Raw genomic sequence first — 144179 nt, 5'->3', positions numbered from 1 at the left:
ATTCATAAAGTTGTAGGCTTTGGTACTGCTAAAGATCACTATACAGATATAGTCCAGTCAAATAATGAAACTATAAACTTTCCACACTTAGGATTACTGTTAATTACACCACTGATACTATTTATCAATTTACCACAGGTTCTTTCCCAAATTTGGCTACACAGAAGTTTCTTCTACAAATATCTTTGGGCCTCCAAATCATTTAGCTAATATCTAACCTTTACCATGACTACTTCCATAAGACCTACAAGGCCTTGCACTAATAAACCAGGCCTTTAATCATAGCAAAGCCTAATTAACTTAATAACTTGCCCTATTACGTGTTTCAGCCTAATAAGCAACACAGTTTTCAGTGTCACAGAACAATAGTGCCACTCTACTTATAACAAGCTAAAATAATACACAAGACAAGATCTTAGGTCAACATAGGCTTGGTACATAATAATATACAATTCTAAAAGTGCTGGCAGTTTTAACTTACATTGCAATGTCTGAGAGGAAAATTCACTCTGCACTGCATATCATTATTGCATATTCTGCACTGCAATGGCAATGGGAATTATAGAAGCAGAATATACAACATAGGTCCACACTACAGATAAGAGCTCCACAAAGTAGATGAGCTAGAGATAGCCTTAAAGAGCACAAATTCTCCTAAGTTTTTAAACATATCCATGAATGTGTAGGCTGGTTTCCATTGTGCCAGGGGAAGCATGGATTTGTTTAGCCACATAAGGAATGTGTACTCCTTGAGTGGCATGGACTCAGCATCCTCCGTGACCTTTACACCCTCCAAATATCTGTCTAATACAAGCTGTGAATCTCTAAAAGCTCACACTGAATATGAATAAGACTGAAAAACTTGCATCTTGTGATCTCAGTCAGCACTCTCACATGTGAGTGCTAGTTAGTGTAATCTGGCATGGAAATGAGTCATTGTCTCACCTGGTTTCCTTGTGCTTTGCCTGAAGACCAGGGCATCACACACCAAAGTCTTTTCTTGGAGATAAATGGTGATTAAGAACATTAATAGCTTATACAAAGAGATCTTTATTTCTGTGTGGTATTTTGTTGGGCAGTGAATTATAAATATAATTTTCTTCCTCCTTCATATAGTGTAGCAGAAGTGCAATTCATTTTTGTACTTTCAATTTTGAGTGCATCCAACAGATTTTTTAAATCTGTTTGTCCCTTTCTGCCATTGTAAAACAAATGAAGCACCCTCCTGGAGATTAAATGCAGGGAATTCAAGCAATGCAAATGTTAGGCTGTTGTTTTATCTGTTTGTTTTGTTGTTGTTGCTTTGTTTTGGGGCTTTTTGTTATGTCTTTATATTGTTTTCTTTCCAGCTTCTATCTCAAATATTGCTGCCTTCTTCCTGTTCAATTTCTTATAACTTTATTACTGCAGATACTGTGTGCTGTACCACTTGAACTGCTTCCTATATCTTCTACTGCAAGAATTTGTATACAGTTGCACATGACAAAGATGTCTGACAAAAATTTCCTGTTAGCTTCTTTTGTCCACAGAATGTGTTTCCAGCTCTACAGCTGCAGGCCTCAAGCAAACAATTTTACTTCAGTTTTACAAGTGTAAGAAAAACAGCTCTCACATTTCCTCCATGTAGGCTGAGGTATTGTTCGCTCTGTTATGACACTGTCTGACTACAGATTTGTTGTGCCTCCTGGTGCCGGATTTTTTTTCCTCTTTATTTTCTCGTTTCTGATTTTTATTTTTTGTCCCCTCAGTGAAGGTGAAAGGTTCAGACATATCATTGCCAGTTGTACTAGTTGGCATTAAATCCGAGAACACACACAGGTTCAGATTTAGTACTTTCTATTAGCACAGTTGCAGTAGCTAACAGATTGTGCACTCAAAGCTCATGCACTGAACTCTACTATCTGCAATGATGGGGACCTCAGTTTACAGTGCCCAGCCTGAGCAGGAATGTCTACATTGCTATTTTTACCACCTAGCACAAATACCACAAGTCAGTTGACCAGGGCTCTAGGACTCACTGCTGCAGGGGGCATTACAGATCCCTCTCCAATGTCTCTGATCTATACAAAGGGATTTAATACTTGGAGACCTTGTGCACCAACACTTCACTTTTATCTGAGAAACTAATTATAAGGAGCCCATAATTCCCCCTAGATTCTCCAAGACTAGTGCAGCGGTATGAACAATAGACGAAGTCCAAGTAGCTTTAGTGCACAAGGGGAAGGAGGATGGAACTGCAGAATGATAACCAGCAGCAGCAGTAGCCTAGGCATTATGATGGGACACAAAAGGAGGGGCATTCTCTTTCTGGCTTGCATCCTAGGAGGGCATTCTGGGTTACCTGTTGCATTCAGCATGTGCTGTATGATTAAACTGCACAATTAAGATGAGTGAAAATAATACTTATAATATTTATATAAGTACATAATATAAATAATATGATAATTCTTATAATAATTATTTGTGTAATTATATTAACCTATGTGTTCCCAACTTTTTTTTTATACCCCTCCTAGAATGTACTGGTAGTTTGGGCTACTGTTACTGCTCTCCTTTCTAAACCTTCTCTCTCTCTCTCTCTCTCTCTCTCTCTCTTTCCAGTACTGTTTTGTCTCTGTTCTGAATTTTCCTTTCATGTGTTTTTTTTCCTCTTCAGTGTATTTTTGCTTCCCCCCCCCATTCCCGCCCCATCCACACACCCACTGCTATTTGATTTTTTATTCCCCTCACCTTATTTCTTCCTCTTTTCTTTCCTTCGTTCCCTCTCACCAGAAGACTTATTATAAGACTCAGAATGAAGGACATCCACTGATGTCATCTTCTCTTCACACAAATACATCCTTAAGCCCATTTCTTTTGCAAAGTCTATCAGGGTTGATACAAAAATCCCTGGGGTCAGTGTATGATTGTTATGTGATAGGGATTAACGCTTATATCCTTGACCCCACGTCAGGTAACGGGGGTCAGGCAATACAGTTGAATGGAATCAATATATTTAATATTTAAAAGTTCTTGATACTCTCTACTTCAGGACTGAGCCTTCCTGGTGTTAATAATTTACAGTAAGAAGCAGTGGTCTGTACATGTGACAGGTACAAATGAGGGCCTAAAATAAGGAACTGAGCATAGTTGAGAGCTAACCCTCAAGGTGATTTTGTGTGTCTGTGGTTTTACCGAGTATTTTAACGGGGTTATTTTAAAAATTAATTTGCAGCTTCCTAGCCTATCATGTGGCTGAGATAGGGTGTGGCTATCAAAGTAAAGGGGAAGCTACTGCATAGCAGGAGGGGTGGGACCTTTCCCCTTCCATCTTGCTGGTGTGTGTTACCAATCTTTTTAGTTGGGGTTTTTTTTTTTGGTTTTTTTTTCCTGTTTTGAATCTTCTGAGCATTTATGAAGAAGCCAGCCCTAAGAAAAGGAGACTGAACTGTACTTTGGGGCTTTATTTTATCTTCCATGCCCTGTGCAGTTGAGCTCTTTGTGCTCCCTCCTTCTAGGGTGACCAGACATCATAATATTATCAGGCCCATCCTGATATTAGGGGCTTTGCCTTATAGAGCCAACTATTAACCCCCACTCACCCACCCCCGTCTCAATTTGTCACACTTTCTATCAACCTACTTCCTCCCCACATGCAAGAATGGTGTCAGCAGCTCCCTCTTCCTTCTCCCCTAGCTGAAAACTCCTTTCTAGCTCCTGGAAGGTGACAAGAGAGCTCATGTGCACAAAACTATTGCCAGCCAATATAAGAGTTCACAGGGACATTATACTTAAACTCATAGCTCTGCAAGACACCAAAAATCATGGACTTAATAAATACTCTGGACTCATGGCTCATTACAACAATCTGTAACCCAATAACCCTTCCTTTATACTCTGACTGTAGAGGTGCTAACTGGCCACTTCACCTGGAATACTCTCTTGCAACATGTGTTAATTCCTGATCTAGTCGGTCTTGTATTTAGCTGTGACACTCAGATTACATTTTCCAGACCTGAAGAAGAGCTCTGTGTAAACTCGAAAGGTTGTCTCTTTCACCAGCAGAAGTTAGTCCAATAAAAGACATTACCTTGCCCACCTTGTCTTTCTAATGTCCTGGGGCCAGCACAGCTAACAACACTGCAAAAAAGAATTGCCTGTTACTTATTTGAAATATGTGTTAATGGAGACCCACAGAAAGCTAGAGCCTAGGACTTAAAGCACCTGCAGCACTTACCTCTGAGCTCATGGTACACAGAGCAGTTATCAGTCACCTAGCACTCAGAGCGACCCGCTGCAGCACATGGAGTTGGCTACACTCTCTCCATTGCCATTATTATGACTTATTTGTATTACGGTAATGCTTAGCAGTCTGAACCAAGATTGAGACTCCACTGTGCTGGGTGCTGTACAAACACAGAGACAGTGCCTTCCCTGAAGAACTTATAATGAAGGTATTAGTAACTTTAAAATAATACATGATTTTTTAAAAAAATGATCCTCATTTACCACAAGAGTTTGTTGACATTTTTGTCAAAACTGCCCTTTTTTTTCTAATATATTTTTGCAGAAAATTTTCAGTTTTTCAGAATTTTCTGATTTTTTGTTTTTCACTAATTCCCATTGACTATCAGTGGGAATTTGGCTCCTAAATGCTTAAACCCTTTTCAAAGATGAAACAGTCTCCTAAATCAGTTAGACGTTGCAATGCTGAGCACAGTTACACCTAAATATATTTAAAAATCTGGGTCCTAATTTACAGTTTAAAATACAAAAGAAAAAATTAATAGTAAATACAACGTTACAACACAACAGACTAGAGATATCCTGTCTCCCAGGCTATTAATCCAGCACTTCTCAGAAACACTGAATCCATTTTGTTTTAAATTGAAAAAAAAAATTTGAAACCCCATACTATAGAAAATATTGCACTGCATACTTTAAACAACTCAGAACAGCATTCACTAAATACTTCGACCATCTCTAACTTCTACAGCAAAAAAAAAAAAGAAAGAAAAAAGAAAGGATGTGGTTAACAGTTCACTCAGAATCAGGGAATTCCATTACTAGTGTTTCATTATAAAATCATTCAAGTTGCTGGTCTTGTTGCAATGCCTCACCTGTTTCATGATAGGTGCTATGAAATTCCTGTTTTGTCCAAATTTTACATTGAATTATTTGATTCCCGTTAACTCAAAACTCAGAATGGAACAGAGATGAACCAAACCCTCTGGAAAGATTTGCAGAAATTCTTGTAAACCTAAACCAATTCATTTTGCATAATTTTCCTTATAAGGTTATAAATGGACTCTGGAAACTAGATACATTTCAATAATATAGGGGAATTTATACTTCTGAACTTTTATTTTTATGACTTCAGCATTTTTATATTACTAATAGCAGCATAAGATGTATTCTTATAAACACAAGACTAGTATGTTTCAGTTATGGTTATCTACTGATTCAGTAACACTTGAATTGATCTCAGATTGTTTCAAACAACTGTACTGCACCCAAAACACCACATGAACCAGAAAACCTAGATCAATAGTTTTTCAAGTGAAATAATTGTTTTCCTTTGTAAAACCCCATTACTTCTAGAATGAAGAACTGTTTGATTGACCTTCAGGAAAGCAGCAGATGTGAATAAGTCAATCACCTCAGGCCTTATCATTTAAAATGAGGCCTTGAAAATTACAGAAAAGTACACTGAGCATGTGTTGGTTAGCTGTGGGAAATAAACAGCTGGAGAAGCTGCAAATGGCTTTGATAAGACAGAAGAAGCTGCCCATATGTGGTCAAAATAGATTCTCCTGTTTAGCCACTCACCCACTGACATATTTTACTTTTTTTTAAATATTCAATTAATAAAGAAAGTAACTAAATTATATTGCAATGACAGAATTATTTTCAGAGTACCAGTCTGATTTAGTTTGTTGCCTGATTTTGTGAAATTCCACATAGTAATGTCACTGAAGACCATGAAATTACAGTTTTGCATCCTCCTTAAATATCTTGGTTCACATTGCTTTTATTATTATGTAATTTTAATGTTGTTATGTGCAATGCATTATTTGTATATTACTATACACTTACATATAGGATAGGAGGTATAGATCCTCAGCCAATGTAAATTGGTTTAGCTCCATAAATGACAATGGAAATATGAAGATTTCCAGCAGCTGAGGATTGGGCCCTATTTATCTAGAATGAGAGCCGAGAGGGAAGTGGAGCTGAAGTAGCTTTAAGCCCTCCCAATCCTGGCTGTTCTGAGAGATGGAGTAGCTCCCAGTGTAACTTAGACAGACCTGGGGGCCTGTGTAAATTACAGCAAGCTCTCCAGGTTGCCCAAGCATTGCTTGGAATCTCCACAGTGCTGCAGTTCCACCCATCCTAGCCCCAACCCTTCCCATGGCATGCCTCCCACACTGGGGTTTATGAAGGGGTACTCATGTGGCAGCCTTATGACTGTCTTCTGCAGTTCCTGCACCAGGGGAATCCTTCCCCACTTGGCACCAGCCCATCTAAATGGAATAAAAGGGCCCAAATACTAAGGTCTTCAGACACCCAAGAACCAGGATGACCAAAAGTTTTAAAGAGAAAACTGGAATGCTCTTCCCAATATTTTCACTTGTGGAGCTCCAGACCAGAGGTGCTTGTCATGGAAACAGGTTGGAGGAGTTGGCAGCTGAGCTTCTGACATTTTATGTTATGTTTTTTTGGTTCGTTGGTTTTTTGGTTTGATTTTTTTCCCCAAGGAGTCATAAAATAAGCAATATAAATTTATTCATTCAGGCACAAATCCTGACACCATTGATGCCAATTGTAGAACTCCAATTGCATTCCTAGTGACCAGAATTTGACCATCAAAACATAATTGCCAAAAAGATAGTAACAAGTTAAAATCACCCATGAGAACTCCTAATGTGTGATTTTTCCCTTTGTAGATTTTAAATATTGTAATTAAATTGTTGTCCTGCCAGTCAAAATATATCAAAACAAATCAGTGGGGCCTGAATTTTCACTGCCTGTGCAGTCACTTACCTCTGTGCAAAGCAAGTGCAAAGGGGCTGTAGAACAACACCATTCTGATTTGGAAACACCAGCCACTTTCACGCAGTTGTAAATGACTACACAAGGTGAAAGGCAGTGGAGAATCACACACATATTTAAAGATGGAAAAGACTCATTTAGTTTTCTAGTCCATCTCCTTGCCAGTTAAGGATTGTTCCCCATACTTTTCCTTTCTTAACTTCATCACATATAATTATTCTGTATTTTAATACTAAATAATTAATCTCCCTTCTCAGTGTTAACTGTTGCTTTATTTTGATAGCCGGTCCTTTAATTGTTTGAGAGCGTCATACCACGTTCTCCTCTAACATGCTTACAAGCATTGCAGTTAGTTGCGCACATTAAAGACATCCCCTTTTTACTGGGCTCGGATCTATGCAAGATCTTCTTACAAAATATAACCAAAGAAAGAGGTCAGTTTAGTGTCCTAAGTGTCAGGTATGGAACACAAAGATTCCCTGGAATTACAAACTCAAAATCCCAACAAAGTCAACTGAGTAAATAACTGTGTTTCATGCATTTTACTGTGTGGTAGTATTTTAGTGAGACCTCAGAAACCCTGTCTGCTCTGAGGCCCTAATCCAGGAAAGCAGTCGACCACTTGCTGAACTTTAAGCAGGTGAGGAGTCCCAGGGGAGTCAATGCATTATTATTATTATTATTTATTATTTATTATTTGTATTGTGGTAGTACATAGGTGCCTGTGTCATTGACCAGGACCCGATTGTGCAAGGTGCAGTAAAAAAACAGAACAGGCCTTCTTATAGTTAAGCACATGCATACATGCTTTGCTGAATGTACCTCAGGAATCTCAAAATACTTTTAGAAAGAGTTACAAACCAGATAGATTTGTCCCAGTATTAGTCAAATTTTCTCTTCTTCCAACTGTTACAGACTGCTGTCTTGACATCTGACTTCTGTACAAATACTGCTCAGACAATGCAAGTACTGTATTTGGATACTTCAGGTGTAGACTTGGGTACCAAGTAATAAAATACTCACATAATTTGCAGTTTTAATTACAGATTCACTTTTTAAGGTGCTTTTGCACCACCAGATACACAACCTGTATATCAATGCTTCTTTAAAAATCTTGGGAAATAGGGTATAACCAGCATATTTCCTGTGGGGGAACAGGTCTAAATTTCTGTAGTTTTGTGGCAAGATTTGCTCTCCCTAGTACCACATGCCTGCTTAATGAAAGGTATTAATTTTTCTTACTGTAAATAACTAAAATGTTCACATTGCCTCTCAATACGTTTTTGTAAAGAAGCCTTCATTCGTTCTTCAAGAGTATTAGACCTGACCTCAGGGTTTTCATCTTTATGTGTGCAATTAACTGCAAACACCTTGTCATAAACATTTTAAAAGGTCAAAGAGATTGCAACAATTTTACTAAAGAGATAAATGGTCAAATAAAACATTGAATTGTTAATTCCCAGGTGACAAAAAGCTGCATATATCTGATCAATAAGAAGACATACAGAAAGAATTCTGGGATAAAGGGCAGGTCAACCTTGAAGTGTTAATAACTTGCTGATATTATTTTGCTCTGGCACATCACATGTAGCAGGTAACAGAGCTGTTAGGAGCAAATTAACATTCATAGTCTTACGGTAGCGAGACTGGCACCTAAAATAACAGAAATAAAAGTTTTAAAGGATTTAGAGATGCTAATAACAGCAAAAACAATGAGTTTGAAAAGGACAGGTAAGAACAAAATCTTACTATTATTCCTGCTTGCATTAGACATTTGATGGAGATCTCTCTCTCTCTTTCTCTGGGTCTTTTTGTGCTTCTTTTCTCCCTTTCAATTTATTGTAGATCCTATGTTTTTTCTTAAAATGCAACTATTGAAAAATTGCTTTTTCAGTCAGTTACAAGTATTTACAACTTTTAATTGCAATATAGGTTTACTTTATGTACACATATTATTCAGTTATTCACATACCTGGGAACAAATCCTCAGCTGGTGTGAATTGTCATAGTTGTTATTATGGAGCTGTGACAATTTACACCAAATGAGAAGATGCCCCAGGAAGTACATTTATGTTTGTGGAAGGTGAACTTTTGCTAAACTTTAAAAAACCACTACAGACATTGAGTTTCATTGCCATTTATGCTTAGAATAAGAGGATCTCTGAACATTTTTTTCAATCAAGTCTTGATTTTTTTAAAGTAAATAATACGGAGAACAGTGTTTTTAGCCTTTTAGACTAATGAAAAAAGTCTTTTACAACTAGACCTGCTCTGTAAATTATTTCTCCTTTTTTATTAATAAAATTGTATCTTCACCTTATTTTCTGTCCATGAAGTACAAGTGAAAATTAAAATTAGCAATTTACACTTAACGTTTTAGATTGGCTAATAGCTAAAAACTAGAGAAAAGTAATTCAGTCAGCTTCAGCATACCAGAGTTGAAACAGGGACTCATATATTTACTTAACAGCTCTTGTTTAATTTTTTTAATTCTAACTATCAAATGTAATACTGGATGGACTACATCCAAGCACTATAGACTTTGAAACTGGTCAGTAGAGACTTCTGTATGTAGAAATCCATGACTTTTTAAAAAATGAGACAGTTGAAATTTCTTTTCAAATTGTTGGAAATTCCACTTCCAACCAATTCATGAAGTTCCAGAGAGATAGCTGGTAAATGCCCAAGTTAAATGATTGAATGCCTATGGTTCAGAAATCAGCCATTAGTTACTGATAAACCCTAATGGGCTCCTTTTTTCAACTTCTTGAAAAAATATTAAATTGGCCAGGTGTATAGAGACTACCCCCAGAACTCTGTTCAGACACTAGCTTCTTTTGAAGATACCTCCAGAAAAGATTGCAAGGCAGTAAGATAAAGAGAATGAAAATTATCTTATTATTTAATTGAGGAGGTATCTGAGAAATAAATGGACTTTTCCCAAAGTGGAACACAGAATTTAAGAAAAAAATGTAAAAGCCTGTCAGAAATCAATAAATTCTGACATCCAGTGAATAATATCTCCCAATATCTATAAGGAGTACAGAAGTCTAAGGAACTCAAGCTGTTCCAAGTCATTGTGTAGTCATACATTAATTAAATCAGTGGCATAAAATATAGACAATGATGTGTATATTGATTGCTACAGACACTTGAAATCAAATGAACATTTGAAAGGTCAGTAATTTTACTTGCACCAAATTGAATGCTAGTCATTTGCATGAGGCTGAAAGTCATATCTCAGTGTAAAGTACTCCAGCAATATGTAAATTTAATCATGCCATATCTCTATCAGTAACCGTATGTCATCTGGCATGAAAAATGTAGAGAAATTGCATAATCCCATAAAACAAATGATGTTTTAAAAGTAAGATGGAAAGATACTGCATGGCAAAAATCTATTTTGCAGGCTACATAAATGTCATGAAACTGCATTTTACTCTAACAGCAAATTTTTAAAGGTTCTATAGCCACTCATGAAATGTGTTTACAAATTAAGATATGTTCTTTATTTCCAGGATACCACTGAAGCATTTATGGGGATTTATGCAGACTGCAATCTAAAGGATTGTTCCATTTTTTCATTCTTTCAAAAAAGTAAAAAAAGATTGAAAAAATCATCTATGTAATAAGGCTTTTTAAACATTACAAATATAAAGATACCTTAATTGATCTTCACTAGGGAAAAGGATCTTTTCACTATGTGTCTTTAAAAAATATTACTTATAGCCTACAGTTTAAGACCCATATTACCTCATTGAATCAACAGGAATTTTGCCATTGACTTTAATGGTTGCAGGATCATACTGTATGGTAGTTTTCATATTTCTTGAGTATTTAAGATTTAAAGATAATTCTAAGAGTCTTGAAATCATAAATAATAAATCATCATCACCATAACACCATAGGTCTATACCCCACACCAGAAAGGAATTCTGGTTACTCTATAGTAATTCCAAATGAAATAATGCTTAAAATATAAAACAATAAAAATATGTAATAAAACCAGCCTTATAAAACTTCAGAAATGACAGCTAGTAGGGTCAGAGTAAATACATAATGGTGTATTTCTTTCTCCTATTTGTTCAGTTAGTATGTTCTATTGTTTTAAATTGTTTGACCTTATTTCTTTTGGAGACTGAAGCAATAGTTAAGGCTCCTGGTGTACAATTGTAGCTACATGTTGTGTAACTCCAAATATCTTAATGTTGCAAAAGAACTTATTTTTATTATGTTATTGTATAAAATCACAGTTACGTATGGAACAGACCGAAATATACCAAAAATATTTTCAAATAAATATACTTTTAGCATTTAGGAATTAGAGGTTTTTAATCCTTTTCCCACTTTTAAATTGTTATACAAAAATTGGTAATTCTAATTTAATAATAACTTGTAGATCTAAAGAGGAAAAAAGCCCATGGATTCTTTAGATCCAGTTTGCAAGTGTACATTAGATTGCTAATGTTATCTTTTGTGCCACTAAATGTAGGTAGTAAGGCGTGTATTTTACTCTGCTGTAGTTAAACCTGCAGAATGAGCACAAGTAGTCAGAAAACTTTGCAGCTTTTCAGTCCATGGATAATTGACAAATTCTCTCCTGAAAAGAGGTTCAGGGAGTGAACATATGGTATTGACATTCTACACTTTTGGGGAATCATGATGCAAAGGGAAATCTAGTCTCAACCCTCCAAGTTCTTTGTGCATCTGTGCAGAGTCCCTGATCCTCTACAGCACCAATCTTCCCCTACAACACAATTACAGCACATCTGTAGCCGTTAGCTCCCCTGTTACACAGCTCTCCCCATTGCCATTAACTCCAGGCCTGTGCACTATCTCCAGCCCCTTTCCTGAAGGTAACAGAATGTGAGGAGTAAAAGTTAATGCTACAAGATTCCACATTAACACCTACTGGGATCTGTGCTGGAGAGGAACGTGATTCCCAGAGTGTCCACATCCTGGTCCATCATGTGTCCCAGCTGTTCATGAACTCCAACAGAACCTAACCCATGTGGTGTGTCTGCGTACTCATTGGGAATGGAGAGAATGCCAAGTGGCCTCCACTTGCACCTTCCTGCAAATTCCTACTCCTTTCCACCAGTGTTTCTTCTCCTTTGCTGCCCTCTGCACCACATAGTGGAGGAGTGCATCTTGTCCCAAGTTCTCTCTGCTATCTTATTTCTGATATTGCAGAGGTCTCCAGATTGTGGTCCATGGACCTCTGGTAGCCTGCAGAGTTCTTGCTGGTAGGCCCACAGCAAGCTGGCTGCTCTCAAGGTGCTAGCTCTTGTTTTTATTTCTAGCTGCTAAATTGCATTAAAAGGCATCCAAAATTATATTTTGTAAACTCTTGGGCCTGGGACCATCTTTTTGTTCTGTTTATACAATGCCTAGCACAATGGAGCCTGGTGCGTGACTGGGGCTCATGGGTACTATTGCAATACAAATAATGAATGACAATAACACTGTTGCATGCCTTTCCTAAGATCACTTTTCATGTGAGCATTAGCTGTTGTCACTGAGAAGTTAAGTGACTGTGGAGGGGAGATCGTCTACATGACAATCTCTCAATTAAGCTGTGTTCAACACTCTGAAAGAGTCCCTCACCCTGCAATATATTGCAAACTACACAGAAGACTTACAGTTTGAAGACGCATTGCATTTCACATATTATATAAAAAATCTTTATGGGTAACAGCATAAATAATGAACATAAAGAAAATGTAATCTAGAGCCAAATCCTGGCCTCTCATTCTACCCACTTTGCACAAACCAGTTGGAAAACAAGTTTAATCAGCTTGTTGAGAAATTCCCAGCATCGGGTATCCCCAGGTTTTATAAAGAAGGCCGGGGTAGGGTGCATATAGCCTGCTGAGAGGGCCTGTTGGAGGACTACTAGGAGAAAGGTTTGTAGCCAGACCATTACTGTGCTCTGGCTGGTGGAACAGCACTTTAAGGACTGTTATCAGACAGTACAATTTATGGCAGCCCAAAGGCTGCTCTAAGTTGCACTTGGCAAAAGATTGGGAAGGAGATGTAAAGGTGGTGTGACCCATTTTTCCCCTCTTCCCTTCCCTCCCAGCTGCAGCTGAATTCCATTTACCTACAGCTGAGGATTCAGACTCACATGTTTGAGCTCTAATTTTGGTGATTTAGTGATATTTTGTTGCATCACAAACACATAGATGAATGAGTTCTTCTCCATTGCCTTCACAGAGTACATTTAAACTTGTAGCACTTTGATATTATTCCCCTTAAGTTTGCCATACGTTTATGCTGTTCTCTAACACTATAGTTTTTCATTATGAATGTTGTGCTCAAAACAACCAAAACAATTAATTTACATTTTTAGGATTAATTAATTTTCAAGTAAACAAAAACTGCATTTGCACCAATTAAGATCCCAATTCTGCAATTCACTGAGGATGCCTGCTGAGTTTACTGGCACTAGAGGAGCCTCAGCACATCAGAGGTGTTCTGACCATACAGGATTGAGTCCTTTGGAAAAAGCAAACAAGCACCTGAAAACATGGTCCATGTTTAAATCATGCGTCCCTGCAGTTGGCTGGGTGTTTAACATAAGGCTGGGTGTTTAACATAAAACAGCAATATCAACTGAGGTTCAGCACAGAACTTAGATTTTCCATGTTTTTAATGCCATTCTCATACAAATATGTGCAAAAGTTTTAAATTACTATTTTAATTTTAATTTAAAAATCTGTTTACTCTAAATCTCTTAATATCACCAGATGTCTTTGTAGGGTGCTTTCTCATGTGAGTATCTTATTGAATTTCGTACAACTTCTCCTTGCCTTCATGGAAAGGAACTGTTGTTTTATTAAACTAAAAATAAACAAACCAGGAGCACATTTACTTTCATCAAATGTTTACACAGCCAGGTGTGGCTATCCTACCATCTTAAGTTTTTCAGTGTATTTATACTGAACTTTGTAAAAACTAAATATCAGATACAAATACATTATAATTGCTTAACTAGCAAATTTCTCCTCATTCAGATGTGGTCTTTCTTTTCTGATATAAATGCTATTCATGCTGCAGAAGTGTGTTATTAATCCCTATCTACCCAATTTTATTAATCATAGAAAAATAATCTGATTTTGACCTCAGAACTGTGGTCATATTAAGGGCTGGAGAGACAACTGCTGTGAAAGTGAACATATATATATTAGTTAAGCAAGGGCCACTCTCCCAGCCTTTCTTGTTCCCTTACAAGGCTCCTGTAAGTTTCGTGGGGCCCTATTGGCAGAAGTTACAAACAACTCAAATCAGCAGGAATGTGCAAGGAACAGGTGCTCTGGTTTACTATGGCTCTATTGCATGCAGAGAAAAGAGAATAAGCTGCTACTGCTGTTGCACATCATCTCTAAAATAGCCCCTACCTGAAGATGTTTAATTTCTCTCTTACAGATATGTTTTTAAATGTGGATGCTGTTAGACGTCATATCATGCAAACAGTTAAACAACTGGTTAAGTCTCTTTCATTATCTTTCCAGGAGAGTTTTGGTATAAAGCATCTAAGCCATACTTTTATAACTGAATATGAAAAATGGTGTAGAATACAATACATTCAATCAGAGATGTTCACGGCACAAGGAAATATATAAATGCAAAGGGAGTTCAGCAAGCCATTGAATAGTGTAATAAGCCTCTTAATCAATGTAGCAACACATTACAGTGTTATGGGGAGAGGGTAAGCATTCAGTCCAGTGCTAAAACTAAACTAGTACAGTACTTCAATACTGAGAAATTGGGGTTTCAAATTGGGGTTTTCTTTTACAAACTTCAGCAGAAAAACCCGTGACTGGAAATATAGCAATAACATACATACAATATTATAAAAATCCCTTACCCTCCTCTTCTCACCAACTCTGTCTTCCTCTCCCCCATCCTTTCAATGTTCCCTCTCCCTTCACTTTTCTTTCCCTTTAGCTTATCCCCTTCTAACTAAACCACACACCCCGTCAAGAAAAAAAGATATCATGGAACTAACATGACATTTGCCAGCATCACATGGCTCACTCTGCTTGTGTGCAACATGCCTTCCTCCCCTTCCCCCATGTTTGTCTTGTCTTTTTAAATTGCAAGCTATTTGGGGCTGGGATGTGTCTATTGCTCTGTATTTGTAAAGCCCTTAGCACAGAGGGGCCCCATTCTTAGTTGGTCCTTAGGCACTACCATAATAGACATTATTAGTATTAATACTAATACTAAGAAAGTTTAAAAAATTCTGTTTGAAACACTATGATGGCATCCTTTTAATATCACCTAGGATGAGTCAGGTAGTGACTTATTGCTACTCACTGTAGTTCAAGCCTTGTATAGTATGAGGTATCATTAGATAAATATTAGATCCATGCACACTCTGTGAAAATAATTGTTTTGTTAATAATGAACTGGGCTTATACAAATTTGGGACTTTTCAAATGGCAATGACTAGGTTACACTAGTATTTCTGAAAGGTGATTTTTAGTGAATCTCCCATCAAGAATAGACAAGGAGAAGAAGTATTACATTTGGATCCCTAGATCCTTATTCTGATCTCACAAACACCGGTATAAATCAGAACTAACTCCTCTCTAATAAATGATGTTGCACAAGTTTAAAACTAGTGTGAGATCAGAATCAGACAACCTGTGTTTTTCAAAGCAGAACATATGTTATATTTTAAGATGGATCTTGATAAATTTATGAACTGGTTTATAAAGCAAAGTTGCCTGCAATAGCAAAGGACTGAATCTGATGATCCAGGATGTCCCTTTCAGTCCTGTATCTTTATGTATTGTACATAGCCAATCATATCACTTTACCGGAATTTCAGACTGACAATATAAAACTTGTGTAACTGAAGAGAATGTAAGCTACAATGTAAAATTATATCACTGGTTCTCCTCCCAGTTACACAGGCACAAATCAGAAGCAACTCAATAGAAATCAGTGGAATTAAACAAATGCTAAACTGGGATAAGCGAGAGAAGAATTAGTCAATTCAAATCAGAAAAGATATTTCATCACCTATTTTAAAAAACACAGGACTGTGTACAAAAATATGTGCAATGATGCACCTATTTTTCATTCCCAATTATTGTGACTGCCTATGTAAATTGAGAATGGCACATGTAAATGACCCATTACACAGGACCAGATTCTGAGCTGTGATACATCCCATTTGTGGGGACAGTAAGAGGCCAGAAAGTAGCTAGATCTCCATAGTTGGAATTCATCTAGTATGGGAGAGTCTTCAGCTGGCATAGAGCCAGGATATCTAGATTTTATACCAAGAAGCCCCCTGCAGATTTCCTTTTAGAGAGTTTGAGCCCCTGAGTCTGCTCTAAAATACACCAGGGCTGGTACAGACCCAACTCCAAAATCAAGGTACTCCCCTCCCCCACTCACACATCTCCAGCTGCACCTTGTATTGAAATAGCAATTTGTGCATGCAACATGTGTAAAATCTAATTTATACATGCAATCATGATGATTGCATATGTAAAGTAAATGGACAATAGTAATCACATTATTACATGTGGCCTAAAGCACTAGGAGATCAGAAACTTAATATTTTGCTTCATTTACATCACTGTTTTAATGTGAAAATTTAATAATGTTTAGGGCTGTGAAAAATTTCTGTAACTAAATCCCTAGCTCCCCTGGTTTGAGGTATTGTTACAACCCGGTTTGACCAAAATGGGCTGCAAAACTTTCAGTGAGTTTGGGCCAAATCTGTGCCAATTTAACATGGTGGGTGGAAATAGAGTAATGAGACGTAAAAATGTCTATTTGGCAATGATTTTACAAGAGACTAGGGTGCCATTTCATCTCAGTTGATTACTCTTATTAAATCTTAATCTGCAGGAAAGTCAGAATAAATTGCAAGTAAATTTCTTTGAAAAAGGGCTGAAATGCATAAACTATGTACCATTTTCAAAACTGTGGATTATCTCACAGTTTATATTATTATAATTTAGCATTTCCAAATGAACTCTTTAGTTTTAGAATCTGATTTTGCATGATCAAGAAGTTGAGAAATGTGGATTTTTTTTAATTCTCTAATTAGGAATCCAGAAATACTGTATTTTCCTGCCCTGTGCCTTCACAGTATTTTGAGAGTCATAGAATTGGTCTGGCATTGTTAAATAATGAATCTCTAACTTCAGATTTAAGTGTAGTAAAGAAACTTTCATTCAGTACCCGTCTTGGCAGATTGAAGTTAAGGCGTACATAGAAAAAACACACTAAAGCTTTGACAGATGGTACTCAGCGTTTGACTCCTGCTGGGCTCAGCAGGACCTATGGTTTAGAAGGTTAGGACTGTCAAAAAGACTCTGCTTATCAAGTGAATAACAAAGTGTAGACTGCCAGTCTGTTTCCTATAGAAAACTTAGATTTTGCATGTCATTCTTAGCTATCTTTCTGATGCTTCAAAAACTTCTAAGAATCAGGTTTTCATGTCCAGCAGACATGTGCTAACCATTTAAGAAACAAGATGGGAACAGCAATCACAGGAACAGAAGGAAATACGGTAGGCCTGATTCTAGGAAGTTCTGCTCTCCTATTAGTGTTGGTGGCAAGATTTGGGGACTTCAAAAAGGATTCAAATCCAAAGGGAAGAACTCTATCTTTTGCAATAAGTGGAATTTAAGTCCTTTGTCTAAAATAATTTACTGTTGGTTACACTATCTGGGTTTGGGGATTTCTTTGGCAAAATAAGCAGTAACAAGGTGTGAGGAAGATTTGATCATAAAGCAGCATTTTCCATTTTTGTTTGCTTTTTAAGTAACTTTTGTATTAATATTACTTAGCATTTCTCCAAGTATAAGTACCTGCAGACATTAAAATTGTCACACTGAATAACTTGATGACAAGCAGTACTCAGATCAGGAGCAATGCATATGTTTTTACAACTCATGCCCATGTTTACTGGTAAGTCTGAACCTTTAACTTTGTCTGTTTCTTGCTGGTAAATATAATGTTACTGTACTAATACACTAACCTAGAGTTGGTCATTGTTAGCGCTGTAAATGTACATGGTACTTTATTGCAGAAAAATAGGTCAAACAGATTATTAACCTGATAAATGGTTTTGGTCAGAGAGTAAACTGATACTGAATTGCTATCAGCAGCTCTTCAACAGTTAGGGTTAATGATATAGTGTTGTACAGTTACTAAAAATTTGTATTAGTATTTTTAATGCTCAAGCCTGTGTCATTGGCTTGTTCTCTTTTTACTTAGGGTTGTGAAATATGAAACAAGTAAATGGAGTTTTGAAGTTTACAGATTATAATTAATTCAGCATGGATTCTTTACTAGGCCTTCATCTCAGTATTATTTTATGAAAGACTTGGTATAATTTATACCAAATTTTTTTTAAAAATTCGAATCCCAATTTACTATGGAGCAGTGTCACAGACATGTATGCTAGTGTGACTATATAATTGTGGCTAATTTCAATTACTTTACTGCCTAACAATTAGACAGCAGGAAAAACAAAACACATAGTCAAAATTCTCTAACTGGTGTTAATACTTCCCATGGGCATCCTGATCATTTATTAGGTGACCATGATTCAGGAGAATGACAATTACTGTGAATACGAGGATGGCTTTGCACTAAAATGATATTTCTGATTAATGTAGCATATCGTATCTTTGTCATTATGTTCTGGTGTTTTACAGCATTTGATTCTGTTTAGCTTATTAAACATAAACATAAATAAAAAGCACAAACTCTTCCCAAATGCAAAAAATGTTTTCTATTTTTAATTTTAAAGTGAAAATTGTGGTTCAAAATTTTGCTAATTTTATTTAAAAGAAAGAAAGTCTCAGAATTTGAGATGGCTCTAGCATTTCTTCCTGTTGCTTTCTATCCAGCTCTACCCAATTACAGTTTGGTTTCTTTTCTTTATTTCAAATATGTACCTACTACATTATTTGGAGTTGATGAGGGAAAATGTGGCTTGTCCATATATTAAGATTCCATGTAGTTTGTTCGTGATTTTGAAGGGAGGAGTCCTGTGGAAATGTATGGCTTATGAGTCTGTAAAATATAGTTGCTTTTTCCCCTGAATGAGAAACAGCCCAGAGGGCTGTATGGTTTGTCTCCGCTGAAGCTGGGAACCCCATCCCATTATTCAGCAGATCCCCAGGAAAAACCACAATAGGCAGCTGTACAGAATCTTTTTGCTCTGATCTGTCACTCACCCTCAGCTGGCACAGCTCCCAATAGGAAACATGTTTTCAGGGTTTTCCCCTATTACAGTTGACCCAGAGCCCCTCAGGCTGTGTCAGATTGCTATGTGCTCCACATAGATTGGGCAAGGGGGCAAGAGGAGAGAGAGAAATCTAGAGGCACCTGTAGCCAGTCCTCTCACCCATCCAAAGCTAGAGGAGCTTCTGTACTCATGGGGGAAGTGGGCATGTCAGAGAAGTTTCCCTCTTCCATATACAGAAAGGAACATGGGGTCCTAATTCTTTTCTGGCAACAGGCCAAGAATATGAAAGAAGTTTTCACGGTGTGCAAGATCTTTGAGCATACGCAAGTGTGTACTGTACTTATCAGTAGTACCTCAGCAATCCCTTTAACTCTAACCTGTTGGATAAATATAGGGATTAGTGATGGCTGATTCTGAGTATTAACTCAGTCCTGAGCTTTCCACTAAGACGACTAAGCATTCACAAGTGACCTAAATACAGCATATTATCTGTGACAATATTGTGATGTGAAATACTATTGAACAGGGACTAAGAACTAAGACAAGCAAGGTCACTTTACCCAAATAAATACATTAAACTTGTCAGGACATACTAAGCATCTTATCACCACTCTTAAAATAAAAGCTAGCAATTAAATTATATTTGCTAATGTAAGTACATGTGAATGCCCAGGTCTTTCTGAACACATTCCACACACACTGAAAATCAGTGTTTTAACGTAGGGTCAAAAACCAGCTGTCCACCTTAGAAAACGCAAAGTCTTATTCAGCGTTGTATTCAATGAAACTATTTACAATTTTCAGAAAAGCATTAATGTGTTCCATTCGTTTTCTTCTGGTTACATGATTCAGTCAACTGTGGCCTTAAACAATCCTTCATTATCATATATTTGCTTTAAAATCTTTGAGACTGGACCCATATTTGCAGAAATTCTGCTTGTCCTTTATAACTACTTATCTAACTTAGATACTGCTAAGACACATATCACCATGGGAGCTAAGCTGCACGTTAGGTATGTGCTTTCTGACAAAGAGAAAACTGGCTGGCTAGTGTGGGGGCATCCATCAGTTCAGTTCAAAACACTGTAATTGTCAAAAGAAATCACAAATGAGTTATTAAACATGTCACACCACTATCCTGGGGCTAACTGCTGTTCGCTGCATGAGAGTTAGTTCCATTAATCTCAGTGGAGTTATTTGTATTAATTTGGAAAGCAGGATTTGGCCCTTAGTCTGTTACACACTATATAGCATATGCTTTATGTTATTACTAATTAACATTTTCAGAACAGATCATAAATCCCCCTTTCAGGAATGTTGTGTTGAAATTATTACTTTAATATTAAGAGATGCAATCATATGCATGTCCTTGAGCCAAATAATTTCAGAATAGGTCATCATAAGAAAAGATGGTGGTCAGATTCACAAGCCTTTTTCAGAAATATGAATAGAGACACCAGATTCAGTGCAAGATTTACAATACATCTGTAGTTTAATCAGCATTCTTAGGTCTAGTATAATCAGAGAAAACATTCTAAAAGCTTCTATAAATTCTATAAAGCAGACAGGAGAGGGAGCTGTCTCTTCATCCCATTATATTTTGAAATGATCTTACTGAACACAGTAAAATGCAGCAAAATTCTTGTTCTATATCAAATGTCATTTTTTTATTCTTTTGTATTTAGGATGGTTTTATCCCTTAAAACTGGAGTTTGCAACATTAAAATATACATGTATACCACAGAATACCTTTTGGTGAAAGCAACTAATATACATTTTACAAAAAAAATTCACTAGTGCTATAGGAAACAGTACAAGGGTGCAACTCATACTTTCAAAATTCTGATATAAATACAGTAGCATACATATATATTTCTCCTGCCCAGTTACAAAGTATACACACACGCACACACACACACACATTTATTTGCTGAGTGAGTAATTTTTTTTTCATTATCATCATCGTAATAAAGGGTGGATGAAGCAGATTTTTATGACTATCTTAAAATGATACCAGAATAAACTTGCAAGACTGGGTTAGCTAAATGCATTTTTAAGATCAAGAAATCATCAAATAGCTATTTAAAAAGAATACACTGGGAGCAAGAACCTCAGCAATAATAATTTAAAGACAGGACAAAAGAAAGTAGTTGTAATTAGAGAGAAAATTAATCTTAGTATCTACACATTTTCGTCTATGTTCCGTTGAAATCTTCCTATTAGAATATGATCTTAATGCACATTCTGAAAACTGACTACAGAAATGATTGAATCAACATCTGGATAGAATGCTAAAAATCAAACTGTGGGTTACATCTGTCTCCTACATGATATATAATAAGATTTACTTAATCCAGTTGAAAGAAAAAAGATGTTTTTGTCCCCCAATTTGTTGCGACATCTGAAAGTTCATGAGGTTATGACCCCCCTTTAAGAAAGCATCTTCCACCACCTGCAAATACCCTAGGAAAGCAGTTTGAAACAATAAAACACGTGCTAGTTAACCGTTACCAGGGAAACAGTTATGGTTCACCAATAGGAGGTCTACAACCCCACAGTGGCTTTGTCCTAAAGGAGGACATGTGCCAGCTGTTACTGAATAATCACTGTTGTAGATCATCATGAAATAATAGTCAGCTGACAAGCTAGCCCCTATGTAAGTTTATACTTCCTTCATCACAACAGATAACTACAAGTAAAACAACATAAAATAAGGTATTTTAAAACGTAAACTGAAAGATAAGTAATAATAGTAAAAATACTAAAACAATGACCCAATACCAATGTCTTGTTTTTAGATGCAAACACAGATCTGTAACTCTAATCTGTTTTCCCTTTAAGACCCGTTAATTTGCCCATGGAACTAGGTAGTTAACCTCAAGTTGTCAGTTGGTGCTTAGTTCTAAATACGAATTTCAGTTGACTTCTGTTTCTTATACAGAAAGATCAAATAAATTAGATTTGAGGTGTTTTCATCTGTTTTTGCTTTTTTTTTAAACACTGAGGGTTAGTTTATTTATTGAATAATTTCAGCCACTAGTTTTTGGTCTGTAGACTTTTCATGAGCAGTTCATTGTGAGTTTCTTAATAACTGAAATTCAAAGTTTGACCTGTGTTACATAGTTTTACATGGGCATATAGGTCACATGGCACTCTTTCCAGTTCATAATTGTCTAAGTCTAATGCTTAGACACAGGTTTCCAGTGTGAATACTTAAAGAGTCAAAATTCACTTTATGTAAATATTCTCAAATACTCCCTTACAATTCACTGTTTCCATGGACATTGCTGTCAGTAATCTCTTCCCAATTATTATTTGTGGAAACAGCACAGAAGGGGCATAGACCCAGGCAAAACAAACTCAATTTTGTTCAGTTGAGCTATGCATTAAAAAAATGTTGAGGCATTCACTCAGCCCTACTCTATCTCAAATTCCTGGTTCCTTTTTTATCTGATATAAACGTTTTCTTGTGGTTACTGTTTAGAATCAGCATACATTTCAGAAACTACAATATCTATGTGTAATCCACTCTATGTTGTTATTGTTGGCTATTATTTTTCAAACATCCACACTGGACAAGATGAGCCACAGTCTCTGCCTCAAAGAATACACAATCTAAATTCAACAAAACACAAAAAAATTATGTGAGGGTCATAAAGCACACAAGAACGGGAGAGGAAGGACAAGTGTAACGATAATAAGATTGACACAGTTACTCAATAAGGGCCTGATCCAAATCTCCTTGAAGTAAATGAAAAGATTCCCACTGAATTCAGTAGGCTTTGGATTAAAACTTAAGACATGAGCACATCTTGATGCTTGCTTTTTCTTCTTTCTTTCACCTCTCCCCTTTACTTCTGAAAGGGTTTACAGCAGAAACTAATTTTAGGAATGATGTGATGGTGGCACATTGGTGGCTTGGTAAGCACATTTGGAAAGGGATGTGGTGGGGTAGAAGGAAAGGGGAAAGTCAAAGATGATTGGCCTACATGACAGGGAGGAAGATGATGTTGTCAACCATAGTGGAGAACAAAAGAAGTGTAGAAGGCTGGGAAGAAAGATAATGATCTCAGTTTTAGCCATGCTGAAGTTGAAATGAGGTGAGACATCTAAAATGAAATGTCTGAGAGACAGTGAGATTAAGCCGCATAGATCAAAAATGCAGAAGTATATTTGAAATAAACAAATACTTTCTTTTTTGATTCGATATGGAAGTCTGGTCTTTCCTGCAGGATTCTAGGGTTACATTTGCTTTTGTGGCAACAGAACCTACTTCAAGATCCTGTTAAAAATCCAGTTTTGAAAACCAGAGAAATTATGAGGTGATCTATTAGAATGGAAGTATTTCTACCGCATCTTCAGCCTGGATACAAGTCGCAGACTGGGAAATCTCTGCAGGCAAATGTGATGTATTTATAGAAATCTCACAATTACCTGTAGAGTTTCTGCAATCTGGCATCTTCATGCACAGTAATTATAAGCATTCAATTCTTCATCTACTGCATCTTTGGTGAGTTGACCTGAACGCAAGCCAAATTGCCAGAATGGTAGCTGCAGCAAACTTGTTGTTAATACATTTTTTTGATGAGTCACTGATAGAAAAGAAAAAGAAATAGAATTCAAAGATATGTGGATATAATCACTGAAGATTGAAAATGTATTTTTTATAGCTGTATATCAACAGACAAAATTATTACAAGTTATATTTGAACTATGAGAACCTCATGTTCCATTAGGAGGCCACACCTATTGCTGGGTGAGTCTGAACCAAATCTAGAACTCTGTAATATAATTACTTCATGCATCCCCTGGATGAGTTCAACTTTTTAAATATGATGATGGTTCCAAGAGAAGATGTTTGGATAGTGAGTCTTTTAAAATTCATCTATAGGAAAGTGAGACGGATAGTAATTTGCTTTGAGAAAGAATGTTCTTTCCTAGGGCAGATTAGAAGATGAACTCATGAAGTGTTTATGAATGGAAAAATATTTTTGTTTACTCCAGACCTACATGACTATATATAGCTGTAGCTCATCTCCTTTGCATGGTAGTCAGTACATTCATGGTTGGTATCAAGTGTTTGTTATTTTGGAACAGTGGTTCTCCATCAGGGGTATGTGTACCCCTGGGGATATGCAGAGGTCTTCCAGGGGGTACATCAACTCATCTAGATATTTGCCTAGTTTTACAACAGGCTATATAAAAAGCACTAGCAAAGTCAGTATAAACTAAAATTTCATATAGACAATGACTTGTTTATACTGCTCTATATACTATACACTGAAATGTAAGTACAATATTTATATTCCAATTGATTTGTTTTATAATTATATGGTAAAAATGAGAAAGCAAGTGATTTTTCAGTAATAGTGTGCTGCAACACTTTTGTATTTTTATGTCTGATTTTGTAAGCAAGTAGTTTTTAAGTGAGGTGAAACTTGGGGATACACAAGACAAATCAGACTCCTGAAAGGGATACAGTAGTCTGGAAAGGTTGAGAGCCAGTGGTTTAGAAGACTGAGGGAGGTGAGGACTTTTAAGAAGTGATGAGCAGTATTTCTTGCTGCAATTTACTGGTACCTACCTTGCACACAGCTTTGAAAATGTCTTCAGGAAAGCCCAAAGCATGCATTACTAGCATACAAGGAATCCTGCAGGAGTGACAGCAAACTGTTTCCTGAAATTACATTATTGTGCTGTTAGCAGCTTGTGCGGAATTTATATTTCAACATGCAGGTGAAATACCTCAGTGGTTATTTTTAATTGAGTTTATTTTCAAATTTATAGAGTTTTTAAAGTAAATTTAGAGTGAATTTATAGAGTAGAGTAAAACAGATATTTGTTTTTATTTACTAACTTGGGGCCAGGCTATTGGGCTAGATTCACATGTTGTGGCACAATCCAGGCTTTGGGGGTAGAATGCCACTAACAGCTGGGGATGCAGCTGCACATGCCACCTGCAATCCTCACTCAACTGAGTGGGGGCAGTTAGAACTGGCTAGCACAGCTCCTGAATGGATGGGGCAAGCTCAAGATGTGGCCTAGCAGGTCAGGATATGCAAAGATTCAGTGCCTGTCTTGGGCCGCCTCTGATGGAGGGGCTCCCAGGAAGTCCTGGTTAGAAGATAGAGGTGTTTTCTCTTGACTGAAGTTTTGGGAGAGGGCAGCAGCAGTAGTGATGCAGCAAGAGATGGAATGGGGGATATGTGGCACACCTTGGTCTTCACAGGGTTGAATCTGACCCATCATGTCTGTGGCAAGTATAAATGGTTCTCCCTTGGACAAAATTCCCATTTATTTTGCCTGAGAGACAGCTGGACGATAGGGCTCAACAATTACATTTTTAAATGCACTTTTCTTTTTTTCCTGTTAAAAAACAAATAAATGCAGCCAATGCAAACACAGACTGAGGGCCCAATCCTACAAAACCTTCACTCACACAAGCAGTTCCAGTAACATTTAAAGGTCCAATTTTCAGAACTGTGTTTATAAAGGTGCCTGTGCGGTCAGCTGCATACACAGTGATAGTGACAGCATGTGCAATCACAGGAAACAAACACCTGAAAGATATATTTCATATAAAACACTGACCGTAAATCATAATTTTTAGGCTTCAGAGTTAACATTTTGTTGGGCTGAATGGGGCCAATTCACATCTCTCTGAGCCTTTATTACAACATGTCTGCTTGCAGAATCAGGACACCACCACTCTGGCAATTCAGTGTCCTTGAACACAAACATGTATAAGTTGGATGGGAGGGTAATTTGGCACTAAAGGACATGAATGATGATGCTCATTTGAGAAGGGAGGGATTGGCAGCATCAGCGTCCAATACAGTACACAACTCAAACTAGTGCTTTGATCTGAGCTGCCAAATTAGAAGCACCTCACCTGACATTCACGCATTTGGCAACCCTATCACACTTCCCCACAGCCCTGCTGGAATGTCACATAGCCAGCTAGGCTGCAAGGATTTCTCTGCAGATTCTCCTCTGGTCCACTCTGGGCCACGGTGGAGGAAGAACTGTAAGAAGCCGAACTGCCTCTCCTTTCTATACTCTTGCTGCTTCCCTACTGGATCCAGGATGGAAGACAGCAGCTGCAAAGAAGAGGGGTGGTGGTGGCAGTTGCATGTGGTAGAAGCTATGCTACCAAGAAAAGTGAGGAGGCAGAGGTGGGGGAGGAGGGAGCTGAAGAAGGGAGCCCAGACTGGATGTGGAGCAGGGAGAAGCAGGATAAAGGAAATGATGAGGAACAGTGGCAGAGGCTGAAGGTTGGGGAAGAGTAAGGAAAGCAGTGTGGTGGGAAAGAGGCTGAAAAAAAGTCATAGGCAGAAAGGGAGAGGGCATTTGGGAAGAGGCATGGGGAAGTAATGACTTGTGTTCCCATGTCATACGGGGAGCTGCACAGAACCTGGCAGCTGTGACTTTCCTACCAACACAAAGGACCAACTGTTTTTTAAATTATTCCTCTAGTGTATGATGCACAAATTAACTTTTGTTCCCGCTGCACCACTTATTTCCTCTATTCCACCTATTTCTTATTGCTGCATTTGTGCTGCGTACAGAGGCAATCCCTCCACAGCCCAGTGGGTCAGACTGAACAATACATCTCTGGTGGCCCCTTGATTTTCTGTAGAATTTAAACTCTCTTTTTTTACAGATGAACAAGGTTATAATCCTTATGTGACTGCAGAAAGCAAGCATCGGCTCTGAATGCTTAGCTAATACAATATTGTCTTATGGAATCTGCAGACAGATAGACAGAAACAATAGCATGAGTTGCCCGATCCACCTCTGTACAGTGTTCATTGACAGAGAAAGGCCAGGTTTGTCATAATTACAAATGATGCAGGAGTGTGCATGAAGTTATCATGATTGCGTGTTATAACTGTGCATGCAGATAGCCATTTTTGTGTGCACAGCTAGATAGGGCACTGGACTGGGACTCAGGAGACAAAATCCTATTCCTGCCTCAGCCGCTGGCCTGCTGGGTGACTTTGAGCAAGTCACATCAGCACCCTGTGCCTCAGTTTCCCCATCTGTACAACAGGGATAATAATACTGATCTCCTTTGTAAAGCGCTTTGAGATCTACTCATGACAAGCACTATATAAGAACTAGGTATTAGTATATTTTTTAACTTCTGGCCCTATGGAGGTCAATGTCAAAACTCCCATTGACTTCAATAGGACTAGGATTTCACCCATCGCTGTTACATGTTCATGCCGGCAACTCTTTAACTAGTGATCATTTTAGTATGAACTTCCAGCTACTCTGGGATACTGGGCTATGCTTCAATAGATACCAACACATTTTGCCCTCCCTCCATCAGACCCTTACAATGACCCTTCCTTTTGACAAAATTATCCTGTTCCTGCCCACTACGTTCTTATATAGGCTGTTCTAATAAGCGATAAAATGTGCAAAGCAATTAACCCTGTGTTATCACTTTATATGGTTTCTAAAAAAGTGATCTCCCACCTCCTATATTTTAAATCCATCTTTTGTTATTCAGTCATCCGAACCTGGAAAGATACTAATATGGTGCCATATATTTCTGAAAATGTTTTTGATGAATATCTTTCAGCCTGTCTTCCCATCTAGCTTCATAACAAAATGCAGCAAACAGAAGCTATGTTGGCAAATCAAACCTAAGGAAGAAATAAAAGTTTCATTCCCACTAAGAATTGACTGCAAAGCAGTGCTAGAATCATTCTGGGTCAGTCTAGGATTTGACTGACTTGCTTATTTTAAAAAATAATTCCTTGCTTGTTACTCATTAAGACAACCTTTTGGTTCAGCTAATATATGTTAACTTTCTAAAGTAGGATTCTGAATATTTCTTCCATATATTATTGTATTACCAGGATTCTCTAGACTGTCACATTTTTATTATTTTTAAAGGGTGTTGTCATATTGGCTAAAATATTGTTATAAGCAAGAATAGGTTTTTCTAAAGGTGTCATGGTTTCATCATAAAAAGACTGGAATGGGTAGGCCAGTGATAAGCTCCTTTTAAATTGCATGGGTGAAAACCTGGCCCCACTGAAGTGAATGGGAATTTTTCATTATCTTCAGAGGGTCAGAATTTCACCCTACACCTTTTATATCCTCAGACTAAACACTTATTTTCATCTCATTCCTCTTTTACTCACCTATATTTGCAAATAAAGCATAAGAATTGGTCACCAAACATTACCTGAAAGTATAAAAACCAAGTGTATGGTGCTGGCTTGTCCCCAGCTCACAAAGGACCCACGCCACAACAAGAGTCTTGTTCCAGGCAGTTTGATTTTCCTAACACTGGCAAAAAAACCCACAAAAACAGTTCTGCAGCCCACTGGGGCTGCAGCCCCCAGGGAATTTACTTCTTTCCCTCTCTCAGTATCTCCTGTTTCGGGGATGGTTGCAGCATTCTTCCTTGAGCTGTTAGCTCAGCACCACCTCCCAAGCCTTTCTCCTCAGAGACCTTTTTTCCCTAACAGGTTCCCACTGCTGCTTCCGCCTTCCCCACAGGGGACTGTGACAGCATCTTCCTAGGAACTCTCTGCTGCTGCTTCCTTACTGATGGGGAACACCTGTCCCCTCCTCAGCTGCAATTGTTTAATGAAGAGGACTAAGTGGCCTGAGGCCTCTGGCCCTTACAGGACTAGACCAACCAGTTATGCCAACCATATGGAACAGGAAAATATTCATATCAAGGAGCTGTGAAAAGTAGAAAATTAAAGAATCCAAACTAGCATGGCCCTCTTTCTCCAAATAATAATAATAACAAATAATCTGCTTTAACACATGGCTTCCATTTCTAGTGGCACCACTGGTGAGAACAAATTAAATTTTAACACAATGCTTTTGTTGCACTTACATTGATAGAGCACTGTAGCAACTGCCACCTGTCAATACAGATCATTTTTCCTTTGCAGCTGCCCATGTTTCAAATAGTGATCTAAGGGCATCTATTATTTAATGCATTTTTTAAATGTCAGGTTCTTCGCTTTATTTTTAGCACCATGTGGATTGGGAGTGAGAGATTAAGACAGATTTTTAAAAATCTCATTGTACTGGTAGCAGTAGGTCATCTCTAAAGAGTTTTAGATTAGGGCTAACTGCTGTCTTTTGAAGGCAGAAGTATTCTACGGAAGATGCAAATGGACTGAAATTATTATTGGGAATCACTGGAGAGCAGGTGCCAGAGTAGTTTCTCGGCCGCCCTTGGAGAGAGTGCAGCATGCGTTCCCCTCTATGGACAGCCAGCTTTCCCACAAGATTAAGTGTGGCATGAGAGGTGGTGGAGGCAGTTAAGAGGGCCCCAAACTTTAGCTGATCCTGGTCCCACATAGTATTAATCCAACTCTGAGTGTAAGTAAAGGGACATACTGAGAGGGAACTTTTCATAAATCCTTTTCACTTCAGTTACAATACATATAAATATCAAATCTTGATCTTTCAACCAGAAATTCTAAACCCATCTTCACTCACCCTTCTGCTCACTGTGTGATCTTATTATACTCAGAAAAGCAGCTTTAAAAGAACATTAAGGTTGCAAAGTCAAGCACTGAAATATTGGGCAATATCAGAATTAAGGTTGCCCATGAAACCTTAATTCAGCCTCCTTGTGCATATGCATTATGATACAGTTTTTAACTGCATGATCAAGTTCTTTACAGAAGATTAACGTTCTTTTAACGCAGGATTTTTTAAATATAATATCAAAGAAGAAGAGGTGGCCCAATTCAGTTTAGATACCTCTGAAACTGAGAACAGCATCTTGCTCGCACATCACCTAGAAGGGTTTAGATTAAGGAACAGAGAAGATAACTATGCTTAACCTTAGGAAGTCTTCTAGCCTATTTATACACCTCCTGCAATGTTCACCACTTTTATTTATGGAGAGTATGACTCAACATCCTTCTTGCACCATCTCATAGCCTCTGTCTACTAATCCTCTTATTTATAAATGGCCTTTTCTGAGCTTCCTGTTTCTCCTTTTGACCCCATTTTTGTAACAGAAGTTCTGTAAACATACACTTGATGGACAAACAGTTTGAATCAAATATCAGTAGTAATTAAAAGTCCATTTTCAGTGTGTCACCACCTCTGACTGTACTTTAAAGAGTACATCAAAACCATGTTTGTATGATACATATACACACGAATGCTAGCAGGCCAGATACGTTCCATTGGTGGTCAAGTGATTAGAGCAGGGTGACTGCGACAGGACACCTGGTCTTAACCCTTGGGAAAACATGTTTGTCTGGTATGAAAGCTACACTTGGGGCTCTCAAATCCTAGTCTACTATGTCTACTACGTTAATCACCAGCCTGGGGAAAATAAACTAATGACTTCATTTGTCCAAGATCTGCCACTGAGGCCAAGTCTAAACTACAAATGTACATTGGTATAACAACATCACTCAGAGGTGTGAAAAAATCCACACCCTTGCGCGATGTAGTTATACCGACCTAACCCCCAGTGTAGACAGTGCTATGTCAATGGGAGAGTTTCTCCTGCCGACATAGCTACTGCCTGTCACGGAGGTAGATTCGCATCTTTACTAAAGCACTACATCTGCACAGCTGGCCACTTCAGCTTTTTAAGTGTAGACCTGCCCTAAGTGGCTGATGAACTAGAACAGGCATCCCACCAAGCCTGCCTCTGCTTTGTTCCAGTAGCAGGTAGATGACTTGATTTTCTGAGCTGTTGTCCTGCCGCTATGCTTCAAGTACTCTGCATATTATTACCACAGACAAAAATCAATAGCTCAGTATTAGTTACAGCACACAAAACTGTGTGCAGTATACCTGCCAATTTTATTAAACAAGGTGAGGAAACCATCTTAACCCTGCCAGCACATCTAATCCAAGCTGGTGTTCTGTTATTGCCACTCACTGAAAGTGAGCTCACAAGCTGCCATTTGGGGCCGGCAACAATCTGCCACAATCTACTGCCATTTGGGGCCAGCAACCTGACTGTGTACGTGCTCTGTTCTGGGTTTCCTCTCTTCGCCCAGTGTCACTAAGAGCTAGGCCCTGGAGACAGTGATGCAGCGTGGGTGTGGTACGCAAATTTAATATCACCTATTACAATCTACACCATGTGTGCACCGAGCCTAATGTACAGTGCAGTCCAGATACTGATGAATATCTTCTACAAATTAATCCTCCCTGGGGCTTAGTGATGTACTATAGTCACTATGTACTACATACACAGTTTAGAAATTAAAAGTAAATATGACCCATTGAGTCTCTTTGCCACAATATTTTGCTTCTGCCAATGGGATGCAACAAAATGGCAGAATGCTGATGAAACATGAAGTGATTCATCTTACTTTAACATGATCTCGTACAATTCAGCCACGAGTAAAGCATCACTTCCAGAAAATATGCCCATATTTTACTTCTCCCTTCAGATAACTTTTCTGTAGCCTTTATTCAGATGCCCATCTCTCAAACATCTCCTATACATATCCACCGTATACCCATGTCTGCATGCCTACATAACTGCCTCACTTTCGTTCATCATTTTTTTAAATATCTAACTATATTCTCCAGACTGGTTACTAGCTTTATAATGACCACCAAATACAAATACAAATTGGGCCTACTTCTGCAGTCTGTCACGCTGCTCTTACCCTGATGCAAATCCACTGACTTCAGCAGGGTTACACCAGCCTAAGGCCAGTGTTATGGAATGGAGATCTAGGGCAATGCTTTCTAGTCTGCTTAAATAAATGTTTTTCACATCCATCAGTGTAATAGTTTCCTTGAATTTATATTTTATTGTATTCCTTATTACACAAGAGAAACTAAATAAAGCACTAACTGAACCAGAAAGACCAAGTCAGAGTTACACCTCAACAGTAGATCAGTGTGTGCCAAATATCACTGACCTGGGTTTCAGTTCAGCAAAGGGAGTTGCTTGGTAATATTTTACTGCGAAAGGACACAGAGAAACCCTAAATTTTCTCATGACTGATCTTCACAGTACCAGGTGTTGTATATGGATTGGTGCCATTTTTCCTATCTAAGGCATTTAGGGAAGGAATTTAGCTGACATGATTCCACTTGCAAGCCTAACTTGGATGGCTGTGAATTGGCTTAATCTCAGCTGGCAACTGTGAGCAATTAATAAATTATCTCACAGTGGTATCTGGGATTATGCTAAACACAGCAATTTCTTTGCTCTAGTGGATCAATAGACCTGCGCTGCCACCTATATTACAGCACCAAGAGTTTCTGTTGCACTCAAAAAATACCCAAAACCCACACACAATATTAGAGTTTAACTCTGTTGTGTCTTTCCAATCATGAAATACATACTCTGGACTTCATACTCCCACTACTGATAACTCACATCATTCCCTGCCTTATAGTTATAGCCTCATGGAAAGACAAGACAAGCTATCAGTTTGCTATCATTCTTCCTAAAGTACAATCAATTTTCCACCCCATGAGAAAATGACGGATGGTAAAAATGTTTTCTGGAAATAGCTGGTCTAACACCATCCTTTGTGTAGGAGAGAGCTGCTCTTGGTCTCATTTGACCTGACAACAGTCCCAAATGGTATAAATCTCTGCCCAGATTTTCATCACACTTCAGATCCCTGGATTGTCACAAGTGACTAGCATGCCATCATAAGCCATCATCTACTTTGAATGGTGCAAGTAGTAACTTCTGTGTTAACCAAAGCAATTGCAATGAGCTTTTGCAATGCAAACCAACTGTGATTCTTGGATCCTGTTTTAAGTAAGGGATGTCAAATCTTCATGATCTTGGATAAAATGCCAATAATCTATCATGCCTAGAAACAAGGCTACTATAGCTATGTCCTCAGTTACGGCACCAGCAGTTGTTGTATTGCTTGGAAATCAGAAGTGCAAGGCCTCGCCACTTGCCTTTGTATGCCACAAATTAAACATCTCAAATAAATATCATGGACAGCTCTTCTCTGGCTTTAAAATAACTGTGATGCTGGAAAAGCCATTAGAAAAATACAAAGTAAAATGACATCTTCAGTCTCAAAACTGACTCCATTAATCAAAAAACCAGCCAGGTATAAACCCAAGCATCTCTGGCAGCGTAGATGTCATAGTTCACTAGAAGTAGCTGGATAACAGATGATGCAGGGAGCAGTCTGTTATACTGGAGCACACCTTCACTGGACATGAAGACAAAGGTTCTTGACTCCTACCTGCGACCAGACCCCGCCAACATCTCTGTGCAGATAGTTTTTTAACAAGAAGGAGCTATTAAACCAAAATGCCAATTCCTTAGCCATCACTGTCATTTTGTGATTTACAGCTTGCAGCATTAGAGTCTTAAAGCCTGGTCCAAAGATCACTGAAGTCAATGGTAAGACTCCCATTGAAGTTAATGGGTTTTAGATCAAAACTATAGATACAAAGGTGACAGGAATATTATAAATACCTAATACATACATGAGAATTAGATTCAAATCACGATATTCATCCCACTTTTAAGAATGCGGACTCCAAGTACGGTATCAGTAGAGATGTCTTCCATTTATGTGTGAGTGTCCAGAAGGAATTTACATTCCGCAAGAACCTAGTCATGTAACATTCATGCACCATCCATAACAGCAACTGGAACAAAGGAACTATGACGAGGGGAGGCTGAGCTTGATGCATAAAAGTTGGTGCTAAGTTGAGAATAAAGAACAGAAAGCCTTTTTAGCTCTACAAAATATAGGCGGAAATCATTCTAAGATGAAAGTTCACTGCCTGAAATAGCTGTGGTTCTGTGATATTCATTCCCAGCTAAGCAACTGCTGCAGAAGGATGCTAAGAGAAGCACTTGTGTTGTCATGGAAAGTACAAAAACAGTATGTCCCTGGTACGTTTAGGGACTTGAATGTATCCCTCACCAATCATCAGGTTCACATGGAATAGCTTGTTTTTGCTGGTAAAATCCCCTAATTCATTGTAAACACCTTCCTCCCTTCCCTAGTAGTCACAATAACAAAAATTACTAAACCATCTTGGGACATGCAAAGGCTGCAAAATACTTTAACACAGAGACCTAATGAACTAATTGGCGCTTGTGCCAGATAAGCTGTAGCAAAGTTTGACTGAAGGTGAATACTGGATGTAGTTTAATATCTTGTACGTTGCCAGAACACTGATGCCACGCTTGCGAAAAGTGCCATGGGATTTCTAATGACCCCCAGTGTGCTCATAACTTCAGTTTTGTGTCCATAGCTGGGCCTATAGCTGGATATTCCATGAATAGCTGACATGAAAAGCCAGTAGTCTGAACATTATTTCTCCAAGATATTTAGCTAATGCTTACAAGTAACACAGCGACTTGGGGAAAGCAGGAATAATTCACAAATGATTTGTAGACCAAGCACAGGCTTGCACTGCATACAGTTTAGCCAGCTCTACTTTCAATACAGTGTTCACCTCCAGCAGTGAAACCTGGAAGACATCAATTGTCATTAAAAACGTCAGTGTTAAATACATTTCAGATCTGAGTCGTGGTGAGGATTGTTTCTTGCTATCTGAGCTTTCTGAAGTCTGGGTTGGCCATGATAGGGTTGGTGCCAGAGGCAGCAGTTATGCCACTAATCAGCATTTCTGGGAGCTGGTAGCCCCAGCATAGGCTAGAACAGCCATAACTCACAGCCCTGCTAAAGTCCCTATGGGCCTTGGCATCAGTGCACAACAGCTAGGACAGTGGTCTGCCCTGGCCACACTCCAATCTATTCCCTTCTTCTTCCAATCTACCTTCCCCCCAACCTAGAATGATCACTGCACCGGAGCTGCTACACAGGCGACAGGCCCCCTGCACAAGAGGCTATTCCTCAGGGCAGAGGGCCCCAAACTGTGGGGCCATGCCCCCCTAGGGGGGCACAGAGGAACATTCAGGAGGGCACAGCAGGCCAGTCTCCTTGGGGGACAGGGAGGGAGCGCCACCCAGCCCCGCTCTGCCCCCAGCTCTGCTCCGGCCCTAGCCACAGCTATAGCTCCTAGCCCAGCTGCAACCCTGCTCCCAACCGCAGCACCTGGACTGCGGTCCTGCTCCAAGTCACTGCCCCAGCCACTGCTCGGGCCCAGCCCCAACCCCAGTTGGGGGGACACAGACTGGGCAAGAGGGGCGCGAAGTAAAATGTTTGGGGACCACTGCCTTAAGGGAATGCACAGCCTAGCTAGGACAAAGGGGCCATACGGAAGCAGTAACTAGAGTCCAATGGGTGCATACTACTTTCAAAATGCAACAGTCAGAACAGTTAGAGACTTTATATGGACACATTCAGAATAGAGGGCAGTACAAACATTAGCAGTAACGCTGCCTGCCAGTCCACAGCCCCTTGTCTTTCCTTGCTTGATTGATATTTTCTGTGGGGTGGGAAATCCCTGAACCACTAGTGCTTGTTGCCCTAAATTGCAGGACGTAGCCCCAAAACAATTAGGGCTAATCTACACTTAAAACTTACAGCTGGACCGATACAGCTGTGCGCTGTAAGAGTGCTTGTGTAGCCGTCGACAGCAGAGCGCTCTCCCGCTGACATAATAAAACCACCTAAACAAGCAGTAGTAGCTATGTTGGCTATGGAGACATAGTGCTGTCCACACAAGCGCTTGTGCTGGCAAAACTTATGTCGCTCAGCGGGTGTTCTTTTCACACCCCCGAGCGACAAAAGTTTTCCCAGCATAAGTGCTAGTGTAGATAATGCCTCAGTTGGTTCATGACCAGAGCACAGCAGCAGAGACACTGGCTAAAATAGATTGCAACTGAATTAAAGAATTAGCCGCTCTTATCATTTTGAGTGAACATGTCTAAAATGAAATAAATCCAGAAAGGGTCAGAATAAGATAACAAAGTGAGGTATTCCCTTGCTGCACTCTTTTGATCAGTGATAGATATGGAAGCAGCACTCCCTGAGCAACTGAAGGTGCAGATCCCAGTTGCCGCTGTCTGTTTATGTTATACATACTATTGGGCCCCACTGTAGTGAACCAAGACAATAGATGATTGTGACATATTTTTATGCACTGGAAACATCTAGGTAGGCTACTGCGCCTGCAGCTGCAATCAGATCATTCATTTTACCGGTGGTGCTCCTGATAGACCCAAAAATGTCTGAGGAGCAGGATAGTAACACTAGGTCTACAGTTCTCACTGCCAAGATGTTGCATACAAAAGCTCCATATACACTGGCATGAGGTTACTATTTTACCCATGGCTTTCACAATTTGAACACTCATTGATTTTGCAGACTCACCCTGCTGAAAACGTACATCATTTCCTGCCTTATGGTTACAGCATTTTAAAGAAGCAGAACGCTTGCCGACAACACACCTTAAGCTATTCTACCCATGCACAACAGTCTGGAATAAAGTACTGTAAACCTTACACTTGAAGAGGACTTGCAGGGAATGCTCATTAGAGAGACTAGTGGTGATTCTGAGATAATCCATCTATTCTGTCCAAAGAAAATCAGCCTCTTTCCTTAAAAATTGGAAGGTGCAGTAAGCAGTTTTCCAGAATTATTAATGCATTGACTTTTGTGAGAGTGAGTGTTTAAAGTTTGAAAGTGAGAACAAAATGGTAACTGAGGACATTGTGTTTGAAAAATATAGGACACAACCAAAACCATTACAGAGTTTTTGATGTCGCAGATACTGCATCAGGAACTGATTGGATAATAATCAGCCACCATCAGTTCCTAATGCATTGCCTTCAGCATCTAAACAAGCATCTGTGAATTTCCAACATTAGGAAAAATAGCTATAATACTGTAACAACTATATATTTGCCAGCTTTTTACTGCTCTCATAACCTGACAGCTCTCTCCTAAAAATACAATATTACCTTTAGAGTGAATTCCATAGGACAGTGTTGTTCAGTGGAACGCCTGTCTGTCACTGCATTAGCATGATACTGGGAACAGTGGAAAATTGTTTGGAGGATGCTCTTTTGTCATCTTCTTGCCCAAGGTGGAATCCTCAACAATAAATTCCTTTTCACAAAAGATCTGTGAGCACAAAGAACCTTTGGACAGCAAAAGTGCATTATCCACAACTATGAATGTGAATGGAAACCAGATTGCTCTGAACTTAATTACAATGTAATATAGTCATTTGACATTTCTTTGGGTATTTGCTATTATTCAATCCTGAAAATCAAAAACTGTAAATACTACTTCCTAGCTGTATTCCTATTAGGTGCTCATTTAATGTCCAGAGATCAGCCTGGCTGCAAAACCTGGATTGGGATGTGGATCATGAAGTCACCTCATCCCACAAAGTTCAGGATTCTTTGGATCAGGAGTTTTGTTTCCACTCATTACCTAGGTAGGGAACAGCCTCAGAACTGGATCCAGGTTCAGATTCTGAAACCCACCAAAATTTAAGGGTGATGAGATCGAGGATTTTGGTTCAGGCCAATCCCTTCTAGTGCTCAAAATGTATAAAACTGGCCAAGCAAAAAATGTTAAAAATATGCAGCAATAATATGCACAGACACTTGACAATTTCTGAGACGAAATCCATGGAAAGGCTGCTGTTGTAAAGAAGCTGGTCTGCAAAGGATTTTCCCCTCCTGTGTTGGTGAGTATCACACCTAAATTAAACAGCAACAACACTCTGCCTGTAGCCTGATAACAGCACAGCTCCTATAGATGTCATGCAGCCAGGAGGTAAGGCTGATCTGAGAAGCAATGTAAATGGCTGGGCCCTCCCATAGGATTGAGGGTCCCCTTTTCTGCAGTCCTCCAGATTCCTGTGGCAGAGAAGGAGGCATCAACTGCCTCCCACATGGTGCTACTACTCTTGGGGGGACAATTTGAAGGAACCTCCTGTCATGGAGCTTCCTGACCCGACTATTCCCCTCACAGTGTATTTCCGCTGGAGAGCAAAATTTAGCCCCAAGACATTAAAAAATTATTTTCACTTTGGTAAAACCTTTCCACATTTAAAACACTGATCTGTTACTTGTCTTGCTAATTTTTCCAACCCTATTTGCTATGTTTTGAAAACATTTGTGTTAGAGTGGAAATCCAGACATCGTTATTATTATTTTATCATCTATTCAGTGCCACAAATGTGCATAGCACTCTGCAGGTAGGTCAAAGGCATAGCCCTCATCTCAAGGTGTTTATTACCTGAGCATAAACAAAATGTGATGAATGATGACAACAGAAAGGAACAAGAGGTAGAGGAACAGCGGACCCCATTCGTCATGCTAGCTCTGTGCCATCTCCATAGAAGCCCCAGGCTCAGACGACAAGCTGCTGGCAGGGCGTCGGTAAGTCAGAAGATGGAGAAGGCAGAAAGAAGCATGGCTGGGACGATCCAACATTTGTGCAAATCTCCATGCCGGACATTGCACAGAGAAGATACAAATTATCTTCATTCTGTCCATGCACTAGTACCAACAGAGGTAAATCTGCCCAGTGATTATTATAGCAATAGCAAGATATGGCTGCTTTGGTTAGTTATGTACTCTTTTGGGTAGTTCCATTTTGGTTCTGTTTTTTAATTTGAAATGTTTTAATACTGTTTCTACATCACTGTGATATATGATTATTGTGGAGGGGGGAGGTTAAAAATTTGTTTTGGGTTTTTTTCCATCAGTGGAAGAAATTAGCTTTTCCCTTTTATTTAATGAAGTAATTTTTTAAAAAAATATGTGACACTTTAACGAACACTGAACTTAAAAGTCACAATTCTCCCTGAGGCCCTAAATCCTACAATTGACCGTGAGGTTCACCCCTGCACCTACACCTAGCAGAATCAGAACTTGAGATTTTGATAGCAAAGCAGTGAGATAAAAATATAACCTTTTATTGTTTGTTGATGTGCATATGACAGCATTTTGTATGTAGTCAGTTTCACTCTTTCCACTGTATATTTAGTTAGTTTCCCCTGTTTCTGTGGGTCTTTCATGCAGCAAGAAAGAACTGACAAGATTTAAAGTTGACAAAGCCCCTTGATTCCAGATCTGAGCTTCCTTAAAATTCAGGGATGTTTGAATTAGCTTTGGCCTGTTATAGAAATGAAGTCATCTGTGCAGTTCAAATCTGGATATACTGTAAACGTGACCAAGTTGGGAACCTAACCAGGAATAAGACAAGGAGATCTGGAATCTTGGTTTGGGCCCAATCAGCTGCCAAGGAAATGGTATGGTATCATAGATAAAAGTATCATTTTCCATATGTCTTGCAGTTCAGATAGAAATGCTGCCAGTGAGTAAGTGGGTGTAAATGCTGAAGGGAACTGACATTGTTGACTTCACATTTTAATATAATTCTAGATTATTTCAAGACTCCCCATCTAATCTTCTTCCTTTATTGCTGTTTCTAGGAAAAAAGAGCCTCCAACCCACTTATGATACATCAAAGGAGGCAGCATCCAGAGGCAACACTTGCTGCAGAAGAGAATAGCCATGGCTGCTGCTGCTGTTGGGGTAAACAGCACCAGCCAAAGAATATCTGCAGCCCAAAGACATCAGCCAGTCTGAGTGGGGGTGGAGGAAGCATCCTAACTTCTCCATAAAGATCCAAGCTGGCTGGGAAAGTGAGGAAAGAGAGCATACTTGAGGTCCTCAGCGGACTCAGTTAAAGTAAAACCAGCCCATTGTGTTCCACAATACCTCAGTAAAGTCCATACAATCTGGTGGATTGGGTGGGTGTAAATCTGGGCCTTCTTTTGAATCAAAGCACAACAGTATTTAGAGTGAAAGACCCAGTCTTTGAACATGGAGCTTCCTCTGAAAATGCAGGGCAGAAAGGTCACAAAGCTCTTGTCTCTGGTTTCTGCCCTCTTTAGGCAGCTACAGGTTTGTCTGGCTTTGTTTTTTAACCTCTCCTCCCTGCTGAAAGCTTAGGCCAAATTCAGTGGTCCACATTGAAAGCAACAGGAACCGTGCTCAATTAACGAGGGCAGAATGAGGCCCTTTATTTTTCCACTTGTTTTTTCTCTCTGATTTGGTGTTGCTCTCTTGGTTCCACACCACAAAATTGGTAAGGGCAATGCCTGGTCCATAGAGAACATTTATTTTTTGTTAAGTGCCAACAGGAAGCCCTGCACTGTGCAAAACACAACAAAGACAGTCCTACACTGGGGGTCAACACGTCAGCAATTAATCCACCACCTATGCCTTCCCCGCCATTCTCTGGGCCAACCCTCACACCCAACATTTGCCTGAGAAGACAGCACAAATATAGGATGTAACTCTCAATGTTTGCCAGTAAGGGAGCACCTGGTCAGTTTACAGCAAAAGATTTGTGTGGAGAAGGGAGAAATCACTGATTCCTCTCTGATTAAATATTAGGGACTCAAGTCCCCTACTTTGCTCCTACAGCCCTTGGTAGGCAAAAAACTCCCACCTGTAATTTCCCAGGGATTTATACACATGAAAAATATTAATAAGTCATGCACTCCTGTACCACAGGTTAGTGAAGCATCCTTTATGGCCCAGATCCACCTTGTGTGAAAGAATCTTCAAGAGGAAGGCTGTTGACGCCACTATGCATGGTCACACTTAGCAAGTAAACTCATCAGTTGTGGCCCCTTATGGGATACGGATCCCTCTCCACAGTTGTTGCTGAGAGGAACAGTTAACACATCCATACCATACAGTTTTTTCTTGCAATGAACCTTATTTTGACTCCCAAATACAATGCCAGACCATCCCCCACCTTGTGTAGATCTATGTGAGAAAGGGTCCCCCACACATAGGTCTCTTCTCTGTGCCAAAGGGGGCTCACAAACCTCTGTGGTACTGTCCTCCATCTCACCCCCCTCCCCACGCCTTCCTGGAACCTGTGTGAGGAAGAGTCAGGTCAGGCCAGGATTGAGAAGGGGAAGATGTGCATTGTTCCCCCTTCAGCTCCCTGGAACTGACACAGAAAAGCTAATTCATATGAAGGTTGTAATAACTTTCCTACCAAGTTTCCACCCTTCCCCAACCAAGGGTTCTCACAGTCACCATAGTGTGTCACATAGACATGCTGCTGACAGTGAAGGTGAACCAGTGGTAACGAATGAAGGAAATTTTAGTGCATAGTTGACACCTCCATAAAGCAGGCATGAATGGATTCCCCACCACATATCTCAAGCAGCATATGGTTTTCTGAGAGCAGGGAACAGGGTGCAGATGCTCCAAAGCAAGAATAAAGAGTAAATATTTAAAAGCAAGCAACAACAAAACACACACACAAGAAAAGAAAGAGTAGAAGGGAAAGAGTCAGACAAGAAGAAAATGGGACTGAAAGAACAGGAGGGGAAAATGTGATTGTCAGAGATGGTGCCAGGGACCAGTGGGGAAACTTGCCATTCCATCCTAAGGGGGATCCATCAAGAAAATATGACAATTCCTAGTTTATGAACCCAAAGATGTCCTCTAGAGAATGTCACAATTCTGATGTATTTCTGCCTCTGAGTATCTTAGCTAGTTAAAAGATGTATTAAATCACAGGCAGCCTCCCTACTGACTGCATATCTGAGGATGTTTGCATGCAACATTTATTCCATCAAGTGTATGAAATAAGTTACACCCAAGAAATTTGCTTCTGAGATGCCCATTTCAGACAGTTAGAATGAGTAACTAGCATGTAGGTCTACAACCTCCCCAGTTTTGGTCAATCCATCACCCACTTGGGCCATCTCCAAGACCACAGAGAGAGAAGACCCACGTAGCTGTCCTAATACTCTTTTGGATGACAGTACAATCCTGAGGGAGCAACAATTTGGTGCATAGCCACAGTTAACCCACACACACATAGAGATTAATGCACTTTTTGATGATTCACATGCACAGATCTAAAAACAGAATCAAGCCCTTTGTTCATTATTTTGGAATGAAACATCAGCTAGCATTTTTACATAAGCCTGTCAAGGCAAAATCCTGGATGGAAGTCGCTTGGTTATCTATAATACATTTTAGCTATACCCTTTAAAGAGAATCAATGTATATTAAACGAAATAAACGGAATATTATAATCCCAAGCCTAGAACCTTCAGTCAGATTCCATGTCCTGAGCCTTCTGTTATGTCTAGATATTGCAGGGGTCTTCTTAAAGACAAATGGTTTTAATGTGATGCATAATCCCCAGGCACTGTGGGCAAATTAAGGATGGATTTTTATAGCCTTAACTGCACAGCTGTTTGCTTTTGTGTGTTCTCATTGAACCTTTAAATACACATAGCTTTGAAGTTTAATTATCCTCCTCATCATTGCAACCATTTTAGCTGAGAAATATACAAGATGACTAATAAGCTTGTAAAGTAGGAGTTTAATCAAAAAAGTGAAAATGGGGGAAAGTTTTATTCATCAATAGCTTTGACAAAATTAACTTTAGTGTCATGCACATCAAGTCCAATTTTCAATTCACAAGAGATCAGCTCTCTCACTCCTTCCAGCGAATTCCATGCAATCTCTAATTGTGAAAGAGAGAGAGTTGCCAACCAGAAAAGAAGATTCACAACTGCCAACTGACTTTACTATTAATGTAATGAGAAAAACATGTGCAAAGTAGCCACCCAGGAGAAGACTGCCCACAGCATTTGGAGGAGAGAGTTACCTCAGAAGAGAAGATGGCCACAGAAGACATAACTGAACTAATGTAATGCACACAGAAAGAGAGGGACTATTGACACAAAAAGCTGCTCTGACAAAAAAGATATATTACCACATTCTCTCTACCAGAGAAAGAGAAAGATTAATAGCCAGTGTTAGCCAGTAAAGGACAGATCTTTTGTTGAGAAGCACTGCCAGGATTTTTCATATCCATGATCATTTTCTTTACCACCACCACCACCACCCCCCGCTATCCTCCAACCCCTCCACAGCAACAATACCCTATTGTTTAAAAAAGAACCCAAGGAATGGGAATGAACATACAGAACCAACTAGTTAGCAGGCAGTGGCTAAGGCCATGTCTACACCACAAACTTTGACCAATGCAATTTATGTCAACATAAAGCCACCACAGTTAGTATGTCCTTTGTGCACATGCATACTTGCCTCCTTGCACCAGCACTGCATTTACTCAGCAGTAGTGTTTGTATCGATGCACAGTGAAGTACACCATGGGTAGATATCCCAGGGTGCAACCTACCTCCATACAGCACACTGTCTTTTACAAAGTTTTGGCAATGCATGGTGGGGCAGAAACAAGTCACACAGAGGTGAGTAGAGCAAGAGATCAGCTTCCCAGTGTGCAACTGTCTCTATCCCATAATGTCACCTGTAGCCCATAATTTTCACATCTTTTTAAAAAAATTCTCACAAAGCTGCACGGCCCTTCTCCCTGTTCACCTGTCCAGAAGCACAGACCCTGCACAGATCTGCACTATTGTCATGAGCATTTCAAGTTCAGCACGTACAATCCTCTGGTATTTGCAGAGCCACAAGAAGAACCAGATCAGTGGGGAACATGACAATTTCTTGAAGGACAGATTGCTGTGGGACATAGCGAGAACCAATTCAAGCTTATTGGTGGCATTCATGGAGCAGTAGATGGCCCGTATATCCTTATTTTGGCACCTAACCACCTGGTCACAGATTACATCAACAGAAAGAGCTACTCTTCTGTGGTTATGCAAGCTTTGGTGGATCGCTTTAGTGGGACACTTCAACATCAGTGTTGGCTAGTCAGGTAAGGTGCATGACTCTCAGGTCTTTAAGGAAACAGGACTGTTCAGAAGTTTACAAGCAGGGACTTCCTTTCCTGACCAGTGGATTACCACTGGTGACATTGAAATGACAATAGTGATCCTGGAGAACCCAGACCATCCGTTGCTCCTGAGCTCTGAAAGCCGTATACCTCAACAGCACCAAGGAAAGATTCAACTATGGCTCAGCAGGTGCAGAATGACAGTTGAATGTGCTTTTGGTAGATCAAAGGGGCACTGGCATTGTTTACTCTTAAGATTGGACCTTAGTGAGGAAAATATCCCATTGGTTATCATATATCAATATCCCAAAAATATCACATTGCTGCCTGCTGTGTCCTGCATAATATCTGTGAAATAAATGGGGGAAAGTTGCCACAGGCTGCTGGGCAAAAGTGGAGCAGCTGTATGCTGAGTTTCAACAGCCAGACACAAGCGCTATTAGAAGAGCTCAGTGTGGAGGTATACATTTCAGGAAGACTTTGAAAGAGCACTTTAACAGTGAGCCACAGTAATGCATTGTGTCCTCTGCCTGTCTTGCTGTTTTGGGGCCTGTTAGGAATTGTGTGGGTGCTTAGCGTACAACTATGAATGTAACGCTCTCAATTCACCTATTAATTTTGCAGTGCTGCTTGCTGTATCTTTATGATTATTACATTGTTTGTCACTGATCCTATGAGTTGTGTCAGAGTGTAGAGTAACAAGTGAATGGGTGTTTTCAGAGCTGCTAGGCACTCTGCAACATATGTTGTGAACTAATAAAGATGTTTTTCCAAATAATAGAATTGTATTCAGTAACAAAACAAGTGCAAAGAAAAACCTGTGCAATTTGTAAGGAAATACATTAAAAACTTAATAAATGAATGGAACAGAACCTATCAAGGGGAAAGAACATACATTCCATTTTACCTACAGGTGGCTTTCACAGGTCAGTGCACGTGAAGCTGTGGCTGTCCTTAATGTCCCCCAGTGTGGAGTGGTATGGGTAGAGATGCAGCCCCGACACCATGTAGAATGTTGGGGGTGGAGTATAGGGAGATGCTGTAATGGATTTCTGCATGGACTGCAAATGGAGGTGAGCCTTGGATAGTAAATCTATAGGTCCACAAGAATCTGCAGCATCTGTCTTTGCTGCCAGAGAAGGCCCATTATGTGATGGTACATCTCCCTCTCCTTTTTCTGCTGGGACTCCTGGGCCTTTCTCCTGCCCACTATTTTCTTCTCCAGGCTGTCTGCAGTGTTCACCCTCCAGCATGAGGGCCAGGTTTATAAGGCCAAGGAAGGCTTGGCCTTTCCTGACAGCCAGGCGTGGCCCCGCCCACGCTCCACCCCTTCCTGCTGTGTCGCATGGGCTTGGCAGCAACAGCAGTCTTAGCCGGCCTTTCTGCTGAAGCAGGCAGTGGCTGGGGTGCAGGCAGCCACCTAGCTGGGGCGGACTGACCTGCCCGGGGCCAGAGTCGGTTAGTGACACGCCACTACGGCAGACCAGAGCGGCAGTCACTCCAGCAGCGGGGGCAGGCCAGCCACCCCAAGGGCGGGGCAGGGCAGGGCGGGGCAGGGCGGGGCAGGCCAGCTTTTGGCGCTGGGGCACACTGCAGACCAGCAGTGCTTCAGGGGCTGGGAGTGCTTGGGCCGGCGATACTCCAGGGTCTGGGGTGGGTCGGCCACCGGCCAGTCTGGGGCTGCTTGGGCCAGTGGTGCTGTAGAGTCTGGGGTGGACCGGCCACCCCGGGGCCAGAGTGTGGCAGGCAGCCACTCCAGCAGCCACTCTAGCATTGGGGGTGGGGTGGACCAGTGCTGTGGCATAGCACGGGCCAGCACTGCTCCAGGGGCTGAGGCAGACTGACCAGCCTGGGGTGGGTCGGCGCTGAGACGCTGGGGCAAGCCAGGCCGACATTCCGGCAGTGGGGGCAGGCCAGTGCTGGGGCAGGCCGGTGATGGGGCATGGCACAGCGCAAGCTGGCAGTGCTTCAGGGGCTGAGGCGGACCAGCCAGCCTGGGGCCAGGTTGGGTCTGCGCTGGTGCTGGGGCAGGCCAGGCTAGCACTCCAGCAGTGCGGGGGAGGCACACTGAGGCAGAGTATGTGTAGGGGCGGGGCAGCTCAGGGGCCTGAGCTCTGGGGTTGCTTGTCCCCCCTCCCCCCCCAACACACACACTGAAACCACTCGGTCGACTTGGCTGGTGCTCGGGCTGCCCGGGGTGGGGTTCTGACAGGAGAGGGACAGAAGGGGCATGGCTTTGGATGGAAGGGGCAGGGCCGGTGTCTAGACTCCCCAAATGGGGAGTTCATGAGCCGCCCATGCCTTCCAGGCCCTTTGCTCACAGTCTAATGCAGCATTGGTTTGCAAGATCTTATTGAACAAGTCATCCCAAGTCCTCTTCTTTCTCCTCCTTATTTGGCTCAGACATTCCATGGGTGTGGACCAGGAAGCCCTCAAGGCTGCAACAGCAGCAGCTGCAGATGAAACACAGAGATACCATTGTCAATATATACAGAGAACACAGCAGCTGCTGGCACCTGGAAGTTGCCTGCTGTGTTCTGTTAAATTGGGGACACCATCATTGTAATAGGAAATGCCATTTATACACTTACCTGAGGTTCCTTCACCTTCCTCGGGCTCACCCATGCTTGACTGCTGGGACTGACTGGACTTGCAGTGGAATCTCAAATAGGTCCTGGCTCGTGGCATACCTGGATACCCCCATAGCATGTCTCCCATCCTCATCCTCTTCCTCCTTCACCTCATCCTCATCCTCATCGTTCATTCGAAGGGCCTATGGCTTGGCTTCTTGGAGGTATCCACGGTGGTTTGTGGGGTATTCGAGGGGTCTCCCCCAAGTATGGCATGCAGCTTTTTGTAAAAGCAGCACACCTATGGCTCAGCGCTAGATTGACTCTTCGCTTCTTTGGCTTTCTGATATGCTTAATGCAGTTCCTTCCCTTTCATGCCATATGGCTGATCCCTTCTCCTGCATCCCCCATGCAATCTGTTCATAGATGTCCATGTTTCTATGGCTGGTCTGTAGTTGTGCTTGCACAACTTCTTCTCCCCACAGGCCCAGGGGATCCAATATTTCCTGTCTGCTCCAGGCCAGAGCGAGTCTGGAACGTGTAGCCAGCATGGTCAGCGGGGCAGTGGCACACAACAATGGAGAGCTGCTAGATGTGCTTGCCAAGCTGGACAATCAGGAAAAGTCGTTTCAAAAGTTCTCAGGGCTTTAAAGAGAAGAGAGGCCTTCTGGTCTCCATGAGCCCTGGACAGTGGAGTTCACAATTGTGACCAGAGCAGTCAGTGTTGGGCATTGTGGGACAGCTGCTGGAGGACTGTTAAGGTTGACATAAGTAACACAGTGTCTACACTCACACTGAGTTGACCTCAGTACATGGACCATGGCTCAATGCCTGTCGTGGAGGTAGTGTGACTGCATCACTGTAATGGAGAATTTACCATCAGTGGGAAATAAATTTAAGTATACACAAATACACAACTAGTCCGATGCCAGTTGGCTTATTTCAACATAACTTTGTTGTGTAGGTCGGGCCTAAGTTAGAAGCTGAAGAAACAAGTTCTTCCTTCTGCTTGTGCTTCTAACCAAAGGTGACAACATCATTCTCAATCTTTCTTTAACCTCTGCTTTTTATCAGAGATAGAAACAATTTTATGTAATATTGTATTTGTGTGTCTAAAACATACGTGTATGCATCCATACGAGTATGTATAACACAAACGTGCACACACATAAGTACATACATAGTGTTACTGCAACATTACATTTGCATAATTGAAAAACCATTGTTCGAACACACGAAATACACTTATGATATAACACAAAGCAACATATTTAGGTTCCAGTTCTACAACTAGAGTTCCATAATTAGCCTCTTGTACCCCCACAGATTCAGATGCAAGATCAGGACCTTAACAGGCAAGCAGGAGGAGAAAGTGATTATATATATATATATATATATATATATGTTATATATACACACACACACATAGACACACAATGCAGCTGAGTTACTTAAAGCTGCTCCTAAAAATGAAAACTTTGCATTTCTTGACTTATTTATTCTAATCGTGCAAGCTAAACATTGCATTTGCACAGGGTTTTATTAGGGTCCTAGATTTTTTTTATAAAAAGAAAAGCAAACTAGTGTGAAAAAGTTGATCCACAAACCGAACAGAAACCAATGTTTAAGCTGCCGTAAGGTGGAATAAACACATAAACTGCTTCAAGGCCTGGAGTTGATATAAGGACTTAAATTAGTCTAAACTTAAGTCCTTAAGTGGCATAAGCATTTAAAATCGGTTTACATTCATAAGGATGACTTGTGCCTTTTGTCATGCCCTGAAAAGCACATGCCTTTTAGAAGTGCATGCATATGCAATGCACCTTTCTAGAAGTGTGGCTTCTCAGAGTTCATGCCATTTTGCATTTTCCATTCATCATATACATTTTTCAAATATTCAAAACAGCATTCATTTTCAACAAATATTTTCTAACTTACCAATAGACACATTTCTCATTGAGGTCTATGTGCACAACAAGTTCCAAATTGCAAAATTCAGCCTTTTTGAGACACCAGGATTTGAAGAGAAGGGAAAGAAGGGCCATTTTTTACCATAGGGGAAATTGTTTTTCACAGACACATGATTTAAAAATGGCACAATAGATTTTGCTCCAAATTTCCAGAAAATTTCTCCTGTGAATAGAGACCAACCATGGAAAAAGTCTCAGAGACTTTTTCATCTGAGAAAGTTATGAGTGAATGAAAACAATGGCTTATAACTAAAGCTGTTTTTCAAACTTAACTGACTGTTGGCTAGCTAGTGAAAAGTTTATCTAGATATTGGCTAACTCATGATTTAGGCCCCAATCCTCCAATGGAGAGTGTGCAGGCAGACTGCTGCAGCCATGCAGAGCCTTGTCAACTTCAGTGGGGCTGTGCAAGAGGTGCAGCAGTCTGCACACACACTATGGGTTGGCGCCTTGATCTATATGCCCACACCAAGAAGCAATGGGGAAATAAACATCTGTGTGAGCTAACCCCTTAAAGCTAGAGTGAGTTTTGTCTCTGAAGGGCATCTCAGAGTCACTGTGTCTTGCAAGGATACTTCTGAGTCATGCAGCTCAATGCTTTGGCTGGTATTACTTATACACCATTCTGTACATTATCTATATGGCTAGATTACTATTTCCTGAACTGGGAAGTTAGACTAAGCTAATACATGATTATTATCACACACAAAGCGCACTAAGGTTTTGCTGATTTCTAAGGAGAAATGTGTCCACAAAAAAGGAAGATTTGTTCATTGACAGCTTTATGTAACTTACCTGTAGCTACATTTTTTATTTTTGTATTATTATTCTCCTTATAGTCCTCAGTCATAAATGGTGCACTTACAATAAATATGGGACAAATTTTCTTCATAGAGTAATTGGGGAGGGAGGCAGAAAAGAGAATTTTTTATTCCCAGCATTTTTTAAAAATATCTGCATCAGGGGAGGTCCTTAATGGTTTTCTCAACTTCAGAAAAAGACTGATGGCAAGCCTTTCAGACATGAAACAGGGTCCCTTTTTGATGAATTTCCTTATTCTTCCTATAACCATCTCCTACTCCTGGGTCCCTGTTCTTTTTATTCCTGTCATTTTCTGTGCTATTGTAACCCATGCCTGCTTGGTGTGGTGCTCTGTCCCCCTCTAGTGGCATCAAGCCCAGCTAGAGACTGATGGGTCTGCTACAGCCTTAGCTAAGGCGTCCGTGGCTTTTAGTTCACAATGAAGAGGTTCATACACTAAGCTTTAGAAGTCCCAGGTTTGATCCTCTTTACTGACAACCAGGATCTGTCAGTGTTATATTATGTTAGTAGATATACTTTTGTTATATATGCTCTTATTTTGTACTGATGTATATTATATATGAACATGTATACAAAGCTATGTTAAACAAATGCTAAGGTTGCAAAGTCAAGCACTCAAAAGTCAGGAAATGTCTGAATTGTAGTTTCATGCTTGCTACGTACTTTTGATAAAAACCATTCTTTCTTGTTGTGTTTGTTTCTGCCCTTTGTTGCCCCTATGGGACACAGAGGGAGAAGAAGGCAGATATAGGATTTTGGGAGCAGTTTCTGATCTCAGACCCGATTGTAACACTTAGAAAAGGCTGCTCATGGGAGAGGGTCAGTATCTTTTGCCACCCAGTTGCATGGGATTCTTCAGTGTCAGGTATGATAGTGGAACTGTAAGATTTATGGTTTGTTTGTTTTTTTAAATATTGCACATGATATCAGAGAATATTTGTTGAATTTCTAAGATCTGTGAGACAAAACACTAGGGTAAAACTGAGAGAAAGTTTCCACTATATGTCCAATTTTTACCCACTTCTAACTTTCTAAAACTTAAAAAACAAAAAAAAAACAAAAAAAACCCAACCCTTTCTATCTGAAATCCGGCATATGTGGTTTCTTGGCACAGGAGAGTTTTCTGGGGAAATGTGACAAGGCTTTTTGACATATAAGAATTTGCAGGGGAGGAGAAGAGGTTTAAGAACACTCTTCTAGCATTCTTTGGAACATCATCTCTCAAATTTGTTCTAGAAACTCCAGTGACATAGTGCTTAGGACTGCATTTTATTATTTTTATTGAAAGATGGCTGGGTAATTTTGGAGTTATTCACTTTGAATATTCAAATCTCCAAGAACTTCATGAGTTCCCTGTGGAGTTTATAAACTTCTTGACTGAACTTGTGATGTTTATGAACTCTACAGATTCTGCTATGTCTGCAAACTCCATTATGTAGAGGTGGTCCCAAACTACAAAATTTGGATTCAGACCCCCAGAATTCAGAGGTGTTGGGATTATTGCCTTAATTCCATCTGTCAGAGAGAGAGGGGACAGCAATGAAATTTATACACAGATCCAGTTTTGGATTCTGAGCCTCAACCCCTACAAAGCTTGTGGGTGTTTGAAATTCCGGTATCAGTTCAAGCTCATTGCTACTATAAAACAAAGAGCTTTAGATAACAGAGATTAAATCTGAAGGAAAAATCTACCATGTTTGTAAATGCCATATTCCAAATAGATTGGTTCAAAGACCATGGAAGGTTTGCAGATACAACTAGCTAAAGTAGGGAAGCCAAATAGCTTGGTTTGAAATACTGTAGCAGTTTGCTGCAACAAAATATTCAAAATCCACATTCATGACAGAGTTCATAAAGCATGCAAGATTAATCTGTCCTTTATGTAGTTTTCAAGATTACCACTATGGAGTTTAATAGGTCTGCAGGTACAGCCTGTCCTATAGAAATTTTGCAGGACTAGCCTGTGGGCTTTCTGAATTCTCTGCCTACTGACACAGAATTTACAAGGTTTGATCACACAATCCAGAAGCATTGCCTATAGAATTTAACAAAATGAATACTGTAATTATTTCTGATCATTACAGATTTCTCGTGTCAGGACTAAAACCTCAGACCTTGCAGTGCCCCGTCTATGCCTGAAAGCCTTGAGAGAACCAGAAGGCAACACCTCTGATGCAAATTAGAATACAGAATTAGTCTTTTGTTTCAGGACACAGATTTAGATGTTCTGCAGGAAAGTAGAGGGAAAAAGTGACATTTATGAGCAATTTCATTTAGGGCTCATGGAACTTCCTAGAATCACTGGCCAATTGACAGATTTTTGTCATCTAAGGCCTTGTCTACAGTAGCACTTATTCCTGAAAAATTTTTGTCGCTCGGGGAATAGGGAGGGGAGATGAAAAAACACACCCTAAGTGACATAAATTTTGCTGGCATAAGCATTTGTGTGGACAGCGCTATGTTGGCGGGAGATGCTCTTGCTTGTTTAGGTGGTTTTATTATGTTGGCATGTTGACATAACATGCTACACAAGCTGTATTGGTACAGCTCTGCCGCTGTAAATTTTAAGTATAGACTAGCCCTAAATCTTTCTGTTCAGGACTCACAAAGTTCACAATCCCCTCCATGAAGAGTTGGACTTCGCAATTTCCAGTTTTCCTTCATTTCAGGATTTACGGGATTTTCCAGTTCTGCCAGGAAATGGGTTGAATTTATAATCTTTATTAATGATTAATTTCACGGTTCATGAAATGTAGAACTGTTAGCAATGTAGCTGAATGTACATTGTCCCTGAATTTCAGGGCTCATGTAGGGTAGCATCTCCTCCAATACACCAAAAAAAGCTTTGCATTCACTGAACATATTTAATCTCTAGGCTCACACAGGTTACAGGCTCTGCTGGGAAAACCAGAAGCATTTGTAACTCATGAGTCCCACATATATTTGCCACGAATCATAGCTGTTTGTCTCCAAGTGCTTTATCGGATTCACACTTGGAGTTTGTGAATTCCATGAAGAAACAGCTAGGGCTCATAAAACTCACAAACATCAGCAGTTCAACTAGTGTGGTAGGGACAGCTTGTAATTTTTGTAAATCCAATATCTAGCATTCTTGGAACTTCAACACTGTTGATGGAACAGTCACCTCTTATGATTTCCATGAGATCAGGAGCCAGGAAGGAATTTACAAGCTCCCCAGGGCAGGAATGTGTAAATTCAGTTAGACAAATACCTAGTGTTCAAGGAAATTTGCCAAGTCCTTTGAAAAACTAATCACAGTTCATGACATTTACAGCTTTTAAATGCTGGAACTATAGTGAGGTCCACTGCAGAGGTTACAGTGCTGGGAATTTCATGCAAGTTATATTCTTGCCTGGGTTTGTGAAGGAGAATATAAATGTCCCTAGAGATGTCAAACATTGTAATTTCTACCATGTGCTTGAAGCATACTATAAACCCTACTGGTGGATCTAATCCAAGGTAATTTCCCCAGGTAGCCTGAAAACAATTGTCACTTACCCAAGGTCTCTCACACAAGGTACAAAGGCATCAAAGAAGCCAAAACCTGATTAGGTTAGGGAAGGATACCAGCCTCAGAGCAGCTCCCAAAGCTTTGATGAACTGAGGATCAGGTTTACCTTTCAAAACCTTATAGTCCCCAACAGACTGACTTGACCCTTCTCCCTGATTACCTCAATGAGAGATGGCTAACCCAACCTCTCCACCATTAACAGCAAAAGAGGCTGATCCCTTGGATACACTGGAACAAAGGGAAAAGAGCAAATCAAAAGACATCCCACCCCCTCCCCGCAGAAGATATCTCAAGACAAAGTGAGAGCCTGGGCATCTACATGGAGGGATGGATTGAGGCTCCCTCTGGACAGAAGGTCCTGTCTGTCTATACGCTGGGTCAGAAAGAAAGCCCTGTGATAGTTCAAGCTTATCCTTTTATACCAAAATCCCTTTCTTTGTCTATTGGTTTCTGGAAAACCATCTCACACCAGTATAGGCAAACCAGTCCTGGGGTGGTACCTCTCTAGCTTTGCTGAGGCTCATTGATTTCCCTTAATGACTCCCACACTGTTTTTAGTTCCCGTAGTAGCTGTGGTAACCCTCCCCCATGGAGCAGAACACAATCATCCCTAAACCATTTAATACAATATGGGCCCCAAAGATTTTGCATGAGATTGCAATATCTGGCGCCCTGTTTCCATCTGAGGGTGGTTCGGCTGCCTTTGTGAAGTCATCTGGTGCTCTCATTCCAGTTGTGCATCCACATCACAGAGCCACCATTCACTATTACCTGGCACCTTGGTTAGCAGTTTCAGGATTAGCCATGGATCTCATGTCCATAGAAACTGCACTAATAATATTGGGCCAGATTGTCCATGCCTCATTAAAAGCCATGGGACAGAGATTTTGAGGAGGAAATCTCCACAAGGAAAGGTTTGCCCCTCACCCCTGTTGAGGAGAAGACTGTGGAGATCATTAGGAGGTCCAGGGCATTTGGGCAGAAGCCCATGATTCCACACAGGCCATGTCCCCCAACAGTCTACCCCAGCTCACTGGAAGGGCAGCTCCATTACAGGCATGTGCCCCTTAGTTCTGGAAGTCGCAAAAGCAGCCTGGAGCTGTATTGCCTTTACAGTGTGGGTATGGTTCACAGGGCATGGGGATGATGTGCATCCCCAGTGGTCCACCCACCTCTCCCACAATCCACACAGGTACCTCCCCCTCCCCCGCCATCAGTGTGAAGCCCAGATTCCTACATATTCCAACAGGTTTCAGGGAGGGAAGTGGCAGAGGCCACCTTGAAGCCTGTATTGCTGCTACATATGTTCAATGGTAACAGAGGACTTCTGTACCCAGGGATGTTAGCTTTGTGCCTCCTGCAACCACTACATTCATTAAGAAAATAATGAGTATGAAATATAAAAGAACACACTCAAAGGAGGGAGTCATCCAGTAATTCTGTACAAAGGAAAACCTGATTAAATAAGCAGAATCAAGAGTGCTGATCAATTTACCTCACTAGATAGAGGCTTGCCCTTTTTATTTTAATCTTTTAAGGTTTTACACAGGAAATAAAGGGTGATATATTGTGTTTTTAATCTATATTCTATTTCCAGTTTTATTTTGCCCATTAGTTTTTAAATCAGCACTAATATTACAAGATAAAATATCTTGTAAAACACATACAAGAAAAGGAAAATATTTATTTTTTCCAAAAGGTTCTCTCCACACATACACACACACACACCTCTTGTCATCTCAAAAATACACTAAGCAATTGAGCCACTCCCAAATTCCCTCATGGTGTACCCTTAGTGATCCTGAAATATTGTTATTCCCAGAACTTGAACCTTACGACAAATCTTTGGACTCAGGGCTCCTGCCCCTGCCAAGTTGGGAAGGATCCAGATTTTTTTCAGAACCATTCATCCTACCCTGCCTTCTGTTTAAGAAAATTCTGCAACAAAAATATCACATTTAGCACAAGACACGTATGTAGTGCAGCAGCTTCAGAAAATACCAACCCAGGAAAACTTCAACTTTACTAAGTAGCACCACCAGAGCTTTCCCTAACACTGTATGGAATGATAGTTTTCATTCAGATCATAGAAACTGCACTTACATTTCTGAGTAACTGTCACATTATAATGTTAGCCCTTTTGACCTGATTAGCTAGTCAAGTTCAGAGCCCTGGGAATGTCCCAGGTGAAAGTAGAAATTGACAATGTAGTCTGTTTTTTTATTTGATGCAGTTTTGATTATTTACAAGGAATGTACAAATTCCTGCTTTTCTGAACACTGGAGGGACCAAATCCAAAAGGAGCAATGTCTTAGCTAACAGGCCCTAGCTTTGGTCGGTCAGCACCGCCAACTCAGACCTCTCCCTAGGCTTCTCCAAGGTCACAACCTTCTTTACAGGCTGTTGCTTAGCTTTCTTGCTCTGGCCCAGAGTCTCTCTCAAGGTATGTCTTCACTCAGGTGGCACATTCGGCGCCACAGGATTGATTCTTCAGGATCAATTGAGCAGAAGTGGAGACCCACTCAATCGATCCAGAAGTCGACTCAATAAATCCACCCCCGCAAAAAGATTAATGCTGCATCAACGGGAGGGCATTTCCCATCAGCGCAGTGTAGTGGGGATGCTGCTCTAATTAGAATTTAGGAAGTCGACGGGAGATATGCAGGCTACTCTACATAGCTTGTGTGTCTCCCGTCGACTGCCGTCAAATTTCGTCATCAGTGTAGACCAGGCCTCAGTCTCATTCTGTGTGTCCTCATGCCTTTCCCCCCCCACTCTCTCTCTCTCACACACACAGGCACACACACACACCCCTTACTCTAAACCTCTGTCCACTCAGTCCAAAACTCCTGGGTGGCTTTACAACCCCTTTTTGTCTTAGGTGGAGGACTTGTGATTAACTTTTCCTGACAATTATGTTAAATGAAGAATGTGTTCACACCCAATCTCAGAGAGGTTTGTGATCCATGCAGTCACTAGTACCTCTCAGTCAAGGCCCAAGCATAATTTTTTCTGGCCCAGTACAAACTTTTAACACAGGCCCCCTCCCGTAATGGGGGTTGCAGCCTGGGCCAGGGCCTCCAGGCCCCAATAAAGTATACCCTTCCCCCCGCCCCGCATGTGGGGGCCCTGCCCTCAGCATAACAAGAGGAGGGGTCATAAATTAATGAATGAAGCCTCACAAAGCAAATCTCCTATAATGTTTTATATAGAGTAGTTCATTTATATCTCCCCAAATCACTGAGTCTGATTCCCTTCTTATTTATGCCAATTTTACAGTGGTAAATTGACTTTTAAATGGTGTCATCCTTGATTTACACGAGTTTAAGTGAGAGGAAAATGAGGCCCAGTGTATGCATTATGTTATGTTAGGCAGCCACTACCTATAAGACAATCTTCCTTTGCCCTTTCTAGCTGAACCCATCACTTCTGGCTCATGTCAGCCATGAAGCCTCCTTTCTCCAGCAACTAGAATATTTTTCAGAGAATCACAAAAACTAGAGATGGAAAACACTTAATAGTTCATCTACACTATTCCGTTGTCAAGAAAGGATTGCTCTACACAGCACAGAGACCAAACTAAATAAAACAAAGCCAACAGTCTGAACGTTTCCAAACTTTGGGAAAGTCCAGAGGTGAAACCATATCCAAATCTCAAAGGTAGGCCTATGGTCTAAAATGGATTGAACCAAAAACCCAGATCCAACAGCTGGGAATTCTGGGAATGTTGGATGTGGATCTGGATCCAAAGATTACAGCTTGGACCCACCTTTATCTAACAGTTCATATCCACGAAAAACTTCCTTACTTCATTTTATCCCAACTTTTTCATCCTAGAGTGTGACTCTCAGAAAATGTTCTGTTAACCATGCTTTATTTCTAGTGAGAGAATGGCTGTAGAACTCTATTTATCATGTCATAAGAATAGTGTAATACAACATCCCCCTAGAATAATTTGATTGTGCTCTGTGTTTAATTTTTCCATCTTTGGATTGTCACTTTGAGACTTCAGTTATTACTATTTAATTCATCTTAAAGTTACTGCACATTTTAATTGGCCTTACAGCAAATTTGCTGTTTTCCAAACAGCATTTTGGGACACAAAGGCAGACAGTAATCTCCATTTTGCCACTAGGAGGAAGCTGTCACATTTCTGTGTCCTTTCTGTTAACTCAAAGGGAAATGTTTGATGTAATCCCTATTAATGGATCTGCAACATGCATTTTAAGGTCAGTATTCCAAAATGCCCTTCATTGTTAAACTGCAGTGGTTGCCATTAAAAGTCAACAGTTACCAGGCCATGCTCTCTGGGATACTAGTAACATCCCTATCCAAAGAATTGGGAAGTAAAAATAGTGTGTTGACTTTTTAATGGCAACCACTGAACAAGGGGGGGAAAAAAATCACTATTTTTTCAAGGATTCTCTTTCTTTTTATTTAATCATGCATCTTCCTCTTCATCCTCATCCTTATGGCATTTTTGCTGTTTGTTCAGGAAGATTTCTGAAATGAGAATTATTCCGATATACCAAGGGCTTTTAAAGATCAGCATATCTTAAGTATGCACTTACATTTAAAACCATAAATCTATTTTAGCCAGTGTTCACCAGAAAGAACCTGGCTGGTTAAAACTTCTGCTGTTGCTATTTTTTGCTATCAAGTCCCTTGCCATTTGAGTACATCTTCTCCAGCATCAGACCATGCCCTCAATCAATGTTTTCATTTAGGTTTGTTTGTTTGTGTATTTCCTTCTCTAAGGCTCTACCACGCTGAGCCAACAGATGATTGCTGTCAATCAGCTTGCAAGAGCTCTCCCATATGCTGAGTGCAGTCCCACTGACATCATTGTCAGCTGCATTCTTTATATAAGCATAGGGGTATGGCAGGCTCCCCAGCAGTTGAGGGTGTTAAGGCAAAGTCAGAGTTCCACTGGGCTCTAAGCACAGAACTTGGAGGACATAAATCAAAAGCACATCCTTCAAGGGAGCCAGGTTGAGTAATCCCCACGGGGGGGTTCTGTGAATTCAAAGGAATTCTATTTTTGTTAACTGATCTGATAGATAGCACGCTGTATTACTGAGTCTGTAGTTCCCTTTAACTGAGAAGCTCCTCCTAAGTTTGATTTTGTAGTCCTTGATTTTTTTTTCTTGAAGAACAGTCTTTTGTCAGAGACCAGAGTGATCACAGTGACCCAAATCACACAAACATCATTATAACAAACTCAGTGCTGTGCAATACAGACACTCCAGGCTCCCAGGAGCCAGGTATTCATATTATGCCACCAAACTGAAGTCAAGTTTGGGATGGTTTTCCTGCCTCTTACAGAGACCCCCAATTCCTCACCCCTGCTCCTCCACAGTGTACCCCTTGCCCCCTCGGTTTCTCAGAGAGTAAAGGAAAAAGTTTTGTGGGAATACCTTATTAAAACATTAGCAGCACATCACTGCTAATAACACTAGACTGTACAGATCCTTCATTTACTAGAACCCCTTACTGTTCATACTTTATCTGGATATCTTCCAATGATGAATTGAAAAACACAATGACACAAAAGTTTATTTTAAAAACATCAATCAGGTCACTTCCAGATTAACCCAGATTGAATTTTCCTCATATTTGGTGAAGGTCTTCAGAGGATTCTGTGCAGAATTCCAGTCTGTGGCAAAAAAGCAAAATCTACTGTATAGAGTTTGCATATGCAAAAGTCTGAATGCTTCTTTGTAGAAAATACCAACCTACAATAACACATCTTTTTGCTATTCACAAGAGAATCACTGAGTATTGCAAAACTAGATAATTACTGATTCATGTCAGATTTAGGGAAAACATCATCTTAAGTAATCGGGTCAGGGCATTGCTGTTGACCACAGTGTTGGCAAGAAAAGCAGTTTCTTTCCTCATATCTTTCATTAATGTTTAACATGTCATAGAATTTAGCTTTTAAGCACTTCATTGGTCCAGTTCAGTAAACAAGTGATAGCCTGAAACTTCCAAGTTACCTGGGAATAAACATCTATATTTGATATTAATTGTAAGTTCGATCACAACATTAGAATGATTGGAATTACTGAAGATATCTAATAGTTCTGGGATGAATTCTTTTTTAGAAAATTGCTATTAGGAAATTTATAAGAGTTTTAACCCTTCAAATGCTCTGCAAAACAAGATGCACTGTGTCACATACTAACAACTATCAATAAATACTTCATTCAGGTTTTTAACATGTTCATATGGGAAATAAAACTACATTTCAAAGAAGGAAATGTGTGTTTGATCTTCATTTCTTTCTGGAAAAGTCAGCAGCTTTCCTCTAGTAAAAGTTATTTCAAATAAATCCAGTTTTATACTCTTCCATGCCCTCATTATTTTCCTTGACTTCATTACTGCCTTTGCATAACAATTTCTTAATGTCAGTGAAAGAAGATTCTCCTGACTCGGAGATAAAATGTTGTTGTGGTACATCCTCAGCTAGAAGAGTCAGACACTAAAAATGATCTCCTGAAGTTAAAGTTAGGGCAGATCAACAACTGAATGTAGTTTATTTAATTAACATAATTAATTGTTGTTTTACCAGGGAGCTAATAATGCACTAGTCTTAACTCGCTACATTATTCTGTTCAAAATGTGTTTTATGCCACAAATAAAGTGTGATTAATAAATTAAATCCAACCCTTAGGGATAACTTTTAAGCATCACAAAACCACTATGCATTGGGACTAGAGCAGTGAAAATAACTGATTTTTTTTATTTGCTAGTCAAACCAAAAACTCAGGAGGAAAAAAATCATTTTGAGTCAAAAAGAACAATTTTTGAAGCACCAAAATTTTTTTTAAAAAATTAACTGTTTCAGGTCGAACAAAACCTTATGTTTCATTTCAAGAGGGAAAAAGGGGGAAAAGCAAAATCCAAAACAAAGAATTGCTATGAATCAAAAATTGAAATGTTTCATTTCTAAAATGTTGAAATAAAATATTTTGATATTTTCAGATATTCTTTTGTTTTGACTGAAACAATTTGACAAATTTGACATGAATCATGAAATGCTTCAACTGACCCAAATCCGCATTTTTTGGAGGAAAACGGATTTGTCCAAGGGCACTAACGTTACCTAAACCGTGAGAAACAGTATGTAAAATTATTTGATATTTACATATTTATGTTTTAAAACAAATGCTATGGCATTCTGTTTATAACTTCTATCACTGTCAGCTCAAAGGAATATTTTAAAATCACTCAGACCCTGTCATGCGGTTCACTCACCGCTAGTGGTGCTTCATCTTCACCATCCTGGGTATTAGCTCTGGCCAGGCATTGCACCCTCCTCTGTTGGCGTCTCTCCTGTCATCCTTTTGCCCTGCAGACCCCTCTCACTCCAGGAACTGCAGCCTCCTCTTTGTGACTCAGCCCTCCTGCCGGGTCACCATACCTGTTCCTCTTTTCCGTGGTAGGTGTAACAAAGTCTCTAAGACCCCCAGGTAGTCTGCTGCTCTCTGCCTGGCCTGTGCCACACCCCCAGTAGCTGTTGGGGGAACCCAGGCCTGCCTTCTACTCCAGTTCCAGCTCAGCGGCCATCTGGTCGGCAGCCAAGGCCTGCACTGTCCTACCTTGCAGCTTTCCCCTGAGCCTTCTCCTACTTTCCTACTCCCCTCCCCCTTTGGGTTCACCAGCCTCTCACCTCCCTCTTCACAGAGAGTGACTGCAGCCTACTTCCCTGTAGCTCCAGACATGTCTCCCAGGGAGTGACTGAAAACTTCTTCCCTCCTGTTGCCAGCTTCCTGGCTGATATAGGCCCTGCCTCTTCCTGCCCAGCTGAACCTCTTCCTACCCAGCTGAGCCTGCACCCTGTATCCTTCTCCAGGTGCAGCCTCAGCAGTTAATGGCCATCTTAACCCTTCCAGGACTTGTGTGACATCCCATCAGAGGCCCATTTAACTTCCCTAAACTGTAGTCTCAGAGGGATAGAGTTATGTGTTTTCTTGTTAAAATTTCTAATAATTAAATAAAAAGAAAATATAATTTGGGGCTTCAGTAGCCTAAACATAAGATGTGGTCTCACTGAGGTGAGCATGCCTGTGTATACATGCTAACAGACATGTTCAACCACACAGACCACTTCTCTAGTCTGGCTCCTGACCCAGGTTCTAACAAAGGAATATGAGGTTCAGGAAGTGTAGTCCCTTGGTGCCTATGGGGGAGGGGGTATTACCAGCTGAGCTCCTTTGAAGCGGAGTCCAATAACCATCAAGATTGTTGGCCGTCATTCCAGGTAGGGGGATTGGATTGGATTAACCTTCCACTGTCTGGAAAACATTTTCCTTACAGGAGTGACCTGATAGGCTGTGGCCAGAAGGCTGTTCCTGAGATGTGGAAATAGGGCTCTGAAGTCTTACACTCACCACCATCCCAAAGACAGCTTCTGCCAGGGAAGAGGCCTATGGAGCAACCCTGTTGAAAGGTACCTGAGGAGGTTTCAAGGGGCTTATCTGGACACATGAAAAAGAGGAATCCTGCGGAGAGGGGAAAAGAGATGGTTGGGCAACAATGGGGAGAAACACAGGGAAAAAAGACAGAGAATAATAAACAGGATATAGAATATAATAAAATAGAGAGAGAACTGTTGCCAGCAGGAAAGAGAGATTGGAATGCCTAATGTTGTAATGTGTCCCTGGGCGGTGTTGTGAAAGCCTTCTAGTGGTCTTTCTAATTACAGTACTGCTCACAACAGAAGACCCCTTCTGGATTACACTATCCAGAATCCTTAGCAGGAAACTGGGCGTGTCTGTGAAAAATAAAGCATATGGGATCGTTAGTAGCAAGCCTGTGTCTTTCCTTTGAATCAAACAAAAGGCTACACCCACAGACATGGAGAACAAAAGCAAGAGATGCAAAGAGAAAAAGAAAGAAGAGCTGAAAATAGGGAAGGGAAAAAAATTTAAACAGGCAACTTAAGGGAAATAATTGTATTTATGTTTATTTATGTTCCCAAATGTTACTATATATGATGACAGGGCCTCATGTTGTGACACCTATGTATCCCCATTCTCAATGAGAAATTGGTCTATGGCTGGTGTATGTAGGGCCAGAGATGAATGTCCATTTAGCTTCGGGCCAGCATTAGGCTGATAATTCATGTCTATGTGGATGCAGTAGCCCGAGTGCCCTGTGCAATCGATATGAAAGGGCTGCAACTGCTCTTGCTCTTCTATGCCACAGGGCTTATGGTGCAGTCATGATCAGGGCTACACAGCAGCCCATACCCTGAGCCTAGCTTGGGGAAGAGGTGTTTTCACCTTCCCCACATAGAGTTCAGCCACTTGGGCTTTTTATGGGTGGAACTGAATTTCACCCTGTGGGAATAGAACTGATGGGTTAGAGAATAAGCTGTGTCTAAAACAAGTGAGGATAATGCTGCATTTGGAAGGTGAATAGAAAGGCAAGATTCAGAAAAATGCTTTCCACAATAGGTTGTGGAAGAATTGAGAATGGAATATTTAAATACCGTCCAAAATGTCACATGGTGACTGATATGCCTTGGAAAAGCGAGTCAGGCATTGTCCAGTGATGTGCTCTTGTGATAGTTATACACCTCCTTAAGGGCGAAATTCTGTAATCTTGACTCATGCTTAGTAGTACCTCAACTGGTGACTAGTCACATTGATTTCAACAGAACTATTGAGGCATGAGTACTAGTACTCAACATGTGTGAGAATAGCAGAAACTGGCCCTAGAAGAGGACCCAAATTTGAACAAGAACACATATGCCCCAATCAGCAATCCACCCCATTCAGCAAAGCCTTATGAGCATATGCTTAACTTTAAGACTGTTTAACTCCCATTGACTTCAGCACATGATTAAATATTTTGCTGAACAGGGATTTAAGCTTAAATGTGCTTAAATGCTCTGATGAATTAGGACCATAAACCTGAGTGTAATGTTTCAGATGTATGAATCCAGGTCCTTGGATTGCCTGAAATTCGAGCAGACTTTTTTTCAATGTCAACAAAATGGTTTGTATTCTGTTAGGTTAGAGCTCAGTGCAAAAGTTTGAGCAGTTCACTCTGTAATCAAACGGGCTGTACCCCTAGCACTGCATTAGATTCAAACTCCTGTGCTTGCTGACACCTGGTCTTTTTTGGGGAAAAGGACAGGAAGAATAATGGCTGCATTTACTTCACGGCACCTTGCTGTCACCTAAACCAGACAACTGCATTGGTGCAGGTTTCACAAATTGTTTTTCCTGCCAGCCACCAGACAAAAAGCTGAGACAATGGAAGGATTGTCTCAAGCACACCTCCAAACCTTATGAGGTCACTAATCATTTTAATAACATGAGATTAATTAGTTTTATGCTAGAAAGCTGAATATGTTTTTCTGTCTTTACAGTTGTGGTGCTATCACTTTATAATGCAAGTTGGCAAAGAAGGAACTAGAAAGATTTATATGTAGTCGATGGATAAGTGACACTATTTAAAGGTCATGCCTAGAAAACACACACCTTGGAGTGTTTTGCTTCTTTTTATAACAACTGTTTGCATGTTTTCTCCCTTTTATTTAAAAAATCATCATTTTCTGTAGTTCTATTTCCTAATATTGAGGTGCCATCATCTCAAAACTACTGCCACAAGTGGCACTAATTGCCACCTGTGTTGGCCATCTCAGTAGAAAGGCCAGATTGAGCACAGAGATTAAACTAGCCTGTCACCTCTAGGGGAGCTCCTGAGGCTAGGTTAGGGTTAGGACACATTAACAGGGCACTATTTGGTACTTAACACTGCCATTGTCCATGCTGTAGCTGCTTGGTGAAAAAATAAAGGACTTCTGTTTACAGATGTGGCTCTATATTTTCTCTCTCTCACACACACATGCACACAAAACCTAATATGTCCTATTTCCACAGCTAATCAAGACAGCATGAGAATAATCCTTGCCAAGTGTCAAGTTCAGGAATCTTAGCACTTTCTTAAAAAATATTATTTAGAAATTATTCTACTAAACTGTAGTGTAACTCAACAGTCAGCTATTCACTTTGGGCAAACCCTCAGCACCAGTAATACCTCTAGCATATCTGTGGGGGAAGGCAGGGGAGGAATCCTTCCCCAAAGGCTGCAGAGCTCTGACTCCAGGCTGGAGCAGACTCTGGTCTCAAGACTGGAGTAACTTCCACGGCCTTTGTGCTCTACTCTTTAATAGGCAGCGACTAGTGGATCATTCAGCAGCAGGTCCACCAGCCCTACCCTCAAAAGCCACTATGTACACTTACCCAGGAAGCTCTCCAACTCATTTAGCCTGTTTTGCACACAAGTGCCAATGTGTCTGGGTTGCCCTGCACCTGGGGAGGACGGGAAGGAGAATTTGACCCTCAATCCCAGAAAAACCAAAGTAACCCATTTTACTATCAAGCAATCTAGCAATTAACATTCTTAATATCCAAGATGACATGTTTCATACTGAGTGCACACAGTCTCCAGTCAAGAGCTCAAGTAGTGTACTTTAGAGACTTGCACATTAAATGCTTTCCCAAAGAAATTTCATAATTTCCTGTCAAATAATTAATAACTGAGCCACTACTTGCTTGCAAAAAGTTGAGCCAGGATATTTCTTTACATTTGAAGAGAGAACAGCCAATCCAAATCAGTAATGCCTCTCTGGCTCTCGTGTTCTCATTCAGAGGTTGAATTTATATGCTGAGGTCTGTTCTTTCTTACAGATCTGCCTTTGAACAATGATTGATTAATGTGACCCTAGATGGCCAAGGCTTCAAAATCTGACATGTCAGATTATTGCTTCTCGAAGTCGAATTTCCTGCTGAATACACAAATTTAAAATGCTGTAAAATAAGATATGTTTTGGAGAAGGGGGGGCAAAAAAGAGTTGTAAAAGTAAATATTCTTTACACAAGAAAGGTTCCTTAAGCAATAAAAAGGTGCAGAGCCAAGTGGGACACTTGTAAACAAAACACACTCCTCCTTTTGGACCACAACATGCAATTTTCTGGCTTTCTGTTATTTCCTTATAGATCCAGAGAAAGGGACATAGCTTTAGGATTAGGGCTGCATGGAGGGTTTGGTGACCCAATTATAACCTGTTCTGTATAAAAGCGTTTATATTTTCAAAGGCAAATGACTGTCCTTTACTTATATGGATTGTGTTCATGTACAATGGACAAACTGCTCTACTGGCTTTATGGTGACTTTTAGGGAAGAAGAAAGCACAACTCCAGCATATAAAACACTCCCTGGCTGACATAAGAAATGGCGGACATATCAGTGAGGGAAGAACTAATCCTCATGTTAAAACCTCTTTGAGTATGCTCCACATGGTCACCTGACATCAATGGGAATTACCAGATTGCCTTGCAGGCAGGATGGAATCCCTCATGTGCTGTTTTGCAGCCACCAAAAAGGGACATTTTAATATTTTAATCTCCTGAACTGTATTTATGATCTGCAGCTGTGGGGCCAAAGAGGCCCACAGTCCAGCACACACTGAGACTATTATTGGCAGAACAGAGCTCTGGGTCTTTTGGAGTGACATCAGCAATTTAACTGAACTATGCTAGGCTGCTCATGGCTGGGGGTTGTTTGTTTTTCTTTGAAGCAATCAGTTTATTTTGGGCCTTTATATTTTTTGGTGTAGCAATCATTTTTCTAAAGTTTTAATGGCCCTTAACATGTGCTAACTATTTTCTGGGGTGACCCAGAACTGAATTCTACATGAAAGCTTCAGGCTTTCATGAAAGAGACATTAAATTGTTTAAGAAGAATACCTACATTGAACATAATGAAAAGTTCTAATTCAGCTATAAAAAAGGGAATGTATATTGTACATCAAATTTTATTTACTATTAAAGTACATAGCTTGAAATAAAGATGTTCTACAGGTTTCCTTGGAGTTAATACTTAGCAAAACATAAAAGATTTCTTTTCCTTTTTAAAATTTTGTTCTCTCTTACACGTCACAGTTCTCCAGTGTCATCTTCTACATCAAGGTATTTACTAACATCTGGTAAAACTAAGGGCTACTAGAAAAAACAGAACTTTTAGGTTCCTTTTGCTAGCAACAGCATCTTATTTGGCAATGCCTGTTTCAAACATCAAATTTCTTCAATTTCAAGTATCAACACCATGGATCTCTTTAAATTTTATCTTCTTATAAAGAAATATCCACTTATCTGATGTTAAAACTCAACCATTGTTAATTTATTATTATTTAATAAGGGTGGATTCTTAAAAGCATTCAGTGTTCGCCTATCTTTGGCAACCAGAATTAGATTAATCCTACATGCTTTTGAAGAGCTCATCCTAAATGTTTTTGGAAAGCAATAGAGCACAGTATAGAACATTGTACAAAAGTATCAGCAAACAATACAATAAATAAAAACAATAGACAAATAAATTTAAAAAGAAAGTTGGTTTTAATGATCCAAGTCTTAAAACTGATCAAATGAAACTGCTGTTTAATGAGAGAATTCCACCGTAAGGAAACAACATTGGAAACGGCCTGGAATTCACAACTGGGAATATGGGAAAACCAGAAAAAAGTAAAAAAAAGGAAGGAGATTCCAAGCAAGTGGATAAACAGAAATTAAGTCTTTTTAATAAGGCAACACACCAGAATGGCCTTGATCCTGCTTTCAGTGAAATCAATGGCAAAACTCTCTTTGCTATCTCTCTAGGTACTCACAGGGCCCCTATCCTCAAAGACAGATTTTCAAATAAGCCTAAGGGAATGAACCATCTAAATTCCATTGACTTTGAATGGGACTTGGACGTCTATCTTTCTTAGATGCCTATGAAAATCACAGATATCTGAGTGTTCCCATGTATTTATGAATTTATTCTTACCTCACCCCTACTCACTTCTGCAACACAAATGAATACATATCAACATCAGTAAAAGTATGCAATGTATTTCAATATAAGGGCAAAAGGAAACTGGGAGCATATCCCCCTATGTTCCCCACTATCAACTTCCTGATCCTCATTTGACTTATTTATAATCCTGGCATCAATGTTCAGAAATTTTCTAGACATATTCTTCCATTTTATTATTTCCTGGCTTTCTACTGAAATCAAGAGTGATTTGTCATTACAATTCTTCTTTTTTAAATGTAGATTTACAATAAAGCAAGCAATCTGTAATCCTCACATTGTATGCAATACACTCACAATACCTCTTCAAGATAAACTTGTAATCTGTTACCTGAAAAAAACGTTCAACATTTGTTATATTTAATCAGCAATAAAATCAGAAATGCAATTCCTCACAATGTATCCTTCACCAACATACTGTAAATTCCAAGTAGAAATGTGGAAAAATTTTAATATTCCCATGTATTACGGCAGACAAGCAGCATGCCATGTTATCACAATAATTTATATTCTAAAATTCCTGTGAATCCAACATGAAAATAACACTTCTATTCCAGCACTTAATATAGATAACTCGACTGTTACCTGAGACATGCCCAGGAAAATAAATCATCCTAAATCAATACTGAGAGCCCTCTGAGCTAACATATACAAGTTACTTATATTCATTGTGTGCTTCATTTTCTGTTCAGGTGAGATATATTTGGCCCAGAAAAGGGGAACAGGAAGCAGGACACAGAGGAGATTAAACCACTATCATATTTTTCTTATTCTTCGGCCAACTTTTAGAACCAGAATCAGGGCTACATTATGTTATGCCCGGCTGCCTGTTGCCCCAAGGGATAATTCCTCCTCAGCCATTCCCACCCCCTACCTCCCCAGGTTGTGAGGGAGGATGTCATAGGGCTATTAGCAGCATGTGCATTTTAAAAATAAATAAATTACTCCTCCTCCTCCCCAAACAAAATAAAACAAAAAACTTACCAAAACAAACTACTGCACTGCACATACAATTCTCCCCCCTGCGGACAGAATAAAAAACAGAACTAACTACATGCCATAACTGTTAGCCATTTTGCTTAATGCATTACTGGAAAGCATTCAGATACTACAGTCGTGAGGGTGGTAAAAGAACCCACAGAGAACAAAATAGAATTATGCTAGCTCTACACCACTTATGGATCCCGCCAGGCCAGCGGAATTCTCCAATGGCTAGATCCACCTTATTTAATGCCTCTTTGAACCACAAGAGCCGTATAAAGGGGCCATAACACAATGTAGAATCAGACTCCTTAAGGTATCCTATAAGAGACAGGCCTGAACCAGAGGCATAGCCAGAACTGAATTTTTGTCAGAGCCTGTGGTTGAAATGGGTGGGCACAAGTCTTGTGTCACAAGCGAAACAGAGGCTGATAAAAATGTGGGATGAATTGCTTAAAATCTGATTGGGTGGGCCTGGTTTTAAAGTGGGTGGGCCTGGGTGGGACCCAGCCCACCCAGACCCATCCATAGCTATTCCACTGCTACAGCGTCCAGAGTTGATCCTCAACATTTGATGTTTGTTCAGATTCATCTCTGATATCTACCAGCCTGATCTATGAGCTGCTGGTTGCTTTTCACTCCCTTTGATTTAGTTTAATCCTATATGTTGATGTCAGTGAGATCTGAGAGTGCTCAGCATCTTGCAGGATCAAATCCTCAGATTTTAAAATGTAATCTTATTAGTTGTTCTGACCATGCAGCCACCCTCATTTAAAGGTGATCTAGAAAGTTTTCTTTAAAATATTGTAAAGGTAAACTACCTTTGGATCTACCAAGACCAATGTTCAAGGTTCTGTGCAATAGATGATGAGGTCACTGAGATCTAAAGCAGGAAGCTGCACTTGATTGTTTCACACATTAGTAAAGCAAGTAGCAAGCACTGTAAAGCATTAATAAAGCACTGTAGCAAGGCAAGCACAGAGGACCCCCATGCTTCTCATGCTTCTCATTTCACCCACCCTGATGTAATGGGAGTGTCTCCACTTAAGTCAATAGAGACTGAGCAATGGTGCAAGGACTGAGAGCTCTAATGTGGAAATATAAGTGATAAATAAATTTACACTTTAGAGCAAAATATATGAAAAAAAGAATGGAGTTGTGGAAATCAGTTAGTTGAAGTGAAGAGCAATCAAGTCCGTTAATATCAGAGAAGTGGGATAAAAAATAAATACAGTGTGGTGTTATGAATTAGGAACCAACCTCATGGGACTATTCATGAAGCACTATGCCAGCAGCAAATGTTGGCAGGATCTGGCCGGAGGGATTCAAAATGTACAGTGTGGAATAAAAGACTATAGTAAAATAGATTGTTTAACCAACCTTTTCATTGACATCTTCAAACATGCAATGTAACTTTAATTCATATTTCTAAAATAACAGGTATTCCACTGGCAACCAACACACTCACTCTGCCTTCTCAAATAGTTCTTTACATTGCCAGGGATCTGGATGCTGCTGTCCTTACTTAGGCAAAGTCCCACTGAAGTTAGTGGAAACATCCAGACTATAGGACTATGGCCTGGACCTATTATCTCTATGTTAAAAAATATTATTGTTATTAATATAAAAGGGGCAAGAATATTTCTTGGGGTACTGTGGAGGTGTATTTCAGTGAATGTAGAGCACAACTGTCTACAGCCTGGTCTAGGGTACATGCTCTGCCTGTGTTCCTCAATCCCACACGGTATTGTTTTTCTTGTTCTCTGTTTGGGCTTTTCCAGATCAAGGACTCTCTGAGGCAGTTTTGTGCTACAGATAACATTTTCCCTACATGCTAGGTTAAGACCAAAGTGCTTTTTCTTTTTGACAATTTGAATCCGGATCTCCTTAGATGAAAGATGTATACATTCACAATTCCTTGAACCTTGCTTTTATTACATCTGAATCCTATATATTATTATTTTGCATCAGTCAGACTATTGGGAAAACTTTTCCTGAGGCAAGGATGACATTCTCCTAATGCCTATGCTGCAGGATATAAGCACTAGGCAGTAAATTTCCAAGGGATGTTACCCACATGAATCCAATTGACATTAATAGGAGTCATGCAGTTAAAACCTATGCAACACTTTGAACTTTTATTTCTAGCAGCTTTATATACACTTTGAGGAAAAGAAACAGCTTTTGTCAAAGGCTTGTTAAATTGCCAGTCTGATGAAGATAAGTGCCAAATGCCCTTAAAAAGTTGGGTTGTACATACATTTCCTGGACCACACTTCGTTGCCACTGCTGTACTTTAATTATCAATGAACTGCTTGGACTGCAAACCCTGAATTTTTAGAAGGAGCCTCACTCACCTGTAACCATAGAAACTGCAGTGGGGAAAGAAACAAGACAATATACTGTACTTCCAAAGCTGCTTTGAAAGCTGCTAACAGGGCTCTTCCTAAAGCAAACTTGGTTCATAGACTGAATAAGAATTAGTGCAGTATATGGAGGTCAAACAAAGAGTTAAAGTTTGAAATAAGGCGAGGCATGTTTTAAAGCTGGGGATTTAGTCGATTACATAAAGAGTAATCTTGGCCAGCTGCAGCAAAGTATTTGTTGCCTACCAGGCCGTGCAAGCTTCTGAAGGTCTCTGCAAGCTCACCTGGAAAGATCAGCCTGCCATGGAAGGACAAAGAAACCGAGCCCTCTCTGATCTGTGTTAGGGATTTATAAACTGCTGCATTAGATGAGAGCTCTTGTTAATGAAGTACCTGCTTCCACAATTCCCTGTGGACTCAGCTGTGATTAGGAAACATGCAGAGCTGCACTATCCCAGCAGGAGGCTCAGGTGGCTTTATGCCGCAGGCAGGCACAATACCTGCAGGAGCACATCTGTTGAGCTATCCATTGGCCCATATCATCCATATGTAGAGGAGTCCTTTTGCATATGTATCTCTTCCTCCTACATCGACAGGATACTCAACCACTTCCTTCGCCTTCCCCCACCCTCCAAGCTCCACAGAGGATTCTCACTGTCTGCATGAGGGGAGGGAGTGGAAAGCAGGAAGATGGGAGGAGAAATGGACGGGACAGGGAGGATGCACGTTGTCCCCATATCTGCACTAGAGGGATTCCCCAGAAACAATAATACCAGCCAGGATAGTATTATCTTTTCCATATATCTACCCCTAAGAGCAGCCTGGAGGATCCCAGGGAGCAGAGCACCATTAGATTTTGAATGGTCCTTAAGTTCAGAGAAGCAGTTGGATTACCAATGTGCCCAGCCCCTGCGCAGGGATGCAAAGGAGGAGGATAAGAGAACTCACTGGTCCTCCCATGCCATCTTGCACCTCCACAGACAGAGTGCAACGGAGTCCTGTATGTTGAACCTATTCCTCTCTCCTCTCATGGGAACCATACAACCTATGAGAGTTTCTATATCTCCCAGAAACCCCTACAAGACTTCCTAATGTCTAAAGGCAGAGCAGCAATGCATTCTCAGGTATGGGTGCCCCATACCCAAAAGCCTCTGGAGACCTAACACCTCACACACCAAACATCATAAACTAATGATTCCTGAGCTTACCTGGCACTGAAGGAGTCTTCTGAGCCTTCCCATTAACAGTCTTCTGTTGACACCAAGGAGAGGAAGGGCCTCTGTGTCTTAACTACTGTAACATCTTCCTCTCTGGCTCAAACCACTGCAGTCTTGCGCCCTTCAAGTCTGTTCAAAGTGCTGCTGCTAAAATCATCTTCCAGGCTCATCATTTGGACTATATCATTTCCCTCTTTGAGTCCACACACTGTCTCCCCCTTCAGCTCTGCATCAACCACAAGTTTCAGTGGCATTTGTGCTCCTAAATCCCCTGGGCCATTTTGAAAATCCCCCTTTTAGTTTACCTCTAAGGCCCTTTACAATTTAACTCCGCTTTAGCCATCTGATCGAGTAATGTATTGCAACATCACCCCCTGCCTTCACTCTAATGTTCCCAACCTTTACTGCCCACCAGTCAGCTTCTTCCATAAACACCTCTGTGCTTTTTCTCATGCTGCCTCTTACGAATGATAAAATCTATATAAACTTCTCCCTTATCCTCCTTCAAATCCCCTTGTAAGACTCACCTCTGCCATGGTGCTTGCTAATCATGGCTGGCTGGTTCTGAGCTGTGAGCATCCTTCTTCGCTTTCCTTCCCTTTCTCATGCCCTAACTCTTACTGACTTCTCCATTTTTCTCCAAACCAGAACCCATATTAATCATATTAAAACACAAAACAAAACCACCAACAAAATGTCACTTGCAAAGCTCCACCTGTTCTTCACCATATTCATTGACTTGTAACATTATATCCCCAACCACTACCCACTTCTCTTCTAGATAGGTGCTTACACTGAGCTCATCACCATGTTATCTGAGCACCTTTGGATTGTGCATCAAGCAATGTGACTCGCATCTGTCACATGTGCAGTGGAATGTTTTGTTTGGAAAGTTTTACATTTATATATATAAAAATACATATACACCCCTTCCTATGGGTTTCTATTAGAGAAGTCAAAGAAATGCCTCTTGCATTTAAAGCAGAGCATGGTGAGTTGTATGATGATCCTTAGTTCCTATGGGAGTACATTCCACAATCTTGGGCGGGCCCCCAGGAAATCCCTCTCTCCTCCATCTCTTTTGTTGCTTTCAGAATGTAAACCCTCCATGGCCCTCATTGCTCTTATATCTTTGTACAGCACTCTTCACAACTGGAATTCCATCACAATAAGGGCCTTTGAGTGTTTATGATAATACAAACATTTATAACTACTACTAATAATAATCTTGGTCTTCTGGCAGGCTCTCCAGCTGGAGGTCTGATATGTTGCTTCACTTTCTTCTTGTTTACTGATTTATGATTGTTGTTCCCCAACTGACTCCTGCTTTTTCAAATTCAAAATGGATTGGCTGTAAAGAAAACTACTCAATACTTGAAGAGTCTTAAGCTGGATTAAGTTTTCAAAAGTTAACTAATTTATTTTGTTTGAATATACTTTTGCTTGTTTTACCCAAAACATTTTCCAAAAAAAAGATTGCACAATACCCCACATAAACAAGGGATGGACATAGTAAAAACACTTAATCAAACACATTTTACATTACCAAAGATTTATGAGAAGACTTTGAATACATCCGTCTTTTTAGGAAATTTTTTTTGACATGCTAAAAACTAGCCCCCGATCCTGCAAACACTTAAACTTGTGCTTAACTCTATACATGTGAGTAGTCCCAATGGAACATCTCAGGTGTATAAGGTGAAGCATATGTACAAGCACTTATCTACAAAAAAAATTGTACCATTTTACCTATCCCAGTATATTTAAAACAGTACAGCCCCATAGAGTTGACAAAATTATACCAGTATAAACGTGCTTTAGACTGGTGTAGCTGTTCCTGTATTGGAAGGGGAATAAGCAGTACTGGGGGTATAAGGCACCTTTATACCAGTTTAACTACATCCACACTAGGGATTATATCAATATAAATATTTGGTTAAAAATATAATAAGAGTCCTAACCAGAATGGTTATACCAGTACAAAACTGTGCTTGTGGGATTGAGGACCTTGTCCCTATTTCATGTCTATAAAATATAAAGTCATATAAAGCCCCATCCTGCAAGGCTCTGAACACCTCTTGTGAAGTACCGAACATACTCAAATCCCATTGAGTTCAGGCATAGTGCAGATTAGTGAACGTGGAGCCCCAATAACGTCACTAATGGGATTATGCCCAGTAGTAAGCTCTACCCCTGGTATAAGAGACTGCAAGGTCAGGCCCTGGATTTCCTAGCTGTACTTCATGATGTTGAATGCCTGTTCTGATGAAGCTGTGAATGCAGGGAAGGGTTTATTTTTTCTTATTTCTAAATGTTCCTGTTACTTGCTTTCGTCTGGACCAGTTCTGTTATACATATTTAGAAGGGTCCTCTGAGGCACAGAACCCTGCTTGTCACCACCCTGTTTCACCTTAAGCTTCAACATGAAACATGCAGGGTTAGGACTCGGACATGTTGAGGGGCTACATCTTCTGTGATAGCATAAACCATAGTGAAGGTTGCAAGGCCTCTCATTCTAATCCTGTCTTCATTCACAACTATCCAAAAAATCGCCTTTCCATGCTTGGCCTCAGTTCAGTGATGTATTTTAAAAAACAAGGCTGGGGAAAATCTCATCATCTCTTTTTTTGTATTTGTTCAGGAAGGGAAACATATGTTTTTTCCATTAATTTGGACCCCAATGTTGCAGTAGGATAGGCATGAATGGATCCTGGTGGCAAGGCAGTTCCCTATTGAAGTCAGTTGCAAGGATCCACCCATGCTGAACTCATTGCAGGACCAGATCCAATCCCACAAATCCTCACATAGTAGTTCCATTGACTTCAGTGCATGATTAAGGTATTCACACAGGAAATACAGAAATTGCCATACTGGCTAAGACCCATGATCCATCTAGACCAGAACCCTGCTTGTGACAGTGGCCAACATCAGATGCTTCAAAGGAGAGTGCAAAAAACCTTAGGCAGATATAATTTAATCTTCCCCCCACATTATGTCTCCTCCTACTCCCTGATAATTAGACTTTATCTTAAGCCCTGAATCATAAGGTTTATTACATGCCCCAAAATGTACATTAGCATTCACTATAACAACTCTTGTTGTTTTCCTTAGCCATATCAGTATCCAATCCGGTGTGGAATCTTGCTAAATTTTTGGCCTCAACAACATCCTGTGGCAATGAGTTCCACTGTTTAATTTTACATTATGTAAAAAAAATATTTGTATTGGTTTTGAATTTGCTACCTTTCAGTTTATTAACTGTCCTCTTCTTCTTGTGTTCTGAGACAGAGAGAATGGAAGCTCCTAATCTATCTTCTGTAGACCATTCATCATGTTATATACTTTTATCTTTTTACTTTTGTCCCCTGTGATTCATCTACTTTCAAAGGTAAATAACTCTGATCTCTTTTCAGCCTTCATATGAGTGTTCCCAGGCCCTTCATCACTTTCATCACCGTTGTCTTCATTCCCTCTATTTCTGTAATTTCTTCTGTGAGCTAGGGTAACCAGTACTGCACACAGTATTCCAGAGGAGGCTGCGCCATTTATTTGTGTGTGTAATGCCATTATACTACTTTCCATATTAGTCTCCATCCTTCTGCATTTTGTGTCCTTTTGACCACAGCAGCTAATACAGATTTGTGTGACTTCCAATGGCAAACTCTGGGGCAGGCTCCTGCCTTTTAGAGCCCCCAAATCCTTCCCGCACTCCAATTAGCGAGGAACCTTCCACCCTGGGGCCTGAGTCCTGAAAACACCCCGCCCCTGCTCCGTCTGAATGGCACGAGCAGCCCCACCGCCATGAAATTGACCCCCTGAGTGCTGAAGTCTCTTCGGGATCGGGCCCTTCCCATTTTCTCTGGAAGGGGCCAGCCCCCCTACGTCCCTTTGGTGCTCCCGAAATAACGAAGCATTCACGTTATCCTCGCTCAGCCTCTGAACAGCCCGAGGCACAGGGTGGGTGGGGGCAGCAGCCGGGGGATTTTTTTGACAGAGGTGACGAGTTCCCCTCTGGGTGGCACCGGTGGGCGTGGGGCGGGGGGAGGGGGGGGCCTCACAGCGGGTGCCTTAGCAGAAGGGGTTAATTCCCTGAGCACGGGGCCGGGAGGGGGCGTTCGATAGACGCCACCGACCGGAGCGGGACCGTGTCAGTGAATGCCAGGCCGGCGGGGCGAGCAGGAGCGCCAGGAGCCGAGCGAGCGCTACCCTCAGCGCGCGGAGCGGGCGGCCCCAGCTCGCTGCGGAGACTCGCTCTCCTCCCCCCGCGGCGCTGCCCCGAGCGGAGCCCGGCTCTGCGCGCAGGTAAGACGCCGCCCGAGCAGCCCGCGCACGGTCCTGCGGGGGCTGCCGGCGAATGGCTCTTTGTGCACCGGAAGCCGGGCGGGAGCGGAGCGGAGCGGGGCGGGGAGCGCCGGGCTCAGGTCCCAACCGGACGCCCGCGGGGTTGGGGCGCTGGGTCTCTCCGCTCCCCTCTTCAGGATGGGGGACGGCTCCAGTCTACCTGCTTTGCTGGGAAGCTGTCCAGCGCTGGGCACGTTATTCGGGGGGGGGGAGCAGGCAACTTCTTTGATTTCATTGAAATACGAAGTAACCTGAACTGAACTGGAGTCGGATCGATGGGTTTATTTAAAAAAAAAATAAAAAATCCCTGCGAATGGAATAAATTGGAACTTGCCCCCACTTCGTTTGGAAACCAGTTCTGCCAGGGGCTTGGGGAAAAGCTGAATCCTGCCTGATTTTGGCCCCAGGCACATCTTGGCACAACAGGATCATCAACCCTGGATCCCCAGTCTAGATCCTGTCAGCTTTCCCAAGTTTTGACCCAAATCTTAACACCCAAACAGAGACCATGTTTCGCTGCTCCTAGCTATCTTAAAAATCCTGACCCCGATGCACCCCAGTGCAGCAGCAGCACCCCAAAAACATTTTCGTAGCCACAATATGTTGGTACACATAAATGAATTCCTGAAAATGAAGGGTCAAATACAGTTGGATCGGAATAGTGTGGTTGGGAAGTTCACGGCCAAAACTCAGCCAGTTTCAGTCACTGGATACATATTTGTGCAGCACTGTTGCACTATGATACATCGGGATCCTGATGATTGGACTAAGAAAAGTTGCCTATGTGCTAAATTTAGACGGTAAATTGGAGAGTAGGCAGCCAGCAGTTAGCCAGATCCAGCAGAGTACAGATGCCAAATTAGAATTGTTGGCAGTTTCCTTCTACCTGGGTATGTGAAGGTCCAGATTGTTTTTGTGGAATAGTGGAAGGTGGCACAGTTTCTGGGTTTCTGGAAAAACTGGGCAAGACCCAGCAGCATTCAGGTTTCGGATCAGAGTTTTTGTGGGACTGTTGCACTAAGGTACAAGAGGGTCTGGCTTTTTAAGTTGCAGTAGGAGCAGCTAAACCTGTTGTCTATTTAGGTGGTGCAGTTTGGGGCCAAAAATTGGCAGGATGCAGGTGCTAGATCTGATATTTTGCATGCTGTTTCATTAGGGTCTGGGATTTTTTGGTGCCATAGATAGAGAGCAAGCCCAGCTCTCTTTTGATAGTATTGTATGGGGGTTGTTTACAAAAACTAGCAGGATCCAGGTAGATCATCTTTTTACCTTTTTTCCTTGGTTCTTTTACCTAACTATTAGAACTTTCACACACACTTTCTAATGGGACATGAAGTCATTTGAAAATTAATTTTAAAACCAAACTAGGTAATTGCCAGGATGTTGTAAATACATATGGTACTTGGGTTATGTTGCTTTAGAGAACAGAAGCTTGAGTGTGATGTATTGTTAAATTATTTAAAAATCTGTTACTTCAGCTGGGGAAAGATATGAGATTTAAGATGTTGCTAAACCTCAGCCACTTCCTCATAATCTAACAAGGGCTCCATCTTGCCCTCCTAATTCTTCAGTGGAAATCTTACCCTAGTAAGGAATGCAAGGTTTGCCCCCATAGCTGGTTACTCTGAGCTTTTTAACAGTAAAAAGTGCTAAAAAAAATTTGTTTTGTTTTGTTTCTTTCTTTTAAGATTCATGATGTTGACAGTTATGTTCTTGGCTGCTTTCACTCTTACTACAGTAAATTCACAGGCAACTGAAGAAACTATAACATACACGGTAAGGTTTAATAGAGTTTGAGATAATTATTACTTAGCAGGGATTGTTTCCTAAATAACTCTCTACAGAGAAACCATAGTTCTTTGCCAATATATAGTGTTCAGTTCAAAGTTCTTTGATTTTGTATTTTAATCTAAGCTAAGGTGTTTTTATAGGTGTTTCTTTCAGACTTTGAAATTGTTGGCGATACCTTCTGTTTCGAAAGGTTCATGTAGGTACTGAATTAGATTAATTGAATAAAATTATAAGATGAGGCTTTTTCCTACTTTCAGAAAGATTTGAATCCTCTGGAAGCAGTTTTGTTTTGTTTTATGGATGCACAAAATAGACTGGAAAATTATAAATATACAAAATAAATGTCATCCAGAACAGAAAAGGACATGACATATTGTGATACACAATCCCAAGTTCTGTGAAATCAGAACCCCAAGCATGTTCAAGATTACAAAAATACTGTATATGATTTATTCAAAACAAACTTATTACATTAATTAAAATACATGAAATTTCATGTATGTCAGATATTAGTCAAGTGTTTTGCTCCATTTCTGCTAGGAAATTTCCAGGTGTTTTAACAAAATATTTTGTAATTGTAGTCTTAAAATTTAATGAAGTGTGTAAATCATGAAATTTTCTAGCTGGCATATCATCAGTGTCAGGAATAGTTTTGAACAGTTATTTGTGTGGCTATGACCATCTGCTAATAGAATATTGGAAACATATTCTACTCACACCCTAAAATGGATGTGATAAGAATAGAGGGGCAGGGCTGTCTCCTTTATGTAAGTTGCTTTTCCATCTATGTTTCCTTATTTACTTTTGTAATGAAAATCACTGGGAGAGTAACGTTTACATCGGCTTGGATGATGAAAAATCCCCATATTTTTATATTTGACCCCTATTACAAACAGAGGCCCTGATCCTGAAACTTGTTTCATGTGGTGGACTGCTGTGTTTTCACAGAGCCCACACTGAAATCCACACGAGCAGAGAAGTTTTCTGTCTGTGTGGAACAAATTGTATGATTGTCGCCAAAGGGCCTAAGATCATGCAATTATTGCTCACACAAGTTGTCTCACTGACGTGAACGGGACTGCTCATGTGAATAAGTGCTGCAGAATCAGTCGATATGTTAAAATTATTTAGGTTACAGCAAAAAGCAATTTATAAAATGTTTCAACACAGAGCTTTAAAAGTGAGGTTATGCCTAGTACACAGGCTGTTTTTCAATTTTTTATTATGTATTCCCTAAAAAAAACCTAGCATTCTTCTGGTAAATTTGCCTAGTTTCATTTAGACCTACCAGAAAAAATGTTAAAGTCCCTAAATGACATAGCTGCTAAGTCCCATTTTTCAAAGTGACTTTAGCATTTAGAAGCTCAAACCTCATAGAAAGTCAGTGGAATTTAGGCTTTTAAGTGCCTAGGTCACTTTTAAAAATGAGATTTAGTTGCTTTTGAAAATGGTACCCCATTACACTATTTTTGATACATGTGCTATATGCATTTAGGGCAAAACTCCCATTGACTTTGATGGGAGTGGATTTGGCTCATTAGTATTAAGTACACATTACTTCTGTTGTCCATTAGCAAGAATTGGGTGATTCAGTAAATACATGAATTTGCTGTTTTCCTTTGGGCTTGGGTTTTCATAGCTACAGTAACTTTTGTGGTGTCAACTCAGCATGTAGTCATTCCTTTAGAGAGCTAGAATTATAATACAATTAGCTGTCCTCTTACTACCCCCTCCTAACACTAGAGGCTTTTTCCTCCAGCTCAGTGCTACATTTGGCAGATCACTGGTGTCACCTGTGAATAAACAAAATGTTGTTTCTATTGCTGATTCAATCTCTATTAGTAACAAAGTTTCTCAAAACAACTTCAGCATAATACATTGAGCAACATGGATATCAACACTCTGGGTCAAGGAGTTACAGCAACAATTAATTTGGCTCACTATGACTAGCTGATTTATTGAATCAACTCCTTTTCTGCAATAATATGAGAAATAATATATCAAGCAGGACAGAAACACGTACTACATCTTAGTTTATCTACTGATGTTTTATATCTGTATCCTCGTGCACTTCAACAGCATTATGGTGTTCAGTCAATTAGATCTTGTGTTCTAGAAAATGAGTTACTTAGGGCAGAGAGAAGATGCAGTCTGCCTTTCTAAAAAGTCTGGGGCCTTATCCCTCAAACTTTTCTCACATTGGTAGTCCATACCGATGTGAATAGGTTCGTGGATTACAGTCTCATTTGGATCCTACAAAGTGTTACTCACATGAGCAGTCCCAATGCTACAACTCGCAGTTTTAACATGAGTCTCACAATTTAAAAGAAAGTAAGTTTCTAGCCTTTCTGGCTTCAGAGAAAAGCTTAAGAATGTGAACCTTAATGACTCAAAATCAAGAAGGCAAATAAAAAAAGAATCCACAATTTATTATTTTTTAAAATCTCTTGATTTAAGGCCTGACTCATTATATTTGAGCTGACAGTACTGTAGTCGCATTGACATCAACAGGACTATTCATGTGAGTAAGGTTTGGCAGGATCAAGGTCTTGAACTGGAGTGTCATCTACACCTGTATGAGTCAAAGAGACTAGGGTTTGATTCTACAAGGTCTTGAGAGCTTTCTGCTCCCATTGACTTCCCTGGGAAGAAAGGATGCTCATCTCTTTGGAGGCACTGAGCACCTAGCAAGATCAGGCCCTTCATTTGCCAATTTAGAATAGAAAGTAGATAAGCATTCAGGAAAGGATTATTCATTTCCAGTATAAACTACTGCTTAGTTTGTTACACAGCAGAATTGCACTGAGACTTATTTCCCTGACATTATCAAAAATATATAACCAGCCTAGTTATTCTTTGTTCAGAACACAATTTTCTGTGGAAATAACAAGAGGATGCAGTATTAAAAATATTAATTCATCAATCATTTTACTGAATCTCTTTTCTATACAGCAATGTACAGATGGCTATGAATGGGATCCTGTCAGGCAGCGGTGCAAAGGTATAGTAAATCTTTATAAGTGAAAGACATGTTAATGGCATTTTTAGTCCTTTCTCTTGAGTTATACTCTACATCCCAGTTTTGCTTTTTTGGACAATACAAGTGTGCTTGCATGCCTTGTTACATTATTTGTGTTGATGTCTGTTATGAAAGGTCCCATTTTAAAGCATGACTTGTGTTGTTGCTAACCACAGATATTGATGAATGTGAAATTGTCCCAGATGCATGCAAAGGTGGGATGAAATGTGTTAACCACTATGGAGGATACCTCTGTCTACCCAGAACAGCTCAAATTATTGTAAATAATGGGCGAGAAGACACAGCTGCTGAATCCACTGGTGGACGAAACAATGTAATTCGACGCACCCCTGCTGATCCTCATCGACCACCTCCAAATCCAAGTCACCGAATACAGTGTGCAACTGGATATGAGCAAAGTGAGCAAAATGTGTGCCAAGGTAAGCAACTGCCTTCTGTTAACCTTTACATTTATGCTCAAAGTGAATGATAGAAAATCATATGTACACATAATGACAGCAGGGGAGTTTTATCCTTGCCAGCAATTGCATTGCTGCATCCTAGTATATTACACGTATATTTCCTTAAGATGTACTTTAAAATATGTGAGATATATATTTCACTGTCATAGGTCAAGATAACAATATTTGCAATTTCCTGCAGCTTTACCAACTCTGGGCCTGATCCCTTTCCCATTGAGGTGAATGAGCAGAATCAGTCCTAATGTCTGTACATCTTCATGTCACACTTAGATAAGAAAATTCAATTGTGTTAAGCATTTTGGGTTACATTAAATGTGTCTGAGATACACTGCTTTGAAGAAAGTAGGGAACATAATACATGAGAAAGCAAGAGGTGTTCTTCCAGCTTCAGAGATTTCCTTAAACTATATATTTTTCCTAATTAAAATTTGACTGCATGTTTCATATATTTAAATCACATTTGTATACAGTTTCTATCTGAAAGGCTAGGAACCAAACATCTGAACAACTTGTGCTCTTCTGATTTTAGAGGAGTAGATCTGCTGAGGGCCTGCCCAACTTACTTTTACTATGAAGGTTAACTAGTCTGTGATACTATGGCAGTGAACATCTGAGTGCACATATACCAACTATGCACAGTGCTACAATTCTCAGAGTTTTAGCAACGTTAATTGTATGCATTCAGGAATCAAACATGCAACATTATTATAACTGACACAGTTTCTCATTTGTTATTTGTGTAAATAGTTTACTTGAACATCTGTCACTTTTAGTAAGTATATTTTTATGAAAGAAAAGATGTTGGGCCAAATTCTGTCCTTGATTTATAAGCATGGCTCTCAAGTAAATCAATCGGAAACTTTTGTAGAAATCAAAGTGCCCATTGACACTTAGGCTGTTAATTTTTTCCATCTTCTGGCTTCAAAATCAATATAACCATATAAAATAGTAGTAAAGTGGCTATAATCAAGGCAAGCTGTGTTACACAGCTGTAGTTCCTTTCTTCTTAGTATTCATATATACAGAACCAACATCATTTTCTTACAAGTAAGTAGAAGAGTAGTTATTGTAATGGAAACAATTTTTAGTTACTACCATAAATCAGAATTTCAACAAAGATGCTTCATCTGCCTGATCAGTGTATTTTATGTATTTTAATTTGAGAATTATGGTACATGGAACTGAACTTAATTTAACATTTGTTAATATTCATTTTGTTGAATTTCAAATAAGTTATTTCAATGTAATGGATTATTTAATATATATTATAGTGTTCATAAGTAACTTTAAAATGTTCTAAATAGAAGTGTGTTTCCTGCTACATTATTTTTATATTTACAATGACTTAAAGTGCCATTATGGGAGTGCTTAATTTTATGTAGTATTAATGCCTTACTGTGTTCTGAGTTTTTTGAATTTTCATATGAATTAAGAAAATTCATTGGATAATGAAGGATTAATTTCCTAGGGTTGAACAAAGCATTCTAATTTCTTATACCAGCATTTTTTGAGAGGAAGGGTGGTTGTGGTATTAATATTTTTCTCTATTCTTTGGCTTCCAAAAAGCTTTCCAATTAAAGATAAAATCAGTTTTGTGAAAGTCTTGGTTAATTATAAAAATAATTAATTAACTTTGGCTAAAATCTTAACTTTATCTAATAATTTTGGAGAAGCAGAATGTATGAACTAAAGGTGAAATCTTGGCTCCATTAAAGTCAGTGGTAGAATGAATGAATGCAAAATGGGTAATGGTCACTATGTTTGAAAAAAAAGTTAAAAGATTTTTGGAGGATTTAAAATACACACACAACTTGGATATCTTCATGCATTGTAGTGCTGAAAAGATCTTATAAATTATATTCTTGATCACCAGTGGCCCCACTGAGGATTTACTTAATTGTTGGTAAAAGTTATCATTTCATATGACAACCGCAGGAAGTACCCAGGGAATGTGACTTCTATACATACAGGGCTTGTGTACAGCATGGCAAAGTGCTCTGCTGGATAGAACATTAACATGAACAAGGTACCTTTTAGAGCACACCAGCAGGATCTACATGGGGCAGTTAGAGCACAACCTGTTAGAGTTTTCTACAAATAGCACCCCTATAGAGAGCTTTGCCACACTGTATAGATGAGCTCACAGTCACACTTATGGTTGTTTTATTGTTTAATTAATCAAAAAAATAAACCAGCTCCTTCTAATTTTTGCAGATATAGGACGTCTTCCTTCCAGTCCAGCAACACTAAATAATATTTTATAACCAATGTGAAAGTTTGGGGACCTCTGTTTAAAACCATAGTATGCTCTGAGGAGCTATTTACTGACATCATGTTGGAGTATGAAGGGCCTTCTGTTTTAATACAACTGTCCACTCCCTTTTTTAAATTGCATAGCTATGGTATGATAATCCAAACACATTCAGTTTGGTCTATAAACTTGGATTCAATGAGTATCTAAAGATAAGTCACATTTACATTCAAGTTACTTCAGTCTTCAACCACATTTAGTCAATGGGTAGAGTTTAAAGATACACAATGGGCCTAGATCAGGGGTGGCCAACCAGTCAGAGACGAAGAGTCAAAAAATGGATGTAGATATCGCAAAGAGCCACACATCTCTTACCCTCCATTGAAAATTCATGCTGATGCATCAATTTTGGCGGCAGCTGCAATTTCACTTCTCATCCCCCGAAAATTCACGCTGATGCGTCAATTTTGGTGGCAGCTGGTCAATATTACAAAGCAAATATCTTTATATAAAATTCATAGAGTAAAATTGTTTGATTTAAATTAAAAAACTCAGAAAATTCAGAGTTTATAAAAATCAGTTAGGTTTAAAATATGCCTTCAATTTGCTTCATTTTGTCTGATTCAGTAGATACCTTCCACTGACAATTGAGTTCACATTACTTCTAAACACGGATCCCCTTGTTGCATTCAAAATGTTATGACTTGCTGAACTAAGTAAGAGACAACTTTATTTAGCACGCTGACTAGCTTCTACACTGCTCAGCTCTTCTCTCACTGGTAAATGTTAGGGTTAGTGGGACAGCATCACCCAAAGAGGGAAGAAGCAGCAAGATTACTGAACAGAAATAGCAGAGGAAATACATTTTAAATAAACTTTGAGTTAACTAATGGCCATGGACATTTATTTATGATATGGGGGAGCAACACATTAAAGTTTTCCCATTGACGTCAATGGGAATTTTGCCATTGACTTCAGTGGGACCAGGATTTCACCCCTACTGTATTCAAGGAGTATACATATTTTATTTTTACTATGTTGTTCAGATCACTGAAGGCCTGAACCCATTGAAGTCAATGGCAAACTCCCAATGACCTTGAAGGTGAAGGATCTGGCCTATATGTAACTACTAGCTTTGACTGGAATGGCATGACAGCTAAAATATATCTTAATGCACCAAGAAATTGCTAAGTTTGAGAAGGAAAAATACATTTTGTACCATCCTATCATGAAAGCTCCACAAGCAGCACAGCAAACAAACTCTTATTTTGCTCTCCAGCTAAACTCCTGCCTGTAACAGTAACCTTTGGTATTACATGCAAAACGTGCTTTTGTAGTAGTGTGGAACAATGCCTGGTAACATGAAAGAATACTGTGTGTGTTTTCCAAATACTTATATTTCATCACTAACAGTATCATCTACAACAGTGGTTCCCAACCTTTTTGGCTCGAGGGCCACAAATATAATTTTTACAACGCTGAAGGGCCACCAGTCTCTGCCAGCAGCCCTTCCCATCCCCCCACTGCAGCCAGAGAGAAGGAGTTCAGTGAGGAGGATCTCCCATCTCCCTGGCTGCAGCAGGGAAACTGTGCGCTCCACCTGGGTCCCCAGGCAGTGGCTCCCTCCTGCAACCAGGGAGATGGGAGATCAATGCTCCCCTCCCTCTGGCTCCAGCCGGGACCCCAGCAACTAGGGACACAGGCAGAGCACTTTGCTCCCTGCTGAAGGCAGGGGAGTGCTAATCTCCCATCCAGCCGGCTGCAGCAGGGAAACAGTGCTCCCCTCCCTCTGGCTCCAGCCGGGACCCCAGAGCCTAAGGGGACCCCAGAGCTTTGCCGTGCTCCCTGCTACAGCTAAGGGGAGGGAAGCGCTGATCTCCCATCCCCTTGGCTGCAGCAAGTAGCCTGCACTGGCAACGCTCTCTGCCTGGGTATTCAGGCAGCGGCTCCCTTCTGCAGCCAGCGGGGGGGAGCTGCGGGTCACTTTGGCCCACGGACCACAGGTTGGGAACCACCGATCGACAATATGCAAGTATTTTACGTGTTCCATCATTATTTTCAGCCTAGTATATAATAGGTCTTGTAAAAGGTGCATTTGAGTTTGTGATGGGATTGTTAACTGATAAGGCTAGCTTCTATTCCAATGGTCCCCATACTTGTTAGGTTACGCCCCATCTGTGGATGGGAGCGGCGCCACGTTCGGGGCTGGGGGCTGTGGTTGGGAGCGGAGCCACAGCAGCTGGGGGCCGAGTTGGGAACAGCGGCCAGGTACCAAGGCCACAGCTGGGTGCCAAGGCGGAGGCCGGGGCACTAGGCTGTGGCAGCTGAGGCTGGGAGGGGGACCGGGGGCCAAGCCAGGGAACCATGGCTGGGAGCTGAGGCCAGAGCCGCAGCTGTGGGGGCAGGGCTAAAGCAGAGCTTTGGACAGTGTTCCCTCTCCCACCCCTTATGGAGACTGGCCCGGGCCCTGCCACACACCCCCAATGTTTTTCCACACACCCCCTCCCGAGGGGCCCGACCAACAGTTTGAAGACCTCTGTTCTATTCCCTGCATAGCCTCTTCTTGTGTTTTTTCTGGTAACTACCTGCACAATTACCTACCACATTCAATTCAGGACTTTACCTAGAGAAGTTAAATTAGTGCTAATTAATTTCACAAGCCCTGGATCTCCCAGTGGGAGGAGTCTCTGAGGCTGACCCAGGACATGCTGGAGGAGTTATATCTCCTGGCTGGCCTGAGAATGCTGGGAATCCCCCAACGGGAGCTGGGACCTGTTGTGGAGGAATGAGAGGTCTGGTCCTCCCTACTCTCTCTGCTGCTACTGCAACCCTCACCAGGAAAAGCAGCATAAAGGAAAAGAAGATGATCCCTGGACCAATTTGTTTGTTGTTTTTTTCCACACAGGGATTAGTTTACATAATGTACGTTAATTACACATTATGGTCCTGACTCAGCAAAGTACTTAAGCAGTTGCTTAGCTTTGACTTCAGTGAAACTTCAGTATGTCTTTCAGTGCTTCACTGAATTAGGGCCTATGTTAAGACACCTTTGTGATGGTTTGCTGTTCAAGCGAGACCAGTAAGGGGTTGTGTCACTGCCTACCCTACTACTTGGGGTGCCGTAAATGCTGTGCTCCTGTGGCTTACAATCCTACCACCACCAGCCAGCATATAAACATGTGGGTCGCACCCTGGCTTCCACTGTCCAGTTACTCTTTTGCAGGGTGACTCCAACACCCACCCAGTCCAGAATTACCCCCAAACCATCTGCCCTATAGTGCCAGCCCTTTCGCTGAACACATACAGAAGTTATTAGGTTCGCTGCTTCTGTAAGTTATTAGGTTCATTGCCTCCTGCGTTGTACAGGAGGTCAGACTAGAGGATTATAATGGTCCCTTTTGACCTTAAAGTCTATGAGTAAAAAGACGGTGCTCAGCAGCTTATAACCTTAACCAGCATACTTGAACTGGTCAGTTTGATGTAATCATGCTCCATTAATCTCTACATCCAGTTTCCCTGTGGCACTTATGTTGACCCACATTACCTCAGTCTTAGCGTGTCTACACTGACGATGGCAAATTCACTGCCATCAGATAAATCTATCCGGATCAATTGAGCAGAAGTGAAGACCCACTCAATCAATCCAGAAGTTGACCTATTAAAACCACCACCAAAAAAAGCGTAGTACTGTATCGATGGGTACGCATTTCCTGTCGGTGCTGCGCAGTGGAGACGGTATGCAAAACGAAAGTTACGAAGTCGACAGGAGTTACACAAGCTACTATGTGTAGCTTGCGTAACTCCTGTCGACTGCCACCGAATTTCACAGGCAGTATAGACTAGGCCATAGTCATGCTCATCCCTTGCCTGTTTAGTTGGCCATAGCACTGCTTTATTATTTCCTATATTAAGACACCATTTATTAAATATTTAATTATTTATTAGAGTAACACTATCAAGGAATTAAAGACTAACATTTGATCTTTGTTACATGAATAAAGCATTCATATTGACCTCTTCATTGGAAAAGTTACCAACCTTAACTGTACTTCTGCTAAGGGTAGGAATAATCTTGCAAGAAATGGGGTAACTTGGGAAACAGGACCAAGAGGCCCATATTTGAAAAAGAACTGACTGTGGTCAAGCTCAGTTTTAAAGTCCTTCCAACCAACGAAGGAAGACCCATTCTGGTAAAGAAAAAAACTCTGGGTTGGTTTTTTTTTTTTTTTTTTTTGGAGACACAACACAAAGTAAAGTCCCTTCAGAAACGCCTTCAGTTCCTCAAACTGCTTATTCAGTCAAATTCATTATTAAAAATAAGCAAAACAAAAGTACAGGAGGTTGTAGCAATCCATTAGTGGGGTGAAGAGTAGTTGTCTCCTAGCAGCAGATTTCCTAAGAGACTGTATGCTCTCATTATATGTGCCAATTTAAAATTAGATTAATGGAAAACCTGCAGATCAGGAACTGTGCAGACCTGAGAGAATCCACAGAAGGGTGCAACATTTGTGCCCCATTCGGACACATCTTTCTTTCCCCGTCCCACCATGTACACGTACATGAAATAGGTAGCCTGAATTTGGGGCAGCAATATATAGCCCACATATAAACACTAGGATGAACATTAATGAAGTTTATGTTGTCAAGAAGAGTTTAAGTGACTGTCCCATAGCCACTCTGAGCTCATCTATTATTCATTATATATTTTCTTTCCCTGTTAACCAGAAAATCATTGTTTTGGAAAGAAAACAAAGAAAAATATTTGCCATAATTTGGTAATAAATGTCAACCTGGGCAAATATGTTGCATGCCTAAGAGTTTTTTGTAGCTTTAATTTACGTTTTAACCTAACTAAAAATACAGGAGGGATTTGCAAATTACAGAGATATAAAATAGTTAAGTATACCTGTAGTTATTATAAAATACCTTTTATACTCATTTACATTTTTGTATTTTTTTGCCATGTTGTTGATCTCCAATCATGTTAAAAGTTGGTTCTGTTATAAGCATAGTGGGGAAGTGTCCAATTTTTGTCATGTATAATTATATAGTAAAATGTGCAGCTTTAAAGCTGAAAAACAAAGAAACTAAAAAAACTAAGAAAACTAAAAAACTAAGAAAACACGTGTTACAAGTTTATTTTGTAACGTATAGTGTTAACAAAGGAAAGATTCTTGAGACATACACAAGAATTAGGCCTTTCCTGGCATAATGCATTCCAAAGATCTTTTAATTGCACATTTTTTTCGTACTAAAATTTCGCTAGAGCTGTATATATTGCTGTTTTGAATAAGTAACCTTACCACTATAGGAAAATGTCATCATATTCAGCAAACTACCAGTACTTGGAAATATGGTATGATAATTCAGTTTTGTGGTTGGAAATTTGCTCTTTAGCATTCTCTTCTTTTACATTTACTTTTCCTCATTTTCAAATCTATAGAGGGTTTTTGGAAGGGACATCCAGTACTTGTTTGCCCAAGAATGACAGTGTGACCATAGACTGCCCTCAGTACACACAGAGAATTCTTATTAATAATGGGAATTAAATGTGGGAGTAAGAGAAGCATATGCCTTTTAGATGAGAAACATAAAAAGAATTGCTTTGCATTTCAGGGCTTCCCAAAGTTATCTGTATTATAGCAGAAGGCTCCCTGGACGAATGAAATTCAGCCTCTGCAGTGAGCCCACCTAAGCCTTTTGCACCACTTAAGACTCACATAATATAGGTCTGAAGTGCAGAGGACCTTGGATGGGCCTTCTTTAGTAGAGTGAATTTCATGTCTAATTCATAATGTGGTAATGTATGATTTTAGCATGTCTGACACTACACTTGGTGCTGTTATCCAGTGTCTGAACAGATACTGTTCGCAGTATCCTCAATACAGATTGAGATTGTTCAAGGTTTTTAGTGTGGGTGCATGTGCGTAAATATGCCAGAGGAGAATTCCTGTTAAAACTAGTTAACTGTTAATGTGCTCAGTCAAGTTTCAGTGGATAGTAGCAGCAGTGAGGAGTATCCTGAAGTGAAAGTAATGAACTTGGATGATCTCAGGAATGTGCACTGTAGTCTGTAATCAAAGTCTTTGGTCTGCGTTTTCAAAAGTAGTCAGCAAGTTGCCACCTCCTCAAAAACAGGAACTGAGCCATCTGTGTTATATTTGAATAAACAAATTAGTCCCTCATACACAGTGATGCAATTCATATTTAAAATTAATTCGCATATTTCTTTTGCCTATCAGCAGCTATAAATCAGATTCACACACACAAAAGTTCAATAAGATTGATGGCAACACTGCTGCCGAACAACTGGTGTTAATATAAAGAGCATTTCAGCCCCATTTGCAGGCTCCAGCCCAATAGTTCAAAATTAGAAGATTTACAGGAGTCTAACAAAAATGGAGGGGAGAAATGGAAGGCACAATGCCAAGAAAACAAGCAGCAGAATGATCTGCTAATTGCTGCAGATTCCATATCACTAACAATTAAAATGCAGTAGAGACATTAGTGAGTCAACCTAATATTGGTCTATACTGACAGCAGCAGTATAACCTTGGAATGGGAAAGTTGATAGGTTTTTTTAAAAAAAAAAAAAAATCTTGTGTACTGTTTTAATAGAGGTTCCCAAATAAACCAACATTTTGTAAAAGACACACGAAGGAAAAGAAGCTAAAGTGAGTGGACAGTGTTAAGTGGGGTTTTCAACTGAGTTAAACTAGCTCAAGTGAGCTAACTTAATGGGAAAAGGCACCTTTTCCCTAGTCTAAACAAGGCCTTTGATGCATTTTGCACCTCTGGGTGCTACAAAGAAGCAATCAGAATAGACTGTATTGGTAAAAAGTAAATTACAGTTCATATACTAGATTTTTTTTCTGCAACTCCTTTGATACGGTATCTTCCTGTGTTTAACTGCCTGAAAACAGTAAGTAGGATGATAAAGCTACCATATCTTCGCACATTTTATCCCCCCCCCCCCTCCATTTTAAAAAAAATTGATAAGCATTTATTTTCACCAAGTATCTTAAAATCCAATATATTATTGTAAATTACTTAATTCACCATTGCTTTGAAAACATTTGATTATTTAGGACCTTCATTGCTAGGTTTTTATTTGTACTTTCACAATATTTTAACAATATTTTTGGCTCCTTCCCACTACTCAAAAACTGGTCTTAGCAACTTTATCAAGAGCAAGTTCTCAGTGAAGACTTGGAAAACGTGTAGGTGAGCCATCTAAAACAACATATAGGCTTAGCCTTCTGCTATGCTGTCACATTTGGAGCTTGTTAAAATCACAAACAATGATTTTGCAATAAACCCCTTTGCAACCTGTGTATAGTTACATGAGGAAGAGATAGACAACATGGCAGATCATCCAGTGCTTTTGAAGATACAAGTTCTGAAAGCTGTATGGTTCTTAATCTCTTCACTAATTTTCAGGAGTAAAGAAAATTGAGAAGAGAAAATGTGTCACTGTTCTTTTTCCTCAGAGGGTGCAGAGCCCAAAACTTTTCCGAGGGGGCAAGGAAACTGCATTCCTACCATTTCCCCAGAGATAAGGACATCCTTGGGACATATATAGTGATGTTGCCTGCATAATTCTTGGGCCCAAATCTTGCCCAGCCCTCACTGGGTTGATTTGAAGACTCAGAAGCAGTTTTTTCTACCTACTTCACATCCTTTGCACACTCATGCAGCACAAGGAGTAGAGATTGGCTGCAAGATCTCTGCTGAGGATGTCCCGAGTAGCTGTGGAACCAGCACCTACACCTCCCTCCCCAGAGTTCCTAGTGTGGAGAGCCTGGTGGAAGTGGGAAGGAAAAGTGGCCAGAGCAAATGCACTGCAGCAATCCCCTGCTGGCAGATGGTCCCTTGAAGGCCATTGTCCACTGGTGTAAGTTAGAACGGCACCCAGGCTTCTCTAATCTATGCTCATGACAGAGCAGCAAATTAGAAAGTTATAAGCATCTCCCTGATGGCTCCCTCTTTTGCAAAGGCTAGATATATTAGTGAATGTGGCCCTCTATCTTCAACAATATTATCTTCCATTGCTTTAGTAATTCAGCTGTAATCCACAGTATCCAGAGAAGGTGTTCATAAATTTGGTCCATGGGCAGAACAGAATTTTTTAAATGGCAACTGTAACCATCAAATACAAGAAATACTAATGTTTTACATCAATTGAAGGCTACAAACTCTGTGTCTAGCTTAATAAAAAGCTTCTTTATGGAAAGGTTGCTTCAGTCTATATTTCCTCAATCACCTTTCTTTGGATATGATTCTTTAAATTTTAATTAGTATCTTATAGCAGTTTTGTAGAGAGTCCTCCCTGCTGCTCCACCTCTGCTCCCAAACACCACTCAGAGACCTCTGCTTTGTGCTCATACTAGTGCTCTTTACTTTCAGTGTGCCAACCACCACTAGCTATTTACATCAGGTCCAGCTTCACAGCCTCCAGGGCCTTACAATCTCAGCTACACACCCAAGAGCAGCTCACCATCCAGTGGCAGGTTTAGGTTAGCTCATCTCTGACTGCCCCCCTTTTCAAGTCCTTCCTGGTATCCTTTATAATGCCCAGCTAACAAGCACTGCAGCTGCTCCCCATTAGCCCAGTCACTGCAGGCTCCCTCAGCTGGATCCCATTCCCCCTTAATTAGGGTTCCATGGGCAGTGGGCTGACTTAGGCTGTTCTCACTCAGCACTCTGTCACACACCTCCCTGCTTATGAACCACTAGGTTCACTCTCCCCCTTCTTCCCCTACCAGGAGGGTCTGAACAAGGAAGTGTTATCCTTTCAATGGGGTGACTCGCAGGGAGTAGCATTGTGAGGCTCATTCACCTCCCCAGCCACAGGTAGTGCCATTCACACCCTTGAGGTTGTCCCCCTTCCTTCTATCCCTTGTCTTTAGGCAGAGGTATAGAGTCCACGCCAACCTTCCCCAGGACCATCAGGGTCTCCTGTTCCCTGGACCCATCAAATGTGGCCCAGGCTACCCGCTCTTACGGTTCCTTTGGGGGGCCTCCACTGGCCCCTTTCCCTTTTCAAGGGGGCCTGGGTTAGCTGTTGCCCCCATCCCTTCCTCCCTACCTGCCTTTGGTTTTTTCTGGTCTCTGTTATATAGGGTCTTTCTCCTCCTCTTCCCCTTTTGGGCGTTGGGGTCAGGGGTCTCCCCTGTCGCCCTTCTCCCCATCTAAGCTCCATTGTTTGGGGGCCTCCCCACTACTGGTGTTCCTTAGTGCTGGAGGCTCCACCCATTCCCTTGGGGGACCTTCCACTGTTTCCCTTCTCCTGCCTGGCCCCCATCCCCTATGTCCCTTCCTTCTTGGGACAGAGTCCCAGTCGGTGCCCAACACCACTGGGTATGGTAGCTCCTCTACTACTCTGACCCGTTTCCATTCAAATCTGGCCCGGACTTAAGGGGTACTTGGGCCACCTGGCTAGGCTTCCAATCCCCATGGATACACTTCAGGATCATCCTCCCCACTGGGATTACCCAGTGTGGCTTTACCAGTCCCCCATGGATGAGCGAGCAGGCTGAGGCCATATCAACCAGGCCTTTCTGGGCTCTCCTTCTCACCCTCACAAGGATGATGGACAACCTCAACCCCTTTTCTCACCCCCAGGCTTGAGTCCAACCACAAAATTCAGCCAAGCCACACTCCATCCAGGGGCAGTCACCCCTTTTATGTCCTGGCCATCCGCATTACCAGCAGACCATAGGTGCAGTTCAACAGGAGGCTCCTCGGGATGCCTCCTTCCTCCTCTCTGTGCCCTTCCTGGGGGTTGATTCCTGGCGTTTCTTTCCCCACTCCAGTCCCTTGGAGGGTTGACCTTCCCTCCGGGGGAAGTCTGCCTCAACATATTCTTCGGTTAACTTCACTGCCGCATCTACTGTACTCGGCTGATGCCTTGTGACCATATTTGCACATTTTCAGGCAGGCTATGCAAAAACTGCTCAAGGACTAGTGTGTCCATTATTTCGCCTATGGTGTAGGTGTCCTGTCTCAGTCAGCATGTGCCCCAGTCCATTAACCTTTGAGCAAATGTTCAGGGCCGCACAGTTCCTGTCCACTGGGCCACCTGAAACTTCTGACGATATTTTTCCATGGACAAGCTGACCCAATCGAGGATGGCTGCCCTTACCACCTCATAATCTCTAGCCTGCTCCTCACCCAAGGCTATGTAGGCTGCTTGGGCTTCGTCAACCAGGTAAGGTGCCAGCCGTAGGGCCCAGGTTGCTCGGTCCTACCCAGCACCCATGGCTACCCACTCAAATGTACCCAGGAAGGTACAAACCATCTGGGGTTTTCCCAGGCCAAGTACTCCATTCCATTTGGACCAATAAGTCTAAATTTCTCAGTCTCACTAACAATGTTATGTCACTATGTTTTATTGCCCTCTCTCCCAATAATATAAAGCAGTGTCTAGGCACTTTTGAAAATCCCCTAGGCACCTATCTGCATTTTTAGACACCTAAAATACTTTTAAAAATAGGGCCTCATTGAGATTGCGTTCAGTAAGATTTGCAAAATAACCACCTCCCTACTACTCCATCCCTGAATCTTCAAGCATTTTTAGAAGTGAAATCTAGTCATGACCTGATACAGTCAAATAAGTTCTTCTCACTACCAGTTACTAGCCAGAACCAGAACTAGAAATGACAGAATATTGCAAGGACAGTTCCTCTGGCATCACTCCTGGTAAGGAATGGAAATGTGAGTACCGGGAAACTCACAAGGGAGTTGTTTTCTTGATCTTTTCAGACTAATGTTTCAGACTTAACAGACCTGATTCTCCACTGGCTGGCACCTTGGGTAGGCATTTACGCATGTTCAGAATAGGAGTGAAATCTTACTATTCTAACTACAGGGGTTAGTGAATTCACAAGGTGAAAATGAGTGGAAATTCAGGCCCAGGAGGTTCAGATAATCATCCAAAACCCTAAACTTTTTTGTGATTTGCCCATTACCAGATTTCCCCCCCCCCCCCAAAAGAGCTTTCTACTTATTTCTTATTCTATTTGTTTAGTTCCAACTCATCTGTTACATTTTAGCCTCTTTTTTGATTTTCCCCCTCATATAAATAAACTAGATCATACTACTTGTGGTTGCCTTAGAAGTCACTTAAATATGGACTTTGGCCAGAAAGACACCAAGCATTTTCCACTGCCACTGAAATCCATGGAACTGAAGGACACTTGGGTCCTCTTATGATGGGGCCTTAGCTTCCATTGTTCTGAAGAATATTTGAAACCTAGAAATCCATTCAGAAGTTCTTAGGTAGTTCACATTCTCTTAAAATCAACAATATTAAAGACTAGCCCATCTGTTCCTTCCTTTAGTACTTTCTCATGAGGGTTTCAAAGCAAATAATGATGTTTATTGTACATCCTAGTTGCTCTCATCAATTGGGTTCTTTGATAAGATTAGGCTCTATCCGTGTAGGATGTTCAACAAATTGACGGAACTCAATCTTGCAACTGTTATCTCACCTGTGATTTGCAGTTATTGACTGAGCTAACGTCTCAGTAATTAAAACAAGTCTCTTAATCAATGTTCCAGCCTTCTTATAGCTATAGAAACAATTGCCAATACACTTTCTTTAACTGCCATTGGTATCTATCTGATATTGACCTGGAAGAAGAGTATGGATCTCAAAAGCTTGTCTCCTTCACCAGCAGAAGTTGGTTGATAAAAGATATTACCTCAGCCATCTTCTCTCATTGATATCTACAATTCAACAAGAGCCAACACTCACTTTACTAGTGCATTGTCCTTATCCAAACTCTTTCTACTGTCTCAATTTTACAGGCTCAACACTGTATCTAGCTTGTATATACTTTCCTTATCTCTTTTGGTAAACTTTTTTTAATTGCATAGGAAAGGTTTCCCATTTCTGTATTCCTGCAGTGTTTGCAATCCAAGTACTGCACCATTTTGTTCAACTATGGGAATCTGAAAGTGAAATTGATAAGAAACATGGAACTGACTAGTCTATTTTCATTGTCCTTCCTGAGAAGGATTCAGAAAGCAAAGAGTGTAGTGAAGAGTAAATCTGATTATTCATGAGTTGGCAATACTAAAATAATAATAATATTGGGCATTATTAATAAAATTGGCAAGTTTAAAATATGATTTTAACTTGTCTCTTTTTACGCAATTCTGCTATTATTTTGTTATTTGTAAATAAAGTTGATATACTACTAATAGGAGTTGTACAGAAGGTACTTGGTTTTCCTTTCCTCTATTAGTCATTTATAAAGCACCCATCACTACTGTTTAGACATCTCTCCTTGCTCTTCATTTTAATTATTTCCTGTTCTCTTTTAGATATGTTACTTGGACATAAGCAGTCTCTCCTCTTAATTCTTCTCTTCCCTCATCACTTACTGGAAAATACCACTTTAATTAAGAAAAATCCTTTTGACATTTTTGCCATCAAGCATTGGAATCAACATGATGTTGGCTCTTCAGCTGGATAGTCATTCACCTTGGGACTGAATCCATCTGGAAAGCATTTGAAGAAGATAGCGCTTTATGAAAAAAAAATTAAGTGACTATGACAGCCTTTTCCAATAGTTTTGTAAACATTAAATTGGGTGAAAATATCCCTCCTCCTCAGTGAATGCATTTTTACACTAGAAAAAAATTAAACCAGCCAGCTCTGGCCTGTATCCAGCAGAACACAGCCTCCTTGTGACTCCTCTTTTCAGAGGGGCTAGTTCACCTCAGTGGTTGTCAGACGGTGGGCAGGTTAGATATTAAACGTCCATTTCTGATGGTCCCCAAGAGCTAGTGGCTGTGGCTTCTATGGCAACTGGATGCAGGAGCAATTATGCTGGGAGATGTACTGAGCATGCTCAGAATCCCTCAAAAGTACTACTTTGTAGACAGATTTGTCCCTGGTTAAGTATATACAGTTAGCCAGAGAAGAATTTTTAGGGCGGTTGTGCATGGCCCAGAAGTGTTGCTTCTGGAAAATGGGGACTTAAGAGACCAAACAAAAAAACTCCTTCCAAAAAAAAGCTAAATGGGGGGAAAGGGCATCACCACTAGCCATATTCCTTGTTGATGTGGACAGATCATCTCTATGTACCACCATCCCCTGGAATCAGGAGTGGGAAAAGCATCCCTTGCCATGCAATTAAAAAAAAAAAACTTGCCCAGTTGTCAGTCAGGAGCTGCCCTCTTCCCTGTTTCCACAAGGGAGTTTACTAATCCTGTGGCGCTACCAATAGGAGCTCCCAATACCAGTGACCCCTCCTAGTACTCAAAGGGTTAATTCCTAACTCTTCCCTGGCATACTACATCTTTAATGTTAGTATGCTCTCTTGAGCACCTACAATTTCTGTCAGAACCACAAATATTTTCAAAAACAACAATTTTATCTAAGTCACTTGTAAACTTCTCTTTCTGGGATTTCATTAACTTGTGCAGAGTGAAATAGACTATCAGAGAAACTTCCCATGCTTTCCTGGCCATCTTGCTGGGCTCACTTTCTCACAGAACTGCATTTTGCCAAAGTGTGTTCACTTTCCGTTCTCACTTACCTGCGTCCCATGGGTTTTAAGATCATTTTGAGACTGGCACAATGCTGTATCTATTTTAGTTTATTTTTGTTGGCAGCTACTTTATTTTACCATGCACCCACTTGGACAAGATTACAGATCCAGGACAACTTTTTTACAGAATTTCTTTGGCTACAACCTCTTTCTGGGTTTCACTTGGCAGAAGTGATATCAAGCAGAAGTCTTTCCCTCAGCCTCTGATGTAAATTAAAATATATCTTAGACATAGAAAATATAGCTAATGATGCCTCTGGGCAAACAGCCACTTTTGCGCTATGAGAAAAATTCAGTTAGATATGATTAATAAATATAATTAATAGGGTGTCCATGCTTTGCTCCCATTGACAAGCGTATAGAACTTCAGAAGCATCTTATTTAGTATGTTTAAACATTTTGCAAACAAACATGCTATTTACTATGCTCTTTATTGTGAAAGGGGGTCAAAGAGGTCCCCCCAATGTGAGCTGAAAAGTCACAATACCAGGGAAGCATCAGAACTATAGCACCTTCTTCTTGGTCCTTCTTAATGAGACTGCCAAAGTAACTCCAGGTTAAAACACTGCAGGTGTTGATCCTTGAACTTGTGGTTGGCACAGACATGGAGCTATAGTGCAGTTGCTTTCCATGGCAGGCTATGCTGGGGATTCAGCAGATTTCCCACGGGGCACATGGTGGGCCCAGGTCTCTTCCCTGACTCCCAAAGGCTGTGGAGTTTTCTGAAGAGCAGGGTTTCAACTCTATGTTTCCTGGCCTCACCACTAAAGCCTGGTCTACACTTAAAATTTAGATTGACTTAGCTGTGCTGCTCAGGGGTCTGAAAATTAACATTTTAGAGTGCCATAGTTAAGCCAGCTGAACCCCCTGATGTAGATGCAGCTACATCGACAGAAGAATTCTTCTGTCAAGCTAGTTACTGCTGCTTGGGGAGGTGGATTACATACATTGACAGAAACCCCCCTTCCATCACTGTTGGAAGCATCTACATTATGGTGCTACAGTGACATAGCTTCTGTGCTGCAGTTGTGCTGTGTAGCACCCACAGAATATACATGGCCTAAACTTAAAAGCCCTCCTCCCCCTTGAAAATCTCACTCCCTCCTAGTTTTCTGGAGTACTTTTTCCTCCTCCTGAAGAAAATCCAAAGGAAAGGGAACATTTACCTCCTAGTTAGGTTCTGAATGAATTTACATGCTTGTTTAAATGCTGTGTAAATACAGGGAAGTAAACAAGGAACTTGCAAAACAAAATTCTTCAAGCTTAAAAACAAATGTAGAACATAGAAATACAGAAATAGAATTGTAGTTGCTACTGGCAAGTCAGTGAGAGATTTCTTGTCCTGACTTGAAGTCACAGCCTAAATGTGTAGCACCACCTATTACATATCATCTCTTCAGTCCAGTTATGTTGCATTTTTATGTTTCATAAACTGGAATTTTTACTGGTATTTACCCTATCTATTTTATTCTGTTTATTTTCTAAATAAATATCATAGACACTCCTTTTACTTTAAACTTGGAACAGGCTAATAAAGATTCCCTAAAATCAACAGTATCATCAATTGAGGGGAAGGGTGATTTAGAGGCTAACAGATTGTAACCTTGGGCAAGTTATTTAGCCTCCAGTTTTCAAGTGTCCACTAATTTTGGGTGCCTCCATTTTTATTTCCAATTTGAGACACTCAGGACTGGATGTTCATATGTGCTAGGCATCCACAATCCAGCTGAAGCCAATGGGATTTGTGAGGACTATGCACCATGCTGGAAAGTCAGCACATTCGGACTATTTCAGACCAAGTGCAGGGGAGTGAATTTCAAAACAAAGTGGCCCTTATAAAGAACACCCTACTGGCAGATCCCTTTCACATATACCAGTTCTAGCCCAACTGCCTCTGCTGATTTTAACTGGAGCAATGTGACACTGGTGGAGAGGCGGTGTCTTAGGTAGTATAGTCCTAGGCCATGTAGGGCTTTGTGTGTCAGAGCTAACACTTTATACTCTATCAGAAGCCAATAGACAGCCAGCAAAGATCATGAAGCACTGATGTCATATGCTCACAGCAAGACATTTAACAAAGCTACTGCATGCAGGCTACTGCATTCTGCCCTACCTTCAGTCTCCAAGTGGGCTTAAGACGTAGCCCACTGTAGGGTACATTGTAGTAATCTAATATTAAGATGGCAAAGGACTGAATCCTGGTGGAAGCAAGGTCAACATTTGAGAGAAAAGGATGCAAACTTCTGGCCAGACAATTACAGAAGAAAAGTTGTCGTGGTCGCTACTACTATTTGAGCCCTTAAAAACATCAGGGAGTTAAACCAGAGCTTTAGCCAGTGAAAAGAGCCAGTCAAATTATTTAATTAAAAATATCTTTAGATGAAAAATGGCTTTTTCATTAAAACAGAAATGTTTGTGGGAAATACAAATTTTCAGAGAATTATTTCTGGTTTTCATCAAAAAGCTGAAGTCCCAAATTTTTTCACTTGCCAAAGAGAAAAAAAGTGTGGCTAGAATCCAGAAAATGTCAGTTTCTGGTGAAAACTTTTATTTTCAGTTCTCAAAAATTTTCAGTTCTCAATCAGTTTTTGGATTTTCAATTAAAATTATTCATAGGAGCAGAAAACATTCCAAATCGGCTCTACTTATGAACTTTAGTAACAAATGTAGAGTGACCACCCTGTCAGAGGGGCAGATATAATTTCAGCCAATCCTTCCACTTGCTCCCCTCCCAACCCAGTGTAGTCACTTTCATTTTATCTAACTTGCTTTCATCCATGTCCCAGTCTTGCACAGACACTGGGAGATGCCCTTCACCTGCACTCTCCAGACTAGACAAGATGGAGATATAAAGCAGTATATTATCAACACTTCAGCCCACTCCCCCTAACTAACAGCCTCATATACATATTGAATAAGAGGAGTATGATGTTTACATTTTGACAAGTACCTATGAACCTTCAGACAAAATGTGAACAGCCAAAGCATCAGACAGGCCATTATTATGGCATATGTTATGTGGGAAGCCAGAGTAGATGATCATAATGATCCCTGCTAGCCTTAAAATTTATTAAAGTGTTTAATAAAGCAAATTTTCTATAAACTTTTTATCTATTAGGGACTCTTAGAGCTTAGCTGTAACCCCTTTTCCTTGCTAAAAACGAAGAAAATTAAATAAAAAGACCTTTGTTAATGAACATTCAAGTACACCTTTAAAAAGTCAGGTAATGCAAATGTATGGATCCTGTAGCAACACTATTTTGTCAATATATTCCTCTTGTGCTTATTAAATGGATACCATATAATTTTGCATGTATGAATTTTGCATGTAGAAACATTAATTTATGCATTTCCTAACCTATTACTTGAACTTTGCAACCTGAACATTGTCTTTTGTCCCCTACCCCCACAAAGCCTGTGTTCTGGACCAAATCTGCTGTATTAAAAAGTATAATTTCCATAATTTGGTTTTATTCTTTGGTTATTTATAACTGGCAGAGAGCAGAAGAATTAGACTTTATTCATCCCATCTTAACTGTTAGATAAATTCATAAATGGGACAGAGTTTTCCAAATAATCCAGTTTAGTTTAGAAGTAAATGTGTTTTGGAAATATTTCTTACAAAACAACGTACCTCTGTACACACAGAAGCACATTAAAGTATTACACAAGCATGTAGAAAAAATTCATGGCTAGCTGAAAGGCATTTTTTGAAGCTGGAACAGCATCAGGAATCTGCTTATTTACATAGGGAGTTATAAAGATTTAGAATGTTGGTACTGCCAACAGATAGGATGATTAGTGCTAAAAAAAACAATATCATCATTTAGATAAGACTTCTACTTCTGATAATTGCTATTGAACTCAACTTGAACTTAAACGTTCCCAGGGAATTATAGGTACAGATGCTAAAAGAGCTCATTCACCAAAGGGAGTTAATTTAGGGGAGGGAAAAGTCCTCGGTTACTGTGGTGTATGTTTCTCATCATTTTAAATTGCTTCTCATATGAGTTATCTTTTTTAAAAATTACTAAGTGATTGTGCACTGTGGGGATCTTCCTGCCACATCTTAAGCACATGAGTAACTTTATTAACATGAGATGTCCTTATAGCGGTACATACATATAACATCTCAATTTAGTAAAAGGAAAAATCTCACTGACCATTGTTGTACCTTGTCTGAGACATCACTGTTAGAAAAATTAGGCCACTGTAATTCAGACTAGCTCAGATTTTAAATTATTTTCTCTCAACACATCTACCCCCTGTTGTATTAACTAAGTATTGTTCTTTTAGAACTACCTTTAATAATCAACATGCGAGTAGGGGATTCAGCCAAAAAAGTATGATTAGGCCCCAGCCAAATAACAACTCTCACTATGCACCATGGCCGGGGATATCCATGATGCACATACCTGCCCTGCACCACATTGTGCATCATGGGAAGCTGGTTCAACCAGGGAGCCCAGCCCATAGAGGAGAATGGGAGCATGAGGTAACTGAACTACAAGTCCCACGAGGCATCAACAGCAGCATTTTGAATCAAAATATTTCAGTTTTCAACCAAATTATTTTAAGGGAGTTTTTTGGGGGGTTTTTTTGCCAAAAATTTGACATTTTCTGTAGGAAAACAGCCCATTTTCTGACCATCATTACTGAATGTGCTGTTGTTGAACATCTGGCATATAAATTAAGAGATGACTTTTAGTACTACATGGGACCACTTCCTGGATTTCATTACAAATAGACATGTAAACCAATAAGGGGATGACTGTGTAAGAACACGGCAAACTAAATTTTTTAAATGATTGTTTTTATCCTTTTGGAATATTGATTATTGAACAGAATAATTGACAGTTATCTATAGATTAATTATATTTAGTGGGTAGGAAAGGATGGATGGATGAACTTGTAGTTAATGTACTGGACTAGGACTCAGCAGATCTGTATTCTATTCCCAACTTCGCCATAGACCTGCTGTGTGACCTGCAGCAAGTCAGTTAGTCTCTCGGCCACAGTTCCCCATCTGTGAAATGAGGATGATAACATTCTTTGTCTGTTTTTTCTATTTATACTGTATTTCTTCAGGTCATAGGCTTTTTTCCCCTATATGTTTGTACAGTAGCAAAATGGGATCCCAATATAGATTGGTTCATTTACGTGCAACTGTAATACAAATAATAAATTCACAATTTTAAATACTTGATGTTTCATATGCATATAATATTTTCTTAACAGAATATTCTTATATAATATCCATTTCTGTTATCCTCCCTGAGGGTAACTTCTATGTGGTTTTCAGTACCACTCTTCTATCCGATTTGGGTAATGTTCCCAAATCTTGTATAGTATCTCCAAATCCCACCCTTTTCTCTCCATTCCCACCAGTAAAATCCTTTTATCTGCCTTGACATTTCTTTTCTCTTACATCAATTAATTCAACCCCTTTTCTTCAATCTCCCTCTTTCCTCCTTCACCCCCTTCAGTCTATCCAAAATAGCCACTCTGTGTACAAACCCTGTTCGCTCTCTCCAAGAATGGCTCACTCTCCTTCTCCATGAAATTCAGTGTCCTTTCCTCATTTTCCTCTATGTACAAATGCACTTCTGTCCATATTGGCTCTTATATTATGCCTCTTCCTCCATAAAACATACTTTTCCTTCCAGCCTCTGAACCACATTCCACTCAGTAAAGTGTTGTTTTTATTTAAAAATTTCTCTGCACTGCCCTGTTATTCCCACACCTTCTCACTACCCAATGATAAATGCATTGTTTTGTTTGTCTGCTTAAGTTCTGATTGAAGAAAGTATCTTTTTTCACCCAGCAAATCTAAACATGCGCTTAAAGTTAAGCACATCTTTCAGCACACTTTCTGAGGAAGGATGCTTTTCTGAATAGAAGTGAGTGCTTGAGCTCCATGGACTTAAATTTGAATAGGGATGGGCTTAAACACATTTTTAAATATTTTTCTGAATTAGAGATATAAATTGTGAAGATTATGCTTAGATTGTAAGCTTCTTGGGACAGGGAACATATTTTTGCTCTGTGTTGCTATAGTGCCTGGTCCTGGTCCATGACTAGGGCTCGTGAGCCCAACAGTAAAACAAAGAATAATAAAGATGAAATTTTAAAACTTGAGTGCCTAAAGTCAGGCACCTAAAAAGAGTTATTTAATTCTGAGAAATGCCAAGCACCTGTAGATCTCTTTGAAGTCAATATGGCATTAGTGGAAGCCAGTGGGAGGTCATTATCTCTGAATAAAATCAAATTGCTTTTATACAGGGGCCTATGTTTAAGCATCCGGGTTGGAAACTGTTGTCCTAAGCACCTTGCAGGTGGAGGGGCCAGTGTCTGTTCTGTAGAGCACTGAGCACATCATGTTTGACAGCAATAATAGAAAGGGCTGCCTGGAGGAGGGGGAGGGAGGGGATGGTTTGCCCTGAGGCCCCTGTTTGAGAAAGCCCCCCAACCAGTCCTGTGTGCTAGATTGTGACTCAACTCACTGAAAGGGAGAGATTCCCATAGCATATCTGACTTGTGGGGAGAAGAAAGAGGGCCTCCATTATTATCTGGTGTTGAAGGTACAGTACACTCCCAGTTATCCAAATGGCCTAGGGGACATCCATTTATCTGAACACCTGGTGATCCAGAAGTTTCGGAAGTGCTATTTTGAGCTTCAGTTTCACTGATGAAAGCTGCTGTTGATGCTGAAATGGAATTAGGTCTCAGAAACTGCAGATAACCACTCAGAACCACTGTACAAATACACAGCTGTTGATTTGCTCTAACAGATGTTAAGCAGCTAATTGAGAAGTTATTAGTGTGGTTAACTAACATAGGGCTACATGGGAGACACTGTGGATTCAGATAACTAGGGATTTTGGATAAAGGGAATTCAGAAAACTGGAATTATACTGTATATTACATTGCCATAATATTCAGCTGGTGAAGATTTACAGTAGTGATCACTGAAAAGTGGTGCTTCCAAGTGTATTTTTTTAAATCTCATTGTTTACAGTATGTTCACAGTTTTTCATACAAACCAAATTGTTCTGTACACTGATAAAGTACAGTTTATTTCAATTTAAAATAGCATTCTGAGATAGATGCCAAAAAGGCAACTTTTGGAGTAACTATAAGTTTCCTATGGAATTCTTTATGCTTTTTTTCCAAAATTGTACACTTATTTTTGTTTTAAAAGTATACTGTGTAGGCTTTTTTTTGTGGGGCAGGTTGTGCAGTGGTAGTGTTGTGAAGAGGCCAGCAAGAATTTAATGTGATTCTCCAGTGTCCTAGTTATACACAAAAAGCATTCACACTTTTACTTCCCAATATTGCAGGTTGTAACAGCAATATTTTGTCCAGTCAAGCCTAGTAAAAGAAGATGCTGACAAGGTTTCCAAGGAGAGAAATAAACAAAATGGAAATGAATAGGGAACTTGGAATTTAAAACTATGTCATTAAGAAAAAATACATAGTTCAGATAATTCTGGAAACTATTAGAAGATATTCATAATAAATAACCAGTTGGTTTTCTTTCATGCAAGGGTGACAGCTTTACATCAAACACTGACTAGCTTTTTCATTAACTTAACTAAACAAAACCTCATGCCTCAAGAAAGTGGTCATCTCTTTTCATAACTGTGATTTAGTTAGAGAATGAGAACTAGAAGCTTTAATTTTCAGATGTGAAATTGCGTTTGTATGCTATTACTTCATGTTAAAAAATACTTTGGAACACTGGTGAAAACAATGGTAAGCTGAATTTATGGAAACGTTTCATATCAGTTTTGTAGATGATACGCCAGATGTAGGGGAAAACTCTTTCATCTGCAATAATGGAATTTTTTATCCACCCTTGTTGTTTTTGAACATCGTCCAATTGTATTGGTCATCATGGGTGGGTGATCCTTGCTTGTGCTTGTTAGTTTGTGCCTGCCTAAGCTGTTAGCCCTCTATCGTAAGATCATAAGGCAGCAACAGCAGGAAATACTCCACTGGATGTAAAAATAAGCTATTACAGTGTAAATCAGTCAGTTTACTATTTTGACAGTTAGTATTAACATACCAGTCAGTGAGGCTTTTTGCAGCTCACTGATATATTGCATTCAACTGTTAGATTATAACGTAAAAGTAAATATATCCCAATTTACAATCCCACTAGAACCAGGAAAGCCAAAAATACAGCCCTTAAAGTAAATGTAGATCAATTTTACAATGTGGAATGTTTGTCTTGTTCAATAGTGATGAAGATAATAGTTAATTTTACTATTCTTGCATTACGGGAAACTCTACTCTTCCTTTTTTCCTTTTTTTAATGTAAAAACTATGTGCTTATTTTAAGAATGGGACCTTAAGTTTTTCTATTATCTTAATGAAAAGAACCTAAAATTGAAAACATTTATATGAAATGCTTTTATGGAACAATCCCTTATATTGGATTAATATATTGTTTGCATGTATACATATGGCCAATTGCTTAAATGGTCTATTATTTCAGTGATGTTTTGCAGGTAGGATTCTTTGTAAGTGGTCAAGAATTTTGATCAGTTCAAAAGCACTCAGTCATATGCTTATTGTTAAGCATGTGCTTATATACTTTGCTGAATCATGCATTTGTGTTAGAGATCTGCTGAACTATAAAACATCATGCTAAAAAGTAAAATGTTATTACATTGCAATAAAAGCTTCTAACTAACCTACTGTGGTATTACTAACATGGACAGTTATCTACAATTCACAGTAAGACAGTTAAGTGCTATCCCAGTTATACTCTGAAGAGCTGCTATGGCACATAGATATAACATGTTGGTGCCTACTATGGTTACAAAATCATTCCAATCTTACTATATTTCCAAGGTTTTAGCACAATCTGGGTTTCAGCACACTTATATTTTAAGAATATGGTTAAATCACTGTCTGGTCTGCACTGTAAAACCAAATTATGGTTTAACCTGTGTTTGGCATCATTTTGTTGAAACCAGGTTCCACAATATGATAGCTAGAGGTGGATCAGCCAAGGGTAAAATATCACAGTCTGTGTCTGTGCTGGGGACTAAATAGTGTTTGAAAATGTGTTATTTAACACATTACCTAACACCTATTTTCCCAGTCTAGTCACGTGGAGGGTATAGTAGATCCCAGGACTGATTAATTCCAGGGTTTGCCTCAACTTCAGGTGTTGCTAGAAGGTGTTTAGCTAACAAGTTCTAACTAATACAAGAATAGTGCAGCCAGCACTAAGCTCATAGGATTGAAGCCTCGGAAGGAGCTTTGAATTCAACATGATCAGCTTCGCATTTGTTTTTAAATATATAATACACTTGTCTACTGTAGTTTTTGAGCATGTTAGCTAAAGCCTTCTAAACAATATAACTTTAAATCCTACTCAAGACAAATCCCCAGTTAGGTAAAAGGAAGTAAGAAAAGGAATATTGTTTCAAACTTACATTTTTTAAAAGATGTTAGTTAGTTAGATAGGTGAGAAAATATAAACTGCAATGAAGTTGTAGAGGCAGCATGTGCACTGAGCCACCAATTTAGGAAAGCATTTCTATTTAGGACAGCTCTGAACTGCTGTGCATGGATTTAAGCACACATTTAAGTATTTTCCTTAATCAGGGCCTAGGGGAGAAGTGAAGCATGTAGTACATGTTCAGTTTTATAGGGTTTGCATTAATCTTGAACTAGGTCATATAAAAATAGTATCTGAATCAAAAGCAATTTACTTTATCTGCTCTTTTAGTGAAGAAAGATGGTACCACAGATGCAGGCAGAGGAGAGCAGAAAGGAACTCATGCATTGCTTCACAGCTTCATTCAGTGCTTTCCTTTCAGCTGCCTACCACTCCCAAACAAACATGTGGTAGATGTTCCAATGATGAAAGCTATGGCTCACTCTTTTATTTAGTTATGCTGTGTGATAAGTCAATTCAATTTGGACATACCAAAGACAGTACATAATTGTGACCAAGTACTGCAAACCAGTCTTAACTGTTACAGTTCACTCCTTTATTTAACGAATGGACACTTTTGCTATGTCTTCCTCTTCATAAATTCACTGTAGTGGGTAGTTTTCTATATTATATGCTCATTTTATCGGAGACTGTATACAGGGATTTCATCTGGTGGTTATGGTTCACTTCTAATGTGCTTGTCATCCTGAAAGAGTTACTTGTACTCTGCTAGGAATCCCTGTAGCACTGAGACAAATTTACAAGGGCCCTCCTTAGCTGTGCCCACAAAATTTGAGAGTTCATATATTTATGCATTAAAATTGCATTTCTGCATGAAAATCTGGTGAAAACTTGAGTGTCCATTTGCTCACAATTATTGGAGGTGTTTGCACAAATACAGGTTTTGGCTCACACAAACGCAGGTATCTTGCCCATGCAAACCGATGTTTGTGCAAGCTGTCTGCTCCTAAATATCAGAAAACTTCAGCTGCTATGACTGTCAGTCTGATATAAACATAACATAAAAAGCCAAAAAAAGCAAGGGAATTTGTTAGCTTAGGCTGTATGCACTAAAGCAGCACTGAAATATTAATAGGCTCCATCATTCCAGAACTGATAGGCAACTAGAACTATTAACCCTTTTGGTACCCATTTATCTGGTGTTATGTAACAGTTTTTCCAATTGGTGCTTGCCTTGGAGAATTTAGGCTTCCAACACCAATGAGTTAAAAGTTGTCTGGGCACCAAGCCCAGATGAATAACATCCCAAATGTTGAAGGAAGTAGCAAGGGAAATAGAAAAGCTTTTGACAGAATTTTTTGATAGCTTGCTGAGGCTGGGGAGGGAACCAGAAAGTTTGGAAGGTTACTAATGTTGTATGCGTAAGAAGGGATCAAGGGAGGATCCAGAAAACTACATAGCAGTGAGCGCAACTTCAGTTGTAAGAACGATATGAGAAATTTAAATAAGGGATAGAATATTACATTTGGTAAAATACAGTCATCATAAATAAATGGAAAGGTTATGGCTATTACATTTCCTTACTTTTTTTTTTTTTTTTTGAATACTTTTCCCTAAGCTGGTAGGCAAAACAAATATAATTTCTCTCGATTTCAAAGTGATACAATACAAAAGGTTGTCTTCCAAAGCCGGCAAACATACAGAGAGGGAGAATTCCATAGATTTTAAGGCCAGAAGGGGCCACTGTGATCATCTAGTCTGAGCTCCTGCATAACGCAGGCCATAGACCTTCCCTGAATTAATTCCCATTTGAACTACAACATCTCTTTTAGAAAAATATCCAGTCTTGATTTTAAAAATACCAGTGATGGAGAATCTACCACAACCTTTGGTAAGTTTCACAATATTTTGATAACAACTGCTTCAGAAGTTAGAGTTTGATTTGTGGGTATTTATTTTGTATATTTTGACATGTGATATGGACAACCCCTCCCCCCAAATTTTCACAGTTGCAAAATTATATGTTGATAACATCAAAAAAACCTGCCTAAAAATAAACATTGATATTATCCATCAAAATTGTTTAAAAAATAAATATCTAATTCTGCCAAGCCTAGCTATAATGCATGTTTTCCAATGCTTTCATCATTCTCTTGACCCTTCTCAGAAACACCTCCAATTTATCAACATCCTTATTGAATCGTGGACATTAGAACTGGACACAGTATTCCACTAGCAATCATACTAGTGCCAAATACAAAGTATTTTATATCCCTACTCAATATTCCCCTGTTCATACATTCAAGGATTACATTAGCCTTTTTGGCCACACCATCACACAGGGAGCTCACACTCAGCTGATTACCCACCATGACTTTTTTTCAGAGTCACTGCTTCCCAGGATAGATTGCCCCATCCTGTAAGTATGGCCTACATTCTGTGTTCCTAGAGGTATAACTTTACATTTGGCCATATTAAAATGCTTATTGTTTGCTTACGCCCAGCTACCAAGTGATCCAGATTGCTCTGTATCAGGGGCCTGTCTTCTTAATTATTTACCATTCCCCCCATCTGTGTCATCTGCAAACTTTGTTAGTAATCGGCTGTTTTCTACCAGGTCGTTGATAAAATATATGTTAAATAGCATAGGGACAAGAACCAATCCTGTAAGACCCCACAAGAGAAAAAAACAGGCAGGAAATGATGATGCTCTGTTTACAGTTGCATTGTGAAATCTGTCAGTTAGCCAGTTTTTAATCCATTTAATGTGTGCCATATTCATTTTGTATCATTCTGGTTTCCTCATCAAAATGTCATGTAGTACCAAGTCAAATACGACACAGAAGTCTAAGTATATTAATTTAACACTGGTGCCTTTATCAATCAAAATATAAACTCATCAAAAATACCAAGTTAGTTTGACAGGATCTATCTTCCATAAAAAAGGACAGAAAGTTACAGATGCCATGGAACTCCTTAATTAAATAAGGTTACTTCAGTATTCACAGTATTCCCTAGATATCTTCTATATTAATGTAAGGATGCCACTGTGACATTGTCTAATCATAAGGCAGCACTGTTAATGGAAGCGTCTATATCACAAAAACAGACTGGATCAGAGTCTGATATCATTTACACCAGTATAAATCCCAGAGTAATTCCACTGATTTAAATGAAGTATATCAATCACTGACTTCCGTTACAAATCTAGAATAACTCCACTAAAGTCAGTAACAAGTGCCTTGCTGAAATCAATGATGTTACTCTGGATTAATAATGATGTAAATGCAATCAGAATCTGGCCCACTGTAACTATTCCAGGGACGGAAAGATAAGAATTTGGATGTCACAAGGGTCATTCTGAGGGCTATTTTTTTGACCTGGGGAGCATCTGATTCAAAAAATGAATACATTTATTGAATATTCATAAATGGACCCAGAAACCTGAAATTATTCAGAATGTTTTGAACAGATAAATATATGTGTAAAGAAGTAGCTCATGGAAGTCATTGCAGTAAAGTGCAAAGTAGAGAGACCAGTGATCAAAAGTAACCATAGGGTCCATTGTCCTAAATGTAGCACATATTTGGGTTGATTATGGATATTATTCTCTAACCATAAGCTCAACACTTGGTACCAGTTAAAAGAGTAAAAAAAAGCTTTGATTGGTTAGATAAGGGTGCAGAATAGCTATGAATTGAGTTTATTTTTCCACAGAAGTGTAAAGTACTGGTGAAATATACACTGAAATATTGTGTGCAGTTCTGATTTCAAGTTGTAAGAAGAAAACTGCAGAGATTAAAATGTTGCATAAATGAGAAAGCAGCATGAGTCAGGGGCTTGGGAAGAATGAGTCACTGCATGGAAGGAATAGAGCCAGGATTGTAATTCAGAAAGAGAAAGACTAAGAAAGGATCTTGTGGATTACAGATAAGAGCCTTATAGGATGGATATGGTAGGGATTTTGAAAAACTAACTCTCTCTACAATAAGGAGCGATGGATTAGATTTAGGGGAAACTATAGCTAAAATTATAGCTAAAAGCAGGTCAGGCAAAATTTCTGTACACAACTAGCAGTTGAAATATGGAGTAGGCTGCCAAAGTCAGCAATGGAAGGACATAATTGTGTAAATCACTTCAAGAGGGAGCGTGGGTACATTTTTGGAAAATGAGGGAATCACTGGGTATAGCTATTAGCAAGGCTTGTGGAATTAAAACTATGAAATGCAAGTTGATTTATATTTTGCAAGAATGCAAGGGGCAAGCTCTGCTGCCCTTAATGGTTCTCAGATTATTTTTGCAGCACCCTGCAAACTTCAAACAGTAGCAATGCAAATCAATGAACACTTTCTTAATCTATAGATATTTACATATATGAAAGTCTTCTAAAATAGATTTTAAGTGCCTTTGAGATTAGTGCAAAAGGCAGTATTTATATTATGAGTCACTGGGGTCTGGTAGCAATACCATAATATAGATGGGGCTTTGCATAAACATTTCTGAAAGATGTTGAAATACAACTTTACTCAGAGACCATTACTGTACATTTTAATGTAGTTATTTCAAGTACTTTTTTTTTCCACCATCACTTTGACCCATTACATCTAACTAAGGACTTTATATAGCATTAATCTTTTGTAGCATCTAGAATCTGGGTACGTTCTACTTGAATAGAGAAAGCCATATCACCCAAACCCATCCTGGGAATGGTGGGGTTTGACTGAGTGCAAGTCTGTGGAAAAAATAGTATGTGATCATGTAATTCAAGACTGTATCATAATGCACATGCATAAGTGGGCTGAATTAAGACTGCATATGTTGCATTTCCTAACTTTTGAGTGTTTGACTTTGCAACCTTAACATTCTTTTAAGGTATTTTTTGTGGTATAATCATTATAAACAGTAAATGGTAACCAAACTACTCAATTCCAATACAAGTTATAGTAATATAAAACTACCAAACAATTATAACTATGCAAAGCAAGTACAAATAAATGTAGCAACAAAACACAGCTCTCATGCAAGCTTCTTCAAGTAGTATGACTGATGTTTAAGACATTGCAAATAAATAAAATGTCTTAACTCAAAATGAATTTTAAAATAAATAAGTGTGTATCTACTGCTAGAGGAAAAGAAGTTTTGTAGGGTTAAGGTAGTTGGTGGGGGGAACTGGGTTTAAAACAAGATAAAAAATGGAGGCCCAGAATGTTGAGCTTTCTCATGATAAAAAGCTTGCTGGCTGCTTCACTTGGAATAGGCTAGATAGCTTGATTAACCTTGGAGAATCCTTGATTAATCCTTGGGGAACTGAGAGTCTCCTTGGAACACATCCTTGGATAGGAAGGAAAAATACATGAGAAGTCCCTATCACAAAAAAAGATGAAAATGTAAATAAAGCCATATATTAGATACTGCCATGCGCTCTCATGATGGCTGATATTAGCCACTGTGCTTTCACTAACAGCCTCTAGATGTTTATGCTTGAGTACTGGAGACAGGGTCATTTCAGTGAAGAGTCCTTTACTATAGAGTTTACTTCCTCTGGCAATCTGTCAGCATTTGTTACCTTTCAGAGAATGATGCAGTGCTAGGCTATTCAGCCAAGCCTTTGCTGGATGTGTTTTGGCTATGGGATTGTCTTATATGTTCTCACTTTTCTGCTACCATTTCTGGTGAGTGGCTAGTTGCCACCAAGTTAGTATCGCTGCCCAAACTTCTTTTTGGTTTTGTGAGTGATTTGCCTTGGTGAAACTGCAATAGGCTCAGTAAATTATAAAATAATAACTACAATATGTACACTTCATGCTTCCACTATCAAACATAATACAGGCTATTTAACAATTTGGTACAGACATATTGCGTTGATTTATATACATCATGATGAGTTAGAATGATAGGTGAGATTAGAGAATATAAAGGAATAAAGAAAGGATACTGGCAAAGTACAAGACAGCATTAACTATGGGTTACCGATCTAATCTGAATGGCTATCTGTATATATAATATATATGTAACATGGAAAAGGAATAGAAAAATACAGTCACCAGTCACTAAGAAAGTGGTGGGTATAGATGTAGTCATTTCCCAGAAGAAATTTATATAAAATAGCAGCTACTTCTGTGACATCATTCACTGAAACATTCAAGGAAACAAACATTAGTATGATGATGACACTGAGTTTGAAAGAAAAAAAAAAAAAAAAGAGGATGCAGAGGGAATAGAGAGATGCCCAAGAATGAGGTCATAAAAGTACATTCTTTTCTATTGTAAATAGGTTCTTATACCATGCTCATCATCATAGTGCACTACTGGTGCTCAGACACTAAGTAATGTGACTAACATCCGTCATGTGTTTGTTCTCTCATCCCCTTCTCAGGGAGAGACGAGTGTGCAGTGGGGTGTTTTGTTTTGGAAAATACAATGTATTGATAAACACAAATGTACACATACTTTGCTATATGTTTATGTTAGAGAAGGCAAGGTCAAAGAAACATGCCTTTCCCTTAGAGCAGAAGGTTTCTGATTATCCGTAGTTCCAGTGGGAATTCATTCCACAGTCATGGGCCAGCACACAAGAAAACCCTGTCTCCTGCAAACTGCATAGCCTCACTGGTGACAAATAACCTCCAGTCACAAGTGTCTGCTTTTGGTAGAGGCTAAAAGGCATGGATTCCCCATAGCCTCATTGCTATTCATATTTAACTGGGGGGGGGTGTCCTGAAAAATCAAGTGGAATGAAGAGGTGTGGTCTAGGGAAGAGCATGTATAAACTGCTATTTTTAGCAAGCTAGCATATATATGCATCTATCTGCACTGAAAGTTGCACCTCCAGCTTCAGTGCAGACATACACTATGAGTGAGCTGGTACTAAATGAGATATGTGGTTCACTTAATGTGAAGGCGTAGAAGGGAAATAAAAATTACTAGAAACTTAATTGATTTGTCAGGTTTAATGACTCTCGGGTCATACACTCTTGTTTCTGTGTATGATTCTGAGCTGGATATTCTGTACCATTTATCTTAATAAAAGCTTTCAATTTAAACAAAAATAGCGATCAGAGAAGATAGATGGTACAAAGTGAGTGAAGTAGTGAGTGTGAGTGAAGTAGCCTGGGAACTGAGAAGTCATAGCTTATATTAGATATGGCTTGGTCTACATTTACCTCGGCGATTCGGCAGCAGTTGACGGGAGTTACGCAAAGTACGCAAAAAACTTGCATAACTCCTGTCGACTTTTGTGCTTCTCTTCTGTGCGCCGTCTTCACTGCACTGCACCAACGGGAACCGCGTTTCCGTCGACGCAGCACTACGCCACTTGAGGAGGTGGTTTTAATACGTCAACTTCTGCGTCGACTGTCTTCACTGACCACTCAGTCAATCCAGATAAATCGATCTGACGGCAACGACTTTGCCGCCATCAAGGTAGACATAGCCTATATGTAGAATTGAGGCAAATGATCTAATGCAGTGTTTGTCAATTATATTTCGCCGCAGCACCCTTGTGCGGCCATGCGATACCCTCCGCCGACAAGTCCAGGAAATCTTCCCCTTTTCGACGGCGCGGTGTAGGCTGGTTTTGGCGGTGTGCTCTGTAAGCAGTTTTTGGCGGCGCTCACAGCTGTTCCACGGCACGTGATTTGTGTTGATTTCCGCGGCACGGTTCCGCTTTTTTGCGGAACCCTTGGGGTTCCGCAGAACACTATTTGAGTAACACTGATCTAATGCCATCACCAACCAAAGGACGGCTGGCAGTAGGAGGATCCCTGTACTATATACAGAAGAACAACACGCATTATCAGATTGACATAAGGCACTATATTTGAGGGCTGTTAACACATAAATGAATTATTGATGTTCAGGCAAGTTGTTTTGAATTAAGAACTTAGGAAATGCACATATCAAGTTTATCACAGAGGGTAAGAAAGCAATAGAGAAGTCCACGTTATGGTGTTTGCAATAGCAATGAACTAGAAAATGACCTCGTAAGAGAGTCCTTAGTTTAGTGATTCCTTCCTCAGGGGGTGGGGGAACCTGACCATGTCCAGTTATCTACACTGGGTGGTCACAACACAGTCCCACTTCCCTACTAGTTGCAAGGGGGGCTCTGTCCTGTATGGTCCTCCTTAAGTCTCTCCAGCTGGGGGATCAAAATGAAAGTCACAAACCTCATCCATTCAGGGATACTCCCTCCCTGCAAAACCAGCAAAAGGAGATAGGGTGGGAAGTGGGGAGTCTAAAGTGCTGCCCACGATCCAACCCCAATGTAATGGATTTGGGGAAATTGCTCTGGCTGGATATCTGACACAGGCTTAGCCTATCTATCTTACCCTCAGAAAGAGGTTCTCAAAGAAGGGGGTGGGCCACTTTGGGGGCACGGAATGTATTCTGGGAGGGCGTGAGATGCTTGGGGGGGGGAGGGGAGGGGAAGAACATTACTATGCATATTTTACCCACAGCAATGAATAACTAGCAATTGCAAAGCTGATTCCTACAGACGTATCAGGTACTCTGATGGCATTATGAATTTTGACAGATTTCTGTTAAGCTTGCAAAGCATTATATAAAGTCCTTGCTATCTGTACATTAATCCATATACTGCAGCACAGAGTGCACATTTAATTGTAAGCATCGACCACAAGCGCAGTTTTGCTTTTGCTCTTATTATAATGGATCATTGGCTCTGTTTGAATCAATACCTTAATATTTTTAATATATTTTAATATATTTAATATTTTAATCAGTGAGAGTTGCATGTTGATTATTTTTATCGGTATATGTGCTTGTGTGATGGGATGCGGGGGCATAAACTACTACAGACACAAAAAAGGGGGGTGCAATCAAATAAGTTTGAGAACCACTGCCCTAGGAGTCTGCTGTATTCTAGGCAGGAAACCTTCACCCTGACCCTGAAGAACAATTTCCTCCACAGCTTCAAGAGTCACTCCTGCAGTCTACCACTTAGGGCAGTCCTGCTCCTTCCTTTCCTCCCCCCCTCCGTGGCTGTTTTTTCCTTCCTTTTAAAGGCTCCTTCCTATCATGCATGATTGGCAGGACTTGGAGGGCTGGTGCTAGTTCTGCTGCCAGGGCCTCTCTGGCCCCTTTCTCATCTATGTGGGGCTTACATACCCCCTCACAGACCTCCTTCTTAGCTCTGAAGCTAATTTTTCCAGCAAAAGTAGCCACTACTTTTGAGACTGCTCTGTACTTCACAACCCTATAAAGCATTAACGACAAACCTGATTCTCCATTAGTGAGATGGTGTTAAAGTGGCCCATTCATTTAAAGACTGAACTCTGAAACAGCAACAATAGCACAGGATGTGATGGGGTAGGTGTAAAAGCCTTTATCAAAAGTGGGTATAGTTTGATTTAGTTAGAGTCAGTCCTGCTTTGAGCAGGGGGTTGGACTAGATGACCTCCTGGGGTTCCTTCCAACCCTAATATTCTATGATTCTATAATTCTATTGGTTGTACCAAGTTTCTCATGACAGATTGATGAGTTCACAAAGAATAAATAAAACTAACATTTATTTCCTCTGGCTTATTGCAATATGCCTTTGGAGCACCTATTATTTGGAAGCCTATGTCCCTCTGGCAAAGTTGTTTGTCCAGAGCAGTGACACCTGTACCCATTTAAATATAATCAGAAGTTAAATATGCTTTGTTTCAGGAATATTTATCTAAGAGGTGAAAGTATATGAGCAATATAAACAGCTTTCCTCCTTTTTTTTTTTGTGCAAACACTAGGAGTCTCATACAAAGCACATTGAAGTCAATCCCAAGATTCCCATTGACTTCACTGCACTTTGGATCAAGCCCTTAATTGCATGTCAGCTCTGTGCTACTCTGCCTAGTCTTGTGCCTGAAAATCCTGCTCTGCAACTGAGCATGAGCTTCTCAGCTGTCTTTCCAAGATAGTGCAGTCAGTCATCTATTTCTGTATTAGTATGCTGACTTCAGAACTGATAACATGTAGAAATGCAAAGTATAGCACAAGAGTCCGACCTTTATTTGAGCTGTCAGATTGAGAGGAAGTATGTATCAAGTATTTGGACATCTGAGAAAAGGGCAATCACTGAGAATTAATTCAAACTGTTGATGGTTTATTTTTCATTGAATCTTGTGATCAAAAGTTTCATTTGGTACGTGAAAAAATCCATCACTTTTTCGAAAGCACCACCCAGAATCTGCCAGTGGTGATGTTCTAACATCCCCAGTGCCTGTATAAATAGAGGGGTCAGCTGAGATTTGTAAACTAGAGATCATGTAAGGAATTTGTTTATTCAGTCTACAGTTTGTGTAGAATGCCAACATTACAGGGTCCTTTCACTGTTCTGTGTAAGGTTACAATAAGAAACTAAGAAACAAATTGGATGTTCAAATGATAAACCAAATTGTAATTTAGTTTTATACAACACTTATCAACACACTTATAACTAAGTACCTCAAGTTATTATGAAGGAAACAAATCAGAATGCCAGAAAAAACAATACTCTTTTGTATACTGTTATATCTCTGCATTCAGTCAGAGTTAGAAACTGCATTGTAGTATACATATAACTATATAACATATATACAAAAAACTACATTAAAAACTTTGTTAAGGTTGCAAAGTCAAGCATTTAAAAGTTAGGAAATGCCAGAATTTAGTTGCCTGTGCAATCTTCATTCAGCCCCCTTGTGTGTATCGTACTATTATTCCTGCTTTACAGATTGGGAACTGAGGCACAGAAAATAAGGTCAAAACCATCCACTAATTTTGGGTGTCCAATTTGAAATATCTATAACCTGGTTTTTCAGAGTACTCAGTGTTATTGAGCGTTTATATGTTCAAAGCACAGCTCCCATTGACTTCAGTTGCAGCTGTGAGTGCTCAGCACTTCTGCAAATCAGACCCCAGGGTCTCAAGTCAGGCAGCCAGAAAATGAGGAAAATACAATTAGTGATCATTGGTGAAAAGTTTGGTTTAAGTGATTTGAGTAGGTCATGTAGGTACTGTAGGTAGGTCATGTAGGTACTCTCTGCCAGAAGCAGGGGTAGAATCCCTATCTCCAGGGCAGTATTCAGCTGCCGTAACCATAAGACCCTCCTCTTTTTTCCTGCAACCCTCTGTCTCATTCACTACACATTTTCCGTCTCTGCACTTCCTGAACTATGCACACCCCATACATGACCCCACAAAGTTGCAGGACCTCCTCAAAGTTCTTCTAGAACTGGCCCAGAGGGCCTTCCATTACTCCCAGAGGGGGAAGCTGTACAGCACTCAGCAACTGTGGGGCCTATTTCCTGTCCCTTGTCTACTCACATTGCCAGGCAGAGTTCCTCTGGGCAGCATCCACTGACTCTTCAGGTGTCTTTGAGAAGCAGTGGGTACTGTCTGGGGTTCTTTGCTTAGGGTACCTCTCTGGATCCCTCATTCTTAATCTCTCACCTCATTCCTACTCCTATTTTTTTCCCCCATTTGTTGCCCCAAGAACTCAATTGTAGCCAGGGCTTTGGGATCCCTCCCCCTTATCTGAGGGGCAGGCCTAGACCCACCTGTCCCAGTGGTACAAATAGTACACACTTTTCAGCTTCTGCAAGAAATGAGGCTGGGTTTCTAGACAACATCCTTCTTCAGACACTACCCTGATCATCCCCAGAGCAGATCCAACCTGTGTACTAAATGTGGCCATTTATTTATGAAAAAATAATGTGATCATGTAACTAAAGACTATCGTAATGCATATGCAGAAAGGGGGCAGATTCAGGTTGCACAGGCAACCTTAATTCTAGCATTTCCTAACTTTGGAGTGCTTTAACTTTGCAAACTTAATAATGTTCTTTTAATATCATTTTGTGTGTGTAATTTCTAAGTTTAAAAAAACTGAAATTTCATCATGTGGTCTTATAGTGACATCCACATGGTTCATCAGCAGGGTTGGAATCTTTACATGAGCTGCACAGACTTCTGCCACATGAACTAATGAGTAACTGATAGTAGCAGTGGGTTAATCCTGTACGTGGACCAGCACTACAGAAGGATGAGACATTTTGCCAATGAATTTGTGACAGGAGACACTCACCTTTTGTGAGTGTCCTTCTGTCAGTTGGACACAAACCTGCTCTCTTTTCTCTGTCCCTGCTCCCGGCACCCCCTATCAGCTGTTAACCTCATCAGGTGGGTCTTCAGTGGCCCAGCCCTCTAGCCGGGTCACACAGTCAATATGTGAACAAATAAGCCCGTTCTGCGTTGATAAATGTCCAAGAGGGCCTATCACTGTGCCCTGATTGGTATCTGCGGCCTTGTCTCTGAGCTCAGTTCTCAGTCCCTTCCGGACTAGCTTTAAGTTCATCCCTGCCCTGGTATGGAGCAATGCTCCCACAGCTTTCTCCCTAAAGACTCTTCACCCTTAGTGGTCCTGTGATGTCCCCAGCTCTCCAGTAGAATCACTCCTTCAATTTAATCCCCTTCCCACTGTAATAAAGTTCAGCAAATGGTTGGCCCTTTGCAGGGTCTTCATCCCCACCCTAGATCTCTTTAAACTCCAGCCCTATGCTTAGACTTCTAAATGAAACTTGTCCCCTTCTAAGTGTTTGAGCCACTCTGCCAGTGGCTGGTGGGAGGACCTGGTCCTGCCCACTACTCTGGGTCCCAACCCAGGGAACCTACAAATAGCAGCCACGTGCTACTTCCTTTAACTCCATTGCTGCTGCTATTCCCTGGGCCGCTTCCCACGTAAGCCCTTCCTCTTCACCCTCACATCAGGGTTTTCTGTCTGTTCCCTGCATGAGCAGAGCCTCTCCTAGGACTCCTCACCTGGAGAGTCTCACAGCCTTCCAGTACTGCCTCACCCTTCTGGTCCCAGCCAGCAACTGACCTGTTCGGCCCCTGCAGCTGCTTTTATCTGAGCCTGCTTCACTGTGTTTGCCTTTCTAGGCAGGTCTGGAGCACCCACCTTCACTACTCCTTTCCTGGGTTGGCATGTGGTAGGACCATGAGGCCTCCAAGAGGGTGCCTCAAATTACTAGTTATACCTAATCACAAGATTTCACAAATGTTTGCTGACAGCAAACAAATGGTGAGACTCTGAAATTATGGAGTTTATGCCAAGGTCTGAAAGGGAATATAGTGTCTAATGGGCAGACTATTCTGCCCACTCTCCACAACCTGGAGTCCTTCTGCCCCATCCTCTCCAATGTGTCTTCCCCCCACACTCCTAGTCTCCCTACCCAACCAGTCCCAATTCCCCCTTCCGTTGTCTACTTTGTCTCTCCCCTATTCATGCTAGCCTCCAGTCACCCACACACCTTCCCACACCCCTACATTCCCATCCCAACTGGCTCCCATTCCAATTTCCTCTCTCCAGCTCCTTGTGCCAGTGTCTTTGACCAGCCAGCTCTCATTCTCCCACCACACCCTGGCTTCTTATCAGGGGTCTTCCTTCTCTTTTTCCCACTTCCTTCACCTCCCACCCTACTGATTTCCCTTCCCAGTCTCCTTGCCTAGTCATTCCTAGAGTTCCCCACCAGCTGCTCATCCAATCTCAAACTTCCGCACCCTACCACTAGCTAAAAGTCTCAGACCTACCTTTCCCTCCCCACCCCATTTCCATCCTTTGTTCCCAGTCTGAGTCTCCTTGGCTGGCTAATTTCAGTCTCCTCCCACCCCAACTTGCAGTTTCTATCTCCCCCACCAACCTCCAGTGCCAGTGGTGTGTGTCCTCATCCCTCCCAAGCTTCTTGTCCAAATCACCTATATTACACCCAAGTCCCTCTTTTTTCCCCTCTGCCTTTGAATCAGGCATCTGCATTCTTTACACTACCTAGGCCCAGCAGGGGAATCATTGAGAGCACAAGAAAGATAGTTTCTCCGCTTTCAGTTCCAGTGCCCAGCCCACCACTGCCATGGCCAGGAAAGTCCTGCTCAGCACTCTGCAACCCCAGAAGGGAGAAAGCTCAGAGAGGACGGAGTCTTCAAAGGTTTTAGCTTTGAATTTTTAACAGTCTGCTGAACATGTACGAACTGCAATTTCTCAAAGGTTTATAACTTTGCCAGATTTGGGCAATTTTCATAGGGAAGGCAAAAGACACATTCATGACACCAAGGTTCCCACCTTGCCAAGTTTCAAGTCCTTGCTCCAAAGCATGAGGGTGCCAGAGCTTTTCAAAGAAAAGGTCACCAGAATTTTTTTAATTTTTATTGAGCAAAACAACATATTTTTCACTAATCTCATTCTTGGAAACAGCTGAAGCATTTTGGTTGAAATTTTCCAAAATATTCAACTTACAAAAGACACCCAGCAGGGACAATTTCAGCACAAATAGTTAAGATTTGGCAAAGATGTAAGCAACTGAAAACAGGTCTTATAATGGGGAGTCCAGCAATATTAATAATAGGTGGTGCTACCAGCCCTGCCTATAATAAATTCCTATGGAGAAAAAGGTTAATATTGGAAATATATTAAGACACAATTGGTCAGATTTAAGAACTGTTAGAAATCTTTGCTTTGGTGACCCAAAGGAATCAGATAGTGTTGTGTGTTCTGTAAAAGAAATCGATAAAATAGAATAACATAAAATAAATAAATAAAATAGAATAAACCGTGGGATGAAATCTTTTTGAATGGATTTGAAACTTGCTATCTTCATTTAAAGCGTGGTTTGGAGATGGGTATAATTTTTTAAACTTGAACCTAAGTTTATGACTAACGTTGTGTTTGCTGTTTTATGCAGATATAGATGAATGTGCAACAGGAACCCATAACTGCAGGGCCGATCAAGTATGCATCAATTTAAGAGGATCTTTCAGCTGCCAGTGTCCCTCAGGTTACCAGAAACGAGGGGAACAGTGCATTGGTAAGTTGTGAGCTAGAATAAACCAGGTTCATTAGCAATCGAGGTTAATTTTCAAACTGTATGTGGAATTATAAAGTAACTCCATATAATTTAGGAAGATAATGGATGAAAAGTAAATAGTCTGTAAAGGATGGGGCTATGAACTATTTTCAGCATATTCAATACTTTGAATTTAATTTAATTGCTATTATATTTATTACTTGTATTGGGGTAGTGCCCAATGGCCCTAGGCACAATTGTAAGCCAAGTACAACTCCCATTAAAATCAACAGGAGTCTCCATTGACTTTAGTAGGAGTTAGATCCAGCGTTACAGGCCTAGGCTCTGTGCAAACAGACAAGATGACACAGTCCCTGCCATGAAGAGCTCACATTCATAGTAGTTTTGGTGCTCACTTGTGTGCATTAAAAAATAAAGTGGAAACTTTGGGTTCAAATATCTGATCTTTGTGACATATCAGCTACTGTTCTTAACCCCTGAGAGCCAAGAGCAGGGGCTGTAAACTCTGAACTACTAGCATAATAAGAAGATCTAATTCATGAAGGAATAGGACTCAGATCTTGACTTCAGTGGAAGTTTTGCCTTTTTAAGGGCCACAAGGTTAGGCCAGACATTTGTGAAAAAGAAGACAAGAAAACAAGTATGAAATAGCAGAATAAAAAGGCATACATCATTAAATGATCTCTAGTAGTACCTCTGCCATATATACTCGATCAGATAAGGTGAGGGAAAGGCCTTCTCACATCCTCAAAATACAGACAAAGCAAAAATTGAAGGTGTCACAAGTTGCAAGACCCCTAACACGTGATTAGAAGGCTCATTGTGAGGAGAGGCAGTCCCTCTCTAAAGAGAATGTTGGAAGGAAGCAGGGGCAGTGTCAGCGGCCATTTAGATGGATTGCTAAATTTCCTTATTTGGTAAGAAGATAGACTTCTCTTTAGGGGCCTGATCCAAAGCCCATGGAAGTCAATGGAAAGATTCTCGATTACTTTGGTGGGCTTTGGAACAAGCCAACAGACTTCTGTAAATAATCGCTCCTTCCAATATTAGCTAGTTTTCTGTGCAAGACTAGGATGGGTAATTTGGAATGTAGATAAGGGAATCATTTTGACAAGTTATTGATTCTTTTTTTTTTTTTAAACAAGAAGTTATGCTTTCACTAGATGGTAAGCGCCGGTGACGTATATTGCCATTGTACAATCACTCCCTTTTCATGTCAATAGAAATAGGCTTCAGCTTCTACTAAAAGGTCTAATGTAACATTGAAAGTAAAGAACCATCATGATAAATCACTAAAAGTCAAAGTTTCGTATGTATATTTTAATTTAAATATACATACGCTCTCTAAAAGGGAAACTTTCCCTTCTCCTACCTCCCCCAAAATCAAGAGGTGTGAAGAGGGAAACCTTTGTGACTTAGGTCAGAGTGTAAAACAGCACAAACACAATGCTACAGTTAAGTAGTGGCAGCACTTCATAATAAAACCACTCCTTTAGGACTTTATAATAAGTAAGCCAGAAAAATTCACTTTTGGGCAAAATCTTGATAAAGACACTCAACCTGGGAGGAAATGCTCCTCTAAAGTTTGAACAAAACTGTCCCAGAATTTTTCTGGCTTGAAGACAGGAGAAGACCCTTTTCTAACTTTATTTTATTTTTAATTTACTCTAAAAACATGCCTGGTCTATTTTTACTATTTGATTTAAGGGATTTTTTTTAAATAGTTTGTTCAGATGTCACAAAGATTATTTTCGGGAACATGGGGACTGGAGATACATGGAAACATTTTTGGTAAAATTCTTTCAAACAGAAGATTTCGCTATCTGATCAAATCCTGCCTAGCTAAGGTTTCCCCTAGTCATTCACGGAATCATGCACACAAATGGTATAGCCTCATCCTTCATGCAGAATTCCCACTGACTTAGGATCTGAGCCTGCAAATACATATGCAGTGGAATAACTTAAGCACAAGAGTAGTCTTAAGGACCTCAAAAGATTCAATGCACTATTACTTTTTCTCTGCAATGAAAGAGTTACAGTAACAGCAACCGTTGTAATTAAGATTACCAAAAAGTGTCCAGTGTAAGCCCTGTTTCTCATCACTCATAACTGTCCAAAACTCTCATCTTTTGGACTTGAGCCTATTACATTTTCGCAAAAGGGCTAAGTCGTTTTTAATATTAAAGTGAAAAAAATGAACACTTTCCCCATTGTAAAAAAAAAATCTTTATAAACATCTGCAGCAGAAATGGCTGGGGGTAGGAAACTCAAAATTCAGCAAGAAAATGAGAACTGCCTTTCAATGTGTTCCTGTGAACAATGGGGTTTATTTGACTGTGTGTTGAGCCTTTTAAAGATCACATTCTCTGCATGCACAGGACATTGCATGGATTTCTTTTGTTAAGCTTGTAAAGGTCACACCCAAGGAAGATTCTCCCGTGCATGCATGGCCAACTTAGCTATGTAGTAGAAACTGTTTTGCAGACGCACATGAGCTGAGGTAGAGGCCTGTCAGTGCCTGTGGCTTGACCCATGCATAGCTTCCAAGTTGCTAAGAAGTTAAGGTAGGGCTGTTGCATACTTTATATAGTTTGTAGGCGGGATCCCTGCTTGGATGCACCTTAGGAATGCTGAAACTGGGAAAGGCAGCATCCAACCCAGAATTATGGCCAGTCTGCAGGGAAAGTTAATACTGCCTGAGATAGCATTAACTTCAATCATGCAATCTTTTTTCCTCCACAGAGTCAGAAGCACAGTCAGGAGCTAGCAGCCGGTGGCTATAGGGAACTGCTGTGTTGCCTTGTCTAGGAAGAGATGGTGGGGAGTAAGGGGAGTCCTTTGAGTAGCTGCCCAAGTCCTGTGGGGGGGATGGAGCCCACATCCCCCTGAAATCCCAGCTCTCCACTTCTTTCCAGGGCTGATCCCTGCTCACTTCACATCCCGTTACTCCTATGGACTCGGGGCAGAGAGAATGCTTGGATTCTGAATTGCTAATGGAGCTACAGAGGTTTCACATTAATTTGTTGCTATGTATACTTTTGCACAGGAAAGGAGCACGAGAACCACAATTACTCTGCTGGTCTATTTTACATCTGGTCAACAAGTGGTCAGGAAGCATGTTCTAAATTACATAACCAGAATGAGGCATATGGTAGAAAAAACAACAACAAATAGAGATCAGTACTACAGTATGGGTGTGATTTAAACGTGGAATAAAGGATAATGTTTATGTGTAGTGACATCATTGGCTGAGCAAACATACTCAGCAAAAGCAGATTTTAACAAAACTTAAGACATGAAGACAAGAGAAAGAGCACAGCGCCGCTCCTATTGAAGTCCAGGGGAAACTTTAGTAGGAGCAGGATCTAGCTCCAAAGTAGCTTCTCTCTTTTCATTTAATCAGATTCAGTTAACTTTACACTGTTTATTTGGGCACAAGACAGCAACAGTGAACTTTTGTTATTACATTTGAACTAACATTTTTACTGTTTTGCTCTTGTTGTGGTAACAGACATAGATGAATGCAATCTCCCTCCGTACTGCCACCATAGATGCGTGAACACTCCAGGTTCCTATTACTGTCAGTGCAACTCTGGGTTCCAGTTAGCAGCCAACAACCACACTTGTGTAGGTAAGCACTTTTCTGTATCTCCATGTGAACAAGACCACTTGGTTACAAAAGAAAACTACTGACACATTGCTTGCTTTCATCAGCACAAGTCACCAAGTAGAATATTTTAAAGTATGTCATGCCTTCCTAGGCTTACAGACTCTTGGAACTGATCAAAGTAATAATCTTGAGGAACACAGAATCCTAGGACCCCAAAATGAAGACTCTCTTTGAAAATGGATTATTTTGTTCGCAGACTAGTTTCTGTGGGCTATGAGTTTGGCGATTTGGTCATTGGTGGTTTGAACTCATTATTAAACCTTGGGCCTGACTCTCCTCTCAGTTATGCTGGTTTTACACTAGTGCTCCATTGGCTTTAATGGAGTTACTTCTGATCTACAGCAATTTAAGTGAGATCAGATCAGGCCCTAGAACTGGAAACAGAGGGAAGCAATGCCATACTTACAGCTAAGGTTAATTCCCTGCAGCACATGATAAATGTATTGAGGAAAGAAAACGTGTCTTGGCATTTCAAATGGTAAATCCTCAGGAAATAGTATCAAAAATAAAAATGAGTGGTTTGGGGCATGCTGAAGATGAGTACCATTATAAGTAAAATGCTAAAAGGAGCCTAATAACTAAGCTATTACTGGGTTTGATGGGGGTCTACAGAATTTTTATTGGAAAACTTAGAGTTAAAGTGAAGCAGATAAGGAATGTGATTTTCCAGGGGCCAAGAATAGATTTATTTCCATATGTGGCAAAAACCACTTAGTCACATGAACAGAAATATATGCAGTTCATGAAAGAATTTATGAAGAAGGAAACTAATGTTTCCATTTCATCTAGTGGTATTGTGTGGGTTCAAACTGAAGAGTAAGGGGGGGGAGGAATTCTGTTTGTATTGAACATGACTCAGCTAAATGGTTATATGATACATAAAGCTAAATCCTTCCCCACTTTGAGCTTGAAATAACTGTAAGGGGAAGACAAATCTTTTGCTTGTTAGCTGCTGCAACATCCTCTCTTGGGGGCTGAAGTTCTGGCCCCACTGAAGTCAATGGAGTTTTTGCCATTGACATCAGTAGAGCCGTGACTTTACCTAGGGTCTGGTGGATTTGGGAAGGGAATTGGCTATTGAAATGTACAGATGCTGAGACTGGCAGGGAAGAAGCCCACCAAATCACTGGGTTTCTGCATGGCAGGAATCTTCCTCCACGGATTTTGCAGCTGCCACCACTGCTCCAAAGCATTTGCCATGTGACATGCCATATACATACACAGGCCTTCTCTGTGGTGTTGAAATGCCACAGAAGGTAAGTTACTGCTGCTTCTACAATGCTTTAGGTATAATTCCAGATGATCCCTGTCACATGGAGCTGCTGTTTCCCCGGCTGCTTCCCATCCCCTGGCTGTACTCCACCATTGCTGAGTGGAACATGTCCACAGTGTCTGCAGCAGGGGAGAGGCAGCTTCCTGGGGTAGTTGTGAAAAGGAAACCACCCTCCACACCCATTCCCATCCCCAGATCCCTTCACAGGCACTGAAACATTCGATTTCCCTCCAAGCTGTGTGAGCAGAGGGGAGTCCATAGCTTACAAGGAATATTTCTTCAGATATTTTTATTACTATAGCACAAGAAGTGTGGATGGTCCTTTACTGCACATCCTTCCCCTGACTGTTACCAACCTTGAAGCACAACAAGATGTCTCATCTCAGAAGGAAATTTTACAAATAGCCTGATTGCCATTTTTGCTATTTTATATTATTTGCTATAGATATTCTTGTTAACTGTTATACCCAGAATTCCTATGACATCTCAGAAAACCACAATGGATACATTTGTGTAACAACTTTTGTATCTCTTGGGAGTGGATGAAATTCTCTAGAGAGGCATACACATAAACTTGTTTTTTCTGTCTTTTTGCTGAATATTTCTGATAATATTGTTCTCAAAAATGTCACAACCTTTTTATCAAAAAGTATTTAACATAAAAGTACTTCCTAATCATTCCTCTCCATCCACTTCTTAAACATACAGAGGCTAAATGTTTTACTCCCTAGTTGAATTTATTGTGAATGATTGATTTTAATAGACATTTTGATCATAGAGAAGTGAATTTTGTCAGTTGTATTAATTGATTCTGCAGATGAGTATTTCTGACATTGTTTATAAGCATTTTAGAAGCCATGAACTAAAAAAATATATATTAAAAATGTAAAGTTTAATAATGGTTGCATCTGACAAAACATATCAGGATGTGAATGGAAAGTATTTTCTCTTGTATTCCCCTCTGTGTACACTAAAAATCTACATACAAGTTGATACACATAAATAAATTAGTAAACAGTGTATGGAAAATGAGTGTTAAAGATTCCAGAGAGGGGTATTGCAGGTTTCTGTTCATAACTTTCAGTTGAAAATGCCTCTTTTTTCAGACTGTAATGTCCTCATATGTGTTATTAAAATAGGTGCATCATGGAAAGAATCTAGCATCAAAAATGCCTTCCCCCAATATGGCCTATGCCTTAGAGCTTGGGAAAACTCTACTGATCTCAAAGGCTCATGTTATAATTGTAATGGAATTTAAAATAACAGATTTTAAGAGTAATAAATAGCTCAGATAAATTTTAACCACTGCAGGCTGAGATCTTATCAGTATATGTTCTTATATCAATTATTTATAGTCTTGGCATTTCATACCTGAAAAAAAAAAGATGCTGAAATGTGAAGCTTAATAGCTGTTCTAAACATTTTTGGAAGAGTTTGTTACACATTAGAATAATTCTCATTCCTGGAAAAATATCCCGGTTTTTCTACAAGGAATGAAAAGCACAGATCTGACACTATTCCAGCAACTGCAAAATCTTTATTGATATATTCTACAGAGCTTCTGCAAAGCAGTAAACCCAAACAAAAAACTAATCCATTTCATCAGCTTAATTATCAGATACAAAGAACAAGATGTGCATGAAGATATGTAACCTTTCCTTTCAGACATAAACGAATGTGATGCGAACAACCCATGCGCACAACAATGTTACAATATTCTTGGTTCTTTTATCTGTCAATGTAATCCAGGATTTGAGTTAAGCAGTGACAGAATCAACTGTGAAGGTAAACTACTCTTTATACATAATAGAAAGATATTAGTGCATGATAACTACCTTTTTTCTGATTCTGCAATTTTTCTGAGAAGTTATTCTGTGAATTAAGGGGTATGGGTGGTTCAAGTAAGACAGATCTGGTCTCCCTGTTGGTGGGTACAGTTTGCAGCCATAAAATTTGAGATCATATTTTTCCACCTGCCAGAATGAATTGCAGGCACAAGTGTGAGTAATTGTACTTATATTCGGGTAGGCAGAAATGCTGGTACTTAGATGTGCCCCTGTAATTCAGCTTCAAGCAAAAATTGCACATTTTTCAGGCAACATCTGAGTAGCGAGGGCACACTTCTTAAAACTAACTTCTGAAACTAACTTGAATGGTGTTTGATCTAATACGTGACAATCATGATCATGACAAACTGGAAATGAATGCAAACCTAAAAAAGGATAACTCTGTGTGGTGTAAAATTGCTCTAAAAATCCTCTTAAACTTTGCGATTCTAAAGCAAAGACAATTGTGCCTTTGAGTTATTTGTATGCAAGTGGATGTACAAACAGCATGCATCTCCTGACGATTATACAGTCAGCACTTAATTTTCTCCATCAGCATCCCCACTCGTGTCCTCTAAGTAACTTTGGAGACATTGTGATCTCACCTTTAAGATCCCATATCCTCACTAGCAACTTCTAATCCAAAGAGGTCTTCTCTGTTTAGTCCTGCATTCCTACAGAGTCATTACAAACACTCCCCCGAGATAGTCTTACTTCCAATGAAGGCAGTTGAAGTTTTACAATTTATTTCATAGGGAGCAGGAGCAAGCCTTAAAGAGCTCCCAGCCCAAGGGTAAGGGACTGAGCTTAGGTCTCCAGTATGATAGGACACATGACCCTAATGTCAAGTAACCCCCTAATTCTATTGATTCATCTATTTTTTCACCAATATGACTTAAGTTGTTAAATAAAATTAAATTCCATCCTAAACTGCTTTTGCTGATAGCCAATCAATTAAGCAAAGCTACAAAAGCCAAAGGAGAATGGCATGCAGCCAATACTGTTTGAAGGCAGAAAATGGTCCTTAGCCTCTTCCCAAGAGCAGTTCACATTGACTACAGTGGGAGCTGCATACACATGTGAGGGCAAAACATTTTCCCTGAACTAAATAACCAAAGTGATCAATGTTTGATTGGGGAAAATCACATTTTGGAACACTTAAAAAATGTAGACTCTAAAATGATTTCCCAAACCTGTTCTGAAGGCTTTGTGATTTAATCTTTGTTTCCTAGAGTATATTTCTTAAAAGTCTGATCTTTAGAGATAGCTATATACACTCCAGTAGAATTAGTTTCTTTGGTGACAACTTTAAGTTGCTAAAGTGTATCATTCATTTTGGATTGTGGAGAACTTCCTTCTTTCAGGCTGGATATAATTTACTTTTGTAAAAGCTAATGTATAGTAATTGTAAATTAGTATATTAATACTTTCTATGACAAGATAGGTTTTTAAGACAATAAGTTCAAGCAATTTTGCTGTTCTCCAGATATTGATGAATGCCGAACTTCAAGTTACATATGCCAGTATCAGTGTATCAATGAACCTGGGAAATTTTCATGCGTCTGCCCTGACGGATACCAAGTAGTAGGAGCTAGAACATGTCAAGGTAAGTGTATTGATCTTAATATTTTAAATTATTGCAATATTAACATTTAAAACAAGACTATGAATACATGTAGTGTCTATGTGTGTGTATCTTTTATAACAGGATAACCCATATACTAAAGTAAGAGAGGGTACAACATTGCTTGACAATTGCCACATAACTTACATTCGTTACGTTTTTTTTAAATCCTGACCTTTCTATTGGAATGTTTATGATTTCAGAACAAAACTTTCAAATTTGGGTGTGTAAAGTTAGAACCCTACATCCATAGTTAGACATTTAAACAAGCAGCCTGATATACTGAGAGATGAATACCTTTGAAAATCAGACCAGTTGTTCAGGTATCTAAATATGGATTTACACCAGCTGTTCCATTTTACATAGACTCCTAGGTCTCATCACACCAGAAGTGAAAGACAACTGTTCTCTCCAATAACAGAAAAAAGGTGTGAGAATTTTTCAAAAGCATATTGAATGTATGGTATATTTATAAAACAAATGGACATATATTAGCATTCAAATCAGTTTTTCCCTTCTGCTGCTACTACAGCCCTGATGGTGCTTATGTTAAATACAAGAAGTGATCTCTCACACCCGGAGGAGTAGTCTGTATTGTGTAATCAAACAAACACCACAGTATATTAATTACAAGAGCTATAGTTTATATAAGACAGAAAATTGAAGCAGTCTTATCTTTAAAATTTCATAATTTTGAAATCATCAATAAGGGACAAGGAAATAAGACAAATGGATTCTCTGTCAGTATTTTGGAGGTTCAGCAGTAACTCCATAGCAGAAGTTGTAACTAGGTGTCCATTCCAAATCTGAATATGGCAGTTCTTATTTTGCAAGCTATCCTCCATCAGAAATTTCTCCTGAATGTTCTCTTCCTAGAATAGGTTAGTTTTCTTTTTTCTTTTTTAAATTAGAGCTTATTTTGACAAAATATCTTGGAGAATTTTTTCAGTTTTGGAAGAGGTTTTTTTTTAGAGATATGTCTCCTTTAAGTGATTTGGTCTAGAAACTTCAAACTTATTTCATTCAGTTCTTCTCAAGGATAACGAATGCTTTTGAGTATTTTGAGAACTAATTTTAGAGGGTTATTGGTTATTAAAATTTGGTGTTTTGAAAACTTTGGTATGTCTTGGCAGAGATTACAAATTCAATTAACCCTTCAGATTTGTGTAATCTCATTTTTGCCACTTTCTTAAAAAGCCTTGAACATTAGCACTGAGCACAAGAGCAGAAAGTGAACTAGTCATTATTTCTTTAACATCCCCACCTTCTCCATAGCCTAGCATTCCCCTTACCTGCACTTTTTGTGCTCCAGACGCTCTCAGCCCCATCCACAGCTGCTTTCTCCTGACTGCAAGTATGTTCACAGTCATTGCTCCCATCAGTAGGGCCAGGGAGTGGTGGAATCTTCACATCTCCACTCACTCTCCTCAAATCCTTGCTCTTTGATACAGCAGCTCCTCCAGCACTGCTACTAGGAGATTCTACCTGCTTCTCCCCACTCCTCTCTGGTGAGATAGAGCAGATACTGCTGTGCTTTGCCTTCTGGGACAGGACAGGTGCAAGTATAAGAGGCAGGTGGAGGGAGGATTTTCTCTCACATACACATCAAAGAGGCAGAATCTTCATTCCCATCTCTGATGATTTGAGTGGGGCATTTCTCTGACCATGGTGGGATTACAAATAAAAGAAGAAAGCCACTAAAGAGAAAATAGACTTCGTGGCTGCTGGAAGCCTTATGGCATATTTACTTCCTACCAATCATGCAAGACTAAGAAGATTTGATGTTGAGAACAAGCTGCAACGTACAGATTGATGGGGTTGGCATAGCAAACTCTGAACACAACACATCACAGGAGCCCAGGACAACTGGGCTCTAGTTTCATTTAGAGAACAAGCTCTGGACATCGCAGGTATAGGTAGGTATACGGTGGAGCAGAAACGCTGGGGGAGAAGAAAAGGCAGTGTGCACAGCAAATTGGCAGAGCCACTAGAAGGCATATGGGTTGGAGCAGGAGACTGGAAGGTGAAGAAAATAGGTGAGGCTCACTGAGCCAGTTGTGGCCCTGGATGTGGAAAGGGAATGTCAAAACCCCAATTCACCCCTGCAATTAACTCTGTCAGTGCTGGAGCACAGGAAGCTCCTCTTCCCCAGAATCAAGCTGCCACCTTCCTTACTGACACCCACACTCAATCTGCAGAGTTTAAGTGCTCTACTAGCTTCAAGTTCAAGAAACCTATGAAAGGCAGGCAGGGTGAAACCGTGGGTCAAAATTCACCTATCCGTGTTTTAAAAACACTTTCTAGAAAACCAAAGGATATTCTTGGACAAAAAAAGCTTAGAGTTAAAGACGAAAAATATATTAGTTAAATAAAGCCCTATCAGTTAGAATGTTCTATTCATATAAAAATAAAACAAGCCTTTGAAAGCCAGGCACTTAAAAAATAAGGCCCCACAAACTACATTAAGCCTGACCCTCTATCAATGCCCATCCTTACCTATCCACCAGAAATCTTCCTTCTAACTAGGACTCTTAATACATCAGTTCATTTGTAATGTACAGTATAATTTAATATATTTCGTTAGTCCATTGGATGTGTTCAGAAAGTTTCAAACAAGAGTCAACTCAATAAATGTATTCAGTTTCTGCACAGAAAACCTACACAAGGCCTTAGAGAGGGAGGATGCAGGGGTGTTGGGTTTCCCCAGTGCAGAAACAGGAGGTTTTTTGGTTTGTTTTTAAACTAAAACATTCCCTATAGGTTTCTTATACCAACTTTGCATTCCATCTACATTTACTTAGACGGGGAATTGATATGGTTCCTTCCTTCCTATCTAGATATAAATGAATGTGAGACTACTAATGAATGCAGAGAGGATGAAATGTGCTGGAATTATCATGGTGGATTTCGTTGTTACCCAAGAAATCCTTGTCAAGATCCCTATGTCCTGACATCTGAGAAGTAAGAAAAACCACACATAGTTCGTAGGATTATCCTTAATAGGTGGAATTACTAATTACAGCTGACAGAATATCTTCCTAGTTTGCACATAAAATAAATTTGATCCATTTTTTTTTTCAGTCGCTGTGTTTGCCCAGTTTCCAATGCCATTTGTCGAGAGCTGCCATACTCTATTGTGTACAAATACATGAGCATCCGTTCAGACAGAAGTGTGCCCTCTGATATCTTCCAAATTCAGGCAACCACGATTTATCCCAATACTATAAACACTTTCCGGATTAAGTCTGGAAATGAAAACGGAGAGTTCTACCTGCGAGTAAGTATTGAAGGGAGGCAGACCAGTGCCAGGGTGCAAATAGAGTTGGGAGATGTGTTGGTACAGCCAGTGCTACTGTGCTCTGGCTGTTTTTCATAGCCATAAAAGCAATTCTGCTCTGTAAAAAATGGTATCTTGGCATCCTAAATTTATTGTCTTTCTATAATTTCCATATCAAATGTGCTCAGTTTACAAGTAAAAAAAGATGTTCTCTTCTATTAGCCCTGCAAACTCAATCTCTGATCTGAGAATCAAGTTGGGTTCTTTCCATTCAGTGCATCATCATTGGTAATAAGGTTCAACGAGCCAAATTAAGACCTGTTATTCCCATGTAAACCCATTGTCTTTGATTATGTTCCCTTTCATAAAAGGAAGTATTCACTGTAATCACCTGGAAAATAAATGCAGAGGCAAGTCCTTGATGAAAAAAGGAGAACTATAGTGACTGCTGTGGTCTTCAGTGCTGTAGAAGCCCAAATTACCATATGCCAACCAAATGGCTAAGAGAAGAGTTCCTTGATATAGGAAAATGAACTGCTAGACTGCTGGTCTGGGAAAGCTGATATGTGGTTTAGTGACAGTCTATCCTTAGGGCTGAAAGAAGCCTGCAGTGTAACAGTTCAAAGCTGATGTTCAGTTATGCCTTTTACAAGGCAGAGCCATGCTGAGATTGGGCAGGAAGAGGTGTTGCTCTGTGCCCAGCATGGAGTCTGTAGGCATTATGCCTCTGAAAGGGGGAAACAGGGGGAGGGCTTCCCCCCTTTGCTTCGACTCCTTAAATATATCCAGCATAGATATCCTGGCATGCAGGGAGGGCAGGGACAACTTGAGGGGTTGCTATCCCTGCCAGAGGTCCAAGTGGCACCCCTCTACTTCTTTCATTCTCAAGGCCAGGACCCAGGTTACGGCTGTCCTGCATTTGGAGGGGATAGTTATGGAAGGATTCTTTATGCGCTCACTCTGTTCCCCAGCGTACCCGTACTGTAGTGGTCATCATTGGCTCTTAGCTTTATAAATATATTTCATTTCCATGAAGTTTCTTTTCTCTATTGTAAAAAGTTAAAACTGCCATAGTTTGTGATCTAATGCTGTGACCTCAGACCAGAGCTGGATTAAGGCATGGGCACTGTAAATCCATGCCTATGGCTCCAGCTCCTGCAGTCATATGATGAGATCAGAATTTTAGCTTTCATTAAAATATACATAACGCATATGGTGGAGCGGTAGCAATCCCACAGTTAAGATTGCAGCAAAGACTTCATTTTGACGGGGTTTTAAACCTTTATATTTCAGGAGTGTTATAAAAGTTTCAGGAAACAAAACACAGAAATTAGAATTCATGTGTCATTTGACGGTTTTGCGATTGTTTTCCTTAGATTGGGTTGTTGCAAATGGAGTAGTAAAATGTCAAAAATGACTACTTTTTAAAAGAGGTTTCTCGCCTTTCTTTGGTCCGTTTTCGAAAATAATGTATAAACTCTTGAGATCCAATTTTTGACTCACATATTACTTTACATCTGCTATATATTATCTTCAAAGCTAGGTTTAATATCATCATTGTCATTTAAAATGTTAAAATAATGCTTGAGTTATGGATCATTTTACAGGAAGCAATATACATAGGCAGTGTCTGGAGGTAACTAAAGATTTGCCTGAAGGAAACAGTTTTGACTTTGCTATTTTTTTTCCAGCAAACAAGTGCAATAAGTGCAATGCTCGTACTGGTGAAATCACTATCGGGACCAAGAGAACATATTGTAGATCTGGAGATGCTGACGGTCAACAGTTTGAACTATCGTACAAGCTCAGTGCTAAGATTAACAATAATAGTGGGACCTTACTCGTTTTAGTTATTAACCCTTCACCGGCACCTAAAGCAGCCAAAGAATATTATCTTAATGAAAGCACTTATTTTATTTATAGATTTTGCTTTTTTTTTTTTTTTTTAAGATTTATTTAGTAAATCAACAACTGTAATCCACACATTTCACCTGTAATTCAAAATTAATACGTGTTTTCCATATTATAATGTGGGTATTGTCACTTTTTGTATAGAGATTAAAGTCTTGCCCTAATTACTGTACTTGGATTAGACATCTACCTATTACACTTTTGTACAAGAAATATATGCTTACACTATTTTATAAAACTTCACTTTTCCTAGCCAAGTAGGTCATACAATTAAAAGGTGATCTCCTGTGTTGTTTATAATAGATTTTAAGTTCTAGTACAGTTATACTGAATCTCAAAAAAGTAATATAATATAGCATTAATGATATACAAAATAAAATTATCTAATAGGTTACAATGTATTTCTCCTTTTGAACTGCCTTGTAAGAAAGGATAAAGGTTAATAAAAATCTATTTCTTTAGACACTTATGCGATATCAGGTTGGTTTTTTAATCTGGTTTGGGGTAAATTTACATTGCAAAGAATATTTTGCATTGGGTGTTTCTTAAGGACCAGATAAATATACAGACTTTTTAAAAACATACCATACAATAACATTTGATCTTTCCCAAGAAAAATGGGACGTGATAGGAAAACTTCTACAACAGTAAAGTGAAACTCCCAGTGAAAAATCATCACACTGAGAAATATTTCTGTGTGAGTGTCACTGCTTGTTTATGAGAACACTGCCACTAGTGTCTGTGCAGCGGGCTACTGCATTTTTAGACAGAACTTAAATGCTACTCTTCCAGAAATACAAAATTGTATACTTAGAATTCAGCACTTTTGCTTGATTATTAAAATATGCCATATTTTCAAGCAATTGGTCCTATTCCTGTTTTTTATAACGTGGAATTTTGTTTCTCGTGTACAGTGTTCATAGTAATTCAAGAATTAATACATCTTCCTTTGTAATATGTAAGACCTTCTCTTATTTCTTGTTTAAAATGTAACAATTTATACTTGGGTGTACAAAGTTTTTTAATAAATAAATCTCTCTCATATAGCGAGTTATTTAGTCTTTTAAGGTATTTTATATTGAATAACTCTAAATAGGCCAGATCCTCAGCTGGTGTGAATCAGCACAGATCCATTGACTTCCATAGAGATATTCCAATTTTCACCCAACTGGCCCAGAAAGTCAGTTCATAGAAAACCAAAAGGGCGACTATTTATTGTCATAAACGAGAGTGAAAAAAGCAAGCTTTCTAATTGCAGTGCAGTGTTTTGTATAGATAAAAATATTATGCAAAAGTTGCAACCAACACTAACACTCAGGGCTAGGTAAATAAAAAAAAAATCAGATGAAATCTGCCCTTAAATTAATGTTCACTTCCCACAGTACTTCATCTGTAAAATGATAAAAGAAATGGAATGGTATGTCTGCAGCACAGGCTAAAGAATAAGGGGGACACATTCAGAAGGAAGATAGAATATCAGTTGGAATAGCATATTTGTCTAGGGGCCCCGTAGGAGGGCAGATAAGGAGTTTTGGGATGGGATACCAATTAATCTTAATCCTCCCCTGGATGAAGGAATTCAGGGGTGTAAATCCAGCCTTTCACAGGCGTGTCTTTTAAAGTTTTATATGGTAATTACAAAGTTTTAAAAAAATAACATTTCATTGTTCTGTTCTCTTTCTTAATCTGAATTTTTATACTGGTGGGTTGAGCATATTTGGATCAGTTCTCCATTAATTTATTAGTAACTTGCTGATTTATCTTTGGATTCCTTATTAACCCTTATGATATTCTTCCATTAACTGTTCTGTCCCCAGTCCGACCTGTACATTTGCACATTGAAACTTTCCCTGCTATTGGATATTCCAAACATCTTGTCCCTACTTCTTCCACTACCCAGCCCTCCTATTCCCAGCCCTTGATCTAACCTCAGAGGCAGCCTCTTTCCTCTCCCCGCAGGAAACCTCCCCACTACTCATTCTCCCTGCTAATAGGCTGACATCTGATAACCTACCTACCAAAAAATTAATCCACCTATTAACCTCACCATCCCAGACAAGCATCCATTGCTTTGGACCCTCCCATAATCTCTCTACTTCCAGCAAATGGCATACGTTCCATTTCACATCTCTCAGTTGCTAACCTCTCATATTAGCCAAGCCCATATTCTATCCCCACAAATGAACAGGGTTGCCCCCAGCCAGTTCCAAAACATACCCATTAACCCCCATCACCACCATGCCCAAGAGTTTAGTCCTAATTTCTTAAACCCTGTAATTTGCCATGTTTCCAGAGATTATCCTCTTGGAAATGACACTGTTTTTGCTTAGGTTAAAATGAAGATTATTATACATACAGAGTTAGATCCTCCCATCCAGCAGAGTTGCACTTGGTGCAAGACAAGAGGTTAAGATGGCTTCAGCCATCTTTATACTCCACCAATCCTGGAGCTGACAGGGAACAAGTCTGTTCCCCATCATAAATTAAACAATCTAAAGGTTGCTCTAATTTATGCCCAGCTGCCCACAGTCCCAATGGGCTATTCTGGCAACCAAGGACTGCCTGGATTGCCCACTTACACCCCTTTCCTCAGTGACATTCACTGCCAGAAAGCATAGGAAAATTATGGCAACGTTACACCTGCCAGACAGTACCCTCGGCTGACGTAATACTCTAATGCATAAGTAAGCACAGAGTCAAGCAGCCACATTGGCCCCTGGGATTGAGACCATTATATTTAGCTCATGTAAACCCCACACAGCTGTGTATGGTCTCTTAACGTATGGCTCCAGAATCCCCCGTGAATGTCACCAATCCACCTGACGTCTGAATGCTGGATTTTGCATTTGGATCTCCAGATTAACTAAAAGATGCAGAAGTCACATGTAGGTAGATAGATCCCTAATGGTCATGCATCTAATAAGGTTCATGATTATTGCTGTTACTGTATGAAATATACTGCACTCATTTTCATATGCTATTTCCACATATAAACATGCAAATAAATGGTGCAGAAGACTATAATCTCGTACTTTTGACCCAACCATACCCCATTTGGTAGATCTCCAAGTTTCAGCATACTCATATATTTGACATAATACACTGCAAGGCAAGATGGAACAACTTTTTGGTACAAAGCATACTCCTAGCCATCACACACACTGACTGTGATACATGTCATGATATGATTCCTCTATGTGGATGGCCTTTTGGTATGTAAAACCAGATAAGACTTTTACTGAGGCTAAAACACAGCTCACTAGTGCAGAGTAGGCTGCTGGCGGCATTTCTTTATAGCTTGAGTAATCAGTTATACACAAGCAACTTTCTCACCTAGGTTCTCTCTTACAAAGCTATAGTAACACCTAAAACACAGTTTAGTGAAGAATCCAGTGCAAATCTCTGTTTGCCTTTGTGAGCACAGTCCTAAAACGCTTCATGTCTCCTCAGAAATACTGATATTTTCTGTCAAACAGAACTTTAAGTAAACAAGACATAAAGAAATAGAAACCAAGTTCATTCACTTATCCTAAACCCCCGGAACATAGTGCAATGGGATTATTTTGTTTGGAAGACTCACAAATAAGAGTTTATTGTTGAATCCTGTTTCCATGACTGCAAGAAGTTGCTTATGTTTTGAATGGCTATACATGTTTCTAACTTTATAACTCTCCTATTAAAATATAGAGCAGCTGCTGCACTGGTCATATGCTAGACACATGTAGCCCACCAGGGACAAAGCCCACTGTTAACATGTAGAATTATTTTTAACACCCTCACATTTCTAACACAAATCATCATCTAAGCAAAATGGCAAGTGTCCATACTTTCCAGCTGGGGGAACACCTGCAGAATACAAACTTCAACTGTGCTACATCTGGTATTAAAACCAATCTTATTTCATCTAGCTAGCAGAATAACTTATCAGCACTGGTGAACAGAAACAGGACAAAAAGTTAACTGCCTTTTGTATTTGGGTAAAGACAGATGTCTAGTTAAGCTGTTTATACTACACACATTTCTGTATATGTTAGGAAAAGACAGTCCTGTTTAATAAAATGGAGTTGGCATATAGTTGCAAGAGGAAATTTAAGAGCAGAATACAACAGTTCAGTTTTCATCTTTGCATGGGATGAAAATGAGAACCTGTTTTATGCTTGACATGTACATATAACAAATAACTTTTTCAAGCAAATTAGCAGTCTCAAAAGTGCTTCTTTCCTTAAAGCGTCCCATTAATTATCTTAAAATCCATCTCTGTTTGGCAAGAGCCTTTTCCCTGTGATTTTAAACACATAATGGTCTCTGCAAATCAAGCAATAGGCTTACTCTGGCTCATACCAACAGGTCCAAAAATGTAAAAATCTTATTTTAATTTACCCCTATTGTCTTAGTGGTCATAGCTGAGGGGACCCTCCTGTAGGTACCCACACACTGGGGAGCTCTGTAGACCAAACTATTGGATTTAGACATCCAGTTTTGTTTATAAATGTGTTTATATTTTGTTATATTCCTCTTCATCTCCTTCTGGTAAGCCATAGGGGTAACCTAACATTCTGAACCTGCATTTGATTGCTGTGAGTATCCATAACTTCCACTGACTTCAGGGCTCAACACCTCTCATTGCTTCCAGAATCAAGCCCTTTGATAGTAGGTTCAGTTCATGGAAGTGTTACTGGAGCATATAATTTTTCATTGTTTAACCTCTGGGTTCAGGAGCAGAAGCATACAATGATCTCCATAAAGTTATGCATGCTATTGACTAAAGACAGAAACCCTAGATCCTAACCTTAACCCTGCTCTAGAATGTTTCACTAAAGATGAATGTTTATAAACTCATTATTTTTACATATCATCAATAATAAATAACAGGCTAGAAATTTAGGTCTCATCTACACATAGTGCTTATACTGCTTTAACTAAGAAACTGATATTGTTAAAGTGGTGCAACCGCCTATCATCGATAGTGTTATACCAGTATAAAGGTGCTTACCATCAGTATAGTTTATTTCTGTGATAATTCATACCTGTTAATAACAGCAATAATTAAAACCTATTTATTTGGGCTTTTCACATGGGTTAAGGATTTGGCTTATGATAAAGAAGTTACCCTCCACCTTTATACATTAAACTGATATTAAGGAATTTTTCCCCTTCATAAATAGCCTCTAAACTTGTGTGTACAATTGTACATGAACAAATATTGTGTGGTCACAGAAGGCAGTTTGTGTGTGTACACCTAGGGTTGTGTGATAGCAAAGTAGGTAAAACAAGTACCTCATTGGTGCATGCAAATATTGTCCATATACAAATTATTGTGCATGCAAAAAAAGCATACACAAATTAAGAGGCCAAGTCAAGGCCTCTCTGAAAAGTTTGATCTAAAAGGTTATTTTATAAAGTACATCAGAGATCCAGAATCTACTGTGCTTTTAAAACATTAAGTTTAAAAGGTAAGACCCTCATATAACCCCTCCTCCCTCCATCAAAATCACTTTGATTGTGTTACAATTAATAATACTTATTTCATGTGCCCTTCCAGGAGGAGGCCAAGTAAGCTAAACCTTTAGGGTCTTATCCTCTTCCCCCTGGAGTTAATAAGAGCAGGAGCAGGCCTTTGGCTTGCTAATATATATGGAAACTTGCTAGCGGTTTTACAACTAAGCAAGGACAAAGAAATCATTAAGCCTGCTGCAGGCATACAGACCATGAGAGAAAAAGATCATTTCTGGTAACGGGTTAAATTTCAGACACTGACCACATGCCACAAGAAGATTCATGTGTCACGTATAGTTCAGAAAATGACCTCCATGAAGATGAATCTTTGCAGATGAGGAATAGAAGAGAAGCACATTCTGGTGGCAAATAAATCACTAGAAATGATAAAGAAAAAGCAGGAGATGACAAATGACATAATACAAAAATATGAAACTCTGCCAGATTCCTCTAAAGCAAGAAACACTGTGAATACAAAATGATACAAACACTATACTTGTTATTGTTTCACATATGTTAGAATATTCTGTTTATGAACAGTAGTGCTTCATACTCAGTCTGTTTAATTAATACTGTAAGGCTCCCAGATCACTGATTGCATGTTGCAAGAGAAGTGAAAAGTACATGCTCTTAGCTTTATTTTTGTCATTCAGAGTTTATATAGAGTAGCATTTTGAAAAACACCTTCAGACAACTGGTTTATATAAAGTGGTGCCTGCTTGCAACCCACAACTGCCAGTTATTAATCACGATCCAAAGATACGGGGGCAAATTTTTAAAATCGGCCTCAAGCCACTCTCCATTTCTGTGCATCCAGTCACAGCAGCAATCAGCTGCCTGTGCAAAGGAAATGTACAAAAGCAGCGACGGGCTGGAAATTTGGCCCATTATTATTATACTGGCCTCAGATATTCAGACATATATTACCACATACAGTCTCTTTTGAGACTGCAGTTGAGCATGCATGAAATGAAGAGTCTTAACTATTCATTCCAGAAATTTAACAGTTGGCATCTACAAATCTGACTGTCCTTGTAGAACTAAGCAACAGAAGTCAGTCAGTCTTGGGATCTTCTCCCTCAACTGCTAGCAGCACACACTAATCATATCAGTCAGAAGCCTTCCTATGGCCTCTCTCTACTATGTTAGCTCTGTGCACTCCCAACACACTTGTTTATGCTCAGGAATCTGTCTCTCACACAGAGGTTAACTTGTTCACCCAAGTTATAATACATCTATGAAAACAGAGGCTTAAGTTGAATTGTTCGATGGGAATGTACCATCTACTCAGGAATTAGAAAAGGAAAACACAACCGGAGCTAAGAATGGTGGCAGAGTAATGCAGCAAGCAGCAGCCTGTTACAAAATGGCCACTTTAGAGTTGCAGCTTTTTGCCTCTGGCCAATTTCAAGTTACAGCCCACAGAGAGGCATGCTGAGCACAGCTAGCAGGGACCAGATAATTCAAAGAATGGTACTCCTGGGGAACAAAGGCAGTTTCTGTGACAGTCCCATATCACACATTAATACGCCCTGAAACTAAAGATGGCAAGGAATCTAAACCATGGGTCCAAGTTGGCATCTTAGTCTCTCTCCAAATATCTTTAACTCAGGGAAAATGTAAATTCAGATCTGTATTTTGAAACATCAAATTGAAGAGCATCCAGATTTGGGGGTTTTGGTTTATCTCCTTATCTAAACTATGTTCAGATCTGGATGTGGAATAGAGATCTTTATCCTGAATCTAATCCTGCAAGGTGAATTTTTAATGGGTCCTAGATGCATTTGAGAATCAGGCCTTTAAGCCACAGCAGACTAACAAACACAGCTAAAAGAGCAAAACCAATACTTAAAAGGTTTTCACTAATATACAGCAACTTATTGAGGGCTGATTCACTGAAAGGTTCACAAAATGACTAAAACGTTTATTGAATCATCACATTTTACATTTGTGTATGAAAGATTAATGTATTAATTAGTACCTCCCTGCTTTTCAGCTGCACAAACATGTTAGAGAAAACAAAAAAAAAAATAAGCTGAAAACCAAAATATTTTAATTCAGAAATGCCACTGTAGCATGTCATGAGAGGTGTTCTGTTTCATGTTCCCATTCTATTCTATGGGCTATGGTCCCCACCCAGTTCTGTATCACCCATGATACACCTCCTCCCCTTACCTAGCTAGGAGACCATGGGGTATTATGGTAGATGTAGTCTGACCATTTAACACCTAATTATGATAAAGTCAGACTAAAATCCTAGTTTTGAATTCCCCTGAATTTTGAAGGAGATGGGAATATGAACCTGGATATGGATCTAAATTTCACAATTGGTCTCATTTCTGTAAGTGAATAAAACCAAAAACCTGGATTCAAAGAACCCTCTTCCTGAATTGTGGAGTGTTTGAAAGCCCAGGCTGTATTTTGCAACTCAGACCCAATACTACCCTTAATCCTTAATGAGGTTATTTTGTTTCATGAGCTCTTTAAAAGAACTGGCAAAGGTAGATAGTGGAAAACATGAAGCAACATGCTGAGCACTCATTGTGAGGCACGTTATTTGATACTTAAAACCAAGTCATGAGGATGAAAATATTAACATGAAACCTTAATGGGATAGGAAGAATTCTGCATTTGCTCTGGTATGCTGAAAGGGGAAGCTCTAAATTATACAGTGAACATCTTTAATCAAGCACTAAAATTTCATGGAATTCAGGCTAGGCTATCAAAGTGGGGTTTGTTTGTTTGTTTTAAGACTATATTATGTAAATGCCACAAAAAGGTCCCTTTCTTTCTCTTTTAATAAATGCTCAGCAGAGCTGTCTCTCTCTCCACACTGACCCATGTATCATTTCTCCACTGGTACAAATAAATGTTATCTGATTGGAACTGTAATGAAACCTTTACAAGAGCATACACTGTCTTCGGGGACAGCCCAAATTATCTGCAAATGTATTGGGTAGAATTCTGCTTCCCACTTTTCTTAGAAAGCTATCGCTATCAAGCAACTAATTATTGTCAATTCCTTTATACAGGCTTTGCTGTATTATTATTCACAGCATACCTACACTGAAGTTTGTTCTTGGTTCAATCACAAATAATCAATTTAATCATTCATTATTATCTTATTTCACTCAGTTTAAGACTTCTTAAAATTTATTTTTGGGATTGTCAACTACTAAAATGCATAACTGTAAAACTACAATTCAGGAAAAATGCAAAAGTAAACAGTGTACAAAGACTATTCACATACAGATGCAAATACAAATTGGAAAACAAGCACCATATATTTTTAATAGGAATCAAAGGACAAGAGTTTCAGGTTTTGAGATACATACAGTATATTAGACTCAGTAAAGAATAACAAATAGTGCCTACATAGCAAGATAATATGGATTTTTTATTATTGTAACTCAGGAAGTCTCTCTGCATCAGGACATTCCATGCTTTACTAAACAAGACACTCCTAGAAGGAATATGGGGATTATGCCATTGGGCAGCAATAGAATGTCTCCCAGTTAAGCAGAGAAAACAGGAAGGCATTTTCCTAATAGGAACTTCATTAACCACCTCCCAGCAAGGATGATTTGTGATACAACTTCTATTGTTTCACATTATGTAAATTCCTAATCCTGCTTTCACTGATTAAGCTTTTTGATTTTTGCCACAAGTCACCAGAGGACTTGCGTTTGTGAAATTGCTCCTGCATCTTAATCAGCACCCTCTCCTATTCTGACTGAGTTTTGCCATTGACTGTTTTGGTGGGAGCTGAGGAAAGAAAAAATGTAAGAGCAAATGTTTAGGGAGGACTTGTCCATGGAAGGTAAATTTTCACTTCTGTCTACCTGTAAAGGAGTTTTTTTCATTTCAGAACTCACTGCACTAGGTAAAATCGACCAGTTTATGAGTGGGAAGGGCTACTGAGAAATGCTGTTACTTTGGATCCTAAGAAGAACTGTGAAATTTATATGTAAAGTGGAAAAGACTAACTTGACCTTTTCTCACATTACAAAGTTTTTTTAATAATCCACTTTTGCTAACTCAGTTTTGTTCCTTTACCTCACAAATAAAATTCTTCAGATTAAAACTAATATTATTCATTGCAGCCTTTTCCTGCCTTTGAAGTTCAATTCCTCTATCCCTTCTCTCTGAATACTGTTAAACCATCC

The 144179-nt window shown here is 39.9% G+C and overlaps 1 protein-coding gene across 1 annotated transcript; it reads left to right on the top strand.

The window, feature by feature from the left end:
- The first annotated feature begins 75420 nt into the window (after positions 1-75420).
- On the top strand, positions 75421-134982 carry EFEMP1 (EGF containing fibulin extracellular matrix protein 1). The gene is made up of 11 exons (XM_067565178.1): positions 75421-75540; positions 77268-77355; positions 80323-80371; positions 80566-80829; positions 120814-120936; positions 124448-124567; positions 127545-127664; positions 129192-129311; positions 132167-132290; positions 132411-132606; positions 134298-134982. The coding sequence occupies exons 2-11, from the start codon at positions 77272-77274 to the stop codon at positions 134454-134456; spliced, it is 1359 nt and encodes a 452-aa protein (XP_067421279.1). The 5' UTR covers positions 75421-75540; positions 77268-77271; the 3' UTR covers positions 134457-134982.
- The last annotated feature ends 9197 nt before the right edge of the window (positions 134983-144179 follow it).

This window comes from Emydura macquarii, unplaced genomic scaffold, assembly GCF_026122565.2.
Source record: "Emydura macquarii macquarii isolate MOO-44397 ecotype Brisbane River unplaced genomic scaffold, CSIRO-AGI_Emac_v2 contig_2676, whole genome shotgun sequence".
Lineage (NCBI taxonomy): Eukaryota > Metazoa > Chordata > Testudines > Chelidae > Emydura > Emydura macquarii.
This window is presented reverse-complemented; position numbering and strand designations above follow the sequence as displayed.

Bases quoted from the DNA above. Each gene is read 5' to 3' on its own strand.
- EFEMP1 (XM_067565178.1), top strand. From the start codon at position 77,272: ATGATGTTGACAGTTATGTTCTTGGCTGCTTTCACTCTTACTACAGTA. The intron at 77,356-80,322 runs GTAAGGTTTAAT...TTTTCTATACAG, and splicing joins AAGAAACTATAACATACACG to CAATGTACAGATGGCTATGA. The intron at 132,291-132,410 runs GTAAGAAAAACC...TTTTTTTTTCAG, and splicing joins TATGTCCTGACATCTGAGAA to TCGCTGTGTTTGCCCAGTTT.